General features: G+C 36.8%; 1 pseudogene; it reads right to left on the reverse strand.

Annotated features, from left to right (window-relative positions):
• Positions 1-470: 470 nt before the first annotated feature.
• LOC125162975 (E3 ubiquitin-protein ligase Mdm2-like) lies at positions 471-105,326 on the reverse strand (annotated as a pseudogene).
• Positions 105,327-144,179: the final 38,853 nt, after the last annotated feature.

The raw sequence follows: 144,179 nt of genomic DNA on the forward strand, positions 1-144,179 counted from the left end.
TTATTTTTTATCTGGAAAAAGTATTTTAAGAGGCTCTGAAAGAGCAGAGAAACTAAGAATCGCAAGATTAAAGGGTATTGAAAAATTTTATATTAAATCTTTCACACAAACTTTTTCTCCTTACATGAAAAGTACTAAATAAGTTACATTTAAATGCCCTACTTATATAAAAGTAAAATCAGGTACTTCTCATTTAAGAGAAAGTGGATAAGATTTAAAATATAAGGCATAGATGTTAAGGATGAGCTGTCTAATCCAAATTACATTAAAAACCAAATATACAATATAAACACAAATTTACATTTTCCTGAAAGGAGGCAAATATTCATTATCTACTCCCAGTAGGTAAATGACACTGAAGACAAGAAATATGCATGGACTAAATACTTTCTTGCTTTGACATATATAAAAAATAATACATTTCATGTTCATCTAAATGTTTTGGGTTATACTGTTAGAAATATGTAATTCTATTTTATGGACAGGTCAACTAGTGGAAATATCACAGTCATTTGAATTGGTTTTCTTTATACTGGGTACGGCTTATGTCTCTTTCTTTTTAAGGTTACTGAGGTATAATTGATATAAATTACAAAAAATTACACGTGTTAATGTATACATGTTGGTAAGTTTGGACATTAGCATACATCCATGATATTATTACCACAATCAAGGTACTAAACATATCCATCACCTCCAGCAATTTCCTTTTGTTCTTTTGTGTGCATTTGTGTGTGTCTGTGTAAGAACACTTGACATGAGAACTATCCTCAACATATTTTAAGTACCTCATACTGTGTTAACTGTATGCACGATGTTGTACAGCATATCTCTAGGACTTTTTCATCTTGCATACTTTTTTAAGATTCTTTGCACATGCAAAATATGCCATAAGATATTGCAGTGGACAATGCACCTATTTTTAGGTCAACCTTGGCAAATCACACAAAAATCAATTGCATTAAGGAGAAAACTAGATTCCATATTTTATTCTTTGTCTTGTGTTTCTTCGCATTCAAATTCCTTGACATCTTCTTGGCTGCTGTAAGTAATGCAATTAGAAGTTGATGGCTGAGTGTAGTGCTTACTTTGTTAGATTTTGGGAGGCTTGTGTGATCATCATTTTCTTCAACATATGACACTTTGGAATCATCCACTGTAGTTTTTTGTGTGTTCATTTGTTTACAGTCAGGAACATCAAAGCCCTCTTCTACTTGTATTGACTTTTCTAGATAGGCTTGTACAGATACTTTCTCTTTATGAAGACAGTTCTCACCAATTGTCCAGCATCTGTTGCAATGGAGTGGAAGGGAAGGATTCCTTTCATAAAGTATACTTCCAGTAGTCTGCCAAGGAAATTTCAGCATCTTCTTCAAGTGAATCTACTTCACTCTCTCCTGCCTGTTTTACCTTGATATACCTTATCATCTTCCTCTGAGAGTTATTCTTCTTCACTAAGGCTACAGTCTTCTGAATTGAGATTCAGCTTCAAATTCTACAGCAATTTAATCTAAAACTGAATCCTGATCCAACCACCCAAATGTTCACTTACCCCAGAATCAAGATCCGGATTTGCTGGAATCTCTGGATTCCCTGCTCTTGCTTCTTCACACTATATCTCCCTTATAACACATAAAGTGAGGCTTTCATCAAAGAAAGAGAAATACTGTAAGATTTTGGGTGCTTTCTTTGTCATTCACCAGGTAATTCATCCACATTTTTGCTGAGTCAGAAGTTCTCTTTTCTTCTTCTTAATTCTCAAAATGCTCTTAAATCCCAGGCCTGGGGATACATAAGCACCCTAGGTCCAAAGAAGGAGGTCCCTGACAGCAAAAAAAACCAGCAAGACCTCAGTCAGAGGGCCCAGGGCTGCCCACCAGCTGGGCTTCTTGTTCTGTTTTCATCCCAGTCACTAAGGCTGCACAGGACCCAAGACGAGCCCAGCTTGCTCAGGTCCCCTAGTGTATCTCCTGGGTATTTGTGGATGTGCACCCAGGCCATGCAGACTCTCAAATTTCCCCTTTAATTTTCAAAATCGTCCAGGTTTGGACACAAATTATTTTTCATACCACGTAAGAATCATTGGTAAGTAGAAGCCAAGGAAAGGCAAGGGCCGGGTGCATGAAGGATCACCCAAATGGGTGCAGAATTCATGGCCCAGCAATGAGGGAAAAATAGAGGGCTTGAGTAAGAATACTTATAAATAAGTGCATATTAATAAAACAGAATTGGATAAAAGCTAAAAAATCAAATTTAAGTCTTCACACACTATAGACAGCAGTCCAGTGGAACATCTGGGAACCTAATATGCAGCAAGCATCTAACATTCACAATGGTGAATAATTCCATGTGATGCTCCTCTGATTTAATTACCTTAAAGAGACCAAATTTGATTCCTTCCAAAAGTTAGCATCTATTGCAAGCCTAACAAGTTAAAAGTTTGAGCTGGAGAATAGAGCCATTACAAAATAAAAGTAATCAACCAACTCTTACAGATCTCCTAAAGCAATGATTCACACAGGATTTCACACAAAACTCCCATTAATGCTAATGAAATTGGGTAAGTTACAGGCTGAAACTCTCCCATACATTGATAGGTGAATAGTTCCCTGAGGTACTTACTTAGATGAGGGAACTTAATTTTCTCTCCACTAATCCTCTCTGGATGAAAAATACGAAATAATGCTTCACAAGTTAGGTTTCTTTTTAAAGTAGATGGCACAAATTCAGAATCATTGGTGTGAATTAATCAAAACCCTCATTAGGACATCGACTAGCTCATTTTCAGCCAATCAAACCATCTTCCATTCAGATACCAGTTGGCCAAAGTCTTAGAAGTCAGTCTTGTTTGTGACTCTGAAAATAACCGATTAAGTCCATTCTATCTTGTTTTTTCAAGATTCTAGAAAAAAGGAACTGTGCAATTATGTGAGAGAACTAGTTGAAAAGAAATAGACATTCTTGATTGCCTTGGTATGAATTTAAGAGTTCAGTTGCTGATTTAATTAGCTGCCTAGGGAAGGAGAGATCATGAAATGTTGAGTTAGAAACAATATAAGATCATTCAAAGACTTATACAAGTGATAGTACAGGTATAATTAAGCTTCTGGGGCATAAGTGGTTAGTGTGTGTGTGTGTGTGTGTGTGTGTGTGTGTGTTTCAGAATTAGCAACTTCCACTAGCACGTGAATGCTTTTGCTCTATAATAACCATTATAATGTTTATTTGGTTCTGTACAGCTCTTGACTAGTGCAAAATAAATTGTCTATTCAACTTCTCATTTATTACAACTTCCCAGGATATAGGCAGGGCTGTGGTTACTGTATTACTTTACAACTGACAAAGTGAAGCTCAATTCAGTAAGTTATGTCATAGAAGAATAGTGGTAGGCCCACAAAACACATATTAAATCCAACAAATGTAAATAAAACAAGTATGCTGATTTTGATGATAATGATGTCATAGAAAGTAAAGCTTCTTAAAATCCCATTTGGTCTACCCTTCTCTCTTTTACAACTGATATAATTGAGCCTCAAAATGGGAATTTTCTAAAAACCATCCCTAGGATCATAATGTCAGAAGAAATCTAGTATGTGGCTTTTTGGTTAATGATATCTAGAAAATTTCTTGAGTAGGGATAGATCCCTAAATACTAAAATATGTCTTTGATTTAATTATACATGAATGCATAAATAGTTGTTATTATGTGCTGCTTGATGAAAAGAATCTGGTGCTTCTTGTTTTGACTAAGCCCTAAATTACATTGAATTTAAGCATAAGTAGACACTTTTTGGATAATTATATGGTTTTAAATAAATAAAAGAAAATTTGCTAATTTATTAGACATTAAGAATCAGTGACACTACACACAGCATTTTAAAAATGACTAGTCTAAAATCCACAATTATAGCGAGAGATGTTTTAGTAATTGATAAAATAAGTAAAGTGAAACTCAGTGAGCAAGTGTAAGACATGAACAACAATACTATCAATTAACTTGACCTAACTGACCTTCATGGGACACAGGGAAAAACCCAACAGAATACATTTTTTTTTCAAGTGCACACACACTCTTTACCAAGGTAGACCACTTGTGTGTAACAAAACTTCTAGACTGAAATTGCATAGCATATGTCCTCAGCCCACAAGGGAATGAAACTGGAAATCAATAGAAAATAATTGAAAATTTCTGAAATATTTGGATCTTTAAAAACATACTTCTGAATCAACCCTATGTCAAAGAAGAAAACAAACATGAAATTAGGAAATGTTTTGAATTAAATTAAAATGAAGCAACTTTTGGGCACCTGGGTGGCTCTGTTGGTTTAGCATCCAACTCTTGATGTTGGCTCAGATCTTGAGCCAACATAAACAATCTTATGGTTTGTGAGTTCCAGCCCTGCATTGGGCTCTGTGCTGATAGTGTGGAGCCTGCTTGTGATTCTGTCTCCCTCTCTCTCTCAGCTTCTGCCCTGCTTGTGCGCTCGCTCGCTCTCTCTCTCTCTCTCTCTCTCAAAATGGATGAATATAAACTTTAAAAAATAAAAATAAAATGAAACAATTTTTATGTGATGCAGCTTAAGCATTGCTTAAAAATGATAGCATTAGGGAAAAAATGCCTCAAACTAATCTTTGAAGATTCAACCTAAGAAATGAAACAAATTTTTAAAAAAGTGAATTAAATTTAAGAGAAAAAGAAGAAAGGAAAGAAGAACAAAAATCAGTGAAACTGAAAATATTAAATATAGAAAATTATTAGAACCCCCAAATTACTAGAACCCCAAAATTACTAGAACCCAAACTGGTCATTTAAAAATATTAATAATAAAATTTATAAAACTCTGGTCAAACTGATTAAGGAAAAAAGAGTACAGACATAAATTACCAATATCAAGAACAGAAGAGGGGGCATCACTTCAGGTCCTACAGACACTAAAAGTATAAAGTAACCAGAAGAACAATATTATGACTATTAATTTGATAAGTCAGCTTAAGTGGACAGATTCTTTAAGAGAAATAGCTAAAACAGATGAATTTTATTTTAAGTTATATTTCAATAACCATAACCAAAAATAAATAAATAGATTGGGTTACTTAGGAAAAGAGACAGAGTGTGCTACTGCTATAACAACCATCAATGTGTTTTATTTAATTGTTTTGTTTTTATACCTCAGCCTAACATTTTTGGCAACAGTAAGATCTACAGTGGTACTTGAAGTTTAATCTCTTACTATCTGAGAACACATTTATTTTCACACTCTCTCCTTCCCCCAGTTTTCTTTAACAGAACTTGTATTTAAAACAATGCATTTCCACATTTGAATGGTTTCTACTACAATAAAAACTCTTGGATTTAAGAAATAGAGGTAACAGTAGTTTGCCCTGGCTATAATGTGGTATTATATTGGGCTACTTTAAGTGTTTTTCTTAGTTTAAACCTTAGGGATTTGCCTAAATTGTATTTAACCTAGAGTCTACGTGGACTGATGGATTTTGAGAGGTTTGAAATTACCACATTACTTTTTGCACCTCATCATAGTTGTGAGCTTTGTGTGCTGGTAGTCAATCACTAGTATAAAATAAAAATGCTTTCTAACATGAGCATTAAGTATTCATTAAGTTATTAATTCTCCGATAGATCCAGGAAGAGAAAAATAGATCAAGATACTTTTTATTAGAGAGATAATAATAACATGATAGCTATAATTTATCGAACACTTGTATGTGCCAGCGTGCTATGCAATTTTCATTCATTACTTCCATTAATCCTTATAATATCATTAAGGCATGAGAATAATTCTCCTTGCATCACAAGGATCTGAGACTAAAGACTAAGAAATAATCTGCCAAATAAATTAGCAAAACTTGAGGAAAAAAAATCCCCCGTGTTGGGAGTGACTGTTGGGAAATGTATATACATTCCAACTTGCATGTAGGTGGGAGCTTAAATCAGTAAAAACTATTTTATTAAGTGATTTCTAATATCTACCAAGAATTGTACAAATGTTTATATTTTGCTAGCCTATCTGCCAACCTAGGAACATACTCTAAAGGAATGATTCAGTCTGTAGGAAAAAAAAAAAAACAAACACAAAAAACTTGGGGTTAATGACACTAATTTGAGCAATAGCCATAATGTTATTTTATTTACTTAACGATACTTATTTAGAAATTTAAAATATTTAATAATAGGTAATGTTTAACAATAAGTAATAAGGTATAGCCACCTGACTTTATATTAAATGCAATGTGCTATAAACCTATATACATGTATGTATGCACGCATATATGTATATGTATAAAAATAAACACAGCTCTATATCTACATGTTCCTTGATTAAAACTATGTTCAAAGTATCATGCACAGACTAGCCTGAAATTGGCTAAGAAGTTTATTTCTAACATTTCCCACCACATAGCTTATATTTCTGCAACAGTGAGTTGCTTATAGTATACCAAATAAAACTGTGGCACGTGCCTTGATTCATAGCATTTCTTTTTCCCATAATGACCTTCCTATCCCTCCTGTCTTATGTTAGCCCAATTTATCCCTTAAAATAAAACCTGGGAGTCCCTTTTCCTCAGAATTTTTCTCTTCCTCCTTTTCATGAACACTTAAGTTTCCCCTAATTCATTTTATCCCAGAGTCTGAGACATTACTCTAAAATACTTTCTTTGTAGGCTTTGTAAGAGACTGCCATCTCCCTGGGGTCCCTTGTGAGTTCAAAGACTATTCCATTTCTTCTTTATATTCCTAGAGTCTAACAAGTCCTGGATGTGCAGGAGCATCATAAGTTTCTCTGAAACAGAAACTGTAGGATCTGAAGTGTAAGCAGTGTTTCTAGCATGATTATATTAAGAGAGTATTGTTCTCTATTTTTCAATTGCTCATAATTTGATACTGTAGTTATATTGTTTTTATAATGATCAAAAGTGCATTTAAACAGGAAGCAAATACAAATTCATGTCTACCTATAATTGTATCCATACCATCCTTCAACCAGCAAATTTTAGAAATACCTAGAGAAATTATGATATATTTCATGACAAACTTTAAATGTTGATATGAAATCTGGGGGCAAAATTGAAGAAAACCTATATACAAAAGCAATGTGGCATGCCCATTGAGGTCGATTCTATTATGTGGTTGAGAAGTGGAGGAATGCATGAAAACTGCAAATAATTTAGTGAAAGTATTGTCACAAAAACACGGTATATGTAGCTGAGGACAGATTCAGCTAATAAAGCAAGCCAGGTGTCATAAAAAAATAAAACAAAAGAAGGAACTAATAAAGGGTGACAGTCTGCAATATATAGATATTCCAAATATTTAGCATAATCATGTGATTTGAGTGCACCCTGGCCCACCATAGACATACAATACTACTTGGAATCCCTACAGTTGTGCTTTCTGGGAGGTAAGGGAGCAACGACAGTTAGGAAATTATTTTAAATTTCCTGCAGATACTTAGTAAAACAAGCCTCTTAGGTTTACTGCCCATCAGCAGAGACAGGTGAGTAGCTATTTTTTGGCTTGAGGGGAGATCGGATTTAGGGAATGTATACTGACTAATTGATTGTTGGGCATTAGAAGAAGAACAAAGCATCAAACCCTGCGCAGGGCTACTGAGCTTCTCTGAGGTGGTACTTGTCTTTCAAAATACCAATAATAGGGTACCATCTGACACATAAAAAATTCTGGAGGCCAAAAAGTTTATTTAAGAAACACTACTGTGACACCCTAAATAAAGGAATCTCTAAGAAGAGAGAGCTGAAAAAGTAAGCCAGAAAAAAAAAATCACAGAACAAAGGGAGAGATAACTAAGTTAAAGCACAGACAGATAACTAAGCATACAACAGAACATCTTTGATCCTAAACACATATCCAGAAACCATCAAAGGCAAATGTTACAGGTAAAAGCAGTAAAAAGGATTACCTCAAGAGGGAAGAAAAAGGCACATATTTAGATGCACTGTTAGAAGAGAAAACGAAACCAGGCAAGCAGTGAAAGATCTGAAAATTGAAAGGGAAAATCAAATCAGTGGCTTTTCTGCCTCATCCATCTGCCGGCATCCAGACAGCACACTTTGGAGTCCAATAGAGTGAAAACAAGATTGGGCAACTTCAGCAGAAACACATCCTCTCCATTTTTAAAATAATGAAAACGGTAACAGAGGCATGACCAGGAACCAAATGGAAGAAACGCCCGGGAAATTGCACAGGGGACAGTCAGAGAGGCAGTGAAAAGGAGTTTATTCATTGGAAGGAAAATTCAGCATGGCTGGACCAGGCCACATGGATCAATGGCCTGGAAGAAATGGGTTGAGAAAAATGTGAATTGGCTAATGATCACATTTGGTCAAGCAAGAAAAAGGGTTCTGGGGCTGCTTAGGAAGAGGTGGATTGAGTTTTTGAAGTGATGTAATGAGACTGTTTAAATTCCCAATCATGGCACTCAGCATCCTCACCATCTACCCACGGCATTACCCCCACGGCACTTCTCTGATTCCTTGGCATGGCCCTTCTGCCATTGTCACAGCTGCCTCTGGGAATAAATCCAGAGGCTCTTCTGTGGTTTAACAGGACCTATGTTGTCTGCAGCATACCTTCATGCCAGCCTCTGTCCTGTCATTCTTCCTGGTGTTTACTATGCTTCAGCCAGTCTACTTCCATGTAAACGTGAAGCTCATCCATCAAATCCATATCTTTTTTTTAATATTTTTTTAATGTTTATTTATTTTTGAGACAGAGAGAGACAGAGCATGAATGGGGGAGGGGCAGAGAGAGAGGGAGACACAGAATCTGAAGCAGGCTCCAGGCTCTGAGCCGTCAGCCCAGAGCATGATGCGGGGCTCGAACTCACAGACCGTGAGATCGTGACCTGAGTTGAAGTCGGACGCTTAACCAACTGAGCCACCCAGGCGCCCCCAAATCCATGTCTTTACATATGTTATTCCCACTGAAAAAAGTTGTCTCCAGGTCTGCTCATCTGGATATCCTCTTACCGGAGAGGTTCCCCCAACTATACTGCCTCCCCTTCACTCTCACATCACACTTTGAATCACTTTGTAAAATGTATCACCATTTGAGATAGGCATGTATAATTATTTGGTTACTTGTTTTTGTTTTATTTTTTTCTTTTTTTGAATGAACTCCCTCAAGAATATAAGCTCCAAGAAAGCAGAAACCTGGTTTGTTCACTGCTCAATCCTAAGCAACTGAAACAGCGACTACTGTTCTAGAGTGAGAATTCAGTAAATATCCCCTTAATTAAGGAGTTGATTGGCAGAAGACCATGGATCACTCCAGCCTTGAAGCAAGGATGAGGAAGAACAGATACAGATTGAGGCTCACATTGTTTCAAGAAAGGTGCTGAGTATGATATATACATTATTTCATTGACTCTTCCATAAAATATAAGATAGTTATTATCCCCATTTTACAGATAACAAGGCTAACAACAATGAAATAACCAGTTGTGTAACTACTAAGAGGAAGAAATTCGTTTCAAATTGGATTCTGAATCCCATGTTCTACCCACTTCAACCATAGTGACCCTTCTTTCTTACCATTTCCCTCCATAATTTGCAACATCTTCCATGAAGCAGACTATAATGAACGTTTTTATTGAGTGACATCCTATCTAATCATCAATTAGACTTTTAGAAAGAAAAATACATTGACTCAAGATGCTTGGCTACCACTTTTATGCATCTATTCTATTTTTCTGACTAAGCAATAAGGACTTTTAGGGCAATATTCTTGGCTATTTCTTCTTTGCCTGCCCTGTATCACCCCTGGCCATACTCTACTGCTGGTTCTTCCATGAACCCTTGACCCCCACACCCTGCCCCCAAGCTCTTGGCCTCCTGTGCCCCCTGCCCTCTCTCCTACCTTGCCTTCCTAGGCATCCCTGCCCTGACTTGTAGTACAATTCTCTACACATCAAGAGATATCAGCCCAATAATAAGTCCTCATAAAATTAGTAGAAATTGCAGTAAATAAACTTTCTTATTCCAGATACATTCTTATTCAAATGATAATGGCTGGAAGAATGCATAGGACTGCAGAAGAATTGAGAGTGAGTGGCATTCTCAATTGCTTCATTTGTCCACTCTTGGTGACACAGCCTTACTCACAGCTCTGAGATCATCTCCTTTAGAGAAACAATTCATCTTGTAGTTACAAGCATGTGTCTCAGAGCAACACAAACCAGGGTTCACGTTCTATCACTTTCTAATTTACCTCTCTATTTTACCTGGGACACTTTATCTCTAAAACGGCGTTCTTAAAATGCCTATTTCAAAAGATTCTTGTAAGGAATAATTAATCTGATTTATGTAGATTTCTTACCAAAAGGTCAGGTGTGTAGAAAATATTCGATAGCTACACTGTTCAAAACGGGTAGAAGTTCCAATCCCTATCCCTCTGGAGGGTTTACTCTACCAGGCTGTGGAGAAATTTCCTTTCTCCTTAGAAGACTGTCTCAGATTGGGGCCTGTGGGTGGCTAAATTGGTTAGGCATCTGACTTCAGCTCAGGTCATGATCTCACATTCTGTGGATTTGAGCCCTGCGTTGGGCTCTGTGCTGACAGCTCAGAGCTTGGAGCCTGCTTCTGATTCTGTGTCTCCTTGTTTCTCTGCCCCTCCCCTGCTTGCACTCTGTCTGTCCCTCTCAAAAATAAATAAACATTAAAAAAAATTAAAAGAAGAAAAGACCATCTCAGATTTCTCCAAATGATCTCAAGAGAATAAACATGTTTACTTGTTTTTATTATGAGACATTGCCTTCTGACTTCTGGCAAAGGCAGGCTTTTGTTTCTTCTTTTTTTTTTTTCCAGAAGATTTGATACTGACATGAGTGAACAAATGAAAATGTTCTAATTTCAAGGGAAGCTTTTTGTGACCATTAGTTCCCTTGGTTGGCTTTTTTTTTTTTTTTACTTCTCAGCAATTTTTAAAATATGATTTTTTTTGGTTACAGCTATGTATAACTTCTCTGTCATTCATAGATTTCACATCCACAATAATGACAATTTGTAAATACGATGGATGCCTCTAGTTCTCACTGATAACTGGATCTGTGTTCCTTTGTTGAACAAGACAGAACTGAGGCTGTAAAGCAAACCAAAAATGCATTTCGAGTATTTAGGGACTTGAATCCAGGAGGAAACAATTCAGGAGGAAACTGAAATGTGCTACAAGGAAGGAAGAGAAAGAGTTGATAAAGGCAAAAACCACAGGCTTATGGAAGTTGTTTTAAAAGAATTATGATTGGCATAGGGAAAAACAGTTAATGTTGGTTTAGATAGAAGAGGTTACTATGCCAGCTGCTAGGTTGGAGTTGAGAGAAATAAGCCCCATTCTGAGAATTGCACCAGGATGTGGCAGTTGGGGTGGTTGGTACAGTCTAAAAGTTCATATTTCATCCAGGTGTGGACGTATATAAGACTAACACCCCATTGGCTATCTAGCTCCATTTTAAAGCCTCTTGATGTTCCTGAATTCCTGATTTCATTTCAGATGTTTCTGTACAACTTCTAGTGCTCCTTCAGGGAGTCTGAAATCCCTGCTCCTGGCAGTTGGGTGGGGCCCTGTGAGAACCAATGAAATGTGAGCAAAAACAGAAACAAAAAACCATGTGCTACTGGCTGACACCTTGAAGACCCCCACCGGATTCTCTAATCTCTTCTTCCTCTGCCACAACAATGGCAGATAAAGCCTTGTCCTCACATGGTAGAACCAAAGGATAGAAGCAGCATGGGTTTTTGAGCTTTTGTGTGGTGATCAAGTGCCTTGCGTAGTCTTCAGATTTTCAGTCAACTTCACATAAATTGGGTTGGGGGATGGTGGTGGTGAAATACTTTTGTTGTTTTAAGTCAATGAAAGTAGAGGTTTTTGTTGTTGTTACCACAGTACATTCTAACATGCATGTACAAGAAACTTAATTCAGGTTTGAATTACTTAAAATATGCACATTCCCAGAAGGGTCTGTAGTGTTGAGTTGTTCTTGGTGGGGGACTATCTGGGAATTAAATTCTTGGAATGTCCTACTGATAAGAGCGTGTTGCATGCCTGGAGTTTTGAAGGAAAGGATAGGCAGTTTGTTTACACAGTTTATGCAAACAGGGTGCATTATGGTGGGCATGTGCTTTAGTTTTGGAATTCTGCAGTTTTGGTAAGTTCAAGTCAGTCATAAAGGTATCGTGTGCTTTATGTGTGACCATCATCAAAACTCTTAGGTTCAAACAAACTTCCCTGGGAGACAGCAGTTCACACATGTAGCTACCATTTTTAAAGCAGAAAAAATTAAGTGTCTCTAGATTGACTCCGTTGGGAGAAAATTCTGGGAAGTTTGCTCCTAGTTTCCTCTGGACTTTTCCTGATGCATCTGTTTTTGTTGATTTTGCTTTGCATCTTTCCATGGTAATAAGCTATAGCCAAGAGTATAATGACTTCTGAATTTGATGAGTCCTTTTAGTAAAACACTAAACCTGGAGATGATCTTGGGAACCACCAAGATACTTGCCTAATACAGAAAATTACTGCTGAAAGTGGGGTACTCTCATAAGAAAAACTTCAAATGTGACGTTGTTACAGATGCCTAGAAATATGGTGATTTATCATAAGAAGTGGTGAACATTTGTTATATATGATAAAGTGGTAAAAATCTTAATTTTGGTAGGTAGATCATGTAAACAATGAACTTGTCCTCTTAACCTAAAAGCCTACAGAAAAGACTGGACGAAAGAATTTTACTAGCGTATTTTGAGTGAAGTTGGCCACATTTTATAGGACATTTCAAGAAAGTGATGAGTTCATGAAAGAATCGGCTTTAAAATGGTAGAACCGGTCGGCGGCAAGATGGCGGCTTAGGAGGACGCTGGGCTCACCGCACGTCCTGCTGATCACTTAGATTCCATCTACATCTGCCTAAATAACCCAGAAAACCGCCAGAGGATTAGCAGAACGGAGTCGCCGGAGCCAAACGCAGACGAGAGGCCCACGGAAGAGGGTAGGAAGGGCGGCGAGGCGGTGCGCGCTCCACGGACTGGCGGGAGGGAGCCGGGGCGGAGGGGCGGCTCGCCGGCCAAGCACAGCCACCGAGTCTGGCTTGCAAAAGCGGAGGGGCCTGACGGACTGTGTTCCCACAACAAGCGCGACTTAGCGTCTGGGAGGTCATAAGTTAACAGCTCTGCTCCGAAAGCGGGAAGGCTGGAGGACAAAGGGAGGGAGAGCTGCTGAGCCCCCTGACAACAGAGCTCAGTTTGGTGGGGAACAAAGGCGCTCGCCAGCGCCATCTCCCTCGCCCATCCCCCAGCCGAAATCCCAAAGAGAACCTGTTCCTGCCGGGGAACTTGCTCGCTCCGCGCAAACACCCAACTCTGCGCTTCGGCGGAGCCAAACCTCCGGCAGCGGATCTGACTCCCTCCCGCTGCCACAGGGCCCCTCCTGAAGTGGATCACCTAAGGAGAAGCGATCTAAGCCTGCCCCTCCTGCCCCCGAGCACCTTGCCTACCCACCCCAGCTAATACGCCAGATCCCCAGCATCACAAGCCTGGCACGGTGCAAGTAGCCCAGACGAGCCACACCACCCCACAGTGAATCCCGCCCCTAGGAGAGGGGAAGAGAAGGCACACACCAGTCTGACCGTGGCCCCAGCGGTGGGCTGGGGACAGACATCAGGTCTGACTGCGGCCCCGCCCACCAACTCCAGTTATACACTACAGCACAGGGGAAGTGCCCTGCAGGTCCGCACCACTCCAGGGACTATCCAAAATGACCAAGCGGAAGAACTCCCCTCAGAAGATCTCCAGGAAATAACAACAGCTAATGAGCTGATCAAAAAGGATTTAAATAATATAACAGAAAGTGAATTTAGAATAATAGTCATAAAATTAATCGCTGGGCTTGAAAACAGTATACAGGACAGCAGAGAATCTCTTGCTACAGAGATCAAGGGACTAAGGAACAGTCACGAGGAGCTGAAAAACGCTTTAAACGAAATGCATAACAAAATGGAAACCACCACAGCTCGGCTTGAAGAGGCAGAGGAGAGAATAGGTGAACTAGAAGATAAAGTTATGGAAAAAGAGGAAGCTGAGAAAAAGAGAGATAAAAAAATCCAGGAGTATGAGGGGAAAATTAGAGAATTAAGTGATACACTAAAAAGAAATAATATACGCATAATTGGTATCCCAGAGGAGGAAGAGAGAGGGAAAGGTGCTGAAGGGGTACTTGAAGAAATAATAGCTGAGAACTTCCCTGAACTGGGGAAGGAAAAAGGCATTGAAATCCAAGAGGCACAGAGAACTCCCTTCAGACGTAACTTGAATCGATCTTCTGCACGACATATCATAGTGAAACTGGCAAAATACAAGGATAAAGAGAAAATTCTGAAAGCAGCAAGGGGTAAACGTGCCCTCACATATAAAGGGAGACCTATAAGACTCGTGACTGATCTCTCTTTTGAAACTTGGCAGGCCAGAAAGAATTGGCACGAGATTTTCAGGGTGCTAGACAGAAAAAATATGCAGCCGAGAATCCTTTATCCAGCAAGTCTGTCATTTAGAATAGAAGGAGAGATAAAGGTCTTCCCAAACAAACAAAAACTGAAGGAATTTGTCACCACTAAACCAGCCCTACAAGAGATCCTAAGGGGGACCCTGTGAGACAAAGTCCCAGAGACATCACTACAAGCATAAAACATACAGACATCACAATGACTCTAAACCCGTATCTTTCTATAATAACACTGAATGTAAATGGATTAAATGCGCCAACCAAAAGACATAGGGTATCAGAATGGATAAAAAAACAAGACCCATCTATTTGCTGTCTACAAGAGACTCATTTTAGACCTGAGGACACCTTTAGATTGAGAGTGAGGGGATGGAGAACTATTTATCATGCCACTGGAAGCCAAAAGAAAGCTGGAGTAGCCATACTTATATCAGACAAACTAGACTTTAAATTAAAGGCTGTAACAAGAGATGAAGAAGGACATTATATAATAGTTACAGGGTCTATCCATCAGGAAGAGCTAACAATTATAAATGTCTATGCACCAAATACCGGAGCCCCCAAATATATAAAACAATTACTCATAAACATAAGCAACCTTATTGATAAGAATGTGGTAATTGCAGGGGACTTTAATACACCACTTACAGAAATGGATAGATCATCTAGACACACGGTCAATAAAGAAACAAGGGCCCTGAATGAGACATTGGATCAGATGGACTTGACAGATATATTTAGAACTCTGCATCCCAAAGCAACAGAATATACTTTCTTCTCGAGTGCACATGGAACATTCTCCAAGATAGATCATATACTGGGTCACAAAACAGCCCTTCATAAGTTTACAAGAATTGAAATTATACCATGCTTACTTTCAGACCACAATGCTATGAAGCTTGAAATCAACCACAGACAAAAGTCTGGAAAACCTCCAAAAGCATGGAGGTTAAAGAACACCCTACTAACGAATGAGTGGGTCAACCAGGCAATTAGAGAAGAAATTAAAAAATATATGGAAACAAATGAAAATGAAAATACAACAATCCAAACGCTTTGGGACGCAGCAAAGGCAGTCCTGAGAGGAAAATACATTGCAATCCAGGCCTATCTCAAGAAACAAGAAAAATCCCAAATACAAAATCTAACAGCACACCTAAAGGAACTAGAAGCAGAACAGCAAAGGCAGCCTAAGCCCAGCAGAAGAAGAGAAATAATAAAGATCAGGGCAGAAATAAACAATATAGAAACTAAAAAAACTGTAGAGCAGATCAACGAAACCAAGAGTTGGTTTTTTGAAAAAATAAACAAAATTGACAAACCTCTAGCCAGGCTTCTCAAAAAGAAAAGGGAGATGACCCAAATAGATAAAATCATGAATGAAAATGGAATTATTACAACCAATCCCTCAGAGATACAAACAATTATCAGGGAATACTATGAAAAATTATATGCCAACAAACTGGACAACCTGGAAGAAATGGACAAATTCCTGAACAACCACACTCTTCCAAAACTCAATCAGGAGGAAATAGAAAGCTTGAACAGACCCATAACCAGCGAAGAAATTGAATCGGTTATCAAAAATCTCCCAACAAATAAGAGTCCAGGACCAGATGGCTTCCCAGGGGAGTTCTACCAGACGTTTAAAGCAGAGATAATACCTATCCTTCTCAAGCTATTCCAAGAAATAGAAAGGGAAGGAAAACTTCCAGACTCATTCTATGAAGCCAGTATTACTTTGATTCCTAAACCAGACAGAGACCCAGTAAAAAAAGAGAACTACAGGCCAATATCCCTGATGAATATGGATGCAAAAATTCTCAATAAGGTACTAGCAAATCGAATTCAACGGCATATAAAAAGAATTATTCACCATGATCAAGTGGGATTCATTCCTGGGATGCAGGGCTGGTTCAACATTCGCAAATCAATCAACGTGATACATCACATTAACAAAAAAAAAGAGAAGAACCATATGATCCTGTCAATCGATGCAGAAAAGGCCTTCGACAAAATCCAGCACCCTTTCTTAATAAAAACCCTTGAGAAAGTCGGGATAGAAGGAACATACTTAAAGATCATAAAAGCCATTTATGAAAAGCCCACAGCTAACATCATCCTCAACGGGGAAAAACTGAGAGCTTTTTCCCTGAGATCAGGAACACGACAAGGATGCCCACTCTCACCGCTGCTGTTTAACATAGTGCTGGAAGTTCTAGCATCAGCAATCAGACAACAAAAGGAAATCAAAGGCATCAAAATTGGCAAAGATGAAGTCAAGCTTTCGCTTTTTGCAGATGACATGATATTATACATGGAAAATCCGATAGACTCCACCAAAAGTCTGCTAGAACTTATACAGGAATTCAGCAAAGTTGCAGGATACAAAATCAATGTACAGAAATCAGTTGCATTCTTATACACTAACAATGAAGCAACAGAAAGACAAATAAAGAAACTGATCCCATTCACAATTGCACCAAGAAGCATAAAATACCTAGGAATAAATCTAACCAAAGATGTAAAGGATCTGTATGCTGAAAATTATAGAAAGCTTATGAAGGAAATTGAAGAAGATTTAAAGAAATGGAAAGACATTCCCTGCTCATGGATTGGAAAAATAAATATTGTCAAAATGTCAATACTACCCAAAGCTATCTACACATTCAATGCAATCCCAATCAAAATTGCACCAGCATTCTTCTCGAAACTAGAACATGCAATCCTAAAATTCATATGGAACCACAAAAGGCCCCGAATAGCCAAAGGAATTTTGAAGAAGAAGACCAAAGCAGGAGGCATCACAATCCCAGACTTTAGCCTCTACTACAAAGCTGTCATCATCAAGACAGCATGGTATTGGCACCAAAACAGACACATAGACCAATGGAATAGAATAGAAACCCCAGAACTAGACCCACAAACGTATGGCCAACTCATCTTTGACAAAGCAGGAAAGAACATCCAATGGAAAAAAGACAGCCTCTTTAACAAATGGTGCTGGGAGAACTGGACAGCAACATGCAGAAGGTTGAAACTAGACCACTTTCTCACACCATTCACAAAAATAAACTCAAAATGGATAAAGGACCTAAATGTGAGACAGGAAACCATCAAAACCTTAGAGGAGAAAGCAGGAAAAGACCTCTCTGACCTCAGCCGTAGCAATCTCTTACTGGACACATCCCCAAAGGCAAGGGAATTAAAAGCAAAAGTGAATTACTGGGACCTTATGAAGATAAAAAGCTTCTGCACAGCCAAGGAAACAACCAACAAAACTAAAAGGCAACCAACGGAATGGGAAAAGATATTCGCAAATGACATATCGGACAAAGGGCTAGTATCCAAAATCTATAAAGAGCTCACCAAACTCCACACCCGAAAAACAAATAACCCAGTGAAGAAATGGGCAGAAAACATGAATAGACACTTCTCTAAAGAAGACATCCGGATGGCCAACAGGCACATGAAAAGATGTTCAGCGTCGCTCCTTATCAGGGAAATACAAATCAAAACCACACTCAGGTATCACCTCACGCCAGTCAGAGTGGCCAAAATGAACAAATCGGAGACTATAGATGCTGGAGAGGATGTGGAGAAACGGGAACCCTCTTGCACTGTTGGTGGGAATGCAAATTGGTGCAGCCGCTCTGGAAAGCAGTGTGGAGGTTCCTCAGAAAATTAAAAATAGACCTACCCTATGACCCAGCAATAGCACTGCTAGGAATTTATCCAAGGGATACAGGAGCGCTGATGCATAGGGCCACGTGTACCCCAATGTTCATAGCAGCACTCTCAACAATAGCCAAATTATGGAAAGAGCCTAAATGTCCATCAACTGATGAATGGATAAAGAAATTGTGGTTTATATACACAATGGAATATTACGTGGCAATGAGAAAAAATGAAATATGGCCTTTAGTAGCAACGTGGATGGAACTGGAGAGTGTGATGCTAAGTGAAAAAAGCCATACAGAGAAAGACAGATACCATATGGTTTCACTCTTATGTGGATCCTGAGAAACTTCACAGGAACCCATGGGGGAGGGGAAGGAAAAAAAAAAAAAAAGAGGTTAGAATGGGAGAGAGCCAAAGCATAAGAGACTTAAAAACTGAGAACAAACTGAGGGTTGATGGGGGGTGGGAGGGAGGAGAGGGTGGGTGATGGGTATTGAGGAGGGCACCTTTTGGGATGAGCACTGGGTGTTGTATGGAAACCAATTTGTCAATAAATTTCATAAAAAAAAATAAAAAAAAAAAAAATAAAAAAAAAAATAAAATGGTAGAACCATGAAGGCGACTGCTTTTGATCCCAAACTATTAGTGATTAACATTACAAAGACTTTGAAAGTCAAAAGCCTATAAAAACAGCTACACAACAATGATTAAATTAAAAACCTCCTTTCCTTTTGGTTAAAATTTCTCTTGAGAAAGAGAAATCCCCAATAAATTAATATCAATATTTAAAATATTTTTGGGTAAAGATCAGGTTTATGGAGTAGCCTTTTCATCTACCATTAAAAACAGACTCAATAAGTCAATAAAAGTAAGGGGGCAAAAAAAACCATAATAAAATCAGAGAAAATACTGGACCTGAACACCTTTAAATGATATCTTTAAAGCAACTGGGGATTTGCTTCCTGGCAGATGGATCTGAATGGGTATACATAAAAATATGTATCTATATAGAATCTATTTACATCTATATCTATATCTATATCTATATCTATATCTATATCTATATCTATATCTATATCTATTCAAGTATATAAAAGCCCTGCTGTGTGTCTGTGTGTTTATATAGTATGTGCTGCTGAAGAAACTTGTGGCCTAGATGGAAAAAGCCTGTCATTATTTGAGACCTAAAATTACCCTTCTCATTTGTCAAAAATATTGATTATGTTGAGCTACTCCAGGAATCACTTCTAACAATTCCTGGAACAATCCCTTCAACTCAGAAGTATAAAGACAATAGAAGTAAATGAAACATAACAGATTGGTATCAGACAGAGCAGAGTTTGAATTCAGGTTCCATTATGAATTCTCCATGAAACACTGGGCAATTTAAACAGGAATAATTATGATACCATTTCAGAAGGCTATTGTGAGGAGTGAATGCATGCAATTGCTTAGTATAATTTCTGTCATATAGAAAGCATCCAATAAATGTTAACATTCATTGTCAGAATGATCGCTTCCACAGGCAGGTAGTGGGTTGAGAAATTGTTAGAGTCTCTAAGAAGAGCGTATTCCCCCAAGTCCACTTCAGATATGGACGTGGAGGATAATGAGGGAGGTGGGTAAGGGAGAAAGATGCTTTTAGAAGTTGGAACTAGGAGGCCACTAAGAACACTGGAAAGGGAACTTCTTCGGGGACAGCAGGATAAGAGCCTCATCAAGGAGTAGTCTCTACTCTCAAGATAGGTCATTCACACAATGTTTGCCCACTGGAATTTCAGAATTTCTAAGGACCAATGACTGTTATGTATCTTTCATTTTTCCTTTCAGAATGAGAGTATTTATTACAATTATCCTGTCTATATTCTACCAGTATATACTAAGTGTGAATGGGAAGGATTGGAGTTAGAGTTCGTAAGTTTCCAGTCCAAGAAGAGCCACATCCATATCTGACAGACAGACTGTTATTGCACAACACCTAAACTTTAGAGCTGTTTTTTGACAAGGTTAGGGTGGCTTTCCTTGGCAAGGAGGTATATGTTTTGCAGGAAGGTTAAACTTAATATATTAGAACTGAAAGAGCTAACTGTAGCTCTTCTGTAAACTCAGAATTTACCAGTGCTCATCAGTATCCAGTTCTCCTTCCCTGCCTTTACTTAACAGGCACTGTATTTCCCAATCTTCTTTCAGTGAAGTGAGACCATGTGACTTGTTCCGGCTAATAAAATGCATGTCTTTCAAGCACAGGCAGTGAAAATACCCCAAGGATTTTCCAATCTCATTATCCTGCAACTGCAGTTGTTATGAAGTAATCCTTGTGTTGTGATGGATGGCCAAGTCTCAAGAGGGCAGGGGCCAGATGGATGAGCTTAACCACTGAGTTTCCTAGACCCAAGGTGAACTTTTTATAAACAAAAAAAAAATTAGCCTTGTTTTGTAAAGCCAAAATGATTTGTGTCTGTTAAAGCAGCATAACTTAGCTTATGCTGACTGAAACAGTGAACAGTGCTAAATATCTGTGACTTGAAATTGTTTTCAGTATTTCTAAGTGTGTAGTTAAATTTTTTTCTTCGGTGAAACTATATGTTGTTTATTGTCAATTTATCCTCGCAAGGGCCAGCTGCAGCATATTAAACATGGAAAGGGTGGTACAAGAGAAGTTCTAATTTAGGAAGTTTAGATTATAAAGTATTTCTTTCAGTTATGGCAATGAGTGCGGGTTTTTTAAAAAAGCAGTGGAAAGACACTGAAAAATATTAAGCAGAGGAGTGACATATGATATACATTTTATAAATATTCTGGGCCATGTGAAGTTTATAAATGGAAAAAAGGGTGCAGTTGTAGTGTCTATTGTAGTTATTTAAAAAAAACAAAAGATATGGTTTAAACCAGAGTAGTCACAGCACAGTTTGTGAGGTTAGTTTCGACTCCATATGTATTTTGTAGCTAGAAGCAATAAGATTTGCTGATTATGAAAGGAAATGCACTAAAAACTTATTTACCTTCAAGGAAATATAATTTTTAAAGAAGTGAAGAGACTATACAAACTTTTCTGTATTTGCAAAGCTAGAAATTTGCTAAGATCTTGGGATTTATCCCTTGTAAATGTCAAGGGTCTTATGCTATCTGCTTATTGTAGAAACTTGAAAAATACAGATGTACCCAAATGTCATTGAGAAGTGGGTATGAATTACATTTGTGTCACAATTCCATTTTTTTCTAGGCACTTACAGTTTAATCTCCTACTACATTTTCTTCCCCAGCACATACAGAAACCTCCAAGTAGCCCCCAATCCAGTGCCCATTATCTCTGGAAGGACTCAAATGTATTCTTACCACATCTCTCCAAAGATTTCTGTAGTTCTTCCTCCTCTATTATTTTGCCTCCAGATCCTCAAATTACACCCCCCCACACACACACACCACATACACACGTACAAACAAAAGCTCTTCAGAGAGTCTCAGGTCTGAGGCTTCTATAAATGTTGTCAAGTGATCACTAATATACATGACAACATTTTTTAAAATATTTATTTATTTTGAGAGAGAGTGCATAATAAATGGAGGAGCAGAGAGAGAGGGAGAGAAAGAATCCCAAGTAGGCTCCATGTTGTCAGCACAGACTCCGGTGTGGGGCTCGATCCCACAATCTGTGAGATCATGACCTGAGCCGAAACCAAGCATCAGATACTTAACCAACTGAACCACCGAGGCACCCCCATGACAAGATATTTTTATATGATAATTTAAATTTTTTCACAGGAAAAATCTTTTTTTTTCACCTTCTGTCTCTTACATCTCATCTAAACTCTCTCAAGAAAGCAATCCATTTATAAGTAGGTCCTTACCACCATATTCATATTTATGGATTATAATTTTTCCTTTATTTTTGTTTTTATTACAATAATTAAGCCCACCATCATCTCTTTCTGGGTCTACTGAAATAGCCTCCTAACAGATATTCCTCCATCCAGCCTTGTTTATAACCAATCAATACTCCAGAATAAATCTGCTGAAATGCTGACCCCTACCTGACAAAATCCAAATCCATTAAAATGCTTCTGCTCTATGGATAGATCCCAAGTTTCTCAAATATACTTCTGGGAACATTTAAATTTTTTTAAGGTTTTCATTTATTTTTGAGAGAGAGAGAGAGAGAGAGAGAGAGAGAGAGAGAGAGAGCTGGGGAAGGGCCAAGAGAGAGGGAGACACAGAATCTGAAGCAGGCTCCAGACTCTGAGCTGTCAGCACAGAGCCCAACATGGGGCTTGAACTCGTGAACTGTGAGATCATGACCTGGGCCGAAGTTGGATGCTCAACCGACTGAGCCACCCAGGTGCCCCTGCTTCTAGAAACATTTAGGACTTGCCACTTCCCTACTTCTAAAGACTCATCATTTTATTTGTTCCCCCTAAATCACGCACCGGACGGTCCAATCTGAATACAATTCAGTTCCTCGAATGTGGCAGGGATCTGTCATCTCAGGGCCTTCGTGTGTTCCTGATCTTTGTGGGCATATATTGCTCACATCTCTTTAAGATCTGAGTCTTAATAGCTCTTGCTCTATAAGTCTTTTGACTTTGTCCTAAGCACAATTCTATATTCTTAATATGTAGTTTCCAAATACCTTTCATTGCCCCATTATACCATTTAACACATTTGCATTGTTACTGCACTTTTTATCATCTGTTAGACCACACCTGACTCCACGAACACAGAGCATCTCCATTGCCTAGCACATAGTAGACACTTATGACAAATACTCACTGAAATTTTTGTGTTGCTAGCTCCTTGTACCCTGACTCCCCACTTGCCATTTGAATACGAGACAGTAAGTAACTAAATGTGTGCACTTTATGGAGAAGGCAAAATTATCCCCCTTAGACACTAATGGTGAATGTGTTCCCTCACCAGATGTCTCTGCTACACTGGGAGGCTATATGGAAAAAAAGTTTAAAAAGTGGGGGGGGGGGAACCCTGAATATCTAATTCGTTTCCTTACAACCTCCTATATATGCCTGGTAAATAGACAGATTGAAAGCATAATTAGCTGGAGAGATCAATAAATGATACAGATCTAGATGAGTGGGTAAATGATAGTTGTATTTGAAAGCATGACTGTGTGTACAGTTAGTTTTTTGATTTTTGTTTTTGAGCTTATTTTGCATGTTTTGTTTTTCTTTGTTATCCAGTGAACCTTTGCCATTGAATTAAAAATTGTTCTTAATGCCCACATGATATTCATATATATGTAATGCATGTCATTTTTTTAGACTTCATTTCAGTAACATTTTCATTTTTTCTCATTATAAATAATCCCCTAGCAAACATTCTGTCAGTATCTTCCCCCGAATCTGGATATAATATTGATCTTTCACACTTCTACGCTTCTTTTCTCTGGTGCTTCATCTTTCCATGGGAACCTCAAGATCTTTTAGTGCACCTAAACTGTGACTCATTTTCAGAAGGCAAGTTTCTTTTTAGGAAACTTCTCCAGCTGGTGTAGTACTATCTGAGCTATTGAGTTTGAAAACATCAATCCGGTGGAATTGTGTGAACCTGAAAATTTATTTAAATGCCTCAAATCTTGGTTTCCTCATTCTTAGGACAATAATCACCCTACTATCTGTCCTACTGCTGCATAGCTATTGTTTTTTAATTATTTGCTTCTATGTTTTATTGACCAGTAAGGGAAAAATATAAATAAATTCACTTTTTTAAAAATTTTTTTAACATTACATTTATTTTTGAGACAGGGAGAGACAGAGCATGAACAGGGGAGGGTCAGAGAGAGGGAGACACAGAATCTGAAACAGGCTCCAGGCTCTGAGCTGTCAGCACAGAGCCCGACGTGGGGCTCGAACTCACAGACCGCGAGATCATGACCTGAGCCGAAGTCGGACACTCAACCGACTGAGCCACCCAGGTGCCCCTAAATAAATTCACTTTAATCATATTGTGTATATAAAAGTTGTTAAAACTTTTTATTTTATTTGAAATGATTTTCATGCCCTTTGTATCACTTGGATTGAGTTCAGATGCTTGATTCATACACCGTGTGTTTGGATTATGTCCAGGGTCTGAGGCTTGGCATGCAAGGCTCTTCTCAGCTTTACTCCAAGTTACAGCTACAACCTCATTTTGTGTTTATTTTTCTGTGCCAGATGTACTTTCCTTCCCATGTTTTACAAATTTCAAGGTCCTTATAGCACGTAATGTCTTTCTACAAGCTCGTTCCTCTACTTGGAATGTCATCTACAATTCATTCTCCCCCACTGGCAAACTGACACAAGTCAAAGACTGAAAGGTATTGGCAAGTTATTTTCAAACAAGTTTATAAAGACACCATGTGTGTATTGAGTGTGTCATGTGTGTGTGTATGTGATTTTTCAGAATGTATGTGTGTGAATGTGCATGCAAATGTATATCAAATGTCTGTGTGTGTGCATGTATGTGTTTATGAGTGTGTGGCCAAATCTATATTTAGAATTAAAATAAAACATGCCTTTTCCCCAGAGTTCCTATGCATCGAAGCTTTCAGCTGGTGAATTTCTAAGTTAATGTAACAATAAGGATAGGCTTATGGTTCTCCTTAGGCTTTTACTCAGAAGACAAATGGGTGATGGCTTACCTGAAGGCTACTTCACCTGAACTGCCCATTGCTATGTAAAGCTGTCAGCTTCTATCAGGAGATGACCTCACACAGCAAGGTGCAGATGCTTTGCTGTATTAGGTATAACAGTACATTGGAGAGGGAGAACAGACATGTATTATTATAAGGAAAATTAACAACCAGCGTCTGGAAGAGAAAGAATTGAAAATGACAGGCCAGTTTTAAGAGGCCTTTTGTTTGGGCTTACATTTTTCACCTAGAAATGGACACAATTACTGAAAATTAGAAATGAATCTGGGCTTTATACAATGAAATGAGATAATTTCACAGCCAAAACAAGTGGGCTTACGTTGAAAGGAAAGCCATTAAAATATACCTAAGCAGTAAGTTAATGGGGGAGAAATTCAATTTGAAAATGAGAGAACATTTTCAGATAGAAAGGGCAGGCAGTGGAACAGTATGCCTAATGAGGTACAGTAGATATATTCAAGTTTAATCTAGATAATTTTAGATAATTACAGGAAAAGCTTAGGCTAGGATTTTTTTCTTACTTTTTTGCCCACTGTTTGATTCCAAGTATTGGACTGGACCAGAAAAAAACAAAAAACATGATCATCCTATTATCTGTTGTCTTGCGTAAGTTCTATTTTCAAAAACTAAATGTTCAGAGTTTTCCCCCAGGTGACCAGATGTCAGGACCTTCAGTATTTTCACTGCTTCTGATCATATACTTCTGTCCAGAAAGCAAGCCCCCCTTTGGTGGTACTCCTCCTCTCTTCACATCACAGATTATAAGTCTATACTAGGTAATAATGCACTAGAGAGTGGCCATTCTCTGATACTCAAACGCTGCTTCTAAGGTGGTGATGGGATTGCCCAAGGATAAAAACTTCTCAGAGTTATGCTACGTTGTTTTCTAGTGGTGTTTGCACTAATGGTAACATCCTCCTCATTATCTTCTTCAAATCTTTATTCAGGTTTTGTGTTTTCTGCAGGCATTGGGTGAATGTTCATTAGCTTTTTAACAGCTTATAAGACTATTCTTCTCTGTGCCAGGACTGTACAGATTTATCATGGTGTGGGGATATACCATGACATGCTAGGGGGTGTACAAAAACAGTGTGTGCAGGAGGGAGGCAGTCTCAGCTTTCCCGTCTACTGAGGCTTCAAACCTGTTAGTACACACTTTCTGCCATCAGGCAGCCTCTGGCGGGCATCTTAGGTTCCATGACTCAAACTTACTTTTTTTCTGCTCAGTCCTGCTAATATTTCTGTTGAAGGGCTGTATGAACCAGGCTACCTGGGTCCTACTCAGAAGCACCTTCTCAGCTTGTATGCTGGAGTATTCTACTCCACAGAGAACATTTAGTGAAATTGTTAAGGATGCAGATTTAGGAGACATATAAACCTGGCTTCAAGTTCCTACTTAGCCATTTATTTACTGAGTGTTCTGGGACTAGTTGCCTTATTTTTCCATTGCACTTTGTTTTCTTCTCTTTTAAAAAAGATGCAATGACATTAGCCAATTCTCAGGTTGTCAGGATGAATAAATGAAAGAATATATGAATTATTTTTAAGTATAGACCATAACTCAGTTTAATTTTAAATGATAACTAGTAGACACATTTTAACTGTGCCTATGCTAATAGAGTGATACACTTACTACTCCTATTATAATTATTATTATTTCAGGTCAGAAATATTTGGGAGGCTACTCTGATACATTCTAGTTTAGTCCAGCTCCTAAAATATCTCTATGTTATATATTAACTTATTTAGGGAGATAACAGATCAAGGGTATTATCACAAAAGAGCATAAATACTCTCTATTTTGAGGTGTAGAATCAATTCCTGGATATGGCTACGGAAATGATAAGCCCCATATCTGGCACTTATGTTAAGGCACACATTCTCGAAAACCCCCAGAAGCCAAAACCAACTGGAAGTGACTCTCAAGGCACTAAAACTAAGCCATAAACCCAGCGAAGACCACCATGTAGACCATATTAATGTATCAATCCCCTTAATAATTTCTTACATGATAACAGCTATGCCAGCTTTCTTTTTTAAAACATAAAGGGGTAACTGGCAATACCAAACCAATTCTAATCCATGTTGATAATTAAGACGATGTTGTTTTTTTCAGTGGGATAAGTTATTCTAGTTCTTCACCTTTGAGAGATATATATCTATAATTTTTTTCTTTCAATTCCTAACTCTTATTTCTGGAAAGTCAGTATAAATGCTGCTGGGATCTCAGGAATTACTCATCTGCTGGAAAAAATACGGAAAATTGCTTGAAGTTCAGCTTCTATAAATCCCATACCACACCTTTTATCCAGGAAAAAACCCCACATTCTCCGTGTAGTTGTTCTCTTGATTGCTTGTTTGCAAATAGAGATATTATCCAATAACGGGCAGGATAAAGTAGGTTAAAGTTGGTTTTGTCTACCATCACCCCATAGATGACTTCAGGAGCAGCAGAGATCTGCAATTGGCTCCAACAGGTAACAAGTATGACTTTATCTCTCAATGGATCAAGAAAATTCAGAATAGAATCTGCACAAGTAAGATGACTGTGCTTTGGGTCAAACTAACAGGAAAGAATAAGATAGCTGTATACCCTCTTGTTATATTTGCATTTTCTGGTCTTATATTTGTGTGAGTGAAGACCCAAGTTAATTTTTTTTCTGACACAGAAATCTTGAGGACAGAATGGAGCTCAATGTGAAAATGTTTTCTGTTGGTCAAATGCCTTTCCTTGAAGAACATGGCTAAGTGTGCTTACAAGTTCTAAAAGTAGAGTAAGTTCTACTTCAATGCACTGCCATCGTGGTATTTCCATCAGTATAACAGAACCCCTGTCATCATAATACCCAGGACCATTCTCTGGCCTTCCATAACTCATTCCTCATGAGGAGAGAGGGACTTCCACTGCTAGTGAATTTGAGAGAGGGAATAGAGCATGTATGGTGCACCTCCTTTCTCTCTCCTACTTGTGGGAGGTTGGCAATTGCTCCTCTCTGTCATAAGGTTTATAGTCATGGATCCTGCTCCCTTCAGTGGTAAGACATGTGAGTTTATTGTATTCTCACATTCCCCACATTGTATTGGAAAGTTACATGTAGAGAAATTCTGAAGAAACCAAGGCACATGGTATCTTATCTTCATGGCTTCCTTTAAGACTTGCTAATAACCAGTTTAAAATAACTTCTGTATGCTTAGTAGCCTCTGTTTTGCTTCTCAGCCAGATCTGTATGTCACTAACAGATTTTTTTTATAAAGCTTTGAGACTGTAACTACTATGTTTCACCAGAATTAAGGCAAGACCAATTAAATATTGTCTTCTTAGGGGTGCTTAGATGGCTCAGTCAGTTTAAGTGTCCAACTTTGATTAAGGTCACGATCTCATGGGTTCAAGCCCCATGTCAGGCTCTGTGCTGACAGCTCAGAGCCTGGAGACTGCTTCAGATTCTGTGTGTGTGTGTGTGTGTGTGTGTGTGTGTGTGTGTCTGTCCCTCTCCCACTCTCTCTCTCAAAAATAAATAAACATTAAAAAATTTAAAAAATGATCTTTTAAAAATATTAACATACCCTTAAAATTATACTCCTTATCAGTTGATAACTATGCTTGTGAATATTGGAAATTCAAATGGTAGTCCTATTTACTGGAATATGATGAAATTGATTCATGAACAAATAGAAACAGGAGTCCCAGCAGGTTTGAACATATAATGTTCCTTGGATAGAGATAGAGATGAGCTAATCAGAAATACTTAAATTATTATTATTCAATTATTCCTCAATTATTATTATTCAAGAAAGCTTATACCTCAGGTGATCTAATCTTGAGATAGTGTTGTATAGAAAAAGTGTTGGGGCATAAGAAACAGGTAGAGAAACCGAAAAATGCTTTCTATGAATAGGAGTTGGTATTTTAAGAAAAGTCTCTTTGAAAATGGGGATGATTTAGTAGAACAAGCTAAAAGAGAAAAGGCATATACTTCAAAGAAATTCAAGGTTTCAGAGACTCTGATTCAAATGATAGAAATATACTTAGTGTATAATATAACAAGATTTAACTACTTTTAAGGTTTTGGCTAGACAAAGGGGGAGTATTTTGACTGATAACCAGGCCAGAAAAAGTGGTAGGGGCTTGAGAAACCTAACAGAAGAATATAGTGAACATCAGAGATCAGACAGACATTATTCCCCTGGGATGGAGTTAGGACTCAGAAACCATGGAGAAATGCCATCTCAAAGCCATGGACAGAGGGCATAGTAAAAGCTAATGGAAAACTGCCCTCACTGAAAATTGTAGTGGTCATAACAATAGCTTATAAACTATTGCAACAAATGTAACAAGGTATAACTAGCTGTACTTGTAAAAATGCTCAAATTAATGGTGAGTGAGTTTCAAGGTAAGTTGACTGTTATAAGTAGAGACATTGGTATTAACTATTCTTTCAAGAAATACGTTGTGGAAACTGTGTAAAATAAGAAATATAAGGCAAGATAAATGATGGGTGATATAAACTAGGGGAAGATAAGTAGATCTCAAAGGTAGTATCCAGACCTGGGCTACATTTGGGGTTGAGAAAATAACTCTTAGATATGAATACCCTACTCAGGAGAACGAAAACAAACATATTTTGACAGAACTGGAAATGAAAGGCAATACATTGTAGAGGATCCCAGCAGGATCTGAGGCATATATTACAGAAAATATATATAAAGACCATTCTGCAGAGAAAATTAAACACAACTGCTTTCCCCAAATCTAAACAATTAACACATTTATACATCAAGAGGAACTCCAAGGAATATTGTAAGGGCAACATCCAAGTTGGAAGAACAGACAGAATTAGGTTGATAGATGTTTAGGGATATCAAGAAATTGAAGACACCCATATATGACTGAATGAGGTCAAGCACTATTTGGAGAGCAAATAACTGAAGTTTCCCAAATTATAAATCAATGTATTTGCCAGTAGGATTGCCTGTCATCAGTATAAACACCCCACTGTCAGGAGAAAGTTGCATTGGTAGAAATATTTTAGATTCAGAGTATAGAAAGGAAACTTGAAATTAGGAAAAAAAAAACCAGGTACTTAGATGCTCTAAATAATAGCAGGACCAATGATAAAGAGGCTCATTGTTCTCCATTCTGGTAGCTGGTTAGGGCCAGAGTATGCAGAACTGAAAGAATCCTCTGAAATTATCTTGTGATGTTGTGTTCTCATTTAATAGGATTACATCTCCCCTTCTGGAGAAGAACATGGGAACATGCTCTTCTTTTTCTTCTTTCCATTCCCCTCTACCTGGTCCTCCCTGCTCCTTTGTCTTCTCTCTTTTTAAAGGGACACAGAAATGTATGACTTCTTGTTTTCAGAAAGAAATACATAAGAGAAGGTGACAGGGCATTGTGTTTAATTTTAACATTTTCAGATCGACTAGGAAATTGCATACTTTTGTATATTTTCTTTGGCTTAGTATATAATTTTATTCTGAGAAGTCGATAATGGAAAGTGATTTGTATTCAAATTAAGCCATAGCTTTATTGGAATCTACATTAATCATGATATTGTCATTTGATCCCATTATGGAATCTCTGATAGACTGTTTTGGACAAAGTGCCTTGAAATAATTTGGGATCGAAAATTGTAAGACTCTGGCCTTAGATGCAGTATGGATCTGGAACAGATTTGGTAAATGTTCTTTTGCTATATACATTTGACTTCTGGGTGGCAAAATCTATATCATTTAGTAGTATTCTCAGGAAGATAATCAAAGAGAGTAATTGGTATTATTGGGGAAGTGGCCTTGATAAGTAGAACAGTAATGTTGATCCCATCCATGGTGGAAAAATAACCATACTTTTGGTTGACCATAAGCTTAGTGGCTAGGCCCAGTGAACTAAGAGACAGAAAGGCATGTGGAATACTTGGACGATACTTCCTCCCAAGCTGAGGTGTTTTCACATGGGGTTAGAGTCCTGTTATTGTAGCAATTCTTGCCCTTGGCTATCCTTAAACATAGATGGAATAAGTCATTATATTGGTGAATTTGAAAGAGGAATTAGATTCAGGTAGCCATACCCCTTTATCCTGTTACTGAAGGACATGCTGACTAGAGATGATACTTGGATTTCATTGCTTTGCTTTTGGTTGTGTGTAGTCAGCACAGAGAAAGCTGACTCTTTTTCATGAAAATAGGAGTAGGGATGCAGTTCTTGGGAATAAATTCAATTTAAGGAATTGTCAATAGCAAGAAGTTATAGAAAGGTCAAGTTCTTCTTGAAGAGCATCTCTGCTCATGTGGGAGCATCATGATGAACTCTGCCTAATCAACAAAATGATGATGTAATGGGAAAGCAGTGGGGACTGAATGATATAGGTGCAAAACTCTGCTACTAACTCCATAGCCTTAAAGGCAGTACTAAAGTCAGGAACTAATTCAAACAGAAATACAGATGACATCCCAATGCCAGGGTAGGCATTCAAAAAAATTTAAATGATCGAATAAATGAGGACTGATGCTATACCTATTTATAAGTGCTGAGGGTAATGGTGGGCATGTTAAATAAATCACCAAGTAATTCCAAGCATTCTATCTTAGAAACACAGTCCACCCTTGAGAAGTCCCACTTATAGAAAATAGACTAAGCAAGAAGACCAAGGTCCCTTCACTTGCATGTTCTTTGAAAGTCAGGCAATGTGAGGCTGCCACCACAACTCATTCTTGAAACTTATCAGCCGCTATTCATAGTCACTGAGTAGCAATAACTTACTGAAACCATCACTATTGTCAGAGGAGTATGATTTTAATGTTCTTAACAGTTGTCTTTCATAATATCAAGAAGAGGTACGATCTACAGAGAACTGTGTACTTATTTCAAGTATTATCTGGATGAGAGCCAAGACAAAGCAAATTATATTTGCAAGATTTTAGGTTCTAAATAGTCAATAAAATAACATTAGTCATGAATACAAATTTTTAAAAACCATTAAACCCAAGTTATATAGAAGTTTGTCTTTTGATAGTATAAAAATTATCTACTTTAATTGTTTAATTCAGTAAACCTATACACATTTTATGGATGTTTTCATAATTAAGAATACATTAGCTTATGTTTAATAGATAAATTACCACAAGAGCTTGTATATTTATAATAAATAATAAACTTCATATTGAAGACGTGAGAAACTTAAAATATTTGATTCTATAGCTAACCAGTTTACCAAATCTCTTTAGTAACTTATTCAAAAATTGACAAGAAAAAGATTAATTTGCAAGTTTGTTTTCAATATCTGAATGATGCCTAAGATTATAATTAATGAGCCTAAAGAAATAGTCTAAGAAATAAACCTTTTTTTTTCAGTATCAGTAGATGTGTGAAGCATTAAAACATCAATCATTTAATTTATCATGTTTTTCACATTGTTTGGTAGATCACTGATGAGATCCTTTAACTTAATTTAAAAAATGTATATTGAATGATGCACAAAATACATCAGAATTTATAGAAGGATATGTGTCAGTGTCAGAACTTCCTCATCCATGTCTGATTGTTCTCCATCCTTAACATTATTCAATTTATTTTTCCTAAAGAAATTCATTCCCAGGAGAAGTCATAACTTTGGCAAACTTGATGGTTGGGTGTGTTATCTTTCACATCTGTCTTTTGTTATTAACAATTAATTCACTTCTATACATATATTTCACAGATTAATAAGTTAAAAAGGCTTTCATTAATAATTAGTGACAGTTTCTTGATTTGCTGAAAACTAAAATCCAGTGAGATGAGAACTTTCCTTAATCTTTTTAACAATATCTAGCAAAATTATCTGAGTTCCATTATATTGTACTCCTATGATATTCTGGGGCTACATATGTCTTATAGTCAAAATATTTTGAATAGGTTAACCAAATTTATCCAATTTTTATTAAGCTTCCACCTTGACAAAACAGTGTAGGGTATAGAAATGGAAACTTTTTTCCTCAGGTATTTCTTCAAGTAGTATATCCTGATTTACTATATTCCTTCCATTAACTTATATGTTCAAGAAATAGTTACTGAGCTCTTACCATGTGCCAGTGTCACTCCAGAACCTGAAGACTGAGTGATGTTGAAAATAATGTTTTTGCCTCTTTGCCCTTAAAATTCAGAAGGCAGACAGGGAATAAGCAATAGATAGATAATTTGGTTTGAAAATATATCTGAAGTTACATTTATTTGCATAGTTTTGTGTTCATAAGCTCCAAATGTGTATCTAAAGAGTGAATCAAGTACTATTTTTCTCAGTAGTAAAACAATGGAAATAATTATTTAGTTTTCCAAGAGGACTACCCCAGAGGAGGAAGAATTTTATAAGCTTCCTAGAGACAATGACCACATTTGTGTGATTGATTCATCAGGTATTCTCAGAACACAATAAAAGATTTTTAGTACATAGAGTAAAAATTAAATACTCTTTTGTGATTTAAAAAGTCATGTTGTTGCATATTTACATAAAAATCTGTGCAAATCACTACTTTAATTCTTCCTGACCTTCTTACTGCAATTTCTTTGTACTTCCCAGGTTTTCTGGAAAGTAACATCCTATCATTGTCTGTCTCATAAAACCCTTCAAAACATCTTCCCTTTCTCCATTTACAGATGATCTCTTTCTTTCCTAGTTTACTGAGAAAATACAAGTGACTAGAAAAGACATGTCATGAGCTGCTATTTTTATATCTGACCACCTATCTACATCCACGTTCCAGTGATCTTTCTTCTCTGGTGTTATCACAAATGAATTTCTTGTGCTCCTAACAGAAGTTGATCAACTTCCACGTGAGATTTTATGACTTTGGCCCATTCTAGGATATTGTTTCAGAGTCTGCTCTCTTTTGTACCATTAAATTTTATCTCTTTCCTGCTCATCTCCCATCAGCATACACACATTCTATTTTCTTTATCCTATTTAACCTCTCTTGCTATTGCCTTTTTTTTTTCTTTTGAGCAAAACTCTTGTTTTGTCTGTTACTACTATGTGTTTGTTTCTCCCCTCTCTTCATTCAGGATTTCACCCCACGGGACTTCTGAAAAATTTTTTCAAGGTCATCAATGGCCTCCACATTTCTAAATCCATAAGCAATTCTTGGGTCTTGTCTTAGCTGGTCCATCAACAACATTTAACAATTGAATACTGTCTCCTCCTAGAAACATGTTTTTGTCTGATTAATTTCCAGGTTACTGCAGTCTTCTGCTCTCCCTCTCACCTTATTACCACTCTGGTTTCCATGGCTGGTTCTTCCTCACTTCCACAAACATTTAAACTTCAGTGGTCAGTCATCTTACCAACGTTTTTTCATTCTGTATATTTACTGCCTTGGTCAAAAAGAACACCTTTTCTTCACTGAAGATCCCCAAGTATATTTTCCCAGTCTGGACCTTATCCCCAAGCCCCAGATTTGTACACGCAAGTGCCTACTTGATATTACCACTTGGGTTTACAACTGGCATTTCAAATTAATATGGCAAGAAATTGAATTACTGAGCCATCCATTCCTTCATCCATAAAAATAAAAGCTTATATGCAGTCTTTCTTACGCTCATTTGGTGACAAACTCATCTATTTGTTTGTTTAGACCAAACTTTGGAATTATTTTTCATTCTGCCCTTCACTGCATACCTTCACTCTATTCTCTTCTTTCTCACCACATACTTTCCAATAGCAAATCTGTTATCTCTGTACTCAAAACATAGCCAGAATTTGACTGTTTTTTGCCACCCCAACTGCCCACCTTAATAAGCTACCATCACCTATCCCTTGATAATGCCAAACTGCCAATGTGCACTACATTTCTACAAGCAATGTGTTCTACATTCCCAGTACATTTGGTATTGTCAGTCTTTTGTAGTAGATATGCAGTGACATTTTATTCTGATTTAATTTGCATTCCCCTGATTATTAATGAGTCTTCATACATTTTCCTATTAGCCATTTGGATATCTTCTTTTGTGGAATATCTTTTTAAACTTCTTGCTAATACTGATTTAAAGACGTTTTAAAATATATTCTGGGTATAAAACCTTGTTGATTATGTAAGTCGTAAATATGTCCTACTCAGTGGCTTGATCTTTTTGTTCTCTTAATTGTAGTTTTTGGTGAAGGTAAGTTTTGGCTTTTGGTAGTCTCATTTATTGATTTTTCCTTTACAGTTAGTGGTTTTAAGTTTCTTTCATTTTATTTCTTACCCCAATCTTATGAAGATATTCTCTTCTATGATCCTCTGAAAGTTGTGACTTTCACATATAGATATATAATCTTTGAGAATTTGATTTTGTGTGTACTGTGACAAAGGGACCAAACAATAGTTGTTTTTATTGTTGTTGTTGTTGTTTTGAGAGAGAGAGAGAGCACGCACAGGGGGAGAGAGAGAGAGAGAATCTTTAGGCAGACACCACATGCAGTGCTGAGCTCAACATGGGGCTCTGTCTCATGTCCCTGAGATCATGAATTGAGCCAACATGAAGAGTTAGTCACTTAACCAACTGAACAACCCAGGCACCCTTGTTTTGTTCTTTGTTTTTTTTTTTCTTTTTTAAAATATGGATATCCAGTCTCCTTTTGGGATAATTTTCCCCATGGGCTCTCTATTCATTCTACTAAAAGTGGATGAAAGGTCTTCTGAGGCAGGTGAAAAACCCAGAAGTCATAAATAAAAATATTGATAAATTTGAATAGATATTATTAAAATAGGTACTGTTTTAAAAGTTTTGGCCTGATATAAATATTGAAATTTAAGTCAATAGATAAGCAAAAAAACTGAGGGAAATATGCTTGCTGTATATATATTACTGACCACAGGTTAAGTTTCTTAAGATAAGGGACACTTCTGTGAGTCAGTATGAAGACGATGAGCAACACAATGGTAAAATAGGAAAAAGAAAATAGGAGTAGGGTTCACTGGGATATGAGTGAAAAACAGTACATGAGCACATAAAAACTTATTTTCTCCATAATTAAAAAATAAAATTTAGAGCAGCAATGAAATGCAATTTTGTTCCTATCAGAAAGGCAACAGGTATTTACATGTTAGAGTATTCTGTTACTGAGGATGAGTGAAAACTGATACTTTCATATTCTATTGGTGGGGATGGAAATATTTGACAATTTTTAAGATGCACATCTGTACTGACCTATATATTCCACATGTACATGCACTCAGAAACTCATTTTATCCTCACAAAACCTTATGAAGCCAGTATAATTATAACTACATTTACTCATGAGGAAACTAAAACAAATAAAGGTAAAGTAACTTTCCCAATATCAAAGCTAGGTTAAAAAAAAAAAAAGGAGCTCCCACTGATTCTAGGTAGTCTGACTCTGGACTCCAGGCTTTTAACCAAATTTTATCGACTTCCATGGAGGTGTGAGAGTTTCGACTGTAGTAGCATTATGAACCCAGTATTAGATATAGCAAACATACCACACAATATAGAAATTTTATTTAAAATGTCTTCATGCAAAGGGCGCCTGGGTGGATCAGTCAGTTGCGTGTCAGACTTCAATCAGGTCATGATCTCATGGTTTGTGGGTTCAAGCCCCGCATTGGGCTCTATGCTGACAGCTCATAGCCTGGAGCCTGCCTCAGATTCTGTGTCTCCCTCTCTCTCTGCCCCTCCCCCACTCACACTCTGTCTTTCCATCTCTCTTTCTCTGTCTCTCAAAAATAAACATTAAAAATTAAAAAATAAAATAAAATACCTTCATACAGTGTAATACAAAGCAGTCATTAAGAAAAAATGTTATAAACCTGTAAATGCTAATTAAAAGGTACATTAGAAACTGGTATTAAGGTCAACTTTGTGGTATATATAGAAAATCAGGAGTTATAGGCAGATTTATTTTTCATTATACTATACTATTGTCTGGTTTTAACATTTTTACTATGGGCATTTGATGCAATTATGTATATATGTTTCAAGAAATAAGCAGGATAGCAATTCAAAACCTTTCTCAGTAATAAGCAAATGTGATAAAAACAAATGATCAACTCTGTCCAGACTATGTCGACCCCAAGGCCTGCACTAGACGTGCATGCTCTGTAAGGAAAGCTTTTCACTCATCTTTGCCCATGGTCCATATGGAATCCTAGGAACTGTGCCTAGAGCAGACTTGGTATCCAGAATAGGCAGTGGTTTAGCCCTTCAGTGAATTATTAAGAGAAAAATATAAGTGCAATTGTATCCATGACGTTTGGGAAGCAATTTGCAGAAGTTGTCCAAAGCTGTGGGGCTTCCTGCCGGGCTCTGTCGTGCCTTCCAAGAACCCTAATAGTTCATTCCTCAGAAGAAATGTCAAGCTGCTCATGCTGTCAACAGAGCAGATGCTCTGCTGACGTCTTTGGGGAACAGTGTCAAGTGACTGAAAAATGGATGCCAAAGATGAAATGGAAATTCTTACCCTCATCACTAAATTTCATGTGCCCAATGACCTGGTGCCTAGTTACCTACCCCAGGCAACTGTGTTCCATAGTAGCCCCAGCTGGGGAGACTCAACCATGCTACCACTGGAACATCAGAGGACTTAGCTTTCCACCTCTTTCACATAATGTTTTCTTGAAGAAGAGAGTGTATCTATTTAATTTGCTTTGTGAAAATTTCTCCTCTTATCCGACAACTTCTAAGTAGATATCCTCTTTTGTTTTTCACTTTTTCTCATATGTATATTTTTTTCATAGAAAGCTTTTATTGATCTAAGGTATGCAATAAAAATACAGAAATTTTAACCTTTCCCCCTGTGCTTTCTCACGCATTACTTTATATGAAATTAAAAAAAAATAGGGGCGCCTGGGTGGCTCAGTCAGTTAAGTGTCTGACGTCGGGTCAGGTCATGATCTTATGGTTTGTGGCTTTGAGCCTTGTGTCAGACTCTGTGCTGACAGCTCAGAACCTGGAGCCTGCTTCAGATTCTGTGTCTCCCTCTCTCTCAGCCCTTCCCCTACTCATGCTCTCTCTCTCAAAAATAAATAAACATTGAAAAAAATTAAAAATAAATAAATAAAACACAAGGCTTTCCACCAAATAGGAAAAGAACGTGAGATCATTGAATTTAAATAACTAGTCCAAAATCAGAGGAGCCAAGATGGTGGAACAGCATGGAAGTTTTTTGTGTGTCTTGCGTCCATGAAATATAGCCAGACCAACACTAAACCATCCTGCACACCTAGAAAACTGATCTGAGGATTAACACAAGAATCTGAACAACCTGAACTACAGAATTCAGCAGGAATTCACCCCAAAAGAAAGAGCAGGAAGAAGCAACAGCCAGGGACTTAACCAACACGGATACAAACAAAATGTCTGAACCAGAATTTAGAATCACGATAATAAGAATACTAGCTGGAGTCAAAAATAGATTAGAATCCCTTTCTGTGGAGATAAAAGAAGTAAAAGTTAGTCAAGATGAAATAAAAAAATGCTATAACTGAGCTGCAATCTCAAATGGATGCCGCGGTGGCAAGGATGGATGAGGCAGAACAGAGAATCAGCGATATAGAGGACAAATTTATGGAAAATAATGAAGCAGAAAAGAAGAGGGAGATTAAGGCAAAAGAGCATGATTTAAGAATTAGAGAAATCAGTGACTCATTAAAAAGGAACAACATCAGAATCATAGGGGTCCCAGAAGAAGAAGAGAAAGAAATAGGGGTAGAGGGTTATGTAAATAACTAGTCCAAAGTGGCACAACTAATTGGAGATGAAGATGGGCTGAGAGCTCTAGTTGGCTGTACTTTCCTGTATACTAAAAGCTCTGCTAGGTTCTCTGTGACTGTTGTCTTCATCCTCATTAAAAAAAAAAAGTTAGCTTACATTTAAAAAAATAGTTAAAAAAAAATGAGATTATCAATGTAATGCAGTCGTACTGCAGAAAGTTTGGAGAATTATGGACAACAGAAGGATAATGGAGGGATAAAGGATAAAAGAGAAGCGAGGAGAATCATGAAGCAGAAGGGAGGAAGAGGACCAGGAAGGAAAGAGGAAGCAAGAAAAAACAAATCAACCAAAGACAAACACTATTAATATTTTTATTCTCTGTTAGACATGAATTCTGTTTTATTTTGTAAATTATTATGATCATATTATCTACAACTTGATACTATTACTTAACTTGGTAAAATCAGTTTTATAAGTTTATAGACACTCTTAAATTTTCATTTTCTACCTATATTCTTTTAAGTGGATCTCCCCATTTCCCTGTACATGGAATTTATGGTTAGCTTTCCTTTGCTATTTGTTTTGTTTGTTTGTTTGTTTTTTGACACAAAGAGAGAGAGAGAGAGAGAGAGCGCAAAAGAATATAAAGCAGGCTCTATACTTAGCATGGAGCTCAACACAGGGCTCCATCCCATGACCATGATATCATGACCTGAGCAGAAATCAAGAGTCAGATGCTTAACCACCTGAGCCACCCAGGTTCCCCTCCCGTTGCTATTATAATTCATATAGTGATTAAGTAATACGTGGTATTTTTGACTAGAGATAGAGAAGGAAAACCAAGAGTTTGATTCTTCAAAGTCTATTAAAGAAAATGTATCAAGAAGGAAAAAAATAGTAGTGCAAATACTGCTGACATGTGTTGACAGTCACTAGAAGAACGTTATTATGAACACAAATCACAACAAAGTCGCCCTGATATTTGTAGGAGGAAAAGACACAGGCCTATGGTAAAATTTCATAGTCACCATCACATAGATTATATGTTTTTAATACCAGAAAATATGCCTGGTGTCTACTTTTCATATTGGAAGTTTATAATTCCCAGAACATTTACTTCACATAAATTTTTATTGGGGCACACAGAGAAAAAGACAGAATTGAGAATTATTTGCATTTCTATTTGAACAGCATGATTGATACGTGTCCTTGTACAACACTCATTCATTGACAGGTAATTTGATATAATTCTCTGATAATTTTCTTGAATTGACATATAATTCACAGGCCATAAAATTCACCATTTCAAAAGCACACTCTAGAGATTTTTAGTGTGTTCACAAGGCTGTACACTCATCATAACCAATTCAGAACATTTCATCATTACCCAAAGTAAAGCTGTACCCATTATGAGTCATTCTCTAACCTTATTTTCCCTACTCTCCCCCCCCACCCCACCAGCCCCTGGCAATGCATAATTCCCTTTCTATCTCTACGGATTTGCTTTTTCTAAACATTTCATAGAAACGAAGTCACACAATATGTGGCCTTTTAAATCTGGCTTTGTTGACTTAGCATATTTTCAAGGTTTGTCCATGTGGTAGCATATATCAATACTTCTTTCCTTTTTAATGGCCAAATGGTATTCCATTTTCTTTATTCACTCATCAGTCAATAGACTTTTGAGTTTCCACTTTTTTGCTGTTAGAGTGTTATAATAAATATACATGTAGTTTTGTATGTATGTGAACATATGTTTTTATTCATTTTGCATGTAGAATTAGGATTGAAAATGCTAGATCCTATGGTGACTCTATGTTTGACTTCTAGAAGAGCAATCAATTTGTTTCCAAAGTAGCTGTAGCATTTTATATTTCTACCAGCCTTGTATAGAGATTTCAACCTCTTTTTAGGTCCAATACTTGTGACTATCTGTGCTTTTTATTTTGGTCATCCTGATGGCAAGAACTGGATTTGACTTGCATTTTCTTAATGATAAATGATGTTGACTTGCTTGCTTATTGGCCATGTACCTTCTCCAGACAAGTGTGATTTCAAACTCTTCTTACTTTAAAAATTGAGTTATTTGTCTTTTTATTATTGAATAACAGAAGTATATATACCTATTTCCCCTTTATACTAGACTTTATCAGATAGATTATTTGCAAATACTCTCTCTCATTCTATAGGTTGACCCTCTATTTTCTTGATAGCTTTCTTTGAAATACAAATACTTGTAATTTTGAAAAAGTCTAATTTATTTGTTTTTTCTTTGGTTGCTTTTACTTTAGATGTCATAACTAAGAAACAATTGTCAAATCCAAGGTCACAAAAATTCTCACCGATTTTATTCTAAATAATTTACAGTTTTAGCCCTTACACCTGTTTCTTCAAGCCACTTTGAGTAGACTTTTATATATTGTGTGAAGTAGGATTCCAACTTCATCCTTTTGCATGTGAATATCCAGTTATCCCACCACCAATTTTTAAAAAGATGCTTTTCCCCTATTAAATTGTCTTGGCATTCTTGTCAAAATCAATTTACCACATATGTATGGGTTCATTTCTGAACTCCCAATTCTATCTGTATGTTTGATCTATATGTTCATCCTTAAGCAAATACCATACTATCTTGATCACTATAGATTTATAACAAGTTTTGAAATCAGGAAGTATGAGTCTTTCAACTGTGTTCTTTTTCAAGATTGTTTTAACTATTCTGAGTTCTTTGAGTTTCCATATGAATTTTTGGATTAGCCTGTCAATTTCTGGTAAAACTCTACCTGCGATTATAATAAGAATTGCAGATTCAATGTAGATCATTATGGGGGATATTGTATTCTAATCCATGAACATGAGGTGTCTTTCCATTTATTTAGGATTTTGATTTCTTTCATCATATTTTGTAGTTTTCAATATATCAGTCTTACACTTTTTAATTAAAAATATCCCTACATATGCTAGACTTTTGATGCTGTTATGAATGAACTTATTTTCTTAATTTCATCTTGAATTGTTTTTGCTAATATACAGAAATACAATTGACTCTTACTTGAGTGGCTTTTCTTTTTTTTTTCTTTTTTAAAAAATTTTTAATTTTTTTATTATTATTTTTTTTAATATATGAAATTTATTGTCAAATTGGTTTCCATACAACACCCAGTGCTCATCCCAAAAGGTGCCCTCCTCAATACCCATCACCCACCCTCTCCTCCCTCCCACCCCCCATCAACCCTCAGTTTGTTCTCAGTTTTTAACAGTCTCTTATGCTTTGGCTCTCTCCCACTCTAACCTCTTTTTTTTTTTCTTTTTTCCTCCCCCTCCCCCATGGGTTCCTGTTAAGTTTCTCAGGATCCACATAAAAGTGAAACCATATGGTATCTGTCTTTCTCTGTATGGCTTATTTCACTGAGCATCACACTCTCCAGTTCCATCCACATTGCTACAAAAGGCCATATTTCATTTTTTCTCATTGCCACGTAGTATTCCATTGTGTATATAAACCACAATTTCTTTATCCATTCATCAGTTGATGGACATTTAGGCTGTTTCCATAATTTGGCTATTGTTGAGAGTGCTGCTATGAACATTGGGGTACAAGTGCCCCTATGCATCAGTACTCCTGTATCCCTTGGATAAATTCCTAGCAGTGCTATTGCTGGGTCATAGGGTAGGTCTATTTTTAATTTTCTGAGGAACCTCCACACTGCTTTCCAGAGCGGCTGCACCAATTTGCATTCCCACCAACAGTGCAAGAGGGTTCCCGTTTCTCCACATCCTCTCCAGCATCTACAGTCTCCTGATTTGTTCATTTTGGCCACGCTGACTGGCGTGAGGTGATACCTGAGTGTGGTTTTGATTTGTATTTCCCTGAGGAGGAGCGACGCTGAGTGGCTTTTAGATCACTGGTTAATTACCAGAAACTAAGCAAAAAGTTCCTCTTTCCCTCAATTTTAAAATAAAAGTTGCATTTATTTCAACATATATATGCCTTTAATTTCCTTCTAAAATGAAGGAGAAATTCCTACCTAATATTATAGAATATTCGGCTCAATTTCTCACTAGAAAGATGTTTCTTTCACCACTTCCTCCTGAATTATGGTGGAGAGATTAATCCTGTGTTATGGAAGGAACCTTCAATTTCAAATAAGGATTTTATATCTTCTCTTGGCCTGCTTGTTTCTCATTTGAAGGTGAGTCAAACCTTAATTCCTGCAGCTGCTGGTAATACTGAGGGAGATGGAGATGGGAGATGGTTTGGAGTGTGTGTCTGTCTGTGTGTGTGCATGCACACACACTCATGCATAGGCAAATCTTTATGATCTTCTATTTGAATATTAATAACAGTTATCAACCTGAAATCCTATCATAATTTTTCCAGTAACTACTAGGAATATGTCTGACTTTGAGAAAAGACATTTCCTGTATCAATTGCTTTGAGAAAGAAAATTTAGTTAAGCAGTACCAAGGTGGACAAATGAGGAATGCTGCATTTTAACTCTAATACACAGAAACAAACTCATTGATTTTTATAGATTACAAATGGAAGTTAAAACAAAATAAAACTTGATTTCCTATTCTACGAAAAGCTACTGGAATTTTCTCTCAACCTGTTTTTCTTATTTGTGTTCGTGGAGTGTGATGGACTATTGAATCCTGACAACCTGTTGGATGAGCTCCAACAATAACCAGTCAGATCAATGCAACCCAGACTGCCCTCATGGGACATAACAAGAAATTCGGCTGTTGTTTAGGATGCAATTACCCTGCTGGTTGCTGAAGAGAGTGACCTCCTTTACTCTGGTATTTATTGAATCCAGACCTCATGTCTGGTCTCATTTCAAAGTCCCTGTCTGCAATGCCTATCCCAAGGCCAAGTACAGTAGACAGTGAACCACCATAGCTGCCAAGATTTAGTACTTTGAAAAGTGTCTTTGCCAGGAGATTATCATGCCTGTTCCTGTTAGAATCAACATTGCTTTTTCTGGCTCATTTAATGTAAAATGCAATTCAGCTTCAAAGATAAGTACTTTAATTCACAAATGGTTGACAGCAGTAGGATTATAGTGAAGGCTCTGAACTTAAAAATAGTTTGGGTCTGATTACAAGTATTTCTGTCCTGAGAAATATTTAACAGCATAGGAACTGAATAGAGGATATTAGTATTTGACTTTATCAGCTCAAGAATAAAGACACATTGAAGGTATGACAATTGAATAATGGGATTTGGAACTAAAGCCATGATCTTCTATTTCAGATTAAGAAACATTTTGAAGAAGTAATGTATAGGTTTCATTAAAATTTATGCTATGATTTATTTTATTAAACTTCTACAGTGATTTATTAAATGTAATTGCAAAGAAGAGGTAGTTCAGTTTTTCCCCTATTTGGCTAGAAGTTAAGTACTCTTGAGTCTAAACTTGGGGGACATGTCCTTATTAAAATGGAACTCATAATTAACATTTCTGTGCATTTTCTATAAGCCAAACATGCAAGAGGGAACATTTAAATGCCTAGCAATTAAAATGAAAACATTTTACTTTTACTGGCAGCCTTTTAACTTTTCAGTTCATCATATTTATAGTTATCATTATTAGACATCTGGAAAAATATAGTTATGCTTGCTATTTATATTACCAACTAAAGACTTTGAATCACTTTGTAGACATGATCTCATTAACGCTCTCTACATCTCTGTGAGGTAAGTGCAATTATCTTCATTTTATTGAGTTTAAATTACTTTCCAAGGTGTCAAAGAAAATTGTGGCAGGATATGGGGTGAAAAAAACCAAGGTCTCTTAGTGTCCACTCTAATGGTAAATCCTGTTCAATAAAATCAGAAAGAAATGAATCCAGTTTTAAGTGCCTGAGGCTTAATTTTCTACAAATAGTCATTTGATGTAGCTATATGAGACATAACATTTTGTAGTTTTGCCATTTCCAGGATAATTTATCAGCCTGACCCATATTCTGTTGCATTTGACAAACCAATATTTTATGCAATGACACGTTTCCTAAGTGTTCTGCAAGAAAGTTTCACAAAGAGGTGGTACTTAAACTTAACTTTTTCTGTGAATGTTGATGTCACTTAAAGAAATTGTCATTTCCTTTCTAATTGTTTCTACTTTTTTATTTTTATTATTTTATTATTTTTTTAACATTTATTTATTTTTGAGACAGAGAGAGACAGAGCATGAACGGGGGAGGGGCAGAGAGAGAGGGAGACACAGAATGGGAAGCAGGCTCCAGGGTCTGAGCCATTAGCCCAGAGCCCGACGCGGGGCTCGGACTCACAGACAGAGAGATTGTGACCTGAGTTGAAGTCGGACGCTTAACGACTGAGCCACCCAGGCTCAGGTTTCTACTTTTTAAAAAAAATCTCTACCATCCACAGCCACATTTGTAATCTAGGTCTGTCTTTTAAGTGGTTATTTAAAATACATTTCTCTTTACATTTTTAGGAAAGGGCAAGAGCTTGCCCATGTTCTTCTTGGGGGTTTATTGAATTATTATGGAATTGATTTCCCTTACTCTAAATACTTCCTACTCCTAGACTTTTGTCAATGCTAAATATTTAGGCTAGCATTTTCCCCTCAAGCATTGCTTCCAGATATAATAACAGACACTATAAATGATTGTTATTATTATTTTTACTATAAACATTAGCCCTCACATGTTTGGTCGTGTTGTTGAAAGTTGATTTTCAACAAGGGAACTGAGACCATTCAGTGTGATAAAAGTAATCTCTTCAACAAATGATGCTGATCAAACTGGATATTCATATGCAGAAGAATGAAGTTGGATCCTTACCTGGCACCACATAGAGTAACTCAAAATGAGTTGAAGACTTAATCTTAAGAGCTTCATGAGAAAAAAAAAAACATAGAGGAAAATTTCATGACCTTAGATTTGGAGATGTTTTCTTAAATAAGACACCAAAAACTTAGGCAACAAAAGAAAAATGATAAATTGATCTTCATCAAGATTAAATAAGTTAGTCCATTAAAAAGCATTATCAACATAGTGAAAAGAAAAACTGAAAAATGAAAGAAAATATATTTGGTAAGAACTTAATATCCATATTATATAAATAACTCTTACAACTCAAAAAAAAAAAAAAAGATGAACAACCCAATTAAAAATGGGCAAGAAACTTAAGCTGATATTTTTTCCAAAAAAGGTATTCAAATGGAAATAGTATATTAAAAAGATGCTCAACATCATTAATCATTAGGGCAATGCAAATCCAAACTATAATGGGTAACACTTCACATCTACTGGGATGATAACAGCACAACAACAACAACAACAAAAATGAGAATAACAAGTGCTAGGATTGGGAGAAATTGGAATTCTGCTGGGAATATTTGTGGGAAAGTAAACCAGGATAGCCACTGTGGAAAAGTCAGTTCCTCAAAAAACTAAATGTGGAGTCACCATATGACCCAGTAATTCCAATTCTAGGTATATTCTCCAAATAATTGGAAATGAGGATTCAAACAAAAGCTTGTGCACCAATGTTCATAGAAACAGTATTCACAATAACCAAAAGGTGGAAATAATCCAGATGTCTGCCAAGAGATAAATCAATAGATGAATTATTATACCCATATTACATAACAGGATGGGATAACATATTATTCAGTAATAAAAATGAAGTTTTGATACATGTTACAACATGGATGAACTTTGAAAACATACTAAGTGAAATATGCCAGACATAAAAGGACAAATATTTTATGACTCCACTTATATAAAATATCTAAAATTAGCAAATTCATGGAGACAAAGTAAATTACAAGTTATCAGGGGCCAAGGGGAGGATAAAATGGGGAGTCATTGATTAGTACAGAATGGTTTTGGAAATGGTGTTTGGAGTGGTTTTGGAAATAGTGATATGATGGTCGCACATTGTGAATGTAATTAATGCCACCAAATTATACACTTAAACATGGTTAAAATGGGAAATTTATGTTGTATGTATTTTTACCTCTCCCCCAAAATAAAACTTATCCTTAGTATTTCAACCTAAGCTGCATGAGGTCTATTCAAGTGAAACACACATACTTAATTTGCTTTTATAGTTAAAATAATCCAGAAAGGGTTGAACATTTCTCTCCCATTTCAACCCCCTTTAATAAACATTTAATAGTTGTAAAAAAAAAACACAACAGTTTTATTAGTATATTTGGAACCTCTTTAGCCAAATACACATTGTATATAATAGAAATATGTACATTTTCTTATATATGAGAACCTAAATTTCTTCTAGGAATAATGTACATAGATTTTTAATGTATGTATTTGTGATAACTATTTCGGTTGCTCAGAGATCCTATTAAATTCTTTGTTCAGTCTATTCAGAATAGGTAAAGCTGTATTATGGCTATGTTAGAGTACTTATTATATGACATGTATCCCCAAAGGCACGCTTTCCATCTTGGAAGGCAAAAAGCTACTGCACAAATAGAAGTTTTAGAGAACCTTCTACTACTAAAATATGAGGTCCATAGTAAAACATCTTCATAGTGAAAAACAGAGCAATTAAATTCTCAGTTTGATTATAAAAACAAGCATTTAGCTATCGGTAGGGGAAAATCCTACAATTTTTTTTTCAAATAAATACTTAGCAAAAACCTAGTGTAGTTTATTTTGAACATTTTTATTGCTAATTGGCATAAAAATATTGTAATCCCAAACTCCCATATGTTAATGTTATATAGAGAGAGGACACACACACACACACACACACACACACACACACACACCCCACCAAGCCAAAGTTTTCAGAAAACAGTTGTTAACATTTCTTTATATGAAGTACTTACAGAGATATCATCTTTTATGATCTATTTCTCTCTGTTTCATTTTTAAAAAATGATGTCACAGCCTTGAGCCATTAATGGGTCATGACTAACAGCTAGAATACACTGAAAAAGTGAATGTTGGAAAAGGATTCATGGCACGAAGGTCAACAGGAGGTGTATTTAATAGGTAGCTGTACTTTTTCATTCCTGTTGTCAAGTGACAACCCAAACACTGTAATGATCAACTGAGCTATTCTTTGCATCTGTCCAGTTTTGTGCCAAGGAGAGATGAGCCGAGATTCCTAGAAACATTTCCATTATCTGTAGAAAGTAAAAGTATTGTTCTAACTAGCATTTTAATTAAATAAAGGAAAATGCTTTTGGAAATGTACCTTGAAAAGTGCTATGATGAGACCTGGACCTTGTTAGCTGGCACTGAAGCTTCCGAGAAAAGATAACTCCTTCTTCCTCCCTCCCTCTTTCTCTTTGTCTGTTTCTTTTTACTTCTTCCATGGAGATAAACTATTTAGAGCAATTATTCATTCTCTTGCCTTGCTACAGTGTCTAGGACTTCCAGTTACAGTAGAAGATGATGGGAGTCGACATCTTTGCAGAGTTACCAATCTCAACTTTCCAACATAACTTTTCATCCATAGGTATCCACACGTAGGTTCTTTATCGGATTGCGAAAGTTTCTTTCTACTCCTAGTTACTGAGAGCTCTCATATGAATGGATGTTAAGCTCGAGTAAGTACTTTTTCTCTATAAATTCATATCATTATATGATTTTTTGTTTCCATTAATGTGGTAATGTATACTAATTTTTTTGAATGTCAAACCAACCTTGCATGCATAGTATGAATCTATCTTGTTTGTGATATCTATGTATCTATCTATATTTTGATGTATTACTAAAATTTCACTAAGAGTTTCTTCATCTATGTTCATGAGAGATAATGGTCTGTAGTTTGCTGTTCTTTTAGTGCCTTTGTCTGATTTTGATATCATGGTAATGATATCAAATGATATCATTCCTCAATTCCTAAAATGAATTGAAAAGTGTTTCTTCCTTTTCTATTTGTGGAAGATTTTTTTAAGAGTAAATTTTAGGGTGCCGAGTGGTTCAGTCGGTTAGGCGTCCCATTTTGGCTTAGGTCACAATATCACAGCTTGTGAGTTCAAGCCTTGTGTCGTGTTCTGTGCTGACAGCTCAGAGTGAACCTGGAGCCTGCTTCAGATTCTGTGTCTCCCTCTCTCTCTGTCCCTCCCCCGCTCACACCCTGTCTCTCTCTCTAAAAAATAAATAAAACATTAAAAAAATATTTAAAAAGAGTAGATTTTAGTTTTCTTTAATCTTTGGTAGAACTCACCAGTGAAGCCAACTGGACCTGAAATATTCTTCGTTGAAAAGCTTTAAATTGTGAATTCAATTTATTTAACATATGTCATTCTATTTAGTTTATTTCATATGAGTGAGCTTTGGTAGTTTGTGTCTTTCAAAAATTTGTTCATTTTAACTAAATTGGAAAGCTTTATTGGAAATTATTTATAATATTCTCTTATTCTTTTAAAATTTAAACTTTCCAATGGCTTTATATTTAGAGAAAAGTTGCAAAGATAGAACAGATAGTTTCTATATATCACATACCATTTCTCCTATTAATATTTTATGTCATTACGTATTTATTGCTTTGTTTTTGCTAACGACTTTATTTCAAACAAAAATTTAAAACTTGAGAGATTACTATTGTCTGTTTGTCACAACTAATGAACCAATTATGATACATTATTATTAACATTTATTTATTTTTTGAAAGACAGAGAGAGAGAGAGAGAGAACCAGGGAGGGGCAGAGAGAGAGAGGGAGTCACAGAATCTGGAGCAGGCTCCAGGCTCCGAGCTGTCAGCACAGAGCCCGATGTGGCGCTCGAACTCACAAACTGCGTGATACATTATTATTAACTAAAATCCATACTTTGAGTTCCACTAGTTTTGATGCTGGCAGGCTGGGTCCAAGGACCCAGAAGGGGTCCCACAGGACCAGCCAAAAGGGTCGCTGGTTGCATGCAGGATAGAAATCAAAGGGGAACCAGCAGGAGGTGAAAAAAGAGTTCATTGAAGGCATATAGTGAGCAGATACAGACAAGAGTGGGAGACTCAGAAAGGAAAGGAGAGAGCCCTGTCTTTGCCTGGGGTCTGGAGGTTTTTACTGAGGACAGTGGTCTGGTATTTGTGTCCTCTCAGACATCCGGGAACCAGTTAGAACAAAGACAGGGCACAGGTGTTACTCTTTGGAGCCAGGGGACCTTGGCATTGAAAGCTCTAGCTCTGGTGGTCTCAGATGTGCGTGCAATGGCTTCCTTCCTTTAGTCACTTTCACCTGGTCCTTCTTAGATGTTATTGTTATGCCCAGAATTCGTGATCCCCAAAGACCACCAGGGAGCCGAGTCCGATGCAAAAGCAAAGAGCCTTTATTCGAGCTAGCTCGAGCTCAATCCCCTACCTGCACCGACACAGCGGTGAGATACCAGGGAAAAAGAGCGAGTTTCAAAAGGACAAAGGTTTTATTGGGGCCTGGGGGCAGTTGGTGAGGTAATGGCTATGGCCTCAGCCGATTGGCTGGGGAGGGGTCCTGGGGAAGGGTCCGGCAGGTGAGGGAGGGTTTACTCAAGGGGAGGAGGTGTGGTCAAGGTGAAGGACACAGAACAAGATGGAGTCGGCTGGCGTAGGCCCGCCCTTTCATTATCTATTTTAAAGAAATCATTAACTCCTTGTCCCTTAAAAGGAGAAGTATACTATTTGCATTATGAGGCATCTGTAAAGTGGAAGTGGAGGTCCTAGCAAGGACAGAAGCAGGAAAAGGAGAAAAAAGCAGGTTTTTATGGAGTCCTTTGTGTTCTCTGTGCCACTTTCACCCTAATCCTCTTTTTCTTTTCCGAGATCCCATCTAGGATACTACATTGCTTTTAGTTATCATATACCTTTTGTGTTCCGCTAGGCTGTGACAGTTATCAGACTTTGGTTTGGGTGATCTTGACATTTTTGAGGAGTACCGTTCAGGTGTTCCATAGAATGTTCCTCAGTTTGTGTTTGTCTCATGTTTTTCTCATGGTAAAACTGTGGTTATGGGAGGACAACAGAGATTAAGCATCATTCTCAACATTTTATCAAAGGTACATGTTACCAACACAATCTGTCCGAGAAAATATAAAGCATGTTTACATTTATTTATGTATCTGGTATGTTTAGCTCAATTATATCATAGTATTCTGTTATCTTCCTGTGCATGTTAAATTCACTGTGGTTCTTTTTGCGGTCTTTGTGTCTCCCTGTCTTTCTCTCTTACTCTTTTCATTTTGTTCTCAATCTCAGGCTTGTAGACTCATTCTCTTGCTTTCTTGCGCTCTCTCTTTCAAAAACAAAAAAGGAAGATTTTTCATATTTAGGACATTTTCTGTATATGGAGTGGTTACCTTTATTTTAAAATACTGCCTGGAATGGCTTTAGCCCTCTCTTTCCTTATTTATACTTTTTCAACTCGTCTGCTTTGACTTTTATCATTGGGTTTCTACCAGTTACTTGTGAGCAAACAAGAAACTTATTCTAGTTTCCCCTACCTTGTTCGATTCCACTACCATTTAAAAAAAAAAAATCTTGATTTCTGTAACTAAACTAATGTGAGTTTGCTCCTTGGTGAGTTACAGGTAGAGATTACACCAGGTGGGGTTGTCACACAAAGGAAACTTTATACACAGCAAATAGGAGATCATGGGGAATAACTTTCAAAGCTGTGACTCTCCCAGTGGAGGTGAGTGGGTTCCTTTTATTAAGGGTTAGGATGAATATTGAGAAAGGTTAGCTTTGTCATTGCTTCTAAAGGTGGGCATAAGGTTTCTTAGAAAACAAGCCCTCTACTTGGGTAACACAATGTGTTATGGTAACGAGGCTTGTGCTCCCCGCTGCTCCCCGCAGCGGGGAGACTTTAACATTATAATGAAGAGAGAGAACTGTTGGAAAGGGCTGTGGGTGTGCTCCCAGAGCAGGTATAAACTGAATGGGGTCCTGGGCTCCCTTATCTCAGGTAAGAAAGGAATGCAGGGCCTTGCTTACTTTTGGAATAACACTGGGAGTTTTACCACTGATTTATTGTCTCTGCCATGGTTAGGCTATTTTCAGGCCTGGTAGAGAGGGTTAGCTTTTGCATTCCCTTTGCTCCCTTGGAATCCTTAACTACTGAGTGTTTTTGCTTTTCTAATTCTGATGTGTTCTAGGAAGTTGTGTAAGAAGTGCACTACGGCAAGTAGAGATGGTAAGACATAGATCAAGGAAAATAGCTAGAGACCTAACGACCTCACTTTCTTTTTCTGGGTGATGGGGTTCTAGAGCAAACGGCTAAGAAAAAATTCTTGTGACATCTTTGGTGCAAAAAGGTGATTTTTTAAAGCACAGGGACAGGACCCATGGACAGAAAGAGCTACACTGGGGTTGTGAGGAGTGATTGATTATATATTTTTAAGTTAGTGGGGGTTAGGGATAGGAAAAGTCTCTAAAGAATTTGAAAGCAAGGCTTTCAGGACTTTGAAGGGCTAGCTACTGTTCAGATAAGGTTACTTTTAGTCTTTAATAAAACAAAACCATTAAGGAAGTAAGGCAGCCATGAGTTCCTTGAGGAAGGTCACATTCTGCATGTTTCAGGTGTCTGTCAGTGGGCTGCAGGCTGTAAGGAGGTCTAATTTAAGCTACATTTCTCTTGACTGTGTTTCCCTCCCTGGTTCTTTCTGCTTACATTTCGACAGTGTGAGAATTTATAATAGCCTTTATTCTTCATCAGTTCTTGTCCCCATTTTTATTTTAATCTTATATCCATAATCAAATACATTTCCTTGCCTACCACCCATTCTTCTTTAGGGTCCAAAGTCCTCTCTTGATTAGGGGCACCTGAGTGGCTCAGTGGGTTAACATCCCACTTTGGCTCAGGTCATGATCTCATGGTTAGTGAGTTGTAGACTTCATTGGGCTCTGTGCTGATATATCAGAGCCTTGAGCCTGCTTTGGATTCCGTGTCTCCCTCTCTCTCTCTGCCCCTCCCCTCTTTCTCTCTGTCCCCTCCCTCTTTCTCTCTGTCCCTCCCCCTTTTTCTCTTTCTGCCTCTCCTCCATTGATGCTCTGTCTCTGTCTCTCTCTCTCTCTCTCTCTCTCAAAACTAAATAAACATTTAAAAAAAAGTCCTCTCGATTGAATAAAGTGTATTCTCCATTGCATTCCTAGGGAAGGCTTGTGAGTTCAGTCAGCTGAGTTCTGCATTTCTGTTGTTTTGATATCTTGTTGACAGTTCAACTGGTTTTTATTTTTTATTTTTATTTTTTTTAATTTTTGAATGTTTTTTTAAATTTATTTTTGAAGGAGAGAGAGAGAGAGAGCATGAATGGGGGAAGAACAGAGAGAGAGGGAGACACAGAATCCGAAGCCAGGCTCCAGTCTCTGAGCTGTCAGCACAGAGCCCGATGAGGGGCTTGAACCCACAAACTGTGAGATCATGACCTGAGTGGAAGTTGGATGCTTAACAGACTGAGCCACCCAGGCGCCCCTCAACTGGTTTTAAATCTTAGCTTAGCACTCTGTGCTCGTAGAGTTTTGTTTTTGTTTTGTTTTTAATTTTGACCATTCTCTTCTTTATATGCTGTTGTCTAGAAGTTTGATATCAACTGATTTTCTTTCCTTTGTAAGTGACTTGGTCTTTTTGCCTGCAGGCTCAAATAACTTTTTTTTTTAATCCTATCTTACAGTCTAGTAATTTTACTAGGATGTATTTTGGGGTTGAATGTTCTGTCAATTTTTTTTTCACTAATGGGCCCTTAGAGTGTATAGATTCAGACCTTTTATTTTTACAGAGTTTTCTTGGAGTATAATTTTAAATATTATGTTTCATTGTTTTCTTTTTCTTCTCCAAGAAATCCAGTTACATATATATGGCTTTTCTTTGCCTTTATTCTGTATCTGTCACTTTTTATCTGATGCATTTTACCTCTTCTGTGCTTTTATTTTTATTCTCGTGGCTTTTTTCATGCTACTTCTCAATGTCTCTTAGTATATTTTCCATTGAAACTACTTTCCCTTAGTCACCTTGAAATTTACATTTTTCTACTGAGTTAATTTTTTTTTTCCTTTTTCCCGTTTCTGAGCATGCAAAAATTTCATTTCACATCTTCCTGAGGTTTTTTTTTTCCTCCCATTTCCCTCCCCATTAATTAATATTTACTTACGTATAAAATCTCTAGCATACCCTCTCATATCTGCAAATGCTTTTTTAAGTTATTTCATTTTTCTTGGGTATTGCTACAAGTTTTTGCTGTTGTTATTTTGTGACTCCCCGCCCCCCCACCTTATTGTTGTTTTGAAGGATATTTTCTTCAGCTGAACTAATTCTCAACTTTTGTTTTCATCTTAGAGTAACTTTGTAAGGGTGTTACTTTCCAGTTTTATTCACTTTAAGTGTCTTATTTTTTTTAGTGTTTATTTATTTTTGAGACAGAGGGAGAGACAGAGTGTAAATGGTGGAGGGGCAGAGAGTGAGGGAGACACAGAATCCAAAGCAGGCTCCAAGCTCTGAGCTGTCAGCACAGAGCCCCATGCACGGGCTTGAACTCACTAACCACGAGATCATGACCTAAACTGAAGTCAGATGCTTACTGACTGAGCCACCCAGGTGCCCCTAAATGTCTTATATATTTTTAAACCATCAATAGAGAGCATCTGAATGCTCTGGGTGAAGGACTTGGGTGAATGAACTGGGTGAAGGACTTGGTAGTGTTACTGTGTTTCCTACATTGAGAGTTATCTTCATCCGTAAAGTGAAACAGTTTCTTCATTGCTTGGCATATTTCTTTGGGATGGGGGATGTTGATGTGCATTCTGATTTTTATCATTTTTTTTCCTTAATTTTCCTTCCTTTTTTTTTTCTTTTGTACTCTTTTGTACTCTGCCTCCAACTGGTATCTTCTGTTTGCAAGTTGTTTTACTTTTCCCCCCAGCAGCAATGCTTCTCAAGGCTGACAACTTTTGATTCTTTAGTAGTTAACATTCTGATCAATGGGGTACTAAACAACAGCATGATAATATTTAACCAATTTCTGCAAAGTCTGTGCTTCATCCAAAGAAGTACATACACTAAACATATACGAAAAGTAATGTACTTTCTGTTATACTAGTCAGATTTCAAGAATATTGATTTATTTACTCAAACAATATACCATGACAATCTACCAGCACTAATAAGAGATAACAAGTAAAATGAATCCCCAGACTTACATTCTAAAAGATCCAAATAATAATCCACTGGTTGTAGTGTCACAATATTTGTTTTGGAGGCCAGATTTATACTTATTTTGCCTTAGTTCACACATCAATTGTGGAGAAACAAAGATAAGTATTTTGCTATTAAGCTGAGAGGAGCTACAATACCACAGCCAAGAAAAAACAATTGGTTCTAGCACTCAAAAAGATTCAGAATGAATGCTAGTCTTCTATGTTATTTGTATTAGATTCTGTAATTGCACTACAAGTGAAATATTTTCAAGAACAAATTATTTTTCCCTAGCTGGTATTACACAGAGGGGACCATTTTCAAATGGATCTAGATAATAATATGAATAGTGTTCTCAGTAAAATCCAGTGATGAGTCAATTATTCCATGTACTGTTCACAAACATTTTTAAATGCTTATACTTTGAACATCCTTGACTTCCTTTAATATATATATATATATATATATATATATATATATATATATATATATAGGTACCTTCTTAGAGTGCCCTACAGATGGAGGCATGCTGGGTATATTTACTTTTATATTTTCTTCATGTTTTGTAAGAAATATGTGTCAGTTTGGCTGTGTCCTAACTTTAGAAACTTCAGTCCTAGGTAAACATAGCAATCATAAAAACACCAACTCAGTTATTAAATTAATATCCATAATCTAAGCTCCAGTGCATCCAGAGATATACCTTCATATTTTGAGCCTGAATGAGTCACTTATCATATATTAAAAACATTTCAAAAGTGTATTAAGGATAATAGCAAACCAAGCAAATTAAAAACCAAAAATTAAAAACCAAAAATTCTGAGGACACCTCACTTGCAGCCATCTGTGAAATTCCTCACAACTGTCTGAAGAAACGTTAGTATGGGATTACTTTTTGTCTCTACTGAGACAGTATTAATCTTAAAGTACGTCAATAAGTATGGGCCTATTCATACTCTTTGCACTGTTAGTAATGGTGTTTCTGTTCCCTTTACCTTACCATTGTTTTTGTCAGAGTGACCTCTTCTTCAGATTCAGTTTCAATACCTTCTATCTGCAAATGATAGACCTATTCTCAGTGATTTAGCATCTAATATGTTGTGTGGCAATTAATCATTTAATAAATATTGAAGTAAACCTATAACACTTTATTTTATTCTCCTTCAGAATACAACCAAAAGGAGATAAAAAGTACAGAATGGGGAATATAGTCAAAGATATTGTCATAATGTTGTGTGGTGACAGATGGTTACCACATGTATGGTGGAGAGCTCTGAGTAATGTGGAGAACTGTCAAATCGCTGTGCTGTCTACCTGCAACTAATACAGCATTGCTTGTCAACTGCACTAAAATAGTTTTATAAAAAATGCAAAAATAAGTTTATAAAATGGTACATCACTCATGTATCCTCATTCAGAACACATATTAATATTGTGATATTTACTTCAGTTTTTTTTTCTTCACAAAGCATGAGCAGAGCGCAGTTCAGTTGAAGCCTCATGTGTTTCCACTCACAGGGATAACCTTTTTTTTTTTTTCTTTTAATGTTTATTTATTTCTGAGTAAGAGAGTGTGAGCCAGGGAGGGTCAGAGAGAGAGAGGAAGACACAGAATCAGAAGCAGGCTCCAGGCTCTGAGCTGTCAGCACAGAGCCCGACGTGGAGCTTGAACCCATGAATAGTGAGATAGGATGCCCAACTGAGGAGCCACCCAGGTGCCCCCCGCAGGGATAACCTTTGATCTTTCTCTGATGTAACCATTATTGTGAATTTGATGAGTATTCTGCCTTCTATATTCTTTTGTTCTGAATGTTTTTTATAAACACTATATACCATTATTTGCTGTTCTTTAGCTTAGCTAAATAATAAGGCACATTTAATGATAAATTGTTTTATGACTTATTTTCATAAATTATTTTAAGATTATATTAAGATTGATTAATCCTGATGTCTCTATATAAAATGTACCTACTTTGTTGCTATAATGTCTAACATACACATTTTTATGTACTTGCAGGCTGATTGAATTTTGGTAGATTTCTGAATGTTTCTTTTTTTTTTTTAATTTTTTTTAACGTTTATTTATTTTTGAGACAGAGAGAGACAGAGCATGAACAGGGGAGGGTCAGAGAGAGAGGGAGACACAGAATCAGAAGCCGGCTCCAGACTCTGAGCTGTCAGCACAGAGCCCGACGCGGGGCTCGAACCCACATACCGCGAGATTGTGACCCCAGCCCAAGTCGGATGCTTAACCGACTGAGCCACGCAGGCGCCCCTGAATGTTTCTTGATTACTAAATATTAAGCAATGGGTCTCATTAAATACATTTCCACGTACAAATGTACAAAATTTTCCATAGGAAATTTACCTATAAATTAGTTAAGTCTCTTTTAAATGGATGGCATGACAGAGTATGTGCATTTTCAACTACAAGATATTTTTGCTAGTGCTAGTGTCATTTTGTATTCTAAGCATTTTATAACATTGAATGGCACTAGAACCTGTGTATAAGACATTTTCTTTACCTTTGTAGGTGCTTACAAAAAATTATTTTGGAATTTTTTTGCCAAATTCTATACTTGATATGGAATCTACTTCCTTAAAATTTGATTTCTCTAGTTATTGTATATTTACTTTATTAATTGCCTCTTTTAAAAATCACTTATTTGGTTACTGATTTTTAGGAATAACACATCGAGTGCCTTCTATGTTCAAGGCACCATTGTAGGTTATAAGATTACAGCAGCAAATAGTACGAAGCCCTTGTCATCGCAGATTTAATGTTCTAGTAGAGAAACATAAAATAATAGGATGAATAAGTGAAACTTAGAGTGGAAGTATATAAATTTCTTGAGAAAGAACATTCCAGAGAGAGGATACATCGAGTGTAGGGATTTGAGGCAGGAACATGCTTGACCTCTCTAGGAACAGTAGGGCTGTGATAAAGGAGCAATCATTGAAGGCAAGGTTGGAAAGACAACTGGGGTTGGACGTGCTAATGACATTAGACTTTAAATGTGTTGACAAATTATTGATGAATCTCAAGGAGTGAGACATGATCTGTTTGCATTTTAAACAAAGATCTAGATCATTGGTTTTCAAGGCAGTGATTTTTGCCCTCCAGGAAACATTTGGCGATGTGTGCATAATTTTTTTTTTCCTTAAACAACCAGATGGGTGCTAGTGTCATCTCGATGGTAGAGGTAAAGGATGCTAATAAATATCCTAAAATGCACAGAGAAACCGGCTCCCTCCCAACAAATAGTTATCTGGCCCAAAATGTTAATACTGCTGGATTGAATACTCTGTTCTTATCATCTATCAATACAATATCAGTGTATTGAGAGTATTATCTATTAGGATAAAGCAGTTACCCATTTGCTGGTGCTTTCATTTTGAACTTTGCACTAGCTGATCTCTATTTTTTTTTCATTTTAGGTTAAAATGCAACATATTTGGGAAAAAATTACATTGCGATTTTAGAGTAATTGACAATTTTGTGACATTATACCTTTCCATAAAAAATGTGGAGTACAAGTACCACATTTCTCTGTTTTATTTGTTCTCATACATATGTGTGTACACATAAATATGTACGTGCACATACATCTGTGTGATTTTTATACAAATTCACTAGAATAACACATACTGTTTTGTATACCTCTACTCTAGAACTTAACATGTTTTATAATACTTCTTTAGTTATATATTTTCCCCTTCCAGACTGTAAATATAATGAAGTCAGGTGTAGTAGTATACTAATCTCAGTGATGGAAATCCAAGATATGCGTATTAAATATTTGTTAAGTATTTTGAGGTCCTCAAAAAACAGGTATATGGGGTGTTTTCCAGTTACTTTTCCACCATAGCAATTAAGATTGTGTTTTGGAGAAGAAAATATCAAATAAGTGTAAGAGAACCAGGATAACAGGGTGAATGTCTCAAGGCTGAGTTGATTAAGGTGAAGTACAATAATGATCAAATATAAGAAGATGAGATGACCCATTGCCATATTCCTGACTCAAGGCATCTAGAATTTACTCCCCCCCCCCTTGGGAGAGTATATTTTAATTTCAGTATGTAGTATTAACTTTGGCAACTCGCCTTAGTGTCCACCCTAAGGTAATGCCCACAGTGCCTAAAATATGCAGTCTAACCCATTGCTCATGGCCTCCTGAGTAAGGAGTGTTTGGAGTAGACAGTGACACAGCTCTTTTATAATTACTGCATAAGTGATTCATGACCCTTCTTCACAGGTTCTCTTTAGTTATTTGTGTAAAAAACAACTTTGTGGTCTAATTAATCTGTCCACAGTACTTCCCTCTTCACTTTTTTTCTCATTTTTCATCTTATTTTTATCATTTTTTTAGTATAGTTGACACACAATGTTACATTAGTTTCAGGTATACCACCTCTCAGAATCCCATACAGATAACTTAGTTCAGAAGGACAAGGTTGCACTCACAACCACAAGAACTCTTAGAGATGGAAAAGTACCAGCCATTCCACAGCTGTGAAGGTTCGTCCATGAAAGTTATACCAAGCTTTTCTCTCATCAACCCTTTGGCTATGCCTTTATCGCCAACAAAGAAAAAAACAATTAAAAAAAAAGACCAGAGGCTCATAAACTGTATAGACAAGTATATTTTGGCAACACATATACAAAAAGAATGGAGGAATCTCGAAGTTACTATCAATAAACACTCCTGTTAGGAAGGGGAATGATGGAAGACTTATAGAACACACTAGTCCATAGAAATTCCAAAATCCCAGTGGACAGATTTCCCAGGTATCACTACTTTAAGTATAGGAAGTTCTTTGATTAAGCCCTGATTTTCCTTCTTTAGAGGAACTTCCCAGTGTATTTTTTTCTATACCTCTTGACTCTGCTGCTCTGCAAAATTCTTCCTTTGCCTTTATCCTACTAGGCCACTTCTGAAAGATCAATGAACACTTTCTTACTGATGGTTGAGCAGTTTCCTTAGCCTGCTTCTGGTCTGTTGACAGTTGAAGGACCAGTGGTATTTTCATGACTTGAATGGTCTAGAACTCTTTAAAGCAGGTTGGCAGTGCATTTGCAAATATACCTTTCTCAAAAAAGTTGGAGTTTTCTATGATTTGATAGTAATTAACTCTTTATACTAAAGCTGTACTTACCATTCTTTTTGAGACATTTCTCTTTTACATTTAATTACTCTTTTTGAGATATGTTTCTCTTTTACATCTAATTATAGCCTATTTGAGTTCATTCACTGGGCTACCCATGTCATATTCTTGTCTTGGCAATAGCAAAGCCCAAGAAAAGAGGCATATTTGTGCAAAATTATTTTAAGCCTCTGTTTAGATTATGTCCAATAACATTTTCACCAAAGCTAGTTACATGTCTATCCATAATATCAGACAAGCACAGAAATACATTCTTTCCATGTAGGTCAAAGGGAGGTAGTGAATATTTGTTGAATTTAATATACGAATAATTTAACATACTACACCTATGATAGAAGTGGTAAGCAGGATATATTCAAGGTTCCAGGGCTAAAAGGAAAGAACCAATATCTAGTCACTGTAGTGATTAATTGAATTAAAGGCTGAACAAATCCTATATTTGGTGATGTCACAGTTAGTGACAGAGACTAATTGCCCTATAGGGTTCAGGAATTAGTCATTCTTATTGGCAGAGCAATAGATACAATGGAAAGAACGGAGTAAGACCAAATTTGGATGAAATAATCTATGTGGCTTTGTACAAGTTATGAGCCAATCTGTGTGTAGTTCTTTTTTTTAATTTTTAAAAATACTTATTTATTTTTGAGAGAGACAGAGCATGAGTGGGGAGCGGCAGAGAGAGAGAGAGAGAGAGAGAGAGAGAGAGAGAGAGAGACAGAATGAATCTGAAGCAGGCTGCAGGCTCTGAGCTGTCAGCACAGACCTGACAAGGGACTTGAACTTATGAACCACGAGATCATGACCTGAGCCGAAGTCGGATGCTTAACCGACTGAGCCACCCAGGTGCCCTTCCTGTTTAGTTAAATATGAACACTTACTGCCTACCTTATGTGATGCTATAGTGAATATATGTATTTCAGAATATACTATACAGAAAAAATATACATATATATACAGATATATCGCTACACATTTTATTCTTATTTAAATGTTACATCCTCCAATTTCCACTTTTAGCACACGGAATGCCTGAATTTGATTTCTTTTTAGCTGACAAAGAAGATTGAATTTCAAAGAGAATTTTTGTTAACCCCAATAGATACAGTGAAGTATACAGTAGTAGTAGTAGTAAGAGAAAGGGAAAATGTTATAAATGAAAGTCTTATATAATTAGAAATAATTATTTAATGTGATGGTAGATAAAATTGAGTATATCCTGGGCTGTGATCGGGGAAATACCTTAAGCTCCACTGTGCATATTCAATCTACATCTACAGTGAATATTTATACCAACTTTAATTATCACACTGGAGATTTATAAATCAGGTTTCGGATTATATTCTTTCTCTAAAGGGGGAAAAAAGAGATAAATCGTTAAACTCTGTGATGAAGAAAGAACTATAGACCAATTTTCATGCAAAAGGCATAAAATCTTAGTACATCAATCTGCACAATGCGTTGAAAAAAAATACAATTCACAAAGTTCTGTGTTAAACGGGCATTTTGGGCATAGGCCTAAATAAATATCCTCTTCTTGTAGCCAGTGTGTATGATGTTGTATAAAATGTACAAATGCACACATATACATTAAAAACTGTGTGTTTGCATTTAATAAAGAGAAAAATGGAAAGGAAGCACTTGGTGGTGAGTGGGAGGTGAGGCTGCATTGCCCTAGGGATCTGATATCACTGTTAGGGGCTAGAGATTCAATGCCAAAAGAGCATCAGCATTAGCTCCGTGTACATAGGAAGCAGGAACTCTGGGATCCATGTTCATTTCTTGTAATGAAGCTGGAGGTGAGGTTTAGGGCCCCAAGCAATAGGTAGTATCAGTTATGTTCCCAGGAAAACATTTCTTGGTGCTGGAAGTATGAATAATTTTTCTGAGACATGACAGAATCTCTCGTAACTAAAGACTTTTTAAAATCTATTTCCGAGTAAGTGTTCCTCAGAAAGCTCTTCATAGCAGTGATCAGAAAACCATTCATATTTAAGATATATCTGCAACAAATTCCAATGATTTAAGGTTATACAGAACATATCTTTGACTAGAATGAAAAACAAAACAATTATCAACATCAACATGAGAGCAAAATGACCAATCAAGCAAATAAACAACAACAACAACAAATATATATGTATATATATATATGCATATATATGTGTGTTTCCACATATATATGTGCATATATATATATGTATTTATATGTGTATATATAAACAAAAAATATATACATGCATACACACACAACAAAGTAAGCTTCTATGTAGTGCCTGGGATAAAACAAAAGCCATAGATAAGACTGAAATGTTTGTATTATTTTTGTTTTTTAAAAAAATTTTAGCTTACTCAGATTCAGTAGATTTGTAATTAGAAGCAAACTCAGCCTTAAATGCACTTTTAAGACTATATGTATATTGAAAATGAATAAGCTAACCATTATACCTAAAAGAAATCTGAGAAAAAAAAATCAACAGACTCAATTTTAGGAAAGAAAAATAAAGGAAATAAAACAAATTAAAGTTTACTGAAATAGAATAGGAAAAAACCTAGAAATCAATGAAATAGAATTGAAGGATCCAAAAATAAATCCATACATATATTGTCAATTGATTTTTTAAGAGTGTGCCAAGACAGTTAAATTAGGGAAAGAACAGTTTTTTTCAGTACATTGTACTGAGCCGACTGGATATCCACATGTAATAAATTGAATTTAAACTCATATCTTATGCCACATACAAAGATTAACTTAAAACAGATCAAGGACCTAAGTGTAAATATAAAACAATAAGACATTTAGAATAAAATAGGTATTATCTCTGCAGTGGTGAGTTATGGAAAGTTTCTCCAGATATGCACTATAATCACAAATATAATTAGAAAAAAATAGGTGAATTGAACTGTGTCAAAATTGGAAAATTTTGTGCTTCAAAGGACACAAGAAAGTAAAAAAAAACCCGACAAAATGTGAAAAATATATTTACAAACCACATATCTATTAAGAGACTTGTATCTAGAATGTACAAATAACTCTTAGCTCAACAATTTAGAAGAAATGACTCAAAAACAGGCAAAGAATTTGAATAGTCATTTCTCAAAGAATATATTCAAATGATTATAAAGCACATGAACAGATTCTCAATGTCATTAGTCAATATGGAAATGCAAATCAAAAACCACAACACTTCCTATTCACAAGGATGACTACAGTTAAGGAGACAGACCAATAACAAGTGGCAAAGGTACTGAGAAACTGGAATTTTCAAACATTGCTAATATGAATGCCAAATAGTGAAGTCACTTTGGTAAAGAGTTTGTTGGTTCCTCAAAAAGTTAAACATAAAGTTGCCATATGACCCCAACAATTTCATTTCTAGGTATATACCCCAAAGAACTGAAAACAAGTTCCCACAAAAACTTGTACATGAATTTTCATAGCAGCATTATTTGTAATGGCCGAGGAGTGAAAACAGCATAAACACGTATCAACTGATGATAAATACAATGTGATCTATCCATACAATGGAATATTATTACCTGTAAAAGGGAATGATGTACTGATACATGCTAGGACTTGGATAAAGCCTGAAAATGAAATTGCTCGGGGCGCCTGGGTGGCGCAGTCGGTTAAGCGTCCGACTTCAGCCAGGTCACGATCTCGCGATCGACGAGTTCGAGCCCCGCGTCAGGCTCTGGCCTGATGGCTCAGAGCCTGGAGCCTGTTTCCGATTCTGTGTCTCCCTCTCTCTCTGCCCCTCCCCCGTTCATGCTCTGTCTCTCTCTGTCCCAAAAAAAAAAAAAAATAAACGTTGAAAAAAAATAAAAAAAAAAAAAAAGAAAGAAAGAAAATGAAATTGCTCAATGAAAGAAGCCAGGCACCACAGACCTTATATTGTATGATTCTGTTTACACAAAATGTCAAGAATAGCCAAATCTATAAAAACCTAAAGTAGATTAGTGGTTGCTTAGGCCTGGGAGGGCCTCATTCATTGTGAGGGAGAGGTTTTTTGGGATGATGGAAATGTTCTCAACTTAGATCAGTGTGATGGTTGCACAATTCTGTCAGTATACTAAAAACAACTGAATTGTGGACTACCAGAGGGTGAATTTAATATCTGAATATCTCAATAGAGATATTTTTAAGTTAACAAAATGTAAATAAACACAATAGAGCTAATATGAACTCACCCATTATATTGTTTGTGTGTGTGTGTGTGTGTGTGCACATATGTGTATGAGAGAGCAAGAAAAGAGAGGAAGACATCTATTTTACTTAGCATTATGTTTCTCAAGTGGTTCCATATTGTATTGGTATCTCATTCCTTTCTGTAACTCGTATCAGTGTTTCATTCTTTTTATTGACGAGTATTCTATGGTATGGACATGCCACATTTTTTTAATCCACTCACAAGTTGATGGATATTTTTCAATTTTGGCTATAATAACAATGCTGCTACAAGCACTCATATCCAAGTCTTCATGTGGACATATGTTTTCATTCCTCTGTTAGATTCTTTGTAATGAAATTGCTGTTTATTTTTTAATGAGTGCTTATGTGTAACTTTGTAAGAAACTGAAAGATTGGGGTCAAAATGATAGTGGTTGTAGTTTATCCATATCCTCACCAATTCTTGGTATCATATATATTCTTACTATAGCCAGTGGACGTATCACATTGTGGTTTTACATTACATGTCTAATGACTAACAATATAAGCACCCTTTCATATACTTATTAGCCAGTTATATGTCTTACTTTTTGTTAATATTTTTAAATGTTTATTTTAAGAGAGACAGAGAGAGAGAGAGAGAGAGAGAGAGAGAGAGAACGAACAAGCAAGGGAGGGGCAAAGAGAGGGAGACAGAAAATCCCAAGCAGGTTCTGCACTGTCAGCACAGAGCCCATCTTGGGGCTTCATCTCAGGAACTGTGAGATCATGACCTGAGCAAAATCAAGAGTCACATGTTTAACCAATGAAGCCACCCAGGTACCCCAGTTATATCTTATTTTGTGAAATACCTAGTCAAATGTTTTACTAAATTTTAATTGGATAGTTAACTTCTTATTTTTGTGTTGTAAGTATTCTTTTTTTTTTAAGTTTGTTTTATTATTTAAGATTGAGAGAAGACAGACAGAGAGAGAGAACCCCAAGCAGGCTCCTTGCTGTCAGCACTGAGCTCGACATGGGGCTCGATCTCATGAACCATTAGACTGTGATCTGTGCCAAAATCAGGAGTCAGATACTCAGTCAGATACTGACTGAGCTCCCCAGGTACCCAAAATTATAAGTATTCTTTGTATATTCTGGATACCAGTCTTTATCAGACATAATATTTGTAAATATTTTCTCCCAGTCTATTAGATTTTTATTTTTAATGGCTTCATTTTAAGCACAATTTGTTGATCTTTTAATGAAGTCCAACTTACCATTTTTATTTTATGATTCATGCTTTTGGTATATAAAAATTTCTTTGCCTATTTCAAGGTAAGAAATTTTCTCCTGTGTTTTCTTTTATAGTGTTCTTACATTTAGACTGTGATTTACTTTGAGTTAACATTTGTATATGGTGTGAGACAAGGGGTTACATTGTGTGTGTGTGTGTGTGTGTGTGTGTGTGTGTGTATTTGCCTGTGAATATACAATTGTCAATTTGTTGAATGATGCTCAGTCTTTCTCGTTGAGGGGTCTTGGCACATTTGTTAAAAATCTGTCAAAGTTAAACATAAGAGTTTCTTTGTGGACTATCAATTCAGCTCCATTAAGTTATATGCCCATCCTTTTGCCAATATTATACTATCTTGAATACTATGGTTTTACAGTATGCTTTGTAATTAAGTAACCTAAGTCTTCCAACATTTTTCTTCTCTTTCAAGATCTGTTTTAACTACTCTGGGTCCTTTGCATTTCTGTATAAAGATTAAGATCAGATTGTCAATTACTGCAGAAAATCCTGTGAAGCTTTACATGAGAATTTCATGAAATATATACATCAATGGAGAAAATTCCTATTTTTATAGTGATATTTAAATTTTAAGAGTCATGAATATGGGAAGTCCATTTATTTAAATCATTGCTAACTTATCTCAGCAATGTTTCATAGTTTTCAGCATACGAATCTTATGCTTCCATTATTTAGTTTATTTCTAAATATTTAATTTAATGGCATTATTAATATAATTATCTTTTTAGTTTCATTTTCAGATTACTTGTGACTAGTGTATCATTTAGTTTGAAAGATAAGTAAGACTGTCAATTTTCTAGAACAAATTTAATACAATTTATTCAAAGATAAATATAAAATTTTAATTTATAAATTTATTTTGTTATTGTAAGGCTTTATACATATAAATGTTTATGAAATGTAATAAGACCTATTGATTTGGAGGTGCACTACGTGGGTTAATACTCTTGCAGTGGATGTGTTTATTCTTTCTTTCATGTAACTTTCTTTTTTTCTTAATATTTATTTATTTATGAGAGAGAGAGAGACAGAGTGTGAGTGGTCAAGGAGCAGACAGAGAGGGAGGCACAGAATCCGAAACAGGCTCCAGGCTCCAAGCTGTCAGCACAGAGCCCAACATAGGGCTCAAACTCACAAACAGTGAGATCATGACCTGAGCCGAAGTTGGACACTTAACTGACTGAGCCACCCAGGCACCCCTCTTTCATGTAATTTTAGTTTAAGTGTGTTTTTTTATTATTCTATTCAAAATTATAAAAGAGTTTTCTATAGAGAAAAAGTGAGTAGATAGATTTGATGAGGTTCCAGCTATATAGCTTTCTTATTTTACATGTATGTCACAGTATCTACCATTAAATCCACTAACATAGAATGTTATATCCCTTCAATTACTAATTTACTCAAGTAGGACGAATTTTAAGTATCCTAACTACTTTTCCATGTTTCGATGTGAAACTTACTTTAGGGCTGTTACAGGAGAACAGTTTCGCTTCTCTTTGATTAAAAAAAAAACTGCAAATTTAATAGGTAGAGAACTATTTGCAAATGAAACTACCAGATAAAATGTACTGCAGAACTATTTTCAGAAGTCACAGAAAATTCTCCAGCATACAGTCAAATTATAGCTGATCTGGAAGTCAGTAGACTTATACTATGTATAATTCAAGAAATAACCAAAGAATTAACTATGGTCTTAGAATCCCTATAAGCAAAAAACTCCAAGACTTAGGCAGGATTATTGGAGCAGAGCCCATAGGAGTCCACTTTAATACCTGTAAACTGTGAGCTAAACTTTCCCACAATCTTCTTAAAATTAAAGCCAAGAGGGGTGCCTGTGTGGCTCAGTTGGTTAGGAGACTGACTTCGGCTCAGGTCATGATCTTGCAGTTCATGAGTTTGAGCTCCGCATCGGGCTCTGTGCTGACAGCTCAGAGCCTGGAGCCTGCTTTGGATTCTGTGTTTCCCCCTCTCTCTGCCCCTCCCCTGCTCACGCTCTGTGTCTCTCAGTCTCTCAATAATAAATAAATGTTAAAAAGAATTAAAAAGAAAACAACAAAAAACTAAAGCCAAGAAAAGTCTTGGGCCAATAGCAATGAGGAAAACATGAGAAAAGTATTAGAAAAAAAATCTATGTACCTTCATACCAGTCCTTGTAATATGCTAAGTTAAAGGAAAAAAACACTAATATTCAAGATATATATATTTGTCATAGATATGGAGACCAATTAACAAATATTTATGTTTAGGGTAAGCATTACTGTGAAGCAAGCTATAACAATTTTGATTAACCCATAGCCAAATATTTGCTATAATAGATTTATGCTTAGCTTTCTTTATGGTCCCCATTGATAAGCATATCCAGTATTTACTGTTTTCACCTGGAAAAAAGTTTACCTGGAAATTTGTGCTTTGAAAGTTAATTTTTAGGTATAACACCAAAAGCATGATTCTTTAAAATAATTGATAAATTTTACTTTATTCAAATTAAAAACAACTTTTGGTCTCAGAAGATATTGTTAAGAGAATGGAAGACAATCCACGAACTGTGAGAAAATATTTTGAAAGCACCTGTCTGACAAAGGTCTCATATTCAATATAATTGCCCATTATGGAATTCAAATTGAAATATGAGATCGAACTCCATAACTATTATAATAACTAAAGGAATAAAATACAGTATCAATTGTTGGCAAGGATGCAGAACAAGAGGAACATTCATGAATGCTGGTGGTAATACAAATAAGAAAGTCTTTTTTGAAAATACTTTGGCAGTTTTTTAAAAAGGCAAACACAGGTTCCTCATATGATTCATCAGTCCTCATATTAGGCATTTACCTACATGAGTTGAACACTTAGGTCCACACAAAAACCTGTTCGAAAGTGTTTATTGTAGTTTATTCATGATTGCCCAAAGCTGGAAGCAATCACGGTATCTTCACTAAGTAAATAGATAAACCAACTAAGGTATATCTACTCAATGAAATATTACCCTATGATTAAAAAAAAAAAGAACTATCAGGCCATGAAAAGACATGGATAAATCTAAAACACATATTGTTCAGTGAAGTAGCCAGTATTAAAAGGCTCTATTTTGTATGGTTCCATTTATATAACATTCTGGAAATGGCAAATCTATAATGCAGGTAAAAGTCAGTGATTTTAGGGCTTTAAGGGTTGGGGGAGAATGTTAAACTGATGAAACACAGGGGATTATTTTAGGGCAGTGATATTAGTTTGAATGATGCTATAATGTTGGATACATGTCACTATGTATTTCACAGCCCATAGAAATTTGCAGCAGAGAGAGTGAAACAATGCATGCAAATTGAAAAGAAAATATATTTATGTAGTCAGAGGATCCTAAGGCAGAATGCTGAATGTGACAAAACTATCTACTTGTCTACTTGCATTACAAATTTATGAAAGAACCTTATTGGAGAGCATAGTCGAAGTAAGTACTGACCTAAGTAATTCAGAAATTAGTTGATAAGACTAAAGGCAAAGGAACTTCAAATAAGCACTGCATTGTAGTTTATATTCATTTCTCATAGGGGCACGTGTTAACCATTCCAATACTGCTGTACTTGTATACAGAATCTGAGCCATTAAATAAATAAATGGAGAAGGTTGGAGACAGGTCTGTCACTGTTGGAATTGGAGGCTATAAATAATCAAGGGATAAAAGCTAGAATAATCCATGTGCTAATGGATTAGAGCTGAAGACACCAGTATGAACTCATGTTTAATAGATGGTTACACATAAGATTGTTTGTTTTTGTGTATATACAAAGCTTACTTTATACATATATAAGTTTTGTTGTCTCCGCTCAGCATACCTAGAGGCAGCGGCACCACAGCAGCCATTAGCACACCAAGGATCTAGATATTGGTTTCTAATACTATTCTCTAATAAAAGGAACTAGGGTTTCTTGAAGAAATGGCTGATTCTAGAACTTAGACTAGATGGATGATAGATAGATGATAGATAGATAGATAGATAGATAGATAGAGGCATAGGCATATATAGAGAGATACATGGAGATATAGATTTGTCATCTATCTATATGCTTACCTATCTTTCTATTTACCTGTATCCCTAGTATCTTCTAGTGCTAGAAAACAACACAATGATAGGAGTACATAAAAGGGACATAGGAGTCAACCAAAAGAGCTTCAATGGCCAATACTGGACAATTATTTTCCTATTTTTATTGTTGTTGTTGCCTGACAGTTAATTTCTGAAGTTCCTCTGGGAGAATAAATAGGTGAGGAATTATGGATCAACATGTTATATTTTATACACATGTTCAGTGTGTCAGCCATACAGACCAAAAAATGAGAGAAAATACAGCATAACAAGATGGGCCATGTGCATACTTCATGCTGAGTATAGTTTTATATGTACTCCACAGAACTGGTGATTTGGTTTGTCTGGAACGGATGGGTGTGAAGAATAGAAATAGTATCTGGGAACCCAAAAGGAAGTATTGTGTTTCCTCTCCGCTTAGAGACAAAATGCCTATGTTAGCTTTAGTTAGGAATGTGTGTGTGTGTGTGTGTGTGTGTGTGTGTGTGTGTGTGAGAGAGAGAGAGAGAGAGAGAGAGAGAGAGAGAGACTGCAAGCAAGAGGGAGGGGCAGAAGGAGAGAGAGGAGAGAGAGAGAGGGAGGGAGGGAAGGAGAGAATCTTAAGTAGGCTCCATGCTCAGCATGGAGCCTGATGTGGGGCTTGATCCCAGTGCCATGAGATCATGACCTGAGCCAAAATCAAGAGTTGGATGCTTAACTGACTGAACCACCCAGGTGCCCCAGGAATATATATTTATTTCAAAATAGCATAAAATCAGTTCCTCTTCTTTCTTAATATGAAAAGGAGACCATTTTGGGGGCACCTGGGTGGCTCAGTCAGTTAAGTGGCCAACTCATGATTTCCGCTCAGGTCATGATCTCATGGTTAGTGAGATGGAGATCCACATTGGGCTCTATGCTGACAAAGTGGACCCTGCTTGGGATTCTCTCTCTCTCCTTTTCTCTCTGTCCCTGCCCCACTCGCATGCTCGCTCGCTCTCCCTCTCTCTCTCTCTCAATATAAATAAACATTATTTAAAAAAAGAAAAAAGAAACAGAGGCCATTTTATCAGTTTGTATGGGATCCAAACTGAGATGGACCTATAATACAAACAAGTGTTTTCAATGGGATTGGGTTTTTTTTTTCTTAGGATAAATCATAGGCACAAAAATCCTATCGTTCTAAAGCTGGTTTTTCAATAGTTACACTCTGTTTTTTTCAGGTGAGGGTTTCTTCCTTTGATATCTTGTAGTCTTATATTTTAAAAGTTAAAATAGGTTTTCAAGATTGATTGGAGGGGAACGAAAAGTAAAATATAGCCTGAAACCAAACATTTAGACTTTTAAGTTATTCTTGTTTTCTTGATTTTTTTTTCTTTAAAGGTGAATGGAATTGTCACTACAGAACTATGTTTTTTATTTGTCTCTGGAATGAACCTTGGTAATTCCACAAAGGCTACTGAGAGCTTTTAAAGAACAAGAGAACTGCATGCCTCCAGGGACTTGTCAGCACTTAGTATTGCTTGTTTTCTGTTCTCTTTGTTTTCAGGAAGAAACAAACTTTAGAATTTAAACAAGAAATACAGTCCTCATTAAGTATGAGCCTATGGGGGAACAAAAGAAGCTAGAGACCTTCCACAGGACTTTTAACCAGTGGAGAACCATGTTGGGGGCTATAAAGGCCAGGAGTGTGTACTCTGACTCTTGAGAAACATTTATAGAGGTGTTAAAAATGGAGGTAAATCTGGAAAATTAAAGCCCTGTTTATTTTTCTATACCTGTTCATTGCTCTAAAAGACCTACATGAAGTTAATTAAAAGGCTTGTTTTCTGGAGTCTTTGCCAGTGACTTTGTGCAGAGGGTGACTGTTCTCCAGTAAGGTTGCCCAAATCCTGAGTGTTCTCTTCACAGTTCATTATATTTATGTTGTATGTTTAGAATTTACAGTATACTTTCACTATAAGAATTTCTCTCTTCTAAAAAGCAACAAAAAAACCTTTTTCTCTTATTACCCAAATCCTGAATTTAAACCTCTTCATTAAAAAAATGTTTTTAATGTTTATTTTTTATTTTATTTTTGAGAGACAGAGACAGAGTGTGAGCAGGGAGGAGCAGAGACAGGGAGACACAGAGTTCAAGGCAGGTTCCAGGCTCCGAGCTGTCAGCCCAGAGCCCGATGCAGGGCTCAAACTCGCAAACTGCAAGATCAGGAGCCAAGCCAAAGTCGGACGCTTCACCGACTGAACCACCCAGGTGCCCCTAAACCCCTTCGTTTTTTAAGTTTCAATTTATATGCACTCTCTACTACCAATCAACCCAGTAAAACTATCTTAAATATTAAGTCCATTGGCTTCTTTTCACCTTCCTACTTGACATCTCTAGAATGTGATGACTATGTTCTGAATCTCTGTCTTGGCATGGAATTTTCACTGTGTTCCGGAACCTTATTTCCACAACCCATAAGCATCTGCCCTGCGATGCCCCTTGGACCTTGCACATGCAAAACTGAAATCCTCATCTTTCCTGACAAAACTGCTGCTTTTATCTCTAAAGACATCATCCAATAATTCCACTAGGTATCATGGGGTTATCCTAGTCTCTTCCTTCTATTCTGTTTTTTCCATTTAATTGGCCACGGAGTCCTCTTGAATTTTACCATTGGCACATTTATCCAGTCAGTTACCCTTTATCTATTCCCATGGACCCTGCTCTGGCTTAGGTTCTTTCCTTCTCTCAGAGCTTTCTGGTTGTTTCCTCTCATGTAGCTTTTCTAAAATTTACATTTCTAAAATTTACATTTCTAAAATTTATCATGTGATTCTGATTCTTGATTGTATCTGTCTCCTCAGTGATCTCAGGACAAAGTATACCCTCTCAGTCCCATGAACTCTGCACATTTACAGCTAGGGCCCTAGGTACATTTAGCCTGAACTCTGTGGACTCCAGACCTCATCCTCAGTCCCTTATATGGTCTAATGGGTTTTGATGCTACTGAGTTATTTTAAAATATAATTCTACTCAGTTTGAAGAAATGGTTCTCATTTCAAAGACCAATAAAGTATCAGTCAGTAAAGTCTTGTTTTAATACGCTGCTCTATCCTCATTAACCCCCTGCAATAAATTTAATCATTAAGTTCATGTGTTTTGAAAGCATTTTGTATAAATCTTGCCCCCATAACCAGTCCTTTCCCATGGTACTGGGAATTATATTCTGGAATTATATTTTCACACATCCCAGCTCTGTAACTAGCTCCGAGAGATTTCCCCCAGTAATTGGGAAGAAAAAAATGAGGTGAAAAACACCCACATGTTGTTCATTTTTGTATTTCCAGCATCAGGCAGCTTTCTGGTAATTTATAGGCACTCGAATACATTCAAAAAAGACGTGATGTGCACCTCATGAGAGGCCCTACCAAAGAGACAATGTGAGTCACATCCAGCCTTATCACTACCTTCTGGATGGCCAAATTCTTGAAAACATGATATTTTACAAAGACTCAAAGGGTATGACTCAGGCTACACTGAAGATCTCCCTATCACATTTCAACTGAACACTTTTCCTCAGAGCTTAGAAAAGTGGCTTTTCCCATTTCTCCTTTTTTTTTTGCATACCTTTCAAGTCATCAGTAAAAAAGATAATTTGTCTCTATCCATATAGAATTTCAGAGTTTGAAATAGAAAATATCCAAGTTGCAAAGCTATTTTTACCTGATATTGAAGAAAATTATATTAAGTACTATTATAGTATTGTTACATAATATAAATTATATATAATGTTATAGTTTCTAACCCTTTTATTTTTGTATTTTATGTTTTACCTTTCCCTTCACTAACTAATACCTTCTTGTTTTTCCCCTAACTCTTCACAACGTGGGGGATGGGATTCCTATCCACCATGTCTCCTATGGTTCTCTATGTGGTACCTCTATCCTCTCTTGTACAGAATGTTCAACCAGCCCTCAGTTCTACATGAATTGTTCTACATGGAGATGTGTCTGTAGGAGGAGGTGAGGTATACCTCACCATTTTGGAACTCCTCAGATCTACTTCTCGTTATCAAGGAAATAAAAACTACAAGACAACAAGCAAGTGATGTTGTTCAATATAAAAGAGAGGATTAAAATGATCAAAATTGTAAGAATTAAATTATTAAGTGTCTTACACTAGACTCTATTCTAAGAACTTTACAAAATATTTTCCTTGTATAACACTTCATAAATATATTTACTTATTTAATATTTAAACTAACTCTAATGGATAAGCACTATTATGATTTCCAGGTTACAAATGAGCAACTGAGTCACGGAAAGATTAACAACATGCTCACCATAAAAGAACTAGTTACAGAGCTGGGATTCCAACCCAAGCAGTTTACTCCATGGGATGTGTCATTAACCACTATACTATTCTCCTTCCTTGTTGGAAAAACGTAATTCAGGGTATTGAATTAAACATTGAAGTTAGAATGCTTGGGTATCCATACACAGATATTTGATCACACAGGACATATCAAAGGTGAGACTATAAATAACATGGAACTATTTAAAGTTATTTCCCATTTATACAAATCACTTAGAGGAAACTATAATTATTCTAGAGATAACCACTTATTAATATAGACAACTTAATCGTAGTTGTTGACCCATGTGTTGTTTTTGAAAAGGACAGCAGGCTTAATTTATTAAAATTCACTGTGTAATGACCCAGAACCACATTGTAACAACAGGTGATTTAACCTGTATAAAAATAAACCCAATGGTATTAATGAATCAAGGAATCTCAAGGCTTTGGTGTGGGGTGGAGCTCAGAACAAAAGGTCCTTTAGCAGTCATGTTTTACACACTGTGATTTTTCTGTCTAATTTTATGTGATATAAAGGATTTGTTCAAGGACCAAATTCATCCTTTGTATGTTTTGTAAATTGTATTAATTACACGTTACTTCCTTTGTCGTTATGGACAATTTTGTTTTGTTTCTTCCTTCCCCAGACAAATTCATCCTAATAAGATGCTTCTGTATTTGTGTGGCCTAAATACCACACTAAACTTCGGTGTCTTTGATTTTGCTTCTCATGTGTTGTCATCCTTGTCAACTGCAGGCAGATAACACTCTTCATGGATTAGCTGTAGCTCTACAAAAGTGAACTCATTTCAGCATGTTAAAATCCCTTTCCACTATACCCCCTCTTCATTTTCCTCTGTGGCTTTCTTGTTGCCCTGAAATCTTATGTGTGCCTGAAAATTTCTCCTCCTGGTTTTTCATGGTCTTGGTCACATACAAAGAATCCTGGTTGTGTTGCCCAGGGTCTTGTCCAGAGTCCTCTCCCCATTCTGTGCTGCACTGGGTGATTGATTCCACACCCATGGGCCAACACATATAAATAGGTTGATAGCTTATAACTATAGAGTTTTAGATCCATCTTTTCTAAATTTTATGACTTTAACTGAAGTTACCTACTGGACACTCCTACCCTGGGAAAACTCACACTTTAGTGGGAAAGAGACAAAGGGAAAACTCTGAGAGATAAATGAAAGCACAAAAGAGGGGCATTCAACACAGTCTGGAGTGTCAGAAAGATTCCTGGAGGCTGATATATTGAGGATGAGTAACAGGAGCCAGCCTAGGAAATAGACAAATGGTGCAAAATCACTAAAGGCAACAGAGTGGAACTGTGTGAAACTTCGTCTGCCAGCAGTACAGTGAGCGAGAGGATAATACAGAGAAACGTGGTTTCAGAGGTAAGCAGGGCCAGATCCTAAAAGGCTCACCCTTTGAAGTCTGTTGGATACATGCTTAACAAATGGAACTCTTAGTGTGGCATTGATATTATGTTTTCAAGTAGCAAGACAGGAGTGAAGACCAGCTATGAATTTACTGCAATAGTTTGCACAAAAGAGATGGATTGAATTAGGGTAGTTCGCTCTTACACTGGAGAAAAGTAAGCGGAGTCAAATAATTAATTAATTAATTTACAATATGAAATTTATTGTCAAATTGGTTTCTGTACAACACCCAGTGCTCCTCACAACAGGTGCCCTCCTCAATGCCCATCACCCACTTTCCGCTCCCTCCCACCCCCCATCAACCCTCAGGTTATTCTCAGTTTTTAAGAGTCTCTTATGGTTTGGCTCCCTCCCTCTCTAACTTTTTTCCCTTCTCCTCCCCCATGGTCTTCTGTTAAGTTCCTCAGGATCCCCATAAGAGTGAAAACATATGGTATCAGTCTTTCTCTGTGTGACTTATTTCACTTATAATAACACTCTCCAGTTCCATCCATGTTGCTACAAAAGGCCATATTTCATTCTTTCTCATTGCCACGTAGTATTCCATTGTGTATATAAACCACAATTTCTTTATCCATTCATCATTTGATGGACATTTAGGCTCTTTCCATAATTTGGCTATTGTTGAAAGTGCTGCTATAAACATTGAGGTACAAGTACCCCTAGGCATCAGCACTCCTGTATCCCTTGGGTAAATTCCTAGCAGTGCTATTGCTGGGTCATAAGGTAGATCTATTTTTAATTTTTTGAGAAACCTCCACACTGATTTCCAGAGTGGCTGCACCAGTTTGCATTCCCACCAACAGTGCAAGAGGGTTCCCATTTCTCCACATCCTTTCCAGCATCTATAGTCTCCTGATTTCATTTTAGCCACGCTGACTGGCGTGAGGTGATATTTCAGTGTAGTTTTGATTTGTATTTCCCTGATGAGGAGTGACATTGAGCATCTTTTCATGTGCCTGTTGACCATCCGGATGTCTTCTTTAGAGAAGTGTCTATTCATGTCTTCTGCCCATTTCTTCACTGGATTGTTTTTTGGGTGTGGAGTTTGGTGAGTTCTTTACAGATTTTGGATACTAACCCTTTGTCTGATATGTCATTTGCAAATATCTTTTCCCATTCCATCAGTTGCCTTTTAGTTTTGTTCGTTGTTTCCTTTGCAGTGTAGAAGTTTTTATCTTCATGAGGTCCCAATAATACATTTTTGCTTTTAATTTCCTTGCCTTGGAGATGTGTCAAGTAAGAACTTGCTGTGGCTGAGTTCAGATAGGTTTTTTTTCCTGCTTTCCCCTCTAGGGTTTTGATGGTTTCCTGTCTCACGTTCAGGTCCTTTATCCATTTTGAGTTTATTTTTGTGAATAGTGTAAGAAAGTGTTCTAGTTTCATTCTTCTGCATGTTGCTGTCCAGTTCTCCCAGCACCATTTGTTAAAGAGACTATCTTTTTTCCACTGGATATTCTTTCCTGTTTTGTCAAAGATTAGTTGGCCGTACTTTTGTTCTGGGGTTTCTATTTCTATTCCATTGGTCTATGTGTCTGTTTTTGTGCCAATACCATGCTGTCTTGATGATTACAGCTTTGTAGTAGAGGCTAAAGTCTGGGATTGTGGTGCCTCCTGCTTTGGTCTTCACCTTCAATATTACTTTGGCTACTCAGGGTCTTTTGTGGTTCCATATGAATTTTAGGATTGCTTGTTCTAGCTTCGAGAAGAGTGCTGGTGCAATTTTGATTGGGATTGCATTGAATGTGTAGATAGCTTTGGGTAGTATTGACATTTTGACAATATTTATTCTTCCAATCCATGAGCAGGGAATGTCTTTCCATTTCTTTAAATCTTCTTCAATTTCCTCCATAAGCTTTCTATAGTTTTCAGCATACAGATCCTTTACATCTTTGGTTAGATTTATTCCTAGGTATTTTATGATTCTTGGTGCAATTGTGAATGGGATCAGTTTCTTTATTTGTCTTTCTGTTACTTCATTATTAGTGTATAAGAATGCAACTAATTTCTGTACATTGATTTTGTATCCTGCAACTTTGCTGAATTCATGTATCAGTTCTTGCAGACTTTTGGTGGAGTCTGTTGGGTTTTCCATGTATAATATCATGTCATCTGTGAAAAGTCAAAGCGTGACTTCATCTTTGCCAATTCTGATGCCTTTAATTTCCTTTTGTTACCTGATTACTGATGCTAGCACTTCCAACACTATGTTAAACAACAGCGATAAGAGTGGACATCCCTGTCATGTTCCTGATCTCAGGGGGAAAACTCTCAGTTTTTCCCCATTGATGATGATATTAGCTGTGGGCTTTTCATAAATGGCTTTTATTATGCTTAAGTATGTTCCTACTATCCTGACTTTCTTGAGAGTTTTTATTAAGAAAAGATGCTGAAATTTGTCAAATGCTTTTTCTACATCGATTGACAGGATCCTATGGTTCTTATCTTTTCTTTTATTAATGTGATGTATCACATTGATTGATTTGCGAATGTTGAACCAGCCCTGCATCCCAGGAATGAATCCCACTTGATCATGGTGAATAATTCTTTTTATATGCTGTTGAATTCGATTTGCTAGTATCTTGTTGAGAAGTTTTGCATCCATATTCATCAGGGATATTGGCCTGTAGTTCTCATTTCGCTGGGTCTCTGTCTGGTTTGGAAATCAAAGTAATGCTGCCTTCATAGAATGAGTCTGGAAGTTTTCCTTCCCTTTCTGTTTTTTGGAACAGCTTGAGAAGGATAGGTATTATCTCTGCTTTAAATGTCTGGTAGAATTCCCCAGGGAAGCCATCTGGTCTTGGACTCTTATTTGTTGGGAGATTTTTGATAACTGATTCAATTTCTTTGCTGGTTATGGGTGTGTTCAAATTTTCTATTTCTTCCTGTTTGAGTTTTGGAAGTGTGTGGGTGCTTAGGAGTTTGTCCATTTCTTCCAGGTTGTCCAGTTTGTTGGAATATAATTTTTCATAGTATTCCCTGATAATTGCTTGTATTTCTGAGGGATTCATTGTGATAATTCCATTTTCATTCATGATTTTTTCTATTTGGGTCATCTCCCTTTTCTTTTTGAGAAGCCTGGCTAGAGGTTTATCAATTTTGTTTATTTTTTCAGAAAAACCAACTCTTGGTCTCCTTGACCTGCTCTACAGATTTTTTAGATTTTATATTGTTTATTTCTGATCTGATCTTTATTATTTCTCTTCTTCTGCTGGGTTTGGGGTGTCTTTGCTGTTCTGCTTCTATTTCATTTAGGTGTGCTGTTAGATTTTGTATTTGGGATTTTTCTTGTTTCTTGGGATAGGCCTGGATTACAATATATTTTCCTCTCAGGACTGCCTTTGCTGCATCCCAAAGCATTTGGATTGTTGTAATTTCATTTTCATTTGTTTCCATATTTTTTAAAAATTTCTTCTCTAATTGCCTGGTTGACCCATTCATTCTTTAGTAGGGTATTCTTTAACCTCCATGCTTTTGGAGGTTTTGCAGACTTTTCCCTATGGTTGATTTCAAGTTTCATAGCATTGTGGTCTGAAAGTGTGCATGATATGATCTCAATTCTTTTATACTTATGAAGGGTTATTTTGTGATCCAGTATGTAATCTATCTTGGAGAATGTTCCATGTGCACTTGAGAAGAAAGTACATTCTGTTACTTTGGGATGCAGAGTTCTAAATATATCTGTCAAGTCCATCTGATCCAATGTATCATTCAGGGCCCTTGTTTCTTTATTGATCCTGTGTCTAGATGATCTATCCATTGTTGTAAGTGGGGTATTAAAGTCCCCTGCAATTACCACATTCTTATCGATAAGGTTGCTTATGTTTGTGATTGTTTTATATATTTGGGGACTCCTGTATTCAGCACATAGACATTTATAATTGTTAGCTCCTCCTGATGGATAGACCCTGTAATTATTATATAATGTCCTTCTTCATCTCTTGTTACAGCCTTTAATCGAAAGTCTAGTTTGTCTGATATAAGTATGGCTACTCCAGCTTTCTTTTGACTTCCAGTAGCATGATAGATAGTTCTCCATCCCCTCACTTTCAATCTGAAGGTGTCCTCAGGTCTAAAATGAGTCTCTTATAGATAGCAAATAGATGGGTCTTATTTTTTTTATCCATTCTGATACCCTATTTCTTTTGGTTGGCGCATTTAGTCCATTTACATTCAGCGTTATTATTGAAAGATATGGGTTTAAAGTCATTGTGATGTCTGTAGGTTTCATGCTTGTAGTGATGTCTCTGGTACTTTGTGGTCCTTGCAACATTTCACTCACAGAATCCCCCTTAGGATCTCTTGTCGGGCTGGTTTAGTGGTGATGAATTCCTTCAGTTTTTGTTTGTTTGGCAAAGTCTTTATCTCTCCTTCTATTCTGAATGACAGACTTCCTGGATAAAGGATTCTCAGCTGCATATCTTTTGTGTTCATCACATTGAAGACTTCCTGCCATTCCTTTCTGGCCTGCCAAGTTTCAGTAGATAGGTCTGCTACTATTCTTATGTGTCTATATTTGTAAGTTAGAGCCTGTTTATCCCTAGCTGCTTTCAGAATTTTCTCTTTATCCTTGTATTTTGCCAGTTTCACTATGATATTTCATGCAGAAGATTGATTCAAGTTATGTCTGAAGGGAGTTCTCTGTGCCTCTTGGATTTCAATGCCTTTTTCCTTCCCCAGATCAGGGAAGTTCTCAGCTATGATTTGTTCAAGTACACCTTCAGCCCCTTTCTCTCTCTTCTTCTTCTGCAGTTCCTATGATACGGATATTATTCCATTCAATTGCATCACTTTGTTCTCTAATTCTCCCCTCATACTCCTGGATGTTTTAATCTTTTTCTTAGCTTCCTCTTTTTCCATAATTTTATCTGCTAATTCACCTATTCTCTCCTCTGCCTCTTCAATCCATGCTATGGCCCCCTCCATTTATTTTGCACCTCATTTATAGCATTTTTTAAGCTCCTTGTGACTATTTCTTAGTCCCTTGATCTCTGTAGCAATAGATTCTCTGCTGTCCTCTATGCTTTTTCAAGCCCAGCGATTAATTTTATGACTATTATTCTAAATTCTTGTTCCATTATATTGCTTAAATCATTCTTGATCAGTTCGCTAGCTGTTGCTACTTCCTGGAGTTTCTTTAGAGGATAATTCTTCCATTTCATCATAAGTGGAGTCAAATAATTTAAAAGGAAAAACTGATACAACTTTGCTATTGGACACCAGGTATATGGAAAAGGATATCTCAAGAATGACATAAAATTATATGGCTTGAGTAACAAGATAGATTCAACCTGTGAACGTAGGACTTTGTGTTGGAGATGGAAATTAGGATTACATCTGAAATATGCTAAATAGGGGTTATCTATGCAACATGCAGGTGGAGGTGCCCAATAGATACTTAGTTATTTGGGTCTAGGTCCCAAGATGGATATATGAGCTCAAGATTTGGTTTTGGATTTGGGGAGGGGCTGATATAAAGAGCACATCAATGGTTGATTCTGAATAGGTGTCCTCCTAGACTGGAAGGAAAAGGCAAGGATATAAATGTGTTTGTTGTTAATGGGCACACAAGAAGTTGAGATGGGACATATCTTAGTTCTTCATGATATAGGAACTAATAGTGTTTACTAGATATAAAGTAGATGGGGCTGGATGGTGGATTGAGGACTGTGCTAGATTTTGGAATGGTAATAGAGGCAATGGAGAATGGAATTTATTAAAAGCAAGTAAGAGAGTTACTAGGTGTTATAGAGTGCTGTGCTGAGTGTGCAGAGTAGGAATCCATTGTGGTACTTTGGGATAACAGATAGTGATGTGGTCCAGTTTGTGGCCATGGCCCCAAGGTAGAGATGGATGTTACCAGAATCAGTGTGCTTATTATAAGCACAACTATAACATAAACCCAGTTTGCCAATAACTTCTGTAGTATGTGCTACCTTTGAAGTCCCTAAAGCAATTACATATAGTAATACTACTTTCATTTCTATTTTAAAGATGAAAAAAATATTTGGAGAGAATAAGTGATTTGCTCAGGGAAACCCAGAAAGTCAGTGGTGAAACCACATTATATATGGACAAATAATCTGTTTCTTAATTTGGTAAGCTTGCTTTCCTCATAAAGTGACTTCAGTTCTGTGAGAGACACTGGCCATCAGTCTCTAGTCAGAGTTAGTCTCTGATCAGATCAGTGACACCCACCTAGAGACACTGGAGGGATTTCTCCCTAGGGCAGAGTTGGATGTGAGGACCTTTGAAGCTTCTCAGTTTTAAATTCTGAGTATCCCTCCTTTAAATGCCATTGACGGTGGGTTTTTTTTTAAAGTTAATTTCACGATGTAAAATTCCAGAGGTGTCTGAAATTTTAACTAACTTAATTGCCTTCTTCACTTGCTGCTAAGATGAGATATGAGTTTGTTTAGTGTGGTTGTGTGTGTGTGCACAGAGCCAGAGATTTGACTTTTGCTCTTTATTGCATTTCTTAAACTAGCTACACTTGGCAATTCATTTACATCAATAATTGAAAAGCCATCAGTCTCCTCTTGTCTTAAACTCCTTGCTATGCACACTAATGATATGCATGATTGGCTATTGCCATAAAAATGCACCATAAATTTTTTAAAGATAATTCAACTACAGAGAATGAATCAATATGAACTATAGTGATAACATATGAGACAATCTCTATTGCCACTTCAAAGCAGTTAGTTCTCCTCTTGATGAGAACCTATCATTGCTTCCCCAACCGGAAGCAATGACTTAGGCAATGGTTTAGGACTTTCCTCTTTCAAAACCTTCCAAAGGTACCATGTTCTCTTCAACCCAGTTTTGTATATCACACACCCCTGGTGCTTGCTTCTGTTCTCTGCTTTCTTGTTTTTACTATTCTTAGGTGCCCTGTAAGTGGGAAAGACCTGTTGTGTCTTACATGTGTCATAAAATTGGGCATAATAGACTCCATTCATTCACTCATTCATTCATTCATCCATTCATTATTTCACAGACTGTCATTGCCCTTAAGTTGATAGTACCTTAATATGTGAGATTGTCATCCATTAGAAGGTAAAAATTGCAATAGAAATCCAAAACGAAACCAACTCTGAGCTGGTCAATGCTCAGAGGTGTGATGTCTACACTGAATGAGGATATTCTGGCCACTAAGTGTGTGATGATTTCACTTATTTTGTTGTAGAATGCTGGGCAATGCTATTTTCAGGTAATTCATCAGCCTGAAGAGCCATCCCAGGAAAGGAATCAGAAGACAGAAAAAACTCCTTCTCCTAGCATTGTCTGTCCTGAGTCAGTGACAACAAATCTGTTTATAGAGACTGAGCTTCACACTTGAACATTTTTTTAGGTTTATTTATTTATTTTGAGAGAAGACAGAAAGAGCAAGTCAGGGAGGGGCAGAGAGAGAGGGAGACAGAATCCAAGCAGGCTGTGCATGGTCAATGCAGAGCCTGATGTGGGGCTCAAATTCATGAACCATGAGATCATGACTTCAGCCAAAACAGAGTCAGACCTTAACCTACTGAGCCATTCAGGCACCCCAACACTTCAACATTTTAAGTAAGGAAGAGAATACGACCCATGCTTAACCCCCTTCTCTATATTGGTGTTTTTATAGAACATCCCATCATTAGATGGGAATGCAGTTCTGGTTGGGTAACAAAGATTTCCAGGTTCCTTTCCATTTTGCCTTATAGGATAGCCTTCTTTAGAAATGTACCTCTGTAGCACATACACACAAATACATGCAAACACACACATAAAATTATATGGCTTGAGTAACAAGATAGATTCAACCTGTGAACGTAGGACTTTGTGTTGGAGATGGAAATTAGGATTACATCTGAAATATGCTAAATAGGGGTTATCTATGCAACATGCAGGTGGAGGTGCCCAATAGATACTTAGTTATTTGGGTCTAGGTCCCAAGATGGATATATGAGCTCAAGATTTGGTTTTGGATTTGGGTATGTGATTCACTCTCTAGGGCTGTCCTACATGTATTTGCATAGAATTAGATCCAAAGTTTTTTTGTTGTAGTGGGATAAATAAATTTTCTTGAACCGCAAAGTGATTTCTATTTGAATCTCAGGTGCTAAAATCCAGTTTCTTATATTTTTGTTACCTAAAACTATAATTATTGATTAAAGGGATGTCTTGATCTCTGCTTATATCCCTCTTCCTCATTAGATCTCCATTCTAAGGTATGCATATCCATAAATATGTATACTAGGTAGTGTTGTTTGGCATGGATGACTTTAAACTGCATATATATTATTGTGCTTTAATCTCATTATATTTCTTACATTATTCTTTAAAAGTATATTTTGGAATCTATTTATATTGCAATGTATTCTATTTAATTCTTTGTTTCAATAATAGATTTCACTGGATCCATAATATATTACTTACCCATTCTGCTGCTAAGTATCCCTCAACTTTGTGTTTACAATAAGATATGCATATACATATACCCCACTGCAATTAAATACTTTGTACAGATCCCCTCATAGAGCTTCTCTGAGATGAGTACCTCGGAATGGAAGTGATTCATCATAAGGCATAGGCTTAATCACATGAAGTCCCTTCTGATTACTCTCCATGGTGGCTGAGGACTGACATGATCAATGTGCCTGAGTCCTTGTCTGGCCTCATCTTCAAAAGAACCTGGCATCGTGCACCTTTCCAATTCTTGCTATTCGTATGAATGTTGTCTGGGAGCTCACTGTTGTTGAATTTGCATTTGTCTCCTTCCAACTTAGTTTGAATGGTTCTTTAGAAACATTTCAGATATTTTAGCTTATGTTCCTTTGGCTGGTTTTGGCTCATTTTTTTTTCTGTTGGGTTTCAAACCTGTTTTTTCAGTTTTAAGAAAAAAAGATGTTGAGGGGAGGCATATCAAAGTAGTGGTAAAAGCAAGGACTCTGAAGTCAGACATGAGTTCTGGATTCCTGGATTTACTATCTACAAGCTACATGCCATTAAGCAAATTGTTTAAGATTTTATTCTTTCTTCTTTGTGAAGTGGGTAAGGTCTTAGTGGATGCTCAGTGTAGGAATCCGTTTACTGTTAATACTGTATGGCCCACATGGACCATTTAAAATGCACTCTCAACAATAGCCAAATTATGGAAAGAGCCTAAATGTCCATCAACTGATGAATGGATAAAGAAATTGTGGTTTATATACACAATGGAATACTACATGGCAATGAGAAAGAATGAAATATGGCCCTTTGTAACAACATGGATGGAACTGGAGAGTGTTATGCTAAGTGAAATAAGCCATACAGAGAAAGACAGATACCATATGGTTTCACTCTTATGTGGATCCTGAGAAACTTAACAGAAACCCATGGGGGAGGGGAAGGAAAAAAAAAGAGGTTAGAGTGGGAGAGAGCCAAAGCATAAGAGACTCTTAAAAACTGAGAACAAACTGAGGGTTGATGGAGGTGGGAGGGAGGAGAGGGTGGGTGATGGGTATTGAGGAGGGCACCTTTTGGGATGAGCACCGGGTGTTGTATGGAAACCAATTTGACAATAAACTTCATATATTGAAAAAAAATAATAAAATAAAATAAAATAAAATGCTAAGTGGTGTTATTTCTGTTAAAAAAAAAAAAGCCCTCATATTCTCTATCTTCTCCCCTCCCTACCTTATGGGAAATTTTTTCCAAAATGGTGAGGTAAATGGTGTTCGACTATCACCTTCATGTTTATTGTTCTATTGTTACTTTCTTTTCCTTTTTGACAAAGTAATATTGTAATGAAGTATAATTTATATATAAAATGCACAGATCTTAAATGTTCATTTCCATAAATTTTGACAGTTTCATACATGCGTGTAACAACTACTCAAAACATTGCAAACATTTCCATCATCTCAGATAGTTTCTTGGTACTTCCTTCTGGTCATCTTCACATTTACACCCCTGGCAAAACTGTTATTTTGATTACCACATGGCTGTCCTGCCTGTTCTTGGGTTTAATATAAATCTGTGTGTGCTCTGCTGTGTCTGGCTTCCCTGGCTTGGCATGAGGTTTCCTAATCCACTCATGTCATTACAATTATCAGCAGTTTGTTCCTTTTCATCACTGACTAGTACTCTATGATATGCATGTGCTGCAAATGGTTTATACTTTCTCCTCTTGATAGACACTGGGGTATGTCCAGTTTGGGGTCATTATGAAAAAGACTGCTAATGAAGATTCTTTATTAGAAGCGTGTGTGTGTGTGTGTGTGTGTGTGTGTGTGTGTGTGTGTGTCCCCGTCCATCTACCTATGCATTAATCTATTTGGGGAAAATACCAGGGGATGCACTAACTGGGGTTAGGGTAGATGTATGTCTAAGTTTATTTTGAGAAACTGCTGAGGAGTATTTAAATATAATTATACCATTTTACATTCTTAGCAAAGTAGTAGAGCTCTGGCTGCTCCACATGTTTGTCAACATTTGATATTGCCTATCTGTTTTACTTCAGTCATCCTACTGGGTGTGAAAAGTATGGTGGTTGTAATTCCATTCATTGATGACCAATCCCCTATTCGTGTTTATTGGCCATTCCCTCTGCAGCGTTGGTCTGGCAGATCTTTTCTGCCCCCGCTCTCCTGGTTCATTAGAACCCTCCACCAGCCCTCCGTCTCCAGCCCTCTGTCATCCCTGGAGGGGGGCTCTGGTGGTTGTGGGGGTGATGGGTGGGGCTGGTGGGGGACCACATGTCTTCATTTGTGGAGTGTCCAAATCTTTTTCTTCATTTTTGTTTACATTAGTTTATCTTCTCTGTTGTTGATTTATTTGTAGGAGTTCTTTACATAATCTTCATACAAGGTCCATCTATGTCTATACCCATATATCTATCCATCTATCTATCTATATATGAGGAAGTGAAAACATCCTCAAACCTGTGGCTTTTTCTTACTTTTTAATATTATATTTTAATGAGAAGAAATTTTAACTTCAATAAAATTCTATTTGTTTTGTGCTTTGAGGTTTATTTTCTTTTTAAGATATCTTATTCCAATGTCATGAAGATATTCTTTGGAATTTTTCCTTCATAAACTTCATTGTTCTAGCATTTAGGTTTAAAATGTTTCAATCTATGATTCATCCTTTTTGTTTGGAGTGGAGTAGGGGTCACACTTTTTTCTTTACAAATGTAATTCCAGTTGTTTTGACATTCATTTTTATTACAAGGCTTTTCTTTTTTCCTATTTAATTGACTTGGCTTTGGTAAAAAATCAATTGACTGAATATTTATGAATGATTGTGAACTCTCTTTTATTGATTTTAGACCAATGCCACACTGTATTATCAGGGATTTATATTAATCTGAAATCATGTAGTACTAATCCTTTAATTTTTTCCAAGATATTTTTTGGCTATTTTGGACAATATGCATTTCCATGTAAATTTTCTGATCATCCTGTCAGTTTCTTCAACAGCCAAAGCTTGGTGGGGCTTTCACTGAAGTTGAGTTGTATCTATAGAAATTTAATGAGAATTGACATCTTAACAATATTTAATCTTCTAATCTTAAACATGACCCAACGCCCCAGTTATATAAGTCTTTAAATTTCCCTCACCAGTGTTTGGTAGTTTTCAATTAAGAGGTCTTGCACATCTGGGGTGCCTGGGTGGCTCAGTCGGTTAAGTGTCCAACTTCCACTCATGTCATGATCTCATGGTTTGTGGATGCAAGCCCCATGTCAGGCTCTGTGCTGACAGCTCAGAACCTGGAGCCTGTTTCACATTGTCTGTCTCCCTCTCTCTCTGCCCCTCCCCTGCTCATGCTCTGTCTCTCAGCAATAAATAAATGTTAAAAAAAAATAAAAGAGGTCTTGCACATATTTCATTAGGTCTATTCCTAGGGTTTTGTTGTTTTTTGATAATTTTGTAAATAGCAGTAGTCTAATATAATTTTTCAGTTTGTTGATATTATGTCAGATATCCGAGTTATATGAGGTATTGATCAGTAATTCTTTTATTGATTCTTTAAGTTTATTTGTATGTTTTTAGCGAGACAGCATGAGCAGGGGAGGGGCAGAGAGAGAGGGAGCGATAGAGAATCCCAAACAGGCTCCATGTTGTCAGCACACAACCCCACTCAGGACTGGAACTCCCAAACCGTGTGATTATGACTTCAGTTGAAACCAATAGTCAAACACTTAACTGGTTGAGCCACCCAGGTGCCCCTAAATTTCTTTGTTTTAGTTCCAGTGTAATTAACATGCGGTGCAATGTTAGTTTCAGGTGTACAATATAGTGATTCAATAATTTCATACAATATCAGGTGCTCTCACAACAAGTGCCCTCCTTAATCCCTGTCACCGATTTCACCCATTCTCCTCTCTCCCTCCCCTCTGGTAATCAGTAGTTTGTTCTCTGTAGTTAGGAGTCTGTTTCTTGGTTTGTCTCTTTCTCTCTTTTTTCCTTTTGCTTGTTTGTTTTGTTTCTTAAATTTCACATATGAGTTATCATGTGATATTTGTCTTTCTCTGACTGACTTAGTTTTTAGAATTTCTTTTCAACATTGGAATTATGCTAGCCTCCTAAGACTGGGAATTATTCCCATCTATTTCCAAGAGAACTTGTGTAAGATTGGCGTTATTCTTCCTTAAATGCTTAATAAAATCCGTGGGTAAAGCCATGCAGGCCTGGAGATTTCTATTATGGGAATGTTTATGGTTATGATTTAATTATTTTAATAGCAATAGAGCTATTAAAGTTAAGTTCTACTTGTATCACTTGTTTTTGAAGAAATTTATTAACTTTATATAAAGTATTGAAAATATTGCCATAGAGTTGTTTATAATATCTCCTTTATCATGTTAGTCTTTGTAGGATCTATAATAACGTTTTCTTTGTGCATTCCTAATATTAATAATTTGAATTTTGTCTTGTGTTCCTTGATTAGTCATCTTGGGTTTTATCAATGTTATTAATTTTTCAAAGAAACAGCTTTAAATTTACTGGTGTCCATACCATTTCTCCATTTTTTATACAGTTTAATTTTTTTTTTTAATTTTTAAAAATGTTTATTCATTTTTGAGAGAGAGAGAGAGCAAGCGCATGAGTAGGGGAGGGGCAAAGAGAAAGGGAGACACAGGATCTGAAGCAGGCTTCAGGCTCTGAGCTGTCAGCACAGAGCCTGAAGTGGGGCTCAAACCCACGAATGGGGAGATCATGACCTGAACTGAAGTCAGATGCCCAATGACTAAGCCACCCAGGTGCCCCATCCATTTTTTATTCATTTTTGCTTTTATTATTACCAGTTTTCTTCTTACTTTGGACTTACTTTATTCTTCTTTTGCTACTTGAACACACTGGAATATTAATTTTTCACTTCCCTTTTCTAACATAAGCATTTAAATCTATAAAATTCATTATAATTAATACTTCACTGCATTTCATATATTTTGATAGTCTATGTTTTCATTATCATTTACTTTGAAATGTTCTCTACTTTCCCTTATGATATTATGTTTTACTCATGGATTATTTGAAATTCTGTAGGTTTAATTTCACAATACTTGAAAATTTTCTTCATGATCTTATTGTTACTGATTTTTAACTAAATACCATGTGGTCAGAACATGTTCTGATTACAATTACATAATATTTATTAAGCTTATTCTATGGCTCAGCATATTGTTTATCTTAATGCTACATGTTCCTTTTAAATTAATGTGTGTTTTTTGGTATGGGAGTGTAATGCTCTTTAAACTCCAATTTAGTCAGGTTAGTTGAACAACATTTATTGTTTTTGTTTATTCCTACATCCTCTGTCCTTAATGATATTTGGTATAAATGTTCAGTTATGGATTGTTGAAATTGTAGATGTATTTATATTCCCAGTATAAAATTTCTTTATATTTCCCTTGAGTTCTATTTTTTGCTTTGTGTAATTTTTAATAAATATTGAGGTGAAATTCATGTAACAAAATTGATCACTTTAAAGTGAAAAATTCAGAGGTATTTATTACATTCACGATGTTGCCCAACTGCCATTTTTATCTGCTTTTAGAATATCTCCATCACTTACCCATTTAACAGTCTCTCCTCATCCTTCCCTCACCCAGGCCCTGGCAACGACAAATCTGTGTTCTGTCTCTGTGGGTTTATTTATTCTGGATAGTTCATATAAATGGAACCATACAATATTTGTCCTTTTTTTTGTTTGGCTTCTTTCATTTGGCATAAAGATTTTCAGGTACCTCCAGGTGGTAACATATGTCAGTACTTCATCCCTCTTTTTGGTTGCATAACATCCCATTGTGTGTGTGGGGGGGCACACAATTATTTATCTATTAATCCATTGGTCAACATATGAGCTGTTTACACTTCCTGGCTGTTTTGAATAGAATGCTGCAAACATGCATGCACATGAACTTGTTTAAAGACCTGTTTGTTTTTAATTTTAAGTGGTATATGCCTAGGATTAGAATTATGGGATTATACAATAATTCTGTACTTAACTTTTTAAGGAACCACCAAATGTTTTTTTCCCCCACTGCAGCTGATCCTTTTTGCATTCCTTCCAGTAATGTAAAAATGTTCCAATTTCTCCACATCCTTGCCAACACTTGTTATTATTTTCCATCTTTTTATTATTGCTATCATTGTGGGTATGAAGTGGTACCTCTGTACCACTTATTTGTATTAGCCTAATTACTAATGGTGTTGAGCATCTTTTCATATGTTTCCTGGGCTTTTGAATATCTTCTTTGGAGAAATGTCAATTCAAGTCCTTTGTCAATTTTTAAATTAGGTTGTCTTTTTGTTGTTGAGTTTAAGACATATTCTGGGTAATAGACCCTTATAGGATATATGATTTGCCAATATTCTTATAGGTTATGTAGGTTTTTCATTCTGTATTCATTTATTTTTGAGAGGGAGAGGAAGGGAGAGAGAGTGAGAGCAAGCAAGCACAAAAGCAGGGAGGGGCAGAGAGAGAGAAGACAGAGAAATTTGAAGTGGGCTCCAGGCTCTGAGCTGTCAGCACAGAGCCCGATGTGGGGCTTGAGCCCATGAACAGTGAGATCATGACCTAAGCTGAAGTTGGACACCCTACCCAATGACCCACCCAGGCATCCCCAACATTTTTAATTTTGATGAAGTCTTATTTATCTGTTTTTTTCTCTTATGCATGTGTACACACACACACACACACACACACACACACACACACACACACACAACTGATTGCCAGATCTAAGGTCATGAAGATTTATCTCTATTATCTTTCAGTGGCTTCATTTTAGTCCATCAAATTAAGTTATGATCCATTTAGAACTACTTGTATATATGGTGTGAGCTAGGGTCCAACTTCTCTCTTTTATATATGGTTATTCAGTTGTCCCAGTACCATCTGTTGAAGAGACCGTCATTGAAAATCATTTGGTAGTAGGTATATTGGCATACTTACAGACTCTAAATTCTATTGCATTTTTTCTCTCTTCCAATCCTTATGTCAGGACCACACTGTTTTTTGTTTTACAACTGTTGCTTTCTAGTAGGTTTTAGAATGAGAAAGTATGAGTTAGCCAGCTTTGTTCTTTTCAATATTAATTTAGCTATTTAAAACCCCTTTAGCTCTGTATGAATTTGAAGATCATCTTTTCCATTTCTTCAAAAAAAAAAAGGCCATTGGAATTTTGATATTATTTGCATTGAATCTGCTAATCACCTTGGATAGTATTGAAATCTTAACATTACTGAGTCTTCCATTTCATGAATACGAGATGTCTTCCAATTATTTTAGGTAGTCTTTCATTTATTTTTTAAACATTTTCCACATGCAAGTTTTTTCCTGTTTAGTTAAATTTACTCCTATGTATTTTATACTTTTAGATCTATTGTCCATAGAATTAATTTATTAATTTTCTTTTGGGACTGTTTATTTTTGGTGTATAGAAACATGACTGCACAATGTGTTCTGGTTTCAGACTTCAGTGCCAGGAAAGGTTGATTACCTTAAATAAATAGGCTTGTCTTTGATTTGTTGATGTAGATCTGTGGAATGCTCATAGTATTTCCCAAGCCTCTCAAATTTGATGAGATAACCTTCAAATTCCATTTCCCCTGGGGGTCTTTTTTCCCCCCTGGGGGCTTGTTAACTTTTGGTTTTAGTGTTCTTTTGTTTATTGGTTTGGGGGTTTGTTTTTGTTTCTTTGTGTTTTCCTGGTTTTAATATTCTTCACATTGGGTATAGGGCAAGTCTTACTCTAATTGGTGACTTTTACTCATAAGCAGTAGCCTTTCTGTTATTTTAGCTGACTGCTATGGCTGTTAAGAATTTGTTGATGAGATAAGTATACAAGAATTGAGATATACCATGCACACTTTCAGACCACAATGCTATGAAGCTTGAAATCAACCACAGGAAAAAGTCTGGAAAACCTCCAAAAGCATGGAGGTTAAAGAACACCCTACTAAAGAATGAATGGGTCAACCAGGCAATTAGAGAAGAAATTAAAAAATATATGGAAACAAACGAAAATGAAAATACAACAATCCAAATGCTTTGGGATGCAGCAAAGGCAGTCCTGAGAGGAAACTATATTGCAATCCAGGCCTAACCCAAGAAATAAGAAAAATCCCAAATACAAAATCTAACAGCACACCTAAAGGAAATAGAAGCAGAACAGCAATGACAGCCTAAACCCAGCAGAAGAAGAGAAATAATAATGATCAGAGCAGAAATAAACAATATAGAATCTAAAAAAACTGTAGAGCAGATCAATGAAACCAAGCGTTGGTTTTTTGAAAAAATAAACAAAATTGACAAACCTCTAGCCAGGCTTCTCAAAAAGAAAAGGGAGATGACCCAAATAGATAAAATCCTGAATGAAAATGGAATTATGACAACCAATCCCTCAGAAATACAAGCAATTATCAGGGAATACTATGAAAAATTATATTCCAACAAACTGGACAACCTGGAAGAAATGGACAAATTCCTAAACACCCACACACTTCCAAAACTCAAACAGGAGGAAATGGAAAGCTTGAACAGACCCATAACCGGCAAAGAAATTGAATCAGTTATCAAAAATCTCCCAACAAATAAGAGTCCAAGACCAGATGGCTTCCCTGGGGAATTCTACCAGACATTTAGACAGAGATAATACCTATCCTTCTCAAGCTATTCCAAAAAACAGAAAGGGAAGGAAAACTTCCAGACTCATTCTATGAAGACAGCATTACTTTGATTTCCAAACCAGACAGAGACCCAGCGAAATGAGAACTACAGGCCAATATCCCTGATGAATATGGATGCAAAACTTCTCAACAAGATACTAGCAAATCGAATTCAACAGCATATAAAAAGAATTATTCACCATGATCAAGTGGGATTCATTCCTGGGATGCAGGGCTGGTTCAACATTCGCAAATCAATCAATGTGATACATCACATTAATAAAAGAAAAGATAAGAACCATAGGATCCTGTCAATCGATGCAGAAAAGCATTTGACAAAAGTCAGCATCCGTTCTTAATAAAAACCCTCGAGAAAGTTTGGGTAGAAGGAACATACTTAAACATCATAAAAGCCATTTATGAAAAGCCCACAGCTAATATCATCATCAATGGGGAAAAACTGAGAGCTTTCCCCCTGAGATCAGGAACATGACAGGGATGTCCACTCTTATCGCTGTTGTTTAACATAGTGTTGGAAGTGCTAGCATCAGCAATCAGACAACAAAAGGAAATAAAAGGCATCAAAATTGGCAAAGATGAAGTCAAGCTTTCACTTTTTGCAGAGGACATGATATTATACATGGAAAATCCAATAGACTCCACCAAAAGTCTGCTAGAACTGATACATGAATTCAGCAAAGTTGCAGGATACAAAATCAATGTACACAAATCAATTGCATTCTTATACACTAATAATGAAGCAACAGAAAGACAAATAAAGAAACTGATCCCATTCACAATTGCACCAAGAAGCATAAAATACTTAGGAATAACTCTAACCAAAGATGTACAAGATCTGTATGCTGAAAAATATAGAAAGCTTATGAAGGAAGTTGAAGAAGATAAAGAAATGGGAAAACATTCTGTGCTCATGGGTTGGAAGAATAAATATTGTTAAAATGTCAATACTACCCAAAGCTATCTACACATTCAATGCAATCCCAATCAAAATTGCACCAGCATTCTTCTCGAAGCTAGAACAAGCAATCCTAAAATTCATATGGAACCACAAAAGGCCCTGAATAGCCAAAGTAATTTTGAAGAAGACCAAAGCAGGAGGCATCACAATCCCAGACTTTAGCCTCTACTATAAAGCTGTAATCATCAAGACAGCATGGTATTGGCATAAAAAGATGCATAGACCAATGGAATAGAATAGAAACCCCAGAATTAAACCCACAAAAGTATGGCCAACTAATCTCTGACAAAACAGGAAAGAATATCCAGTGGAAAAAAGACAGTCTCTTTAACAAATGGTGCTGGGAGAACTGGACAGCAACATGCAGAAGAATGAAACTAGACCACTTTCTTACACCATTCACAAACGTTAACTCAAAATGGATAAAGGACTTGAATGTGAGACAGGAAACCATCAAAACCCTAGAGGAGAAAGCAGGAAAAGACCTCTCTGACCTCAGCCACAGCAATTTCTTACTTGACACATCCCCAAAGGCAAGGGAATTAAAAGCAAAAATGAACTATTGGGACCTTATGAAGATAAAAAGCTTCTGCACAGCAAAGGAAACAATCAACAAAACTGAAAGGCAACCAACGGAATGGGAAAAGATATTTGCAAATGACATATCGGACAAAGGGCTAGTATCCAAAATCTATAAAGAGCTCACCAAAGTACACACCCAAAAAACAAATAATCCAGTGAAGAAATGATCAGAAAACATAAATAGACACTTCTCTAAAGAAGACATCCGGATGGCCAACAGGCACATGAAAAGATGCTCAACATCGCTCCTCATCAGGGAAATACAAATCAAAACCACACTCAGATATCACCTCACACCAGTCAGAGTGGCCAAAATGAACAAATCAGGAGACTATAGATGCTGGAGAGGATGTGGAGAAATGGGAACCCTCTTGCACTGTTGGTGGGAATGCAAACTGGTGCAGCCACTCTGGAAAACAGTGTGGAGGTTCCTCAAAAAATTAAAAATAGACCTACCCTATGACCCAGCAGTAGCACTGATAGGAATTTACCCAAGGAATACAGGAGTGCTGATGCATAGGGGCACTTGTACCCCAATGTTTAGAGCAGACTCTCAACAATAGCCAAATTGTGGAAAAAGCCTAAATGTCCATCAACTGATGAATGGGTAAAGAAATTGTGGTTTATATACACAATGGAGTACTACGTGGCAATGAGAAAGAATGAAATATGGCCCTTTGTAGCAACGTGGATGGAACTGGAGAGTGTGATGCTAATGAAATAAGCCATACAGAGAAGACAGATACCATATGTTTTCACTGTTATGTGGATCCTGAGAAACTTAACAGAAACCCATGGGGGAGGGGAAGAAAAAAAAAGAGGTTAGAGTGGGAGAGAGCCAAAGCATAAGAGACTCTTAAAAACTGAGAACAAACTGAGGATTGATGGGGGTGGGAGGGAGGGGAGGATAGGTGATGGGCATTGAAGAGGGCATCTTTTGGGATGAGCACTGGGTGTTGTATGGAAACTAATTTGACAATAAATTTCATATAATAAAAAAAAAAAAGAATTTGTTGATGAGAACTCTCCCTACTGGCTCAGCAAGTACTTCAACATCCCTCAACATTCCTTTCCCCCAATAGTGATCAACCCGTAGTATCTCTGTTCAGGTCTCAACCTCATAGTGGCTGCTCTCAGGAAGTCTTGGTTGGTCTCTTCCTGATCACATATAACCAGTCATCAACCACAGACTTGTGGACAATTCTGAACCCCTTCTCTTCACAGCCTCCATTCCCCCAATATTCCAATCCACAGATTTGATACATTTCAGCAGCTTCAAATTCTGATTTCTTCTTAATTTCAATAGGACAGTCTTACTCTACTAGATCTGCATCAATTTTTGCCCAAGTAGGGATATTTTCCCCAAGCAAGTGATCAAGGAGCTCAGCTCATGAGTTCCTCCTCTCTTAGATTTAGTCTTGTACTACCTATTTTCCACTCCCTGAATAACATGTAGCAACTAGACCCAGTTTTATAGCTGTTACGGCAGGAGAGATAGTCTGGTAAAAATCATTTCACCATAACCAGAAGTGGAAAACCCAGCGTAATTATTTTAGTTTCCCTGTCTGTTAATTCCATCTAGGCCATTTCTTGAATGTTTTCTCTCTGAGTATGAGGTGCATTCACTTTCTTCATCATATGCCTTGAAATTTTTTATTGAATGCTAATAGTCATTTTGTGTAGAAGAATAGTAGAAATTGAGATAAATGATGTCTGACTCTAAAAGAGGGCATTCCACTTCTTCTGATAAGCTAATATTGGAGAAGAAATCTTGAGTGAATTTAACTTTTTGATGACTTGGGTCTGGGCATGACTGTAGGTTTAATTGATTTAGATTATCTCTAATTTCAAAATTGTGTGGGCCATATCAGGAGTTTTCCTTTGGAAGGACTTGGGGTATGAGCACTAGAGATATTCCAGAGATCTTTTTTATGCTTTATAGACAAGTGTCCAGCTTTCTGAATGCTAGGAGATCTCCCTGTACTTTACAGACTAGGTCTAAGCTTTTGGGTTGCTGAAAAATTTTCTTTGTTATCTACTTCCTATCCACCTCCTGTTTCCTGTGCCTATAGAGATCTCTTTACTGCCTCATTTTAACTTTCAGAAGACAGCTACAGTATTCTTGTGGAAAAGTGATTTCTCTCAGCTTTGCTAATAGGTCTTTGGCACATTACCCCTTTTAATTTGGTACTGGAATGAGCTTTTGTGTGGATGCAGCCTTAGTCTATGGCTAGGGCTCCTTAGAATTCTAATCTGTCTTGCCAGCCCCCACATATATTTCATAAATTTGTAGAAATTTGTATTTTTCTTTAGTATCCCAGCATATGGCGAGTTTGTTCTCTTTGTGCTTCTCTATTAGGGATTATAGCAGTCATGGGTCTTTTGTTCTACTATCAAGTGCTTGTGACTATTGGAAATGTATTTTGCTTAATTTGTGTAGGCTGTGTAGTGGGTTCCCAAAGAGCTAGCTTGTTCTCATTGTTAGGTAGAAGTAATATTCTCTTGAAAATATTTCCTCTGTGTTTTTGGTTTTGTATACATGTATATTTATTTCTGAAATCAGGTTTCCCCCCAAAAAATGCTCAGATAGGGATCCACCATGCTTTGAGTATTCAGGTAATCACAAATTAGAGTTCATAAATGTGGTATTCAAAAGACAAAATTTTGAGCATGATCTAGCTAGTATTTAGGGGTTTGGGAAGTTTAATGTACCTTAGAAGCCTAGAAAGCATGTATAACTGTTCTTCTGGGCTATGAGCCCTCAGAGTTCTCCCTTCTGAGTACTTAATTTACTGACTGCATAATCTATATGTAACTGTTCCTACATGACAACTTCCTAGGATAGTCCCTTGACTCCCTTGAATGAAGCAGAATGAATGAAGGATTGAGGAAGACTGAAAATGGGAGAACTCTAGAGGGAAAGGGGTAGAGACAGAGGTAAGTATGGGGATAGGCAGAGAGGGAGGCTGGAACACTGGAAATAGAATAGGCAGGGAGGCTCTGGGAGAGAAATCAGGCAGTCTTCCTAGCAGAACAGGAGGCTGATGGCTCTAACCCAGTAACTCAGTTCCTATGTGTCCTCAGTATCATCTGTGGAGAAAGTCAGTGAGCAAAGGAGGGGAGGATGCCTGGCCTGTTCCTGTGAGTTATTTCTGGATGCATTATTCATATTTGATAAATCATTTAGAGGCAGCTACTTTATTAGCTTATAAAGCACATTATATGGTTTTAAATTGTTAATACAGGCTGTTGTGATGCATATTGTACCTCAGAAAAACCATGCATCACTTTAATTCATAGCCTCATTATAAAGCTTGTTACAGAGTGCTGCATTATTGCATGAAGAATAGTGGAGTAACATTTCTGCAAGAAACCTGAATGTTTTATTTACATCATTGGTGGCTTGGTATAACATATAAGAAATGCTTTTGAAGATGGAACCAGATCAGATTCTGAATTTTGAGGACAGATACCTAACATCTGCCTCCTCTAGACTTATCTTAATACAGACTTAGCACCTGGTTTGAGGCTGCATACATAAGTATCCAGAAAAGTCTTGCTTGACTTGCTTGGTGCCCTTGGATGAGTTGGCTTGTCCACTTCTTTAGGATCCCCAGAAACATTAGTGCAAACCTGATCCTAGGACTTGCTTTTCTTTATTCACTTAAGAGTCCTTGATCTCTGCCCATGTGCCAGGTACTGTGCTGGACCTAAGATATAAATGATTAGTAGCATAGTTTTATTCCCTGACTTCATGAAGTTTGCCAGTGTTTCCAACTAAGAAGGAGAGAAGGATGGGTTTGTGCTGGAGTGTTGAAATTAACTGAGTTACAATCTACATGTATAATTTATAGGTGACAAGGGTAGTATGCTAGTAAATAACCAAATTTTCAGAAGTCTGAGTGATCAGTAGGCTTTGATTCAAACTGAAATTCAGACCACCTCCTCCAGGAATCCCACCTCGACAAAGCCAAATCTAAATTGGAATCTTGATTCATTTACTGGTTGTTTGTCCTTGGGTAGGTCACTTAGCCTCATTGGTACTGAGCTTTCTCATCTGTAAAATGAGAATAATTGTTGCCTTATCTCACTGACTCACAATGAATATTAAATACAAGGCTTAGCTAAGAGTTAGAGACATTGCAAGTGCTCAGTAATTTGTTGGTGTTTCAGTCATTCAGCAGCTGAAAGTAGAACATGGCAATGCTCTTCAAACTCCCCCTGAAACATGCTTAGGTGCACACCATGGAATTCACAATTGTAAAGTATCAAGTATGAAATTATATTTTAGATTAGTGGTTAAAGCCACTAAAAATTAAAGGTTCTCTTTAGACAATGTATAATCTAATTTAATACCTGTGCTTTGGCATCTCTCTCCCCTTGTGAATTGCTACTCTGTGCATGGCTTTCTGGAATTTAAAGTAGGGAACTGTCTCTCATTTGAAATCAGTGGAAACTCTAAGTAGTTCATGGTGAGGGTTCATATTGAAGAATAATTGGGAAGGATATAGGTTGGAAGAGGAAAAATGATGAAAGGCATTAAACATTAGTTCAAATAATACAGGCTTGAGGAAATGATAGTAGGTAGCCAATGCTGGTCCCCAAAGATTTAGAAAAAGGACTACAACATCAGAGCTTGAATTTCGGAGGTCATATGAATTGGTGTGTGACTTGGTATGGGGGTGGGGTAGGGTTAAATTAAGGAAGACCAAGTGTTGACCAGTTTAGATGATAGAGCAGTCTTAACATCTTCCAGATTCTGCAATTACTTCCTTCCCCAATTTTCCTGACCTCTGAACCACCAACTCATATGGGGCATCCAAGTCCCATATTGGCATAGTCTTCCCTCCATGATACAGAAAAATTATGCCACCTGACACTCTCATTAAGAAATAAGTACTCCTGTAAGTTTCTTGAGGATCTCTAGGAAAAGCAGAGTTAAGAAAACTTTGAAAAGGAAAGAAATTAATACCTGAGTGATATTATTATACTGTACTGAACTTTGGAATTATAAAATGCTTCCTTCATATATAATGAAAAAGTGCAATAACATTTGCCTTTATGTTTATTGTTAATGTATGGAATGATGGAATGTGGATGTCTGTGCCTCCAAATCAGCTTCATGCTGCAAGGTTAGTCTTACTAGAAATAATTTTTTTATGATTTATGAAACACTTTTTTGAATGTTGAAAACAGAAAAAAAAGACAAGGTTCACATATTTTAGAGTTAATGAGGCTCAATGTTAGCTAGTCATTTACATCAAAAATAAGCATAGGAAGAAGAGGAAGAATCTGTGCAAATACTTTTTTTAGATGGAATCTGTGCTAACAGGTGAATATCCAGACCAAATAAACTTTTTTTTTAATCTGGCACCCTTTGATTTCTGAATCCATAAAATAGAGTAAGGGAGAGAAGTGCCAACATCCCAAAGATCCTCTAGAAAATGAAGTTGCTAACATTGGCTGACTTTCTTCTAACTTTTTACTTACAAAACCAGTGCTTCCACATGCTTTCACTCTGATTTCAAGACTTTGGCATTTTTATTAAAGTAAGAGGCAGATGAGTGATGAATCCTAGTCACATTCACTTGGTATTACACAAGGCAAGTAAGCAGAAAAACTAGTCTTTAAAAAAATTTTTTTTAACATTCATTTATTTTTGAGACAGAAAGAGAGAGAGAGCATGAACAGAGGAGGGTCAGAGGAAGAGGGAGACATAGAATCTGAAACAGGCTCCAGGCTCTGAGCTGTCAGCACAGAGCCTGACGTGGGGCTCGAACCCACAGACAGCGAGATCATGACCTGAGCCGAAGCCAGACGCTTAACTGACTGAGCCACCCAGGCGCCCCGAAAAACTACAGTCTTAATTAAAATGCAGGAACTCATGGATCCATACAGAAATCATGACATAATCAACACAGTATCTATCTGTCCAAACAATGTGCTTAGGAATGGTTTCTCTCTCTCTCTCCTCTCTCTCTCTCTCTCTCTCTCTCTCTTTCTCCCTCTCTCCTCCTCCTCCTCCTCCTCCTCCTCCTTCTCCTTTCCCTTCCTCTTGGTTAAAACTGAAATACTTAGCTAGTATTTTCTGTAGAAATACTCAGTCAGCTCCAAGGCTATATTTACCAAGTTCAATGAAGCTTCTCAGGAGTCACCAGGAAATGGCTCCCAGGGGACAGCTGGATACTGTTAAAGGAATGGAATTTCCTTCAGATTTTGAACTGTGGACAGTTTTTTCATTCCCCTTTTGTTGTTACTTTATCCCAGCTCCCAAGAACTCCGGGACTTGTCTGCTGCTTACTGCTCTCTTGTTGGGGTTCTTCTTCCTCCTGGAAAAGGGAAGAAAATAGAACAGTTTCCTAAGTACAATTTTTGTTTGAAAACAAAGCATGCAAGCTCCTTCTACATTTTTCTGAGGTGTTTACTGCTAATAAAAACAAACAGGGGATGTTAAGAAGAAACATGAGACATGCATGCACCTGCAAACACACACTATCCTTTACATATATGTTGATCTTTACACTGTGTAGACTCATTCTGTAGGTAGGATCTTACTGGGAAGGGACAGCATTACTATGTTTATACTCACTTCTACTTTACAGTTGAAGAAATGAAGGTCCAGAGAACTTGAGAGATTTACTCTGTAGCTAGTAATGGTGGAACTGGTTATCAATGCAGTGGGAGTTTTATCTACATGACTTCTAACAGAGCAGGAGGGATATTTAAAACTGCAGTAGGAGTTTCTCTAGAATTTGCTAAAATGTTACTGGAATAAAGCTGTTTTTAATATAATTATTACCATTTTTAAGCATTTATCATCTGCTAAGTGATATATGTGTATGCCTGGACAAATGCATGAACATTGAACCTAACAACAAACTTACAAGGGAGGAATTTTCTCCCTAATTTTATAGACTAGAATTTTGCTGTATTCTAACTGCACATTTCTGAATGATGAACTTAGAGTCCCCTCATTTCCCTCATGCCCTGTCATGGGGCATCCCTCATGGTCTCTCACCACAGGCCACTCCATAGGATGGTCACACATGATCATATTCCTGCTCTTCTAGGAATGGATTTCTCCTATATCACTAAGGGGAGCAGGGCAGTGCAGGTTGGGAGTGGGAGGTAGCTTCTCATTCCTCACTGCCTGCCCACATCTGTCTCTTCTAGACCCATCCTCTAAGTGCCGTCTGATCTTCTTAGTAATCACTCTGTCATCCTGTTACATGGCTCAAGGCTGCCACGTAAAGTTACAATGGTTGTACACTGCAACTCCGGGGGCGCCATTTACTTGTGTAGTTACAACCAAAGGGTGTTTTCTGGAAGATGGCAATAAAGAGTCTGGAGGAACAGGTGGCTTTTTCTCCTTCATACAAATGCACCATTTGAGCTGTGTGGCTCCTTGTGACCCTAGTTTGGCTGTGCAGTCTGAGGTAGGGGCCACAATTCAATCATCTGGCCATGCCTCCTGCCTATCCAACTTGTCTTTTTCAGTGATCTGAATGGCACATAGTCCTTGTTCCAGATAGAAGGTTCACAGTCTAATTATTAGAGGTTATAGGTATATATTATTGTCTACACATAACTAGATGCAAAATTTTAGTCAAGTCTAAACAGGTATCCTGTTCTCACAGAAAAGATTGCTTTACATTTGTCAAGTCTTTATAGTTCTATATTTCCTTTGCGTTACAAAAAAAAAAGTTTGTGGCATGATAACTAAATTGTCCAAAGTATGTTTATTAACTACTTTTTTAAAAAACAAGTTTCCTTCTTTCTTTGACTACAAGTCACTGGTAATATGTTTTTATAATCTTTTTTCCTATTTCTTTTTGATAATTGACTATATAAAGTCTTTCGACTATTCTTTGGGAACAGATCTGCTATATTTCTTTACATGAATATTCTGAAATAGAGTGACCACACCTCTTTATTGGACATGCAGAGTGTTTCCATTTTCATTTTGCTATTATAAATAGTGTGACCATCTTTTTGTACATTGAAATGATTTTTTTCCTTTAAGATAGATTCTGAGAAATGGAATCATTTGGTAAAACAGCAGAAATATGTTTAACGATCGTGAAATGCGGAACCAAACTGATTTACAAGGAACACTGTTATTTTATTCTCCTAATAGAAGCATTTGAAAAAGCCTGCCTCATTGCACCATTACCAACCTTGAAACAATTTGATAGCAAATAGAATACCCATTTTTTATATGCTTTTCTTTCTTATTTTTTAGAGATGTTAAACATCCTCTCACATGTTTATTAGCCATGTTATATTTCTTATTTTTAAAACACTTGTTCCTGTTCCTAGTGCATTTGTCTCTTATTATGTTAGGGCTTTCCTTACTTATTTTCAGGAACACATTATTTATTAATGGCATTATTTATTTGTTTATCATATATTTAAAATATATTCCTGAGTTGAGATTTTTAATCTTCTTTTGTTTTTCAGCTAAGAGAGTCCGCTACTCTAAAGTCACCACAGAGGTCAGTGACATGTTTAATTACATATGATTTTAGAACAGTATATATTTATTCTTTAAAATAATACCTTAAGTTGTATGGCATTTATGTGTCTATGTGACATGCATCTTGGTGATGTGGTATAATTTGGTTATCCAAATGGTCAATGTTGCTATCTCCGTCTCATAGATACCCAACTTTTCCCCATTTGTTTGTAGTTTTCCTCATTTCCTGGGGAATCAGTTCACCTGATGCCCATCTGCTCACTCTGCTCATAGCACTCCAGCTCATCCCCCAAAGAATCCACCTTTCTGCCCTTTGATCTGACTTAATAATCCTAATAATCATCTGAAAATTTTTAAAAGAATATACTGTGTACCTGAGGTCAAAATACTAATACCCTCTCAGATGTTTAATATTTTAGAAATTGCATTAGGTAACTGTATGTCTTGTCTCCATTTTCTTTTAAAAATAACAGAAAAAAATCTGCTAAGACTGATGAATCAGTAGTAGTATACAGGTAGATTAGGAAAACATAGTAGGGAAATGGCCATCCACATCACTGTTGGAAAGAAATATAAAGGAAAACTTTTTGGTAATTAGAGACATTTGGAATTATGTTTTTATGTTACCTGAAAGCATTGAGTTCTCTAAGTTGTCTGATATTCCCTAAGGAGGTAAACTCCATAACCATAAATATGAAAAAGAGTAGGTTTTGAGGCTTTGTGGACAATGGATGAGCATTAGGAGAATGCAGATCTTTGGGAGAATTGACCAAGGAGAAAGAAGACTGTGGTCAGGGTGACTGTAAATCAGGTAAGAGCAGATGTGAGTATATATCAACTATCGTTTTATCTCATCTATTGACCCAAAAGCTAATCTTAGCCTTTGTTTTGGCATTTAGTTATCTACATTTAGCTGTTTTAATACATTTATATATTTATTCACATATCTCTTTTTTATATATATTTTTTTAAGATTCTGGAATTCTGTTCTTTCGAGGAATCAGAACTGTTTTCTCTGACCAAGTAGTGGTCCCTGCTACAGATTTAAGGACTCTCATATAAAAACAAAATAACAAACAAACAAACAAACAAAAACCCTCTTTAGTCAATACACAGGTGCTTAAATTATTATGGAAGGTGGTATTGTGTGGATATTTGAAATTCAGACTCTAGAATCAGAAAATAAGGGTTCTTTGTATTCTTCTACCATTTATTTACCAGACAATTAAACTATCTATGCTTTAGGTACATTCTTCATAAAGTAGGACAGGTAATCATGGTACCTACTGTATTTGGATTTTTTTTTTTTGGAGGGGTGGGCAGGGAAGAATTATATAGTTCTTACTCTGGTACTGAGTATGTAGCAAGCACTCACCATACATTAGCTGTGCAGTAGTAATGCCCCGCCCTCTGGGGAATGTTAGATGTTGTCTTATTGACATGTGGAAGAGAAGAAAGTCTATATGACTAAAGGCTATATGTCTCCTTGAGACAGCATTTTATCATAGCAAGAAGAAAAGTTTGCAAATAAGTTCTCTGAGAGCTATGGTTGTTAGAATACAGTCCCTTGTCTTTAGTAGATTAATAATAAATATTTGTTCAATTGGGAATCAAATCCACAATGTTTTGACCTTGGTAAACAATCATATCTAGGGTCTTCATTGACTCTACTCTGCAGCAATGAGGGCTGTCATGACTCTTTTTAAGCCAGCTCTTGTGGATCTCATTTTCTTTATGGGTAATATGAAGGGAAAGAGAAGATACCCTTTCTTTAAGCTCCATACCAGCTCTATGATGCTGAAATTCTCTGACTATCCCTAGTACACTATGATAAAATTGTACTCTCTGGGAATACAACAGGGAGCGCCAAAACTGGGGTGGGTACAAGGTGGAATAAATCTGGAGGTGCAGAGATGTTCTGTCCTGCCCTAGGACTTGAAGCCTAATGCACATCCTGTTTCACCTCCTTTCCCTTCCAATTAAATGGAGTTCTGCTGCATTCCAAGTGCAAGATAAACAAGGCATTTATCCCAGTCAATTTTAACAACCTTCCCTTTGTACATTTGCATATAGCTTAACTTTCATACAACCACGGGAAGCTCATAAAATCTCAGCCTGTGCTGACCATAAAAAAAAAGGTATTTTTGTATATTGTTGGGTTTGTATACTTCCTTGAGGCACTAGAGGAACTGCAGGAGCCTTTAAAACTAATTAACAGCCCCCTGTTGGGGACATGGCACTTTGCAGTGATTTATCCTGGGTGGGAGTGCAGACCTGTGCTGCAAGAACTTCCAAAGCTGTGTGCAGATCTGAGGGGATTTGTGAAGCGGTGTTATTTACCACACACCTCCCACTACCCACTTTTTGGTGGAGAGTGGAATCGAAATATTTAATGCATCCCCATCTTAACAGGAGAGATGACAACAGGTAATTCTTTACAACGGTGCTGCTGCTACAGTTATAGCCTCCCAGAACTTAAGATGAGTTCCCCCTCCCACTACATATGTTACTGTGTGTTTTAGCAAGTCAGGTTAGAGTGCTGCCTGGTACTTCTGACGTGTTTTAAAACATGTATGACTCTAGAACCTGGTGTAGTTATTGCTGTCCTAACGCTTTGGGGCTGCAAACAGTTTCCCTTTCTCCCAGTAATAGAATGCTCTGATGCTATTAGATACTAGATTTTTAAAGCACTTTTTCCCTCAGTAATTTTCTAGCGGCAGAAGCAGACTTATTTTCAGTGGCTAATTTCCCCCCACAAGTCCCTGAAATAGTTATGAAGGTCATGGGGGCAACATGGTTGTTTCCATTCCCACTAACTCCCTCCCCAGTGCTCCCTTCTCACATAAGGGAGTTTATTTTTGACCAGCAAGTAGACTTGAGATCAAGCAAGAAAAAAAAGAAAGAAAGAAAGAAAAGAAAACTAATTTAGTATAAAAGAAAAAAACATACAAGCATTCCAGGGACGAAGATCCAGAATGACTGGAATATTCTTGGATCCACCTACATCATGTGCTAGCTGAGTAGCCATCGAGAGTTACTACAACTTTCCAATCCTGAATTTCTTCATCAATAAAATGAGAATTAAATGAAACAATCTTTTCATGAATCTTAGCACAATCAGTATCCCATGGAAAGGTTGAAATGGATTTATAAATGAAAGAAGCTTTGATTGGAGAATTTCTGGCATCAGAGAATTTACATTTGAACTAGACGTGGGCATTATTCTTACATTTATAGGTCTACCTGGTGTGTCTGAATGAGAAAACAAGTAGGCTTTGGCTTTGTCCTTCATCTCCACTGCCTTATCACCTATTCTACTTCCTACTTGTGCTCCCAGGGAGTCCTCACCCTTTGCCCCTAGTCTACATTTGCCTTCTGAGAGGCCACAGGAACTCACCAACTTTTTTGACTCATTCTTGTATGGTTCCATGATTATCTTAGTCTTCAGTATTGAATTGTAAACCCTCACAGCCAAGACAGGATCCCATGTGAACTGTGCTATGGCCATTCTAACATAGATATACCGCAGGTAGAGCTACCATCTTGAATGGTAAGAGGATAGAGTCAGATTTATTCTTATCTATAAAAAAGCATTAATTTAAAATATATTTTTAACTTTCTTTTTTAGTATTTCTATTCTTTGTTAAGTCTGAAGGATATGAAATAGAAGGAAAAGAGAGAATATGCACAGAACACAAGCTCAGATAGACATAATATGGATTCATTCTACTAAACAAACAAAACCAACTTTTGATTCAGTCACGTTTGGATATGGCACTTTTTTACTGAAACAAGATCATTGAAAAAATATGACATGAAAATATTTAGTGAAACTCTTGAACACATGAAAGGCATTGAAAAAAGAAAAAGTTGGGGTACCTGCATGGCTCAGTTGGTTAACTGTCCAGTGCAGCTCTTGGTTTTGGCTCAGGTCATGATCGCATGGTTTGTGAGTTTGGTTCTGAGCGGACAGCACGGAGCCGGCTTGTGATTCTCTCTCTCCACCCTCTCTCTGCCCTTCCCCCCACTCATTCTCTCTGTCTCTTTCTTTTGAAATAAATAAATAAACTTTAAAACAAAAAGGAGAAAAAAAGGTTAACAATGGAAAATACCACCTTTTATTTATACAGCATTATACATATTTTAAAGATTTTTTTCTTTTATGACCAATAAAAGACTGAATCCCACATTATTTGTGAAAGACCAGGGAGGGTATTTTTTATCCAAATTTATGGATAAAGAAACAGTTTCAGGGTCCAAGGTCATATGATAAATAAGAAGTTCCTCTCTGTGGCAATTAGGCTTATGAAAAAAAATCCTCAACAGAGTCTAGAAGTTTTTGTTTTTGTTTTTTTGTTTTTGTTTTTGTTTTGTGTTGTGTTTTTAAATTGGCATATTCTAAATACAGCCAGAAAAATGAGAGGGTAAAGCAAGTCAGTTAGAAGAGAAAAAGGACATTTCTCTTTTTTTCTTCTTGAAATGTATTAAATGCAACTGTAGTTTTGAGAATCTGAATATACAAAATCTGAAATTAGCCAGTTTTGGAAACACACAGTACCAATTTTGATTTATAAGATTAAACAGGGAAACATTTTTTTCATACTTTTAGATTGATATACCAACTTTGTTTTTATTAGTTTAAAATAATTGTATAGATATATGTGTATTGACAAGAAATGATATGGGATGTTTATTATATACATTTAAGGAAAAATATGAAATAAATTTTAATTCTGTTTCTGTTTAAAATACCTATATTTACTTATATGTAGAATTCAACAATAGAAAAAGTCTGAAATAGCAGCATGAACATTTTTTTCAGCTTTACTGAAGTATAATTGACAAATGAAATTGTCTAAGACACTTAAAGTGTACAGCATGATTTGATCTATGTAAACATTGTGAAAAGAGCACAAAATTTTAATAGCAGTTATCTTGGAGTGGAAAGATGATGGCTGGGTTTTTTTCTCACATATTTACTCTGTGTGTGTGTGTGTGTGTGTGTGTGTGTGTGTGTGTGTGTAAGAACATTTCAATTCTACTTTCTCAGCAAATTTCAATTATACAATATAGTGTTACCAATGATAGTCACCATATTATACATTAGATCCTCAGACCTTATACCTCTGTCTACTTCCCCTCCCCAAAGCTTCTGGCAACTACTTTTCTACTCTCTGTTTCTGTAATTTTGACTTTGTTTTTAGATTCCACATATACGTAATTTCATGTAGTATTTGTCTTTCTCTGGCTTATTTCACTTAGCATAATCCCCTCTGATGTCATCCTTGTGGCTGCAAATAACACAATGTTCTTTTTCAAGGCTGAATAATATTTCATTATACACACACACACACACACACATATATATGTATATATATATATATATATATATATATATATATATATATATATATTTTGTTTGTTTTGTTCCGTTCACTAAAAATAATGTTAACCTCATAGAGCCAGAAACATTATTTGGGGGCTGCAGTCACAACATTCAGATCATGTAGAATCACACCAGAAGAAAAGTATTATGCACTTAATTGGTTATTGGGATTCCTTTTGTAGGTATTTTATCTATGCAGATTTCTTTTTCCTTTGTGACAAGTTGCTGAGCCCTGATCCTGAAAAACTGAAGTTTTGTTGGAATTTAGGAGGGAAAGAAGGAATAACTTTGGAATTCCAAATGCTTCCTCAGATTCAAAACTTAGCCATCCCACTTACTAGTTTTGTGCTTCAGGCAAGTTTGTCAACATTTCTGTGCTTTAAGTAACAGAATTGCAGTACCTGTCTCCTAGGGTCAGTGAAGAGTACATGAGATAATGCAGAGTACCTTAGTGAGCATGAAAAATGCTCAATTTCATCATCACTTGGCAGGTATGATGACTTGATTGTAAGCCCAAGACAATAACAGTGCTGAGAACAGAGAAAAGTGTTGCATTAATAATTTATAAGATGAACTTGATGGCAAGTAAGGGTAGCTTTAAACAATGTTGGTATTTAATATCCTATGTACTAAACAGTCCAGTGGTAGCCTTTTTAGGGTTTGTTTCAGCAGCTCAATGATGACACCAAAGACTCAGGAGCTCAATTATCCTCAAATATTATTTTGTCCCATGCATGATATGTTGCAGCTTTAGGCAGAAAGAATATGGTGGAAACCAAATTATGTGTAAGGAAAAATTTTCCTAGGAACAGTACCTCATCCTTCTTCAACCCAAAGATTTTACTTTATGCCTTATTGTGGAGAAATGGGTGGTGCAGCCACCCATAACTGTGAGAAAATCCAGAAAGCGAAAGTATGGTAAAAGAGTATTGGATTGCATTATTCATTCTCTGGAACTGGACACATTGTTGTCTGGACAGAGTAGAGGTGTCTTGAGCATGGACAGAGGAGGGTGGTGGGACACTTTAGGTATGTAGTGTTTGTCATGGAAAGACTTAATTGGACCTGAGATCTCAGTACCACGATGGAGGCATTTTGGCTACCATTGGCACTAGGAGCTTGGTATTCAGTGGTGGACATAGCCAGTAAATACCACATCGTTAACACCATGGCAGATTTTGCCTTGCCTTTTTGGAAAAGGTATTACAAATGTCACTCTTACAATAGAGCTCAACTTGTGTAACTGGTTGTTAAATTCTGGCCAATATTCTTCTAGGTGACATGGAGAAGTACCTACAATTAAACAAGTGCTTTTAATAATAGTGCTGCAAAGGCAATGAGCTTGCGTCAGAGGATTTTACAAAGAAACTTGGGGTTTTTGTGGGGTACTCTTTTTTTATTTTTATTTTTTGCTTACCTAGGTTTTACAGCAAAGACAAAACTTTCTTAATTGATTTTATTACTTGTTTCACCAAAATCTCATTTTGCAATGCTTTGCACATTACCACATTGCTTCAGAGCCCGAAATCATCCCTGATTTAGATTTATGGGAAGAGTTTGCATATTTTACAAACATGGATTTTCTTATAGTTCTAACAAAGTGCATTTATTTTGTGTACAAACCAATAATATATCTATCTTGGAATGTTTTTATTTAAATTCCAATGATTTATGGGCATTGTGGTTTGGCTGCTCATGTAGCATATTATCTGGCCCTTTCTAGAACCCTAAGTCTTTAATTGAGCAAGGCTATACTGCAGAAGCTCATTGATCACTATCTTTTGGCTTCCAAATTATCTCTTTTGGGGGAAGGAGGGGACAGGTTCCATTTAGTTTTTGTTTGCTTTTATTATTTCCTTCAAATCTCTGGCTGGTTATTGCATTCCTGTATCATTTTGAAATTTATAGTCTATTTAATAGCATTTTTATTTTTTATGATTATGTCAGTCTTACCCATAAGAGGGTCTTAGGGAATATGTTTTGAGTTTCTTTCAATAGCAACCACATCTAGAAACTACCTAACTGAATTATGAGTTTTATTTTTTTACCGGAGGGAGCTATGAAACGGAAATGATTTTAGATGTAGATTATAATAATAATTTGGAGGCATCTTTATGATGTGTGAGTTTCATATGACTCTCAAGCCTCGTGCTCCTTTGATTATTACTGTTCTAATAGAGCACTACAAAACTTCTAAACATATCCAGTAGCAATCTCCACTTCAGGGGTAGGTGCAAGGAAGCACGGGTGTGTTTAATACCGAATCATTCACCAAAATGTCAAGAACAGTTTGTTCAAACAACCCTAAAGGGCAGCACAAATTGGTGTTTCTTCCTCAGAGATTAAGTGTTTACCAGTGTTACTAAACATTAGTAGTGTTAAGTGTTACTAAAACATTAAAGTATCATTGGCGGGGGGAATAATTTATTGGAAGGATACAGGGATGTTTCAGGGCAGCACATGGTCCACTTATGCAAGATCAGATCAAGACACTAGTAGGTTAACCAGAAACAAGATGTCCTCCTGTCTGTCCCTCTCACATGTGGTAGTGGGTCATCCTCATAGATGGATACAGACATATTACAGTGGATTAAGATGATAGTCATAATTAGAAGTAACATTTTAGAATATGTACCATGTTCCAGTTCCCCTTCTAAGTGCTCTACCTATATTAGCTCATTGGATCATCACAATGACCCTATGAAAGATGAAATTGGGCAGGGAGATATTAAGTAACTAGTTTAAGGTGGCATAAACTGGTAAATAGTGAAAAGTGGAGACCTGATTTGACCCCAGCTACCCAGTTTCAGTTGTTCAGAGTTCTGTCTGTTTTTCTTCTCTCTCTGCTGACCTTTCTTTTCTATTTTTCTGCTTCATTCTGTACCAGATGGCCCCAGACCCAATATTGCACATTTTCCTGGTTCAGATGTCTGACAGAGATTGACTAGATTCTCTGGATTCTAATTCTGAATTTCTTAGAAGCACAGTATGTTTGGTCAGTCTGTGGGAACAGATCAATTGACTGTGGAGAGGGAGATGGGGTCATATTGTTCAGACCTAGTTGCCTGATTTCACCATGAGAGATTAGAACAGATCTTATAGATAGGACATGGCTGAGTAGTTCCTTGCAAAAGCTGTCTCTTATAATTTATAACTAGTAATATAAATATCCACATCTGGGGAGCTCCTTCACATGATCTCCAGTATTTCTCTATATATCCTTAATTATTAATTTTAAATCAATTTAATTTATATATCCTCAAGAACAATTTCTGAAAGGCAAATTAATGGTGATGTATATACTTTCTGAAGTCATTTTATATCTCTTCTTTGCATTCATTGCTCTCCAGATGAGAGTAAGTTTAGAAACCAAATAAGCACAATGAAGATCTGGCAGTCTAAAGTTGCCCTTAAAGATAATAGCTAAATTTAATTAACTTTATTTAATCCTCACAACAAATCTATGAGGCAGAATCAATGAAGAAACCGAAGCAAAAAGGTTTAAATAAATGATCCAGGTCACACTTTTAGTAAGTGACAGAATCCAGGTCCAAACCCAGGCTGAACGCAAGACCTGAACTTGAAACATTTATACCATATTAACACATGTGCTTATTTTTACTTATTTCAACTAGTATTTGGGGGTGGGGGAACGCATCTGAAAATACTAACAATCTCAGACGTAAAAGTGGTTCATAGAGCAAGGTCTCCTCACACGTATCTGCATCTGCTAGCTCTTAGAAGAGGTACTTTCTAGGAAGGAAACTAGGAAGGAAACTTCACAACTGTCTACACATCTGGCAACACTGTCGCCGTCTCTGGGAAGCTTTGGGAACTGCAAGCAGTTTATATTAGTGGCTGAGAGGTGAGACAGGGGTCTGAATTCAGGCCATCAAGATTGGAATGTAAGTACCTTCTTTTTTTTTTTTTATTTTAACGTTTATTTATTTTTGAGAGAAAGAGACAGGGGAAGGGGCAGAGAGAGAGAGGGACACACAGAATGTGAAGCGGGCTCCAGGTTCTGAGCTGTCAGCACATGTGGGGCTCAAACCCACGGAAAGCGAGATCACGACCTGAGTTGAAGGTGGATGCTTAACTGACTGAGCAACCCAGGCACCCCGCTTAAGTACCTTTCTTAAACGCGGTGTAAATTTGAGCAAAGAACCAAAAGACTCCACTTCATTTTTAAAATCTGGGTGATGACGCCTACCTCCTGATTTCTGTGATGATTAAATGAGAGGTGATACATGTTTAGTTAATTTGGCTGCTAATTTTAGGGCATGCTCAGTGCTTAGTCTCAATGCCTCCTGTCTCTTCCTTTTCTCCACCTACCAGGATTTAACACCGTGGTCCTCACCGGCCCTGGCACATTTTAGCATTAGAATTTCTAGTTTAATTGTGTGGCTTTTCAGTTTGCTCTCTGTATATCTTCTGTCAAATTGTAGCTTCTGTAATAAGTGAGTGAAACTCAAGAACTCGTAAATCTTCCTGAATTCTTTGCATAGGAAGTCTCAAGAGGCAATACTGTGATATCTTAACTGGCGTTTGAATTTGCAAAAAGCCAAAGAAATCATCATCCACTGGAAATAGCTTCCAAGGAGAAACCAGCAGAAGAGAGAGAGAGATGTTAGGCCATCTCTGCCTTTTTTTTTTTTTTTTTTTTGAGAGGGCTAATATATTCAGCCATCACAGATTTTTCCTGGGTGGAATATTTAGGAAATATGACACTTTATGTTCTAAAATCATATTTTATGATCAGCAGAATCTGTGAAGTCTTAAATCTGCATTAATAATAATATAGATCTAATTTCTATCACTCTTAGTTTTTGTAGGATACTTTTATATACATTTTTCTGTCAGTCCTTAAAAAATAAATGAAGTATTTGTTATGATCCCTATTTTATAGATGGGAGAATTGGTTTCCAGAAAGATTAATGGCTTCTCACTTCATTGTTCAAACCAATGGCTCTCATGCCTTGCAGCATATGGCTCGACAGCATAGAGTTTGGAATCAAAGGGACTGGTTTTCATCTGAGTTTGCAAGGTGGCAAAAATAAAGATAGGAGCACCTCCTTCATAAATGGGGAATGTGTTTGGCCACAAGTACCAGAAAGCCAATTGACAGAGATGTAACCAAATTGGGGATTATAGATCTCACACAAAAAGAGACATGGGCCCAGTCAACTTCCTTTGCTTCTTCCTTTAACAGTGTTGTTGACAACCGATCTGCAGTTTCCTTGGCTTTTCCCTATCCTGGTCACCACTTCCAGAGCTTCAGACATGCTGTCTGTGTCTGGGGTAGAAGTAAGAAGGGGGAAATGTCCAGTCTTGCTGTTTCCTTTCATACACAATGCAAGGGCTTTGCTTCCTCTAAGTCCTCACCCCCATGGACTTTGCTGCTCTGTCACAGTGTGAACTGTTACTTGGCCACCTCTTCCTCCCAAGGACTCTAGGAAAAAGAATGTTGACCTTGGGACTGCCAGTGTTACTGCCCAAGTAGAACTGGGCCATTGTTAGTAAAAACTGGGGGAGAGGGGGTCTTAGCAGGGCCAGCAAGTGTGTCTGTCTCACACGGCTTTTAGAGGGTTTATTCGGTGTAACTTTTTTTGTTACAGAATAGGTATGTAATAAATAGCATTATGTGTAGTAACATCTGTAAGATTAATAACTAATAATATGATGGCAGCACCGTTTTTCTTTTCCATAGACAAAGCACCTTTGAAAGAAAAATGGTAATTAATAATAATTATCAGATTTGAATGTTACCTTCATTTATATTGTGTTGAATTCTAATATCTTTTAACTTGTTTTTAGCCCCATAATATTCCTCTAAATAATAATGGAGAGTATAATTATTATACTTTACAGACAGGAAAATAGATCTCCACAGAGGTGAAGGGAATTGCTTAAATTAATGGCAGAGCATGTGTTTTTACTTCAAATCTTGCAGTCTGATCTGTATTAGTACCGAAAAGCCACTCCTTCCTCCAGACTAATAGAGGGAGTGACATACATGGTAAGCAGCAGTAATATTGTTGATGATTCATTGCTGGAAAATTAGCAATAGATAATATTCTCTTGTAATAGGAACCCTTGCAATTTAAAAAGTATTTCACTATTTGACATTTAAAAAACATGAAGTAGATATTTGATTTGCTTGTGTGCTCTCTTAGGTAAGTTTGTGACCCCTAATTAACTTACAGAGAAGTCATTTCCTGGTGCTAGTCACTGGAGCAGATGACATAGCATTTTTCCTTTTCATTTCTGCAATTTCTTTGGGATCTTTGTAGATTCACAACACGAAAGGAAAATTTGATCGTTTTCAAGTTAGATGGAAAAAAATGTACTTGTCTTTAGTCTGTTTGGCAGTAATGGGTGTATACTAACTGCATTCAGTAACTACTGGATATAGATTTGATGTTGTCAGCCTAGTCTGGGACAGAACAGTGAAGTTGAATGAGGCAGCTAAAAATAAAGCGAGGGATGTAGATCGTTGTATGAAGTAGGCTCATGCGGTACAGGCTCATCTGCCACCAAAGCTCAGATTCAGGCCATCTGAGGACCACTGCTTGACGGAGAACTCCATACTCACCCTCCATTAATAGGAAAGGAGGCCTTCTTAAAGGAGTTGACTTATCACTTGTTTTCCCCCCACATAAATATAATTAACTATGAAAGGTAGTGATGGCAGCAGAACATCTGTCTTTAGCTTTCAGATTTTTCACAGTCTGTTGATTAGGTTATGTTTTGTATTATTCCAATGTCCACAGCTGTCAAGTGAGATGGGAGCAGGCCTGCCCGAATCTGGGAGCGGAGGTCTGCAACGGCTCTTCACGTTCCACGTGGTAATAGCCGGTGACAGCTTCTACTCCGAACAAATTGTTTTCCGTTGGTTGATGGGTCTCAGCTGTTCTAACCTGGGAAGTGATGAGTTTTGCTTTCATTTGGAAAGTAAGATCTGTTCAAATAGAGTTGCCGGCTTCTTTGGGTATTACTCTTTGTTTTTGGTTTGTGGGTTTTTTTTTTTTTTTTTTTTTTTTTTTTTTTTTTTTTTTGAGCTATGTGTGTATGCACATGCAGTGGTGCTTTGGTCCGTTTTGACAGCAAGTTCTAAACTTACCAAAGCGTGATATGTGGAGGCTTCCAAGGTCTGTGCTGTTCCTGATACATGGGAGGGGGTGATCAACAAAGGGCACAGGAGCATTTTAATCTCACTCCCACCAAGCTCTCTGAGATTGATTTTCCATCTTGATTCAAGAGCATTTGTTCTCAGGCTGCTACCTTTTCCTGGAAAGTGAGATTAGCTCACACCAATATCCTTGGTAATGCCAAACAGTGGAGTGCTTATTAAAATACTAGGATGGGGAAACACACAGGGTCTTCTTTCAGCATTGTTAGATCTATAGACTTAATTTTATATGCTGTAAGTGGGAGCACATAGCACAGGAGTTGAGTATGCTTAAAATGGGTAAGTCGAGAAGATTTTCCTCAGGTTCTTCCTGTTCCTTTCCCCCTTTCTCCATATCAGAACATAATAGCCTTAGAAAAGGATTTAAACATTCTTTGTCCCAAAGGTATAAATCACGAATGATTGCTTGGTTACATGCACTTTAATAAGAAACAAGGAAAGGTATCTATGCTATTCACTACAACTTTCTGTGATGGAAGAAATGTTCCATAGGAAATGTGTATAGTATGCCAGAGGGACTCAACTTTTATTTTCATTTCATTTCAATTAATTTAACTTTAAATAGCCACATGTGGCTAGTGCCTACCATATTGGAAGTATGGAAATAGACCATTAATGATGAGCTTTATTTAAAGCCTTCAGCTATTTCGAATGCAGTGTGTATTTTTGAGGAGGGCTTAATTATCCTGACATTAATGAAATGGTACCATTGCCACCTGAAAGACTACCTCTGACCAATTCTAGTGTCTAGCACAGCAGTCTTAAATCATAATAGGCAACAACAAGAATGAATATATGAGTATAATGCATTAGATCTCCAGTGTCCCTTTCCTTTCTTAACTTTGATGATTACATTTAAAATAAAATGTCTACATGCAACTAGCAAAGAGTAAATACTCCATTAAAGGCAGCTGCATTCCTTTTTACTATCATAATTATATGACATTTCTATACACTCTAATTGCCCATGTGGCATCAATCAGAAGGGTCATTGAGTCATAGAATCCCATAAGTGATTCTGCACTTAATGTCACCAATGACAAAAGTATCACAAAATTATAGTTCTAAAGATTTAAGCATCCCAAAGAGAGTACTAAAAACATTACGTCCCAGACAGAAGAGCTTTTGCTGTATGTGATTCTATTCTCCACTCAAAATCAGCATTACTACTTATGAATATAGTTACCAATATCACAGAATTTTGGACTTTTAAAAAATCCTGTACCTCCTTGTCTGAGTAACTATTGTATGGTGAATTTGGTGGGGGCAGGGAGGGGGAAGGTATCTGTAAACTATATTTAATTGTTAATTAAGGGTGGATTGAATCTACCCTCATTTCCACTGAGTGTAGCTATAAATTTCTGCCATTCATTCTTCCTGAAATGAATTCATTCCTGTATTTCCTAGTGTTCCCACCCATAGGACTTGTCAGCCACTGCTCCAGGCATTGAGATTGGTGGAAACTTATCCACTGGTTAAATTAACATGGGAAAAAAAAATTCTACCACAAGGCACTAGCTGTCAGCCATATGATCTGAAGTAAATTCAATGGAATTGATTTGTTTTAATTCTTCAGTATTTCTAATTGGTCCCAAGCTGATTGCCAGTTAGTGTTTATAGCATTAAATTCAGGTTAACCATTTGGTTGTCAATCTTTGCATTAGCAATGTACTCAGTAATGTCAGGGCTCCTCAACTTGACTGTAACTTCTTAGTGACCATATTGATATTTATTTTCTATTCCTCTTGTGACATATAGAATGATTCTGATGACACAAAATATATTCAGTGGGCCTCTAATAGATTATTAGCAAAACAACTGAATTCCTTGGAAAAGGGGTCAAGACGACGATTTTGTTGTTGTTGTTCTGTAGCAAAGAAGACTTGCAGGTATGGTCTGCTGTGCAGAGATGGAAATACAAAACTACAGTAGAGATCATCAGGTTTGTGAAGCCTGGAAAACCATGAGTAAGAGGGCAGACTGGTCATTGGGCAGGGGAATTGGTGGGTGGAGAGCCAGTGTTGGAGGCTGAGACTTGAGAAATGTCAAACATCTGAGTAGAGTGAGGAAAACATTGCTGGCCCAAGAATCAGTTTGGGATGGAAAAATAGAGACGAGGCAGAGTGAAAAGATGAGTCTGAGTCCTCCTTTGCTAGAGAGCTAAGCTTTATCTCTGTAAACCCAGGCACAGCATCTGAGACTGGATAAGTAGGACACCGGATTCAGTTTATTTTGTACATTTTTTTCCTTTGATAAAAATATAAATCTCTACTCACTCATTTCCTTCATTTACATTCACATTGATCAGTTAAGACAAGCGGTTGAGATGGGGATAACTTTCCAGTTGAGCATGTGTCAGCATGATGCTAAGAAATGTAGTTGGTGCACTGTACTCACCCTCCAAAAATTTGGATGTATCTCCTTTATGTAAATAGGCCATACAAGAAGTGATCTTAATAAGTAATACGGAAGGAAGAGATAACAAATTTTGAAAAAAAATTAACTCACAGGCCAAATCAACAGCATTTCATTGAGCAGGATGATGGTCCTTCTTCCCTACCCTGCTGTAACTATAAGGGAAGGAAAATCACACTGACTTGGTTCTGAAATTCTCTCCAGGGGAGCCTGTTCATCTAAGGCTATACTTTTGCCTGTAGTGAGTTTTTACCAACAAGTGAATAATAATCTGAAATTAAAGGAGGGCAAATCAGAGATGATTATTCAATAAATTGCAATCAGAAGTTAAAGGAAGGCAGGCCAGCGATCCAGGTTTGAATAAGGTGGCCGTGAGAAGTCAGAAGCTGCCAAATATTACAATCACAATTTCATGCTTTGAGGGGTCAGCTGAGTTGATGTAGGAATCAGGCAGCAAGGGTATAAAAATTTTGCACAAAACGTTCTGTGATGAACATTCTCTGCTACACATCTTCATTGTGTTCAGGAAGCAGAATCTTATGCATGCTCTCAGAGCATGAAAGTTTCAAAAAAGACCATTATAGTCACAAGACCACGTTCTTTTTTTTTTAATGTTTATTTATTTATTTTGAGAGAGAGAGAGAGAGAGAGAGAGAGAGAGAGAGAGAGAGAGAGAGAATCCCAAGCAGGCTACACGCACTCAGTGCGGAGCCTGAAGTGAGTTGATCCCATGACCCTGGGATCATGACCTGAGTCACAATCAAGAGTCAGTCACTAAACCAACGGAGCCACTCAGGCACCCCATGAGAGCACTTTCTTTAATCTACATATATATACATATATGTGTGTGTTTCCTCCAAAATAGTATCTTACTTTTGTACTGTTTTATAATATGCTTTTCTCACTTACCAGTATATTTCCCATATAAATATTGAAATCTAAATTCATATTCATGGTTCTATATGGTTCCTAATAAGAAAAAATATGCTGTTTTATTTGTAACTATTAGTTAATTTTATTGATCTCATGTTATCTGATAGATCATCATTGGAGCTAAAGATATAGTGACCCAAGATGAGCAAACTTTCACAAAGGTTTAAAGAGCATCAATATATTCTACTTTTTCTCTATTCTACTTCCAATTCTGCTTTTACCCCTTATGATGATACTCAAAGGCTATAATGAAAAATATAAACATTACAATGCAGATTGGAGGAAGGGATAGTCTAGGGTTTGTTGGGTCTGGAGCCTCAACTTTTTCTATGCTATTACATATTTGTAGGGTTTATTTCAGATTTCATAGGTTTTTATTTGAAAATTATATTGAGATAAGTATAGATTTATATTCAGAAGTAAAAGAAAAATACAGAGTGATTCTTTGTTTATTTTTCCCAGTTTCCCCCAAAGGTACCATTTTGTAAAACCATGGTATAATATCACAACCAGGATATTGACATGAATACAATTCACCGAGCTTTCGTAAATTTCCCATTTTATTTTTACTGGAGTGTGTTGTAAAAATACATGATTATATTCTTTACTAATGCATATTTAGTAAAGTTTTTTTACTCTTTGGTCACCTTCTCCAAGTTTGAATATTTAATGTATTTTACCTTTTGTGTTTGGTGTCAGATATAGTTAGGGTTTCTTTTTTCTTTCTTTCTTTTTAATTTGAGTATAGTTGAAATGCAATGTTATATTAGTTTCAGGTTCAGTTCTTTTTATTTTTATCCTTTTATTTTTTATTTTCTTTTATTCCTTGAGTGGATAGAATTTTTTTTAAAAAAATGCCTCTTTCTCTTGGATTTTAAAGATTTACATGATCATATACTATGATTGTAATACATTTGTTCCCTTGACTTTTCCAACATGTGGCACTGATACATCTGCCTTTTCTTGGCCTCATCCAACATCCTCCAGTTAGTATAGCTTTAAAATATATTTTATTCTGTGGGAGAGAAAAATCTCTACTGTCATTACTCTATTTAAAATGAAAGCTTATTTGCAATCCTTAGACATTTATTCTTCCATATAAATAATTCATATAACTTGGTATTTGTTTTCATTTCTTAAGGAAATCATGTCAGTATAAGATTGGTTTGTATTATTTTCATGAATTAATACTTGGAAACTTTTTCTTTCTTTTTTGTCTTCTTAAAATTTTTTCAATATAAATTCTTGCCATTTAACTTAATGCCATATCTTTCTTTTTTGTTCAAGTCTTTTCCACGGACCTCAGCAGAGTTACTCAGTTTGCTTCACACAGGTACGGCACATTTCCCAAGAGCCTTGAAGAAGGTCCTGTAGCAATTAGATTGAATACTTAAAAACGGGTCTTCCTCACATGCTTCAGTACATTTCTCTTTAGACTTGCTAGTGGCAGGGTGGCCACAACTGTTGGAATGTTTCCAGTAAGTGAAGGGAAGACTGAGTGACATGATTGTTTCTCCCTAATGGAAACTCGGGGTCTAATTCGACCAAGACTCAAAGTTGTTACTCAGTGGGACAGGACTGATTTCTGAGCAGGCTAAATGATCTCAGAAGAGTCTACTGCTTTCAATATAAGCTATATATCTCCCTAGTTGTGTTCTCTCCGCAATTCCATTTCCCCCCACTCCATCTATGCCCTCACAATACAGAAAAGACAAGAAAGTGCTCTGTCACTCAGAAAAGTAGGCAAATGACTCTCACATCAGGTGGGAAAGATTCAAAGATAATTCAAGTAGACCATATCAAAGTAAACAGAGGATGTGGAAAGTGGTTTCTTGGAATAAAGCAGCCCTTTGCCACTATTTTTGCCATTCAAATATGATCATATGACTTAAGTTTTGACCAAAGGGATTTGACCTCCAGATTTTTCTTAGTATGAGAGGAAAGTAACTATTACCTTGTTAACTCACTGTTATTTTGGGGTTTTCTGATCATTGCAGTTGAACTTGATTTTAATAAATATAGGATGAGACTTTTGCAGAAAAATTCATACATAACAGCTGCTGCCACAACATATCCTCAACAAATTATTGAACTTCATGAATGGAGAAAGAAATTTTCAATCATCCAATCAGGAAAACAACTATGTGAAAAAAAAATAAAGTTTACTTTCTAATTCATAAGAACAATGTTGAATTTTTACAAAAAGGCCTAGGTCTACAAGTTAAGCTTGAAATAGTACAAGACCAAATGATTATAACAAGCTGAGTTATGTCTCCTATCCAAATCTTAGAAGAAGACATTCCAAAAAATGGGGATAAACTTGGAGATAACTGTTCTGTGGGAGAATCTTGGGGAGAATTTCTAAAGAAAGAAAGAAAAAAAGAGGGAGGGAGGGTGGAAGGAAGGAAGGAAAGAAGGAAGAAAAAAACAGGAACACCTGACAGTGAAATCTATCCAGAATCATGAATGGGAAAACCGTGGTAAAAAGGACTGGTGGTGTTTAAATATTACATTATAAAGAAATGGCATTGGAAGACATGATATTTTTAATCTTACGCATAATGAATAACAAAACTCCCAGAGTGAGAAAGGGGAAAGTGGGAGAAATCATAAAGTCTACTTGTTCCAGACTTCTATATCACGTCTTGATATATTGTTTGGACATCTTAAAGTCAATGTATATAAGGCCAGATTTGTGGTCTTTCTCCCCAAATGTGGGCCCTTTTCATTTTCCTTATCAGTGAATAATATCATTCGTTCCCAAACCTGTCTGAAAGATTCCAGTGATCACTTTCCATAAGAGGCTTAGTGTTCTTGGTGCTCAATCTCAGGCACATGCATGCTTTTTCCTCTGTGTCTTTCTGTCTCTCACCTTACCCTGTTTCTCACTCAGATATGGACATGCAGGAAAGCAGCCTTTCACTTCTACTTCCTGGGACAGGATCATAGGGCCAGGACTCCTACAGATGCCTTCCTTGAGTGGATAGATTTAATTCAGGGATTAAATCTATGTCCCCAGTATAATTTTACCAAAATAGGTGCTGTATCCTACCTCATCTGTATTCTTGAGTAAATTCTCAACATTGTTCAGAAACAAGAGAGAGAGGCTTATAATTAATCTCTGCCCCCTCAAATCACATCATTATCTATTGTTTCTGCCTGTGTGGGTGAAGGACATTTTACCAACCCACTGTAACTGAAGACTTTGATAACCTTTCTGAATCATTTAAGTGTTTGTCTTGTATGGAGTACATGTGGGGTTTTGATTTGTGGTCCAACTGATATCGTTTCTTTCAATTAGTATTGTAGCCAATTTACACATGCACATAATATAACAAATATGTTTAGCTTTAGAATTTTTGTGTGTGATATGTTTTTATGCTCTTTAATCTTCATGTGGTGATTTTATTTACTATGTTTTGTGTATGCGTTCTGATAATTTTGAAGGTCTGTACATATTCTCCTAGTAGGTTTGTAAAGATAACTATAACTAATACTTTATATAATACAATTAACATTTTTTTTTTAATTTTTTTTTCAACGTTTTTTATTTATTATTTTTGGGACAGAGAGAGACAGAGCATGAACGGGGGAGGGGCAGAGAGAGAGGGAGACACAGAATCGGAAACAGGCTCCAGGCTCTGAGCCATCAGCCCAGAGCCTGACACGGGGTTCGAACTCACGGACCGCGAGATCGTTACCTGGCTGAAGTCGGACGCTTAACCAACTGCGCCACCCAGGCGCCCCTATAATTAGCATTTTTAAAAGTAATATCTATTAAGCAATAATAGCCTTACAAATTTTACTTTCTCTTCATTTTTCTGTTCTTAACCTCCTGCTTTTCATTGAACTTTGGTTTCAAAACATGGAGAAATTAGTATCTATATTCTATTTCCAACCATTTATTTGGTTATAGCATACCTACACTCTCAGTGTTTATGACTAAATCTAAAACTAAAGTTTATGACTAAATTTAACCATAATCCCCACATTTCTTGTACCTCAGTTGCATAATTAAATGAATTCAATGCCACTTGACTATAGACTTAGTTTGAATCTTCAGTAGGTTAATAATAATAATAATAATAATAATAATAATAATAAAGTACACAAAGGACCATGGGAGAATCTTCTTTAAGTTAGCATTGAGATACTTGAGTAGCTCCCTAAAAGTATTAAGGTAGCATTTTAATAACCGCCACAACACAACTAATATATTTTTTAATTCCCTCTACTCGTGTTTGGTTTGTGAATTGGTCAGTGTCTGTAGAAGAGAGGAGAGATGTTCATTACTAACATGCAGAATTCCAATAGAGAACATAAAATATGCAAAATGGTGGTTAAAATAATGGCTACAAGTTGTGGGATCAATGGCCTGATTTGAAGCCTTAACTTTACCACCTACAGTTTGAGAAAAGTACTAATATTTCCTATAAAATGGAGATTAGAAATGAGACCACAAGTTAAATGAGCAGTATAAAAAAAAAATAAAGCATGTACATAAATGTCATCACATAGTATGTACTCAACAAAGGCTGGCCATTATGGTATTATCCATCTTTTTAATGTTTGCTGGTCTGCTAGATGAAAAATGGTAGCAAACTGTTGTTTGTATTTGCAGCTTCCAGATCAATAATAAATTAAACATCTTTTTAAAAACATGTTTATTATCCATTTGTATGCCTTCTATGAGTTGCTTGTTAATGCTCTTTGCCCATTTTTCTCCTGGGTTATTTGTCCTCTTCAGATAAATTTGTTGGAGCTTTTTTTTACATTAGACACAGTAACCTTTTCTGTGTGTTATATCTTTTTTTGTAAACTTTACTCTTAGCCTTGTTTATGCTTTTAATTTTTTTAGTAAAGTGATCTACATTTAGGAAAATTTACATCTTGATGAACTTTCATAATCTGAACAAGGCTGTGTAGCTAGCACCTACATCACAGAAAAAAGAAAATAATCCAGCAGCCCAGAAACTTTCTTCTTGGTCCATCCTAGGCATTACCACATCCAAGTGTAATTATTATCTTCACTTCTGACAATGTAGATTAATGTGTTTAAGTGAATTGAATCATATGGAATTGAACTCTTCTGTGTCTGGCTTCTGTTACTTTAATTTAATTATGGCACCTCTCATTTTAGTTTAGTGTTTTTTGATGTTTTAAATAATTTAATCTCTTAAACACTCAGTGAATAAAGAAAATACTTTTACACATGTTTGTAGAAAAGGAAAATCTAGTAAATTTTAGTATAATGTGATTTTTTAAAGTAATTTTATCTCCTAAACCAGTGTTTTTCATAAAAAAGAATGAAAAGTCTTTTAATCATTGGGATTCTAATTTTCAACAATATCTCATCTAATCTTCATTATGTAGTTTTTAAAGATTTCTATGGTCTGGTTCACCTGACCTTTGCATCCATATTATGTGCTACTCTCTGAAGCAGTCTGTAAAGGCAGAACTGTCATTATCTTCCACACCTAAGGTCTCTTCGCATCTTTCATTCTGTTGGAATTGCCCTCTTAGTGCCCCTTTGCTATTCAAATCCACATTATCCCTGATAGCTAACTCTACAGTCACCATGTCTTCAGGCCAATGCATATTTATTGTGAAACTCTGGTGTTTCACAAAGGTCCTGAGGTTAAAATACATAAATAGATAAATAAATAAGCAAGCAAACAAGTTAGAAAGTCATTGTTATTAATGTGCTCACAATCTACAAAGAGAAACATTATTTAAATGCATAATTATAATCAAATAAGTTTGGAAATATGTGCAAGTTACAAAATTTGTATAAAGGAAAGAGTGGTTTACTTTGCATACATCAAAACACATTGCAATTGTGAAATGAAAGCTTGACAGTCAGAGTGATATATGAGTGTTAGGAACAATGCCTACGAATTCCCAGACAGCGGGAAGGGTATATTAAGAAGAGGGAACAGATTGTGAAAACCTACAGAGGACTGAAACATTCTAGCGGTTACAAGTGCAAGTCACTGCATCCTAATGGAGAAGGCAGAAATCGGTCTCCATTTGGAAAGGAATCCACAAAGCACTGAGCAAGATTAGGCAAAGGGGCATTTATTAGGAGGTAAGGTTGAAGAAGTAGATTCTGCGCATATCACGAAAGGACATGTCTCATAGAAAAAAAAAAGGTATGAATTTCTCCTATTGCTGGTGAGGGATATATAAGGGATGACTCTGCTTTAAGTAGATCACTTTGCACTTAGGGTAGGTGCAAAGTGACAGGGCTGAGGGGAATAGTTGTGCCACTAACAGAGTAGGGTGATACATCTGAAATCCTCTCTCACTAGAACCATCAGTGAACCATCATTACTATCTTCCCCTGGTCTCCTGGTGGCCCAGGCCTGGGGAGTGCCATGATCTGCACTCTCTATTTGCATGCCTAGGTGATGGGTAACTTTTGAAGAAAACACCACCATGCCTGTAGTTGACAAACCAACCCATGTCCACTCCTGAAAGAGTCTCAGCATCACTCAGCAACCATTGTAGTTTTTTCTTCCTAGGAAGGATTGCTCTCATTTTTTGTAGTTACTATTTCAAAACTTAGATCTTCTCTTAAACCTGCTCTCCAACTACATAATTTTATTCTCAGCAAAGAAATTTGCCTTTTATTTCTTGAAGAATATTGGAGACTTCATGAACAACTTCTCTAAATACTTCCTCTCTCCTATATTTATCTCCTTCCTCTGGACGTCAGAGATATGATGTCCCTTTTCTTGAATGAAAAAATCCTATCCAATTGTGTTTGTAACCCCGTATCTCCGTATTTCCTTTAGGGGTTTTCCCCGCACTTACTCAGTTTCTCTCTTAGAGCATAAATTCCACATCCCCATTTTACTCACATTAGCTTATATTATTGAAGACCACATTCTAAATTTAAACCTAGAAACACTGGGCTTGTGTGTCTTTGGTAGAGTAGCATTCCTGGAATGCTGGAAGGAAGGAAGGAAGAAACAGTAAGCCACTTGTCTCAGTGGAAGCGACTTCATTCCATGTGTCCTTGGTTCCCAGTACTGTTGGATACTGCCATAGAAATAGACTCTTCAGTTCACATGCCATGCATGGTAAAAGTTCCATGTGAGGGAGGACCATGACTCATTTCTATGTTATCAGTTAAGCATTTCCCCATGACTGTGTCACAGCTAGATCTTGACTTTCAGCCCTACCACTTGGAGCCTAAGAATACAGATGGGATAACATTAAATTACCCTACTCATTTACCCTTGTGGACAGCTCTTTCTTTGCTTGTGGGAATTCTTGGGTCAATTAACCCTTTTTTTTTTCCTCAAGCTGAACCTATTTACACTTGGTTTTTCCCTGATATCAAGTGCTAATGAATATTTCCTAGTTTTGTGTGTTTTTGGTAAACTAATCCAAATACGCTTCCTGGAAACCTTTGCCTCGTGTAGTGGTCGAGATTCTGAAAATACAAATATGAATAAGGCAACTTTCATGAATTTGTGGGTCTTACATTTGGAAGAGTGGGTGGGAGTGAGTAGCATGCAAAGAGACAATACACAATGTTTTAAGATAAATAAATGCATAAATGGGTTTTTTAAAAGGAGCTAGGGCTATGAAGGAGTATTTAAAATCACTTTGTTTTCTTCATTTCATACCACCTGAATGGAGTTTTCACACTTCTGTGCCTCCAGTCTTTGCATCTTTGTAGGTATGTTCTGCAGACCTCCGCACAGCTCATTTTTGCAGCCAAGGTTTTTCAGGATAATGTGATCATCTTTGACTTTGAGAAAATGTCTCTAAGATCATCCAGGTTCTGTGCTACAAACCGTCTTGTTTCTTTTCATACCAATTTGTCAATCTATGCTTCAAAATATTGAAACTCTCTTTCATTCCATTAAGCTAATTTGGGATGAAAGCCCTTTCACATAAGAGAAACTCCTTACCCAGTTCTTGGCATGAACTTTTGGTTTCCCACCTGTGCTCGGTATTAGTAGGAAGGACAGGCCTGTGCCTTCCTGGCATCACAGTTCAGTGTTGAACAAGGTGTGTGATAGATGGGGCAAAGGCATTTTTTTAAGGGAAAGAACTTTACACTGTAAGAAAGCAGCATGAGAAACACTCACCGGGCTAATTTGGCAAATTCAGAAATCGGTCAAATCAATTAGGCGCAACACGAGGACCAAATCTCTAGCTTGTTCAACTATAGTTTGTCTTCCTACCATCTGTGTTAGCCTTCTGTGTTATAGGAAAGATTTAAGTGGCTTCAGGAAGCTGCTTTTTCATCTTTTACTTTGCTAATGGCCAATCAAAGAGCTTTGGCAAAGAAGTGAGGATGATAACAATATGCTCAGAGTAGATTCCAGCCTTCTATCCAACATGAGCCAAGCCTACATAGTGGAAGAAGAAAACCTGTACACAGATAATATGTGGAGCTTTATATATTTTAGCCCCAAAACTGAAACATTGAACTAACACTTTATGGCCATTTATCTCTGGCCTTTAATGAGCCACTGCTGAGGCAGGTTTTGTCATTTCCACCAAAGGCTCACAAAAGGCACTGAGTGATCAGCAAAGATTAATGACACAGAATGAGAAAATTTAGTGTGTAGCTACAGTGCCATATCCAGGCTTATATTCAGGAATAGGTGGAAATAAAATGTGGATCATAGGGAAGGCATATTTCACAAATACCAAGTATTCACTGGGCTTTTTTCTCCATGCACATGGTGAGCTCAGGCAAACCACTTTCCAGGTAATGGCACAAAGCATGCTCTGAAGGAGTAAAATTTCTTCTTCTTCCACTGTCAGAGCACTTACGTCACCTACTACTGAATGTTGACATTCATGCCTTTCTATACATGTGATGCTTAATTTTTATGTCAACTTAACTGGACCACAGGGTGCCTAGACATTTGGTGAAGCATTACTCTGGGTATGTCTGTGAAGGTGTTTCTGGATGAGGTTAGTATTTGAACGTACATACTGAGTAAAGCAGATTGCTCTCCCTGTGTGGATGGGCCTCATCCAGTTAGCTGAAGGCCTGAATAGAACAGACATACAGCTGAACCTCCCACAAATAAGAGGAAATTCCTTCTGACTTATTGCCTTGAGCTGGGGCATCAATTCTTTCCTGTCTTTGAACATGAACTGAAACACTGATTCTTTCTGGGTCTCCAGGATGCTCAATCTCTCTCTCTCTCTCTCTCTCTCTCTCTCTCTCTCACTCTCAACTATTGGATCTTTTTCTCTGGAGAGCCCTTACTAGTATAATAGTCATGTGGCTCTGTTCTAGGGCTGGTGTATGTATTTTGAAGGGAAGGATAATGGACATGAGGAGACTGAGGAACATTTCTGAGTTTTTAAAAGGCTCATCCCTTCCTCTGCTTCTTCTTTGTTTTTCCTCTTCCCTGACAAAGGGTTTTTGTTAATTTGCATTATAACCTCAGGGATATCTCTGTTTTCATCCATTTCCTCATTCCAACTTATTATAAAGCTAGAATTCTTTATGTAGTCATCAAGACTCTATAACTGGATTCCTGATATTGCCCCCAAATACCTAACATTACACACAGAGTAGTGGCTAGTGTACCCAGAAATAATCACAGCAGATTTCTGTATACCCAGAAGCCTCATTCTTTTTATCCAGAAAAACAGGAAAATCCATCCAGAGATTTCAAAAAACAAACAATGATACGGAGGAGTATGACTCAGTACATACTGAAAAGGAAAGGAAGGAAGGTGGGAAGGCAGAAAGGGTGGCGGGGGGTGGGGGTGGGGAGAAGAGTATGTTTGTTTACACAAGCCATTATATCTATGAGGTAATGTCACTGAGTTAAGTAAGAAATAGCATCTTATTTTCAGGAGTACATAAGCCAGTGAAAGGTGGGAATTGTACACAATTAACTCCAAGCATAAAGTAATACTCTTAAGAAACTTTCTTAGCCAGTGTGCTTGCCAGTGAATCTAGATCATTCCTAGTTTTCATTAAGTGAAACATTCCAAACATCAGCAAAGCTCTTCTTTTCTAATGCAAGTAGATGTCTGACTCAGACTGAAATAACTTTTATGCTGCATATTATTTCCAGTGATAAAGTTGACAATTCCAGAAAGCAGCAGGGCATTTGTTTACTAAAAAGAAGTGTAGGAAGAAGGGAGAATACTCAAGAAATAGTGCTTAGATTGTGTTCCCCTTTGTTCCATGTGTTTAGACATGATGACAAGACCCTAACAAGCCGTGGTGTCTCAGGAGCTTAGAATTCAGAACTAGTGTTCCTACATCACCCAGTGAGGACCACCAGAATCTATTATTAGCTATTCCCATAAACAAGGATCTGTGATTCAAAATAATTTATATTTATGAATAAAATTCACTGGGTAGACATTTTTACCCTAGTAGTCTTTCCTAGTATACCTAAGTTTAATACCAAGGTATAATGTCTCAAGAACTAGAGAAAGTACTTTATCAACTGTTTCTTATTCAGGCTTCACAATAAAAAGGAAAGATGAATGATATTTTCTCTGTTTTACCGATGAGAAAAATGAGGCTTAGAGAGTTAAAATGAATTACCCAAGGTTATCCAGCTGTCAGGCGGGAACATTAGAATTTAATTTCAAATTTTCCAGGATTTGGGACATGGTTCTGGACACCAAACCATGGATCCTGAACTCATACTCACATTGCAGTGGACACTAAGGAAGGGGTGAGGTTGTAGACAAGATGAAAAAAGCCCAGCTCTCTTTTCATTCAATCATTTATTCATCAATTTGTCCATTCATCATGTATATTTAGCCTCATTTTATACCAGTCATTGAGCAGGATGTCACAGCACATATATTAATCATAGTCCATGGCTTCAAATAACTCACAAATGTATCCTTTGAATTAGAAGCATTTTGCTTTTATAGTTCTCTCCTCTTCCCCTCCTCAACTTCTTACTCCCAACCCTGTCCTTTGCTTACTCACCTCCCTTGTCCCCTGATGCTTAATATCCAGGTAGAGTTCAAGCCCCAACATTTCTAGTAAACCTACCCTGAGTGCACCTACCCTCCTCAGATACTTAACACAAGTTGCAGCCCAGTAATTAATTGCCCCCTAAATATTCTGTTTGGTTTTTCCAAATGGACCGTAAGGTTATGGACAACAAGATCTATGTTAAGACATTTCCCCTTATTTAAAAGCACAATACTGGACCCATAACAGCTGCTAAATAAATTCAGTATAATTTTCAGCTAGGTGTACTTCTTAAAATTCAGCCATACGTTACTGGGGCCTCACTTAAGGTGCCTAGTCCTTTGTTTAAAATATTGAAGTTACTGGCATCCTTCCAGTTACCTAGGTCCTTCCTTAACTCCTGGTAGATATTCAGTCTTCAGTCTTGTCTGACTTCTCCCAGTTCCAAGGAGCATGATTCCATTAATTTGCAACCACATTTGTTCTCCATAATAACAAGAATGAACTCTGAAATTCTACTGGAAAACAGGTAGCTGATTATCTAAATGGTTCTCATGCACAGCAATATAATTTTTCAACTGGGCTTTAAAAATTGCAAAACATGATACTCCACACACAAAACTGCTGATGTACATTTTTTGTTTAATTTTGCCAAATGCACTGGGCCCAAATCTGGAAGAGAATTCCTCTTTTTCTATCAGCCAAGATTTTCTTTTCTTGCTAGCACTCTGGAAACTTGTATCTTGTTGAGATTTGATGGTGACCTCACAGGTACCTTATTAATAATAAACCAGAGGGGCTCAGCAGAGCTTGGGTTTGGTGTAATAAATCATACTGTAAGTAAGTGCCATGTTTGCAGTTTTGGAATTTAGAGGAATATAATAACCGAGATTGAGGGTCTGGCAGGTAGGAAGAGTGAGTAGGGGTGGGGACTGGTCTTTTATGGGTCTGACACATGCTTATGGTTATTAATTACTTTTGCATTTTACATTGCTAATTGTCACTATTCTTTCCAGTTACAATGTAATTGAATTTTAAAAAATGAAGCCTCAAATATCAGGCCCAGATATTACATTGTGCCTCTTCCGAAGGAAGTATATACAGTTTAAGTTACCTGAAATGATGGATAATAAAGGTGACTAATGATATCCAAAATAGCAAATACACAGCATGAGAGATGCCAGGGGGTTATAAAGGAGAAATAAGATCTCAAAAAGTTAACATGCGGAATTTTGCTAGCCAGTGAACCAACATGCAATTGAGTTGTTCTGTTTATCGAAAAAATTCTTTAAGTCACTAAGGAACATAACTGCTAGTGTAGATCCAAGTCCGTATGTTTTAAAAATACAGTCTATTTTCCATGCATTTTGTTCCCACACTGTGCCAGGTGATGAAGGTGACAGCATCTGTTAAAAGCATGTCATCAGCCATATGAACATTGCTATGAGGGCTACTTAGCATAGTTCAGTGTTTCCTAACAACTTGGATATGAACCTCTTGGACAGTCTAAGGAAAATGTGGAATTCTTATGCACATGCTTATAAGCACAGATACAGTAGAACTTGTCAACAAATTGGGGAGCACAGGTAGGGGATCCTTGTATGTCTGCTTTCATCCATCCCAGAATAGGAATGCCTGGTGCAGGGGTGAGCTATATGGTGACCCAGCAGCTATGTTATCACCCCAACGCAGTAATCTATTGTCATAATAAGGACCCTTGGTTGCTATAAAAGATTAAACCATGTCTTTTGTCCTTTCTCAAGAAGGCAGGTAGATAGGTAATTCCTTTGTTGGTTAAAATTTTCAAATAAAGTGACTTTTCTTTAATTAAGCTCTATAGAGTAAACTTTGATGGTAAAAATGCTATTTATTACAATGACAGTTTACTCCTTGACAGTAATTGCTAAATAAGGAACTAGTGTAACTCAAAAGACCACCTGTCCAGGGTTACCTTCTGCACATGGGAGGCTTAGAGCAAGGCGCTGTTCTGCCAATTCTACTACCTCCTCTCATGAAGTCAGAATCCCCTGCATGGTTTAGGCCTGTGCCCATTTCTGAGAAAGATTAAATTGCCCCCACACTCTACCATTCACATCTTGAAATACACATTTCCCCTATCCCCTTCCTCATCACACCCACTACCTGAGACTTCATCATCAAAGAGGAATTTGATTGGAGCCTGAATTTCACATAATCATAAATCTCTTTTTGTAAAGATGAGAAAACAGAGGCTCTAAGGAGGAAGGGTAGTGATTCTCCTAAATCTCCAGGAAGCATGATATTGGAAATGAAAGCCAATCCAGTGCTCTCAGACTCAAACCACTGGGAGTTCGGTTCCTTGGGATTTAGCAAACCTGTGGTAACTGCTTTCAGGCAGAAGGCAGCTTGAAAACAACATTATTGACCTCTGTTAGAGAAAAGCCTGCTCGCAGATCTAACAAAAGTTCATGTCTAATGGATGTGTTCTTCAGTGCCTCTCTGTAAGGCAAGATGCCTTTAACAGCATCTTTGAAATTATAGTACTTTGTTCTAGTTTCACAGTAAATGCTCCGATGGCTGTGTGGGCTCTCTTGGGTTTCTTCTTTCTTTGCTGTGCTGTGAAAACACACACTGCATATACATTGTTATTATCATTGTTGCTAAGAAGTAAGAGAGCATGAGTTTCTACCCCATCATCTGTGCAGAGCAGAGGCAGTGAATCCTACTGGAGCGTAATAACAATCTATAAGTAAACCAGTCATGGTAAAATCTATCAAAAATGTGGCAATTTACGAAAATATGTCCCTCAAGCACACCAAAGTTGTCATCAAAGTGAGTTAGCTGCCAATTAACTTCTACATCTTGCACAAAGGGCACAGAATTCTAGTGTAAAAATAAAACCAGTTAATGCATATCTACTGTCTATGAACATAAATCAGAAACAAAAATGAACATACCACTTGGTGCTTTTTCAATGTATGTTACCATCTTATGGACTGCTGCTGTTCAGGCTTCTGATTTAGGAAGATTACTTTCAAAGAAGACAATAATAAAGATATTTTTGCCTAAAACTTTGAACTCCAAAGTTCAGCCACTGAGCACCTAATTGAGTGCCAAATATGTTCTAGGCATTGGCTCACAAAAAGCAGAATAATTTGTTAAAAACGCTTAGCACTGCTATTCATTCCCATCACAGATTATAGTCAGTATATTTATATTTTTGGCAAATAATTTCATTTTCACATTGGGCATTCAGTTAATTCACTTTTGGCAAATTCACCTATACCCCAAATAGTAGTATGTAGAGGGTAGAGGATGCTACATTTATGGAAGAGAGAGAGAGAGAGAGAAGAGAAGAGGAGAGGCGAGGCGAGAGAGAGGAGAGAAGAGAATGAAATGGTCAGGAAAGGAGATATTTATACTGGCCCTTGAGGGATACTTAGGTTTCTATCATTTCCAGCCAACCTATTAGTGTGTTCTTGTTCTGCTTCACTGATTCAGCTGAATTCTCTCAAAAACAAAGAAATAAACAAAAAATAACAACAACTATCTCTGTAACCTGCCTCCCAACCCTGAGCTTACTCACTCTGATGAGTTTCTGGAACACTTATCGTCTGTAGCACAAAAGGTTGCACATCTTTCTAGCATTCCATTATCCCGGTATCATGGGGAGTTTCTTGAAGTTTTATGACGGACTCTAATACAAGACTTTCTCATCACACTTTGCTCGTAAGAAAGTATGTAATTAGTCACTGGGGATACAGATTAATTTTCCTCTGCCCACATTCATCCACCCAGCTCTTAGGCAACCACTTATTCACTCATCTTGATGGTGACACCATGTTTGATAGGCTCTTCCAGGGAATCCCTATGCACCCTGCACATCTACTACCCAGTTCACCATCAAACCTTCCGTGACTCTCCGTGTCTGTTAAAGTAATCCTCTCACCTAAAATCTCATCACTCATCAGTTTTACTTCTTTTATGCTTTGATCATTTTCTTCAATCATGTAATTCAATAAATATGTATCGAGATGACTGCATTGTAGGTATAATTGTGGAAGCTTTGAAAAAATACTGAATTAAAAAACAGATCTTTGCCCTCCTTGAGTGTATAGTATATCGTGGGGAATGAGATGATAGACAAATAAGTAGCATATATTTTAATAAGTGCTCTGGAGAAGACTAAATTACAACACAGAGAAGGAGTGCTTGAGTCCTATGCAGTAGTAAAGAGGATGTAAAGAGCAGTAAAGGGGATGCTTCATGGAGTAGGGAATATTCAAGAAAAATCTGAAGGAAGTATAATTAGACAAGCATTTATCAAGCAGGTGTTGTTTTACTACTCCCTAAGATTGTAAAATAAATATATGATAGGTAGATAAATAGATCAGTCTCTTTTCTCTATATTATTTCAATCCTACATTAGGCATTAAACAGCTTGAGACCTATTCATTATTTTTATTATTAGCATCCAATACAGAATCAGGTACTTAGTGCTTATGAAAAGAATGGATGAATAGTTGAAAGCATGAGCAAATGTATGCTGATCTACATTTTCTAAACTTTTTAGGTCTTAGTCCCCCTCCCAAAAAATGTTATGGGAGATTCAGTAAAATAAATCCAATATTTCATGAGCTCTTCCATATTTACCAACCTCCTTTGGAGTTAGCAGTGACAGATGACTGTTTTTATCCAATAAAACACAAGCAGAAGTGAAATGTATCACTCCTAAGCCAACGCATTTAGGAGACAATGCATGACCCTCCAACATTCTCTTCCCTCTACTTTGGATATCTTGAAGGCTACATGTTGAAATGAGATTGTCAAAAACAGAATATCATGGGTAGGTGGATGGAGAAGAGTCTGATTAGCTTGCAGCAGATTTTATGAGAGAGAAATAAACTATTTTGCTAAGTCATTAAGATGTTATAAATTATTTGCTATCATAACATTGTCTAGTTTATTCTTATCAAATGAGTATCAGGATATCATTGTTTGGAATATGTAATCAATCTTTTAGACATCACTAAAAATATAGCATAAATAGGACTAAGTGCACTAAAAGTTCTCAATAATTATGTTGAGACACTTTGGTTATTTGGAAAGTCATAATATTGGTGTCAGATCAGTTCTAGGAATGTAAGGGGCTTTTCTGAAGATGCACATGTGGTATCTGGAGACCCTTTAATAATAAGCACCCCCCCCCCAACTAAGTTGCTTTAGTTGAGCCTTTAGTTGCTATTCCATCCACCCTAAGTTGCATGGTAGAAAGGTGAAGAAATAGGCTTATTTAGGTTTATTTAAAATTCTGAAGTGCTCCCAGGGAAAAGGGTAGACATGAAGTGTAGAAACACTTATTGCCTTGGGAAGGCTCATGTTGAGTATACATGCTGCAGCTGACAATTTATTCTCATAGTTTTCACCAGACTACCTTGCTGTCTTGTGAATTCCTTGATAACAGGAACTTTAATCTGTTATTCCCCCACACTGAACATCACTGAACAAGAGAAGGGTCAATAAATTATTGATAACTGTATTTGGTTACCTAGTTCATCAGTTGGTTGCTTACTTGGGTAGTTGAAAAGCAATGAAATAAATAAAAGAAAGAGACAAGACTAGTGAGAACACAAATGTACTTTTAGATTACTTAAGATCTCCAAGTTTGAACCTGGAGTTCTCAAATACTAAATTAATTACTCATTTATCTTTCATTGGTCTAGATGTTGAAGACCAAAATATCAGTAAGTATACTCATTTGAAAACAAACTAACTCTGGATAATTTAAACAGAAAAGACAGGTGCATGGAAAGCTAGGATAAAGCCAAGAACATGTTCACATCACCTTCAGACACGATATGGTGAGGATACCAACACCAGACATCACACTGGGCGCTAAGCACCAACAGATTACATCACCAATATTCCCAGCCCTGGACACTGGGAGGTACAGCCAGCATCACGTCACTGCTTCCCAGAAGGCTATTCTCTCTGTAAGCTCCTCCTCTCCAAGCCTATCTAACATCTCTTATGTATTCTTTATAGTCAATCTTCTAAATACACCATTTGCTGCACTCATTTGTTCACCTCACCTTCATTTTGCAACCCCAAACAATTGGCTTCTTGCTTCATCACTTCACTGATGCTGCCCTTTGGCTGAGATGTCAGTGACTTTCTAATTAGTAAATGCAATGACCACTTTATCCAACTATATTCTGATAGATTTAATACTCTGGAACACTCCCTTTGTCATCAGCACCTATTTTCCTGCCGGTGCCTTAAAATGCCAGTATCTCAAGGGCTTAGTCTGCAACACACAGGCCCACTCACTATAAACTTCCCAGGGATCTCACCCACTCTTGAGATTTTAACTACTACTTATATGGTGATGGCACCAATCTCAATATTTCTAGCCTCGTCTTCTGAACTTCAGATTTACATATGAAATGCTGGTAAGCATCTCTAATTGGATACATCATAGGAACTTTAAGATAATGTATCTTAAATTTAACTTACCATGAACTTCCAAGTATAATTTCATTTTTGTGCTCTTTGACTCCATGAATGATACCATTATTTACCCAGGTTCCCAACGAGAAACGTAGCAGCCATCCTTTTTCATCTTGCTTACCCCCAAAACTAAATCAGACAATCTCATGTACTTTAATGTTGTATTTTCTCGAGTCTGGTGAAAATGAATAACCTCTTAGTTCACCATAATTTTCAATAACTTGTGCAGTGGTTCTGCTAGGTGGGACATGTATTGCCAAATGGAGTGCCACCTGCTCTTCTTTTAAAGTGAAATCTTATTTAAAGAGGTAATATGGTTGAGCTCTTTGCCTCTGTGAAACTGATTTCTCTGTCCATAACTGCAGATTTCGTCTTGAAATTAGGCATTCCATGCTTATTAATTTACTGAAATAAATTATACCATTTATTAAAAATAAATAAATAAATAAATAAATAATACCATTTATTTATTTTATAAAACATATTTAAACATTTTGTTTGAGCATATACAATGGACAAGGCTGTATGCTTGACCATTGGGGAAATATATGACAGTCCCTGCTATCAAACAATTTACTGTCAGTAGATCCAGGGACAGATATGTGTAAATATTTACACATGATGAAGGCCATAAAAGGGGTACAAACAAAATACTATGGGAATTCTGAGACAGGAAACTGTCACATTAGGATCAGGGGAAGCATTTCTGTGAAAGTGTCACTTTAAGTGGGGTGTAGGAAGACAGTGCTGAGTGGCTTAGTGGGAAGTAGACAAGCTTGTATGGAATGGGCTTGACAAAGTTTGACTTGAACTTCAGCCCTTTCTAGGTCCATCAGCTAAGGGTTTTACAGTCCATCCCCACACAAGTTGTGTATTCCCAATAATATTGGTCATTCCTCCCCCACTCTCAGCTCCATCTACTCTCCCAGGAACCCACAAACCCTATTTCCTATCTAACAAGTTAACAATCTCAACTGCCACGTGCTATCATATACATATACCAAAATTTGGCATTTGTATCAATGCTAGAGAAGTATAAAAATGATTTAGGTTTTAGTCCAATAGGATATTATTGTGGAGTTGTATAGAAAAGTGAAAAAGAAAGATGCATGGATTCCAGAAATGATCTGGATTTTTACACTGTTTTTCCAGGCACTCCTGCTTTTCTAGGACAAAGATGGGAGTGAGGATGGGAGGAGGCAATCTGAAACTGGCTTTGGCTAAGCTGTAGCTGGCTAACATGTCTTGTTAATATATCTATACATCTATTTATATATACCCACACATATGTACATACACATATATCCAATTTTAAATTTGCAAAATTATTTTTCTTAGTCAAAAATGTATTTATAGAAGCTATTATTTACAGGTTTATATATATATATATATATATATATATAGAGAGAGAGAGAGAGAGAGAGAGAGAGAGATCAGCCCAAAACAAGAAAAAATGTCCTTAATTGGACTTTCATTGTAATTAGAAAATAGGCATTAAATATAAATATAATATATGATTTAGAATAACTTCAAATGGTAATACATTCTATAAGGAAAATTAATGAAGAAAGGTTATTTTAGATTGAGGAGGTTAGGAGAGACCCAGAGGAAACATATGGGAAGAGAAATGAATTGAGAGGTAGAAGGAACTATATGGAATGTGGAGACAAAGCATAGTAGACAAAGAAAGAACTAGTGAAAATGCCCCCAAACTGGAATAACCCTGATGTTTTGAGAAACAGCAAGAAAGCCAGTGGGGTTTAAAGAGAATAAATGAAGAGTAAAGAATATGAAGTCTAAGACATAGAAAAGGTCCAAATCAGGTGGGTCTTTGGAGGTCCAGGGTCAGGAGTTTATCATTTATTTGGAGTATTACTGGAAGCCACGAGGGCCTTTTAGAAGACAGTAGTTAGGTTTCCATGAAGAAATGACTATACTGGCCATGGGAAGGAACAAAAATGGAGCAGAAAGAGAACTTTGGTGGCATTTGCCAGGATGTAATCTTAAACTCAGTCATTGTACAGGAAGGAAGATTTAGATAAATTTAGGCTACATTTTGAATGTAGTGTTGGAAATGAGGAGTGCGAGAAAAAAGAAGTAATTTAAGGATGGCTCGCTATATATGACCTGAGCAACCAGGGCAATGATGTTATCCCTTAGTGATTTGGGGAACATGGAAGGATGCGGCAGGGATGCATAGAGTAGATTTCTGGGTGGGGGGAGGGGTGGAATTTGAAACATCCTCATGTAGATGTCAGGTTCACAGATGGAACTTGGGAAAAGGTAGGGGGAAATTTGAGAGTCATCAGAATATACATGGCATTTGAAGACAAGGATTGGATGAAATCATCTAGGGAGTGAGCATACAAAAAAAAGTTCAAGGATTGGAATTTGAGACACTTGATCATAGAAGTTTAATCAAGCCTTCCAAACACTTTGCAATATGTGTACTGTATATTGTCATTTAACCTTGCCTCCCTCTTTTCTGTCCTCTGAACTCCAGGAGGCTGATGCCTACGGAATGGTTCAAACAGGCCCCATGGCTTTCTTGCTTTAGTTTAGTTTAGTTTAGTTTCACCATTAGGTGGAATCAATAGGAAATTGGAAAGGAAAAAGAGGTTGGAGTATTTATTTCCCTTGCTTCCTCAATACGAGAGTTCTTGGCTATGATAAGTGGCTATTCAGAATTGGAGGTAACTAATTCCCATATATTTGCTATGATATTAACTAATCCCATTTAACTCCAAAGTCACACATGAAAACATGTTAAAAAATGAAAGCATTTGTCTCTGCTTAGAAGTTTAAGGGTAGCTGGTTCAGTCAGTTTATCATCTATCTAACTCTTGATTTCTGCTCAGACCATGATCTCCTGGTTTGTGTGTTCCAGCTCTGAGTTCAGCCTGCTTGGGATTCTCTGTCTCCCTCTCTCTCTCTGCCCCTCCCCCCAACACAGGCACATGTGCTCTCTGTTTCTCAAAAATAAATAAACATAAAAATAAAGAAGTCGAAGGGAAGAAACAAGTATCAGCTTATTACTATCTTCCTCACTAGCGTAAACATTCTGTACCAGCTGCTTCTAAGTATATTTGATGAATGAATGGATGTGTGTCTTTAGTATTTTCCAGAGACCCAGAATTAAGATTGCCAGGGTGAAAAAGCAAGTGAGAACAGAAACTAGAGTTAGGTTGGTTAGTTCCTGGGAAACTTGGAAAGAAAAGATGGAGACATAATATCTCCGTGAAAACATCTCATTAGCCTTCAGGAAGAAACAACTCAGGGCTGCAACATGGTCTATAGATCTTGACTTGGACTTTCACCTACCTCTAGACTCTTCAGTGTCTTATGGGAAAAGAGCACTGGAAATTTGTATGTTTTATTTTGAATCCAGTTATCTGAAGAAAAAAAATCTAAAGCCATAGACCTGGATATTTTTCTGCTGCCTGTGCTCACATAATCCCCCTGCACCATTTGTGCCATGTTCCATGGCAGGCCAAAGTGTTGGCTAAACTGACAAAATCAGTTAAAGAAAGAGACTGTCCAATATGAAGGGGTGGGCAGAGAGTCTCCCTCCTGTCCAGTCTCATGCATTTCTCCTTGTAACAGGCTGATGCAAACTTGACCAAGTGGGAAAGGTTGACAGACATTTATGTGTGTGTTTTACACTGGATCACATGCCAGAGTAGCCTTGCAGCTCCCTGATGTCCAGTGATAGTGATCAAGACCTTCTCCAGGAGTGCTGAAGTGACTGGGGTTCAAACCACTCGGCTGCAGGTTAGCACTAACAGACTCATGCTGATGGGCCCTGGCCTCCAGGTCAGAGGCTCTCCAAAGCAACACTGACTCCATTCCATTTCCTGACAGCTCCAAGGAGTCCCAGCTGTGCCTGTGATTGATTTCAACACGGCTTTCCAGCCACATTCATTTTGGCCAGAAGCTGATGTTCTTGTTCACCATCGTGTGTTAAATCCTCCACACGAGAGAAGATGCTCTCTGTCTGAACGCAGGAAATAAGTTGAATTTTTGAATTGAAGTCATTTCACAAAATGGATTCTTAGGAGGACCATCTCTAAAATAATAAAAACAAGATATCTTGTTAGTTATAAGTTTGCCCCAGGCCAGTTTTCTGAGATGTTATTATTTAGCAAACAAACTAGTCCTTGGTAAAGTGAGTGAGATGGCGTTGATCTAAGTGTAAAATCTCTTTTTCCGTTTTATAGAAGCTATCACATAGCATCTGCAACAATCTGGCAGACTTTTGTTTGTGTGTAAAATATATCTGTATTGAATATTTAATTTTGCCAGTAAACATTATTTATTTGCTTATTTTTATGGTAAAGATGCAAGAATAGTTTTTTTTTTAGCTTTATTGACATATAATCGACATATAAAATTGTAAGATATTTAAAATATGTACATCATAATGATTTGATATACATAAACATTATGAAAAAGTTTTCTCCCATCTAGTGAATTACATTTATCACCTCACATATTTACCTTTTTTTTTAAAGAACATTTAAGTCCTAGCCTCTTAAAATGTCAATTATGCAATACAATGTTATCAACTATAGTCACCATGTTATATATTAGATCCTCTGACCTTATTCATTTTATAGCTGAAAGTTTGGAGCCTTTTACAAGCCTCTCCCTAATTCCCCTACCCCCCAGTCCCTAGCAACCAAGTGTCTGCTCCCTGTCTGGTCTGTTTCACCTAGCATGATGCCCTCAAGGTCCATCCATGTTGTTACAAACGGCAGGATTTCCTTCTTTCTTGTGACTGAATATTATTCCATTGTATGTATAACTTCTTTATCCATTCATCCAGTGATGGGCACTTAAGCAGTTTTCTTATTTTGGCTACTGTGATTAATGCTGGAATGAACATGGGGGCGCAGATATCTCTTTGATACTCTTGTTTTCATATCTTTTGGATGTATAACCAGAAGTGGGATTGATGGAGCACTTGGTAGTTGTTATATCTTTAATTTTTTGAGGATTCTCTATACTGTTCTTCATAATGGATGCACATAGAATGTTAGTTATTTTTAACTAAGTTTATATTTCAGTATTTCAAGGGAATCATCAAAACAGCTGCTTCCATTATGGCCTGGCAATGTGAGCATGGTCAAAGTATTCACTGTACTCATATATCAAAATTATTATACTAACAACATGTGTTACTTCCTGTAATTCACACTGTTATGTGTATGCAATGAGATATTCATGGAAAGCACTTTAAAAATACTTTTTGCAAATATTAAATCTTTACATTAAAAAACTATTATTACATTAGCATTTTTAGATAAAACATTTGGCTACAAAATACCTAAGGGCTTCCTTTGTTCAATATACAGAACAGAGTAATATGTAAGTAGAGGCAGGTTAAAGGAATTTGACGTTGATGGACCAGAGAAAATAATAACTTAAGCATTTTTGGGGTGACTGGATAAAAGGAATCCAAATTCTTTTAAGAATCTAAGGTTCACTAAGAGTTGGACCATGGTGGGGCAGGGGATGGGGGAAAGTTGGCAGGTCTCTTATCCCAGCCTCAGCATATCCATGAAGAGCTTTTGAGGCCAGCAAAGAAGGAAGCAGAGTTTTTTGCTTTATTTTGTTTTAAACTGGGGCTTTAATCTCTGACAAGGCTGATGACTTCTACATCGCCATTGTTATCCAACCAGATGGCAGTGGTCTTGAGGATAGGGGTCATTTTATCTCTTCTGAAGCAGAACAGTAGAGGGAACAAGCTAGGTGTTTGATAATGACCCCTCGATGGCTTCTCTTTCTTCATTTCCGTTCCATTTCTAAATAGAATGTAAAATGCCATCTGATGCCTAAACATAGCAACACTAAATATTTTTACAGATTCAGTACCATGGGTCTTGTGATATGAGGACCCATAAATTGCTCTAAAGATACATTCCCACGCAGGGCCGTGGCTCTGACCAGCTTTGATGTGCTCCAGCACAGATCCCATTCTCCAGCATCCGTGTTTATTAAAGATGGAAGAAATACCTCTTAGTGCTTGTACCCAAACCTAAAACTGCTGCTGCACTGCACAATAACTGTCTACTGTTCCTTATCCCTCTTCTTCTATTAATAATACATTAAACCTCAGTTACAAAAAAAACTCAGAGAAAAAAGAAAAAGAAAAGATAATGATTTCTTGACAGATCTTGAATGAAAGGCTTTAGCACAGCTTTAACTGAGCTTGACACACCGGTTTTTAATGTGCACGTCCCTTCTATTTCCCAATCTCTTCATACTTAATTGAGAAGTCCCACTTACGGATGAAGCAAAGAGTTTAATGAACCTCCTCCCTAAAATCATTAATTCAAAATATCTGATGTTGATTATGCATTTTCTGGTGATAAGTACTCTCCCTGGTGATGTCTGCATAAAAATGGGCTGAATAACCATGTTTTGTGAATAGAACCCACACTGTTCAAATTGGAATGTTTTATTAATCACAGTTCTTAAAAGATATTGAACATTGGAGGGGGTAGATCAGGAAATAAATAATACATACTCTTGAAATGGCCCTGAGATGAGTAGCTGTTCTCTTTATAAATATTACAAACCTCACATAATCCCTTAGGTAAAGACACAATATTCAACACACATAATGATAAACAACAAAAAAACCTAGCATTTTAATTTGAACCAGAGTAGCCCTGGTTGTGGTTTGCTCATTCTGTTAATACAATATTCCCGTAGGTCTTATTAACTAGGCTATTAGTAGCCCCAAATAATAGATGATTACCCTGAGATACAACAATCGACCGACATAGGAATACATTTGGTCACTGTCAGTGATTAAATGATATGAAAAAGAAGAGATAATCCATATGCAGAGAAGGTGAGGGTATCATTTTCTTATGTCTACTACCAAATTTATGTTGGACATATATGTTTTTATAGCTTCTTTAATCATTTACCTATAAAAACAGAACCTGGGTGTTGCTGAAATTTGGAAAATATTTTTGATTGCATTTATTCTTTAGTAAGAATTATTATGGCATACATTAGCACTGTGAAACTAATTGCTCTAATTTGCAACTGCTATCGGGACAAACTAACACAGATTATTCTGTTTTCTACAACTGTCATTGATAATTTTTTTAAAGAAGAAATAAAAAGAAAAGGAGTTTTCAAGTAGCCATCATTTTCTCTTGGACCAGAATGACTCATGTTCCTTTTTCCCTGACTTTGGCTCCAGCGACTGAGATCAAGGATTGTACTGGGGTACCTCAAGTCCCTGGAACCCCTTCTTCCCAGCAGTTCTTACATTTCTGGCTTCTATTTTCAACTGATCTCCCACGATCTTTATAGCTAATTATCTGTTGATATATTTCAAGCTTGTCCCTTCAAGTAGAATGAGGGTGTCAACTACGTCTAATTTATCTCTGTATGACCAATATTTGAGCTTGGGATAATGTCTTTGTACAACGTCTCTACATGTACAATAGTATAATAGTACATTCACAAAAAAGACAAGCTGGTTGGCTGTTATTTGAATGACAAATCAATTTAAGGATAAGCAAGGTTTTTTTGTGTTTTTTTTCCTCTGAAAAATTAGAAAAAAAAAAGCATTTCTGCTTATATTATGTTTAAATAGAAATGATGTATCGTATTTGCAATTCCTGATCTTATTCAGATTGCAATAATAGCAGATAGCCCTTCAAGTTTCTCTTATAGAGAATTATACTTATGAGAAGATTCTGTGCTATTTTACTAAAAATTTTTGAGGACCTACTATGGTCAAGTCATTGAGGATGCAAAAACAAGGAATATAAGGCACTGTCCTCAAGGTACACTTTGGAGAATACAGAGAAAGATATATGATGGAAATAAAATAGATATCATAAAATGAAAAGAATTTTAAATAAACACACAATAGACATGCTATTGTCTGAAATTTGTGGTTGTTACATACCTGTTGAACTCAGAAGATCCTTTAGTACAAGATATATATATATATATATACATATATATATATATATATATATATATATCTCAATTCCCAGCAAGTCCTACAAAGAAAATCATATTATCAGACATTTATCCAAAAAAGGATACTCTCTAGAAATTTCTCTTCTGCTATTCTTTTTTGTAGTTTTACAAGCTAATAACTGGCTCATATAGTTAACTCCTATGGTAAGATTAACAGATTGATATCTGTATTTTTCTTCTCATTGTGTGACTGGTACCTCAGTGGGAATAACACACGGAGGTCAAGAGACAGATGTTCTCTTACAAATTGCTCAGCTTGTTCAAAAGGAACAAGGTGTTTGGCAAGTGAAAAAGTCAATTTAATAATAATTTATTTAATAATACTCTGAATATTTTATCTGCAAATGCTTTATTTTCAAATAAATTGAGAGTTCTACAAAAGTAAAAATATAATCATAAATTGAATGAGTGACTGGATAGATAAATACTCTCTGTTGTATGTAAGAGTCAACAACAGCAGACATGAAATGATTATAAAAATGAAATGAACTTTGATTAATTTGCCACCAAATTTGCATATCTG

Source organism: Prionailurus viverrinus, chromosome A3, assembly GCF_022837055.1.
Source record: "Prionailurus viverrinus isolate Anna chromosome A3, UM_Priviv_1.0, whole genome shotgun sequence".
Lineage (NCBI taxonomy): Eukaryota > Metazoa > Chordata > Mammalia > Carnivora > Felidae > Prionailurus > Prionailurus viverrinus.